The sequence below is a fragment of the Pezoporus occidentalis genome, unplaced genomic scaffold (genome assembly GCF_034315485.1).
Source record: "Pezoporus occidentalis ecotype Australia unplaced genomic scaffold, CSIRO_AGI_Poc_V1 ctg440, whole genome shotgun sequence".
In the NCBI taxonomy this organism is placed as follows: Eukaryota; Metazoa; Chordata; class Aves; order Psittaciformes; family Psittacidae; genus Pezoporus; species Pezoporus occidentalis.
The window spans coordinates 1-104627 of record NW_026915770.1 but is presented as its reverse complement, the minus strand read 5'-3'; the positions used below and the strand labels follow the sequence as shown (position 1 = coordinate 104627).

Genomic DNA, 104627 nt, shown 5'->3' with positions numbered 1-104627 from the left:
TCCATTCCCCCGTTGCTCGGAGCCGGTCCCGCTCTGCATCGGGGCTGGTCCCCACCCGCCCCGTCCGTGGCACCGCAGCGGGTCCCTTCTCCGGTGGCCTCTTGCCGCGGGGGCTCGTTCCGTGGGCACCCTCCCATGTGGGTGCGGGGGAACACCCGTATTCCCTGCCGGCTGCATCCCGGTCCCGCTCCCCCGGGGCTGCAGCGCTGGTGAAGCTGGTGGCATCCGGGGCTACCATGTGCCAAGTGGCCCCGCGGCTGTGTCACTGAGCACTGCTCCGGAGCTGAGAGTGAGGACTTGGGGCAGCACAAGACCAGGCTTTGCCCTGCTTGGGAGCCTTGCATCTGCACGCTGGGGCTGGAGGTTGTGTTTCCATCCTGTGCTTGGGGTGCTTGCGTTACCAGGAGCTGTCTATGAGGAGTGGGGAGGCCGTTTGGGGAGATGCTGTCACCCTTTGCTGTGCTCAGGGACCCGCAGGCCCTATGTCCTGCTGCTCAGGGAGGGACCTGTGTGCATGAGCTCCTACTTTCGGGGTCCCTGCTGTGACAGGGTGAGGTGCTCCCATAAGAAGGGGAGCAGGTCTGTAGCTGCTTGGGTTTTGAGGCCAAGCTGTGACTTACTGAGGTGATGTGGGCTTGTGGAGCGGCCTGAAGTTACTGCATGGAGATGCCATACATGGCTCTATCCAGGTTATCCTGCATGGCTTGGAGTTCAACCAGAGCAGGGCTGGATGTTGTACTTGGGCAGTGATTAACACAGCCACGGATCCTCCTTCAGACAAGATGTGTTGAGTTCGGGGTTGAAAAGGTGTCATTGCTGAGTGCTGTGGTCAGTGCTTGTTCTCTGTGCCCTGACTCGGTGCTGGTGACCAGACCCGGAGCAGTGATGTGACCGAGTCCCCTGCCCAGCAGGAAGCTTTGCTCCGAAGGCATTGACTTGCTGGGCCGTTGGCTTTTATGACACTCAATTCCAGTTAATTGGAAGAGTCCTTCCCAATGAAGGGGAGGAGACGCCTGTGTCAGCCCAGAGGCACAGCGCAGCGCTCTGCCCTCATGGACTCCTGCAAGCCACCGCTGAGGCACTGCTGGCCTCCAGCCCAGGGCAAGGGTTGTCACCTCCCCAGGACGGGAGCACATGCTTCCAGGATAGAAGGTCTGCCTTCTCCTTCCACCCTGGATCTTGCTGGCACACGGCCTTTCTATTCCTTTCATGCTTCCAAACTTGTTCTTCTCCTGGCGTTTTCTAACTCTTGGTGCTCTGTTCTCCCTGACCCACCTGGGTGCTCCCCTTGCTCTCAGGCTGTTTGATCTCCTGCTGATCCGTAAAACTCATCTTTTCTGCCTGCTCTTTTGCAGCCTGTGCTCAGGGAATTGCTGGGGAAACGTAACGTCACCCAGCTGCTCATGCAGAAAATCCCCAGCTCTCCCCCTCCTGCCACCGCTTTTGGCATCTGCTTCTCAGGTTGTAACAGCTGCCGTAGGAAAAGGGATGTGTCATTTCCCAAGCAGGGCTGAGGTGCTGTTGTTTTAGAGTGACAACTTAAAAGCTGCAGGGAGCAAAGCAGGTGCTGCTGTTGCTTTGCTGTCCCTCATCCCCGGCGATGCTCTGGTCCCCCCTGTGATGCTCTGATCCCTCTATGATGCTCTGGTCCCCTTGGTGTTGAACTGGTCCCTCTGTGATGCTCTGGTCCCTCTGTGATGCTCTGGTCCCTCTGTGATGCTCTGGTCCCCCTGTGATGCTCTGGTCCCTCTGTGATGCTCTGGTCCCCTTGGCGATGCTCTGGTCCCCCTGTGATGCTCTGGTCCCTCTGTGATGCTCTGGTCCCCTCTATGATGCTCTGGTCCCTCTGTGATGCTCTGGTCCCCTCTATGATGCTCTGGTCCCTCTGTGATGCTCTGGTCCCCTTGGCGATACTCTGGTCCCCTCTATGATGCTCTGGTTCCCCTTCTCTCAGCCTCAGGGCAGTGCTGCAGCAGGGAAGCTGCAAAACAGACCCTGAATTCTGGGCAAGAGAAGCAATGTGTAAAAGCTTGGCTTTTTCTAATTAACACCCCCACCCCCCCAGACAACAAAATAAACCAACAAAACGAAGTCAAATGGAACTTCTGCACACCTCTTCCTGCCAAAACACATCAGAGTTCCCTTGGTGGCTGTGCTTTTACTCTAAGTGAAAAGCTCTTGCTCCAGGTGGATTTATAGCTTATAAATCACCCTGTCAGCTCAGGGTTGATGCTCAAGAGCTGTATGGAAGCCAGAGTCATTACACAGGGACAGACAATAGGTGTTTAACAGCCCCAGAGCTTCATCTGGGTGTTTAAAACGAAGCCCTCACCACTGAAGGTGATGAATTGAACCATTGTGTTTCAGTTCTCGTTGGGCTCTGGTGGTGGATGTGGCAAGAGCTTCTCTAGAAGCTGTTTCCTTGTTCCCACTCGGCCCCTGGCTCGCACATGTCTCCATTGCTCCTTGTCAGCATGAGTTCAGCTGCTCGCTTTCCTTTCCTCTCGGTGTCCATATTAATGCTCGCCTGGGGATGCTGTGTGCTTCCACTGCTGTTAAGTGCCTGCATGGCAATATATTAGTGTTCATTTAAAACCTTCCCTCGGAAACGTCCAGCAGCACCTAAAAAGTCAAAAAGAAAGCCCATGGGCTCTGGTTGTTTCTAATGGAGTTGGGAGGAGCGCAATGGAAACGCGCCCTGTGCATGAAAGAACTCAATTAATTGAGCAGCTTTGCCTTTAGCTTCCCTGCTCCCTGCAACTTTTGGCTGGCAGCTTCCTCCATGTCATCTTCCCTGCGCTCAGCTCCCTCCCAGGGCTCAGCTCCGTGCCACTTTTGGCTGCAGGAGCATGTCCAGACTGGCAGGGAGGGTCAGGGCTTGCTGCTGGGAGAGCTGGAACCGTTTCCCAATGGTTCCTTACCCGGTCCCCTGGGCTCGGGGCAGGCAGCCTGAGCCCAGCGCTGGGGTTGGTGTCTGGAAAACCTTGGCATCTGAGTCGGGTTTGTTTCAAGTGCCTCCAGCGAGCATCGTTAGATGGGGAGGGTTGGTTAGGGAGATGCTGTGGGGCAGATCTCTACTCTGCTGGGACGGGGGCATCTGCATGGTGGCACAATGACCTGCGTGTTACAGGGTAAGGGAACACGTCTGATGTGGGGAGCCCCAAGCACGGGGGTCTCAGCAGATGCTGGAGCTATCAGTCCCTTGTCTCTTATCCCACTCCAAGCCAGAGTGGGAATTCGGCTGCATCTGGAGCGTGGCTGGGAGCAGCTGCCTGGGTGAGTGAGACAGTGAGGACAAGCAGGGGTGCTATCAGATGTAGCTCTGCTTTGGGATGGGGATTAAGAGCAACGGATGGTGAGTCAGGATCTCTTCTGAATTCCCAGCAGCAACATCCATGTCCGTCGTCCCTCCTTCCTCCTACAGGGCCTCTCATCTCAAAGTGCTGAGCCTGGCAGTAAAGGGGTCGCTGGATGGGTTTCCATCTGGGAACAGGCTCCAGCAGCTTCCTGTGTGAAAGGAGCACAAACCCAACTCTTTAAAAAGGCTTTAGAAGGCAAAGGATCCCCCTTCAAACTGAACCAGGGCAAGTTCAGGTTGGAGATAAGGAAGAAGCTCTTCCCTGTGAGGGTGCTGAGGCGCTGGCACAGGGTGCCCAGAGAAGCTGTGGCTGCCCCATCCCTGGCAGTGTTCAAGGCCAGGTTGGACACAGGGGCTTGGAGCAAGCTGCTCCAGTGGAAGAGGTCCCTGCCCGTGGCAGGGGTTGGAGCTGGAGGAGCTTTGAGGTCCTTTCCAACCCAAACCAGGCTTGGATTTCTATGATTCTAAACCACCCCAGGCAGTGCTGGAGGGGCAGAGCACGGTGTGCCTGGTGCTGCCTGCTCCAGAGGAGCAGAGGAGCAGTTCTAAGGGCAGAAGGCAGAACCTGGGTGGGAGGTTGGGAACTGGCTGCAGGAGATGCTGAATGGCTCCGTGGTCTCCTGCCCAGGCTCTGCTCCCGGGGGATGGTGGCAGAGGAAGAGTTTGATGTTCCCTTCGGTCAGTGAAAGCACAGAGCATGATTTTAACTCAGAGCAAAGAAGCAGGAGCGTCCTGGCAGGCAAATGGGGAAGCCTCCTCAGTGCTGCGGTCCCTGTTTGGTCCCCATGTGTCTGAAGGCTTCTCAGGAATGCGTGGTTCAGAGATGGGGTTGAGACCCAGGATTTCTGTGGTGCCTCAGCGCTGCCTTCATCAAGGAGTTTCCAAACCCATCTGCGCTGAAGGCTATGTGGAAAGGTGCCCTGTGGGACATCCCTGCTGCCCAGCCTGCGGATGTCAGGGAGCTCTGCCAGGAGAGCCCTCTGCACTACAGGTGGGTGAGGAGCAGCCTGCACCGTGTGAATGCCATCGGTGTGGAGGGGAGAGCTCCCAGCATCGCTGGCTTGCACATTAACCCCAGGATGCTCCTGCCCAGCAGCGGAGCTGGGGCTGCTGCTCATGGTGCAGAGCTGAGGCTCCCAGGGGGTGAGGAGCAGACCCGGGTGCTTGGCCTGGCTTGGGGAGCTTCCAGGGGTTTTATAGAGCAGGGATGGCTGCTGTGTGCTGGGGAAGCTCCTCAGTGCGGGAGGAGGAGGGATGGTGCTGCAGCATCTTCCGAAGGATGCTCGCTGTCCTCAAAGCGTTCGTGGCGTTCCCGGGTATCATTTTTAATCCCTTACCAAAATGAAGGGTTTAATGTATTTCTGTAGTGGCAAAACGTGATGCTGGCAGGTTCTAGGTGCAACGTGCACAGCTTAGGCACACGTGAGCGGTGCCGTGCCCGGTTCCCCACCTGTGTGCCAGCAATGCCCTAAGAAAACCAGCGTGCCCTCCATGTCTGCACTTTGCTGCTCTAAAACAAGGGGGTCTGACTCATTGCTGGGGAGCCAAAACCCATCAGGACCAGTCCATGGCCAGTGTTAGAAGGTCTGCATGAGCGCTGGCAGGTCTCCTGGGAGGACACCTAGGGTTTTATAGAATCATGGAATCAACCAGGTTGGAAAAGCCCTTTCAGCTCCTCCAGTCCAACTGTTCCCAGCGCCGCCAAGGCCACCCCTAACCCATGGCACTGAGGGTGAGTGAACCCTTGCAGGGACGGTGCCTGCAGCCCTGCCCTGGGCAGCTTGTTCCAATGCCTGAGCACCCTCTGGGGCAGGAATTGTTCCTCAGCTCCATCTAAACCTGCCCTGGTGCAGCTTGAGGCCGGTTCCTCTTGTCCTATCGAGGCCTGGTCCGTGTGACCTCAAGGAGACCACGGCAGCTCTCACTGACACGTGTCCCCCCGCAGGGGTCCTGGTCGGCGTGGTCCTGCGCTACGGCATCCACGTGCCCAGCGATGTGAACAACGTGACGCTGAGCTGCCAGGTGCAGACCAGTCCTGCCACGCTGCTGGTCAACGTCAGCGGCAAGTACTACGAGTACACCCTGAAAGGGGAGATCAGCGCCCAGGAGCTCAATAACGTCCAGGACAATGAGATGCTGAGAAAGGTGAGGGAGCCGGTGACCGCAGAGGCGAGCGATGGGCACCTCTGTGGGGATGCGTCCCGTAGCTGCTGCGTTACGTGCTTGTTTTCTCTCTATGTACATTTCACTTCTATCAGATTAGGATCAGCTGTAGCTTATAATTAGAACACAATGGAATGAAACTCCGGTTTCAGCTGATCTTAACTTAAGCTGGTTTGGCTCTGCACTGTGTCTCCAAAAGATGCCAGAGGCATCCTCAGAGTTGATCCGACGGCATCTCCTCCGGTGGGGGCACAGGCTTTCCTCCGTGTGTTTTATGTGACATCCTTATCTGTGTGTTGCCTTGCAAAGCGTTTGACTGTTGGTTTTTTTTTCTCTCTTAACAGGTGACTTTTGATCCTGAAGTGTTCTTCAACATTTTGCTTCCTCCAATTATATTTTATGCAGGCTACAGCTTGAAAAGGGTACGTGCCTTTGCAGCTCCTGTGTTTTCAGTTCCTCTGCCCCCAGAGCATTCTTCATACTTGAACGTGCTTTCCTGCTTGCTCAGCAGGCTGTGGAGATGGGTACGGTTTTCCTCGGTACACGTGGGATTGTAGGAAGCAGGGCTGAGAGTGCCCCCGTCCATCTTGTCCATCCCTGGGAAGGGTCAATGACTTCAACCTCTCCCAGCATGGGTTTGGCAGGGGTTTGGAGGTCAGCTCTGGCCCGTTTCAGCCTCTGAAACACATCAGAGGGTGGGAATTCAGCAACTCTCTGGAATGCTGCTTTGGAAGCAGAGGAGAATGATCCTGTTTAGCTTGCGGGGGAAGGAAGGAGGAATGCTGCTGGGTTAGGAAATCAGTTACCAGGACTTAGAACAGCACCCTATTAAATACACAGGTATAAGAAGATGATGCATTCATGTTTATTAATGCTGCATCAACGTCTGCTGGTCTGGCAGTGTACACTCATGGGCACCGTTCAGCCGTGTTGGTGCAGCTCGTGGTGTCTGAGCAAGGTCCAAATAGCTGCAGAGCCTGTGTGGTGCCTGTGCAGGCTTGAAGGAGACTGTTAGCAAGTGTAACTCTTCCTTTTAATCCTCCTTCTAGAGGCACTTCTTCAGAAACCTGGGATCCATCCTGGCTTACGCCTTCCTTGGCACTGCCATTTCCTGCCTGGTGATCGGGTGAGTTGCTGGAGCTGGTGTGGTTCTTGTGGAGGGCTTTGGAGGCTTCGAGAGCTCTGGCTGCTAATCCCAGCCCTGAAGGATCACACCGGCTCTCTGCCCCTGCTGCTCAGCAGCAGCCAGTAGTGCTATTCACCGGCCAAACGTCTGCTGTGTGCGCAGCGTGATTGCTGTCTAATTGCGTAGTGCTTTCTCAGCATCCCATCCGGAGCAGTTACACACCTGGCAAGGAAAGTTTCACACGTCCCTGAAGACTGTCTTGAATCAGGAACTTCAAACTGTTGAGAGCAGAGCCCTAACAAGCATGAGACACAGGCGTAGAGGGCAGGATCGTAAACTCATGTCCTGTCCTTACTTGCTGGAAGCAGGTGCCTGGTGAGCACAGATGGTGTGTCAGGTTATTCACCCCTGTGTGCAAAGGGAGCTGGAGGATTCCTGCTCTGAACAGCAGCACGCAGGCAGGCAAAGGGGGTTTTCCACTGGGGAGTCCAATGGGTTCAGGCAGACTCAGCATCTGCGTTAGCTACTCCTCGCTGAGGGTTTCGGCCCTTTCAGAGTCAGGCCAAGGTCACCCCATTGAAACGTGCTCACGTGAGACACTGCAAAGAGATCAGGAGACCCCATGAGCCTGGATGCTCCTTTTCCTGGGCCATGTCATGCTCATGGGGGACTTTCCACCCTGGTTCCTCGGGGGGACCGTGTACGTGGTCCAGCGTGAGATCCAGCACTCGCCTCCCAGACCGTGGCCTTGGGGTTTCACTGCACTCAGCTCAGTTCTTTGGTGCCCTGGCACTTGGATAACTTTAGGGGTTAATCTGGCAAATTCAAGGGAATTGAGTCCATTGGGGTGTCATTTTAATGCACTGATGAGATGAGTAATTGCCTCTTCTAATCACCAGCTCTGTCGTGTATGGCTGCGTGGCGCTGATGAAAGTCACTGGGCAGCTCGGGGGGGACTTCTACTTCACTGACTGCCTCCTCTTCGGTGCCATTGTATCAGCTACTGACCCAGGTATGGTAGATGGGTTTTTTTCCCCTCATTTTATCTACATTTTGATCTGGTTTGAGTTGGGGTGAAGAGGGGAAGACAGTCTTAAACACCTGCAAGTGTCCTCCTGAATTTTGGAGTTCAATGGATGTGTGACCTTCTTAGAGGTCACATTTGTCTCCATGCCTTTTGATTTCCTGCCAATTACATGCAATAGACCTTCCAAACCTCTGCTTTCCCGAATCTTTGTTTGCAGCCAAGTCCTGCCCAGTCTCTCTCATGACTTCACTGGGTGTTGGGACAGGTCCACCATGTCTCTGCCATCCTGTGCTGGCAGCAGATGCAGCACAAGCACATGTGTCATGTTCAGTTGGCAGTCTTAGTTAGTTTAGTGGTAATCATAGACTGGATCTGGGTTGCAAAGTGGGGAGCACCTCTTGGGTGTGATGGTGCTGTGGTAGACCTGATGGCAGATGGGCAGAGGCCGGGCAAGGACCGCAGGTAGAAGTAATGCTTAGAGGTGCTGCAGGTGAGATGTTGGCATGGTATCCCTTCTTTAGGCTTCACAACAGGAACGTGAAGATTCCACAGGTAAAAATGGAACGTTTCCCTGTGCATAAATGTGTTAAACCCCCTTCAGTGTGCACAGCTGAGTGCCTGGATGCTATTTTAGAGGACTTTGATTGGAATTAGCTCAGCCCTCTGCAGCAGCCTGAGCTGTGCACCATGCACCACGTGTTACATCTCGCTTGCTCTAGATGTTGTGATGCTTTTGCAAGGCTGAGGCACAAAACCTGCTGCGTTTTGGTTCCCTTCTTGGAGCTGCTGGATCACGGAAGGGCTTGAGGGTTCTGTGGTCTCTGCCATGTGGCTGTAAGTCACAAGACACCCTCTAATGCCTGGCTTCCTCCAGTTGGGTCTGAAATGTTCATACATCTGTGCTGGCATTTCCACTGTGTCAACCTGTGTTGAATCCAAGGATTTCCCTTGGAGTATCAGAGATGGAAGGAGAAGACAGGCATCGTCCTGGACAAACCTGCATCCTCCTGGCCTTCTGTAGGTGGAGGAAGGCTCTCCCTGATGCACCATGCCAAAGGCATCACGAAAGCTGGGTGGCTTGTGTTAGCGTGGTACTGTGGCCCAGTCCATGAGCTCAGACCTTCAGCAAGCTCAGGGCAGAGTTTGTTCGTGTCTGCCTGCTGAAGACTCAATAGACCCAATGCCCAGGATGCGTTGAAAAGGAGCAGGAGGGAAATGATAAAGCAAATCCTCATCTGAAAGGGCGGAAGGAAGGCTGGTGGAGGGAGCAGGAGGGGTGGCTGGCACCGTTGCGGCAGTGGCACAGATGTGCAGGAAGGCAGCTTTCTAAACCAGGGCGTTTTGTCTTTGATTGCACCAAAATAACGGCGCCTTTTTGAATGTCTTCTCTTGTTTTTCTGTTTGTCAGTGACTGTTCTTGCCATATTCCATGAACTCCAGGTTGATGTTGAGCTGTATGCCCTGCTCTTTGGCGAGAGCGTCCTCAATGATGCCGTTGCCATAGTGCTGTCTTCGTAAGTGTGCTCTGCTTTTACTTTCAGTTGTTATCCGTGGTACGGGTCAGGTGCTGGGGGACCTCCTGAAGAGGTGTTTGCAAGAGCAGCTTTCCGTTTGGAGTGTCCCCAAAAGCTCTAGTGACCTCGTGACCACATTGGAGACTGCAGTTTGGGATTGTGGGCTGCCCTTACAGCTTCCCTCTGCATGATGGATAGTTCTGTTTTGCTTTTATGCCTGGTTGACCTAGTCAAGAGGAAGTTTTTCTGTCCCTCTGAAATGGGATAAACACCACATGTGCTTTCAAGCCTCAAGGAAACTCCTTGCTGCTGGCTTTGCTCCTCCCTGCCTGCCTTCCCATCCACAAATACCTGCCTTGGGTGAGGTGGGAATAGTTTCCTTTCTCTCCCTGCTTTCTGTGCATCAAGAAGATGGTATTTCTTACTGAGTGAAATACCCTGCCCTGAACACATGCTGCCTTTCTAAAGAGTATTTGCTATTCTTTAACATCTTCTGTCCTCTGCATGCAGGACGTGTTTGATCTGCATTTTCACCGTGTAGCCATCATGGCACTTTGTTTGGCACTGTATGATATCTGCAGTGGTGACGGGTCCACGTATAGCTCAGACTAATGCAGGAAATAGGTCTGGAATACTTGTCACTCCAGCATGCTGCTTGTGTGGGTTTTCCTAAGGTGGAGGCAGCAAATAGCATCTTGTGAGCTGCGTATCCCCAGTTGTAGGCACTGAACTGAGTGCTTCTGTTGAGGCTTCTGGAGCTCTTTGTATTGCTCGCTCTGGGCTTTATGCTGGATGTGTCCCCACTGGGATGAGGGTAGATGCTGCACAGCCAGGTCGTGTTAGAAAGGGATCCCAAGTGAGGAAGGGATGGGGTCTTCCAGCCTGTGCTGGGAGGTTCTGGGTGGGTTTAGCATCAGTGTGGTGCATCTCCATACACGGAGGTGACCGCATCACCTCTCGCCCTGTTTCAGTGCCAGCTTTGTAGCTGTTGCTCTGATTTCCTGCCTTCCTCTTCCCACAAGCTGAGTTCCATCCACCCCCTGCCTGAAATAAGGTAATTTGCACCAGAACAGCAGCTCTGAGCTGCAGGCAGCAGTTATTTTGCTGCAAGGCTTTGGTGCAGCCCAGCCCAGCAGCATGCTGACCCCTCCAGGGCTCCTCGCCAGTCAACCTGTGCCTGTTTCAGAGCTTGCCATGGGCTTTGTCTTCAGGGTCACTGTAAGCAGCATAGGGCAGCCCCATCAGCATGGTGGGTATTGGTCAGTGCAGGTGTCTCCAGGGCAGCCTCGAGTCACTTGGGCACAAGCACATCTTGAGTGCAAGGAGGAGAGCTCCTACAAGAGCAGCCCCTGTGCCAGGGGAGGACAAGGAGCTGGGACTCCTGCATTGCTTGTGCCAGGAGCTGGGTGCCCACAGGGCTCCTCTCCTCCCTGCTTTCAGTCCTGGACAAACATTCCTGTGTCTGGGGAGCAGGATCCGCTGCTGGTTCCTGCCTTTCTGGTCCTGCCTCGTGCTGGTTTGGTGCCTGGGAGGTGGTTGCAGGATGAAGAGGAATTGAGCACAGAACCGAAAGCCAGTGGGCAGCGAGGTGCTGGGGATGCAGTTTGGGAGCAGGGAGGTGAATGCAGCTGCAGGGTCTCTACCTGCTTCTTCCCAAGGGAGGTTTCACAGGGGCTGAATGCCACAGAGACCCCCATGGGCAGGGACAGGGGGCATAAAGCTGCCGCTGATGTCTTATTAGTGATGCAGAAAGCAGAACCAGAAGGAAAACTGCTAAGAGGTAAAAACACAAAGCCAACATCCAAACAGTCGGTTGCGGAGGGGAAATGAAACCAGTCCGGGTTTATAAGAACAAAACCCCAAGCCCCAGAAGAGCATGTTGGGGAATGGGAAGTATCAGATGGGATTGACAAACGCAGTTAAACCACAGCGTACGTCGTGCAGTGTCAAAGACAATGCAGGAGAAGGAAAGGTGTTAAAAGCAGGGAAGTTGAGCAAGGGAAGTGACCCCTGACGTTGGTGTGCAGTTAAGGGGGAAAGCTGCAGGATGTGTGCATGAGGCAGTAACTTTCTGTTCCAGCAGAGCTCAGGAGGTTAAACAGCAAAGGTTTAAAGTTCACATCCAAGAGTCTGAACGGAGCTGGCTGAGGGATTGCCGACTGGAAGTTAATGTTTTCTGTAAGCTTACATCCAAGAAAGGGATGTGAGGAGTCCATAAATGGGGTTTAGAATCGTAGAATGGTTTGGGATGGAAAGGACCTGAAGATCATCCAGTTCCAACCCCATTTAGGAGATGGATGAAGGCCCCCCTGTATCTCAGCCCTTCCAAGTAAAACAGTGGGAGGGCTCAGCTCACCGGAGCCCGGAGGGAGCAAACCCATTTACCATCCCACCACGAAGGCCTTCTGAAGTTTGGTGGGTGAGGATGAGCATGCTGCTGTTGTGAACCAGCCCTGTGCCCTTTGACTTCCTGCCCTGCAATGTTTCACTTCAGAGCTCAGAACAGTGCCAGATAAATGCAGTGCACGTTAAATGTGGTAAAGCAGAGTAAGTTATAGCTCTCCAGGGGATATTCGCATCAGCCACCTCTGTGGAGTCAATGGAGGCTTCCCACTGGGATGCTTTGTGGTTGCAGAGTGCCTGCCTTTATAGAGCTGGTGCCAAACCCCCAAAATCCCATCATAAATGATGGACTGTCACTTAAGCAAATGCATTTGCAGGAGATCGTGCAAGAGATGGGCTTTGGTTTGATGCTCTCTAATGTCTAGAGCGAGCAAGTGCAGAGCTGTGCCTTGGAGGGGAGGCTGAACAGCAGGTCAGGAGCGAAGGGGATCCCAAATTGCCTGGGATGGGGTGGGAATGCTGCTGCTGCATGCTGTGATCCCAGAGGAACTGCGGTGTGGGACTTGGGTTTTGCCTCCCTGGTTTCTCAGGCTCGATGTTGGCTTATGTAGCTTTGTGGAGGTGCCTCCCCATCCAGACTAAGGGCTGTTCTGTTCTTGTGTGTGCTCTCCCTCCCTCTTGTAGCTCAATTGTTGCGTACCAGCCGGCGGGTGACAACAGCCACACGTTCGATGTCACAGCCATGTTCAAGTCCATCGGGATCTTCCTGGGGATATTCAGTGGCTCTTTTGCAATGGGAGCAGCTACCGGAGTCGTGACAGCTTTAATATCCTTTTGTGTGTTTTCCCAAGCGTTTACAGAGCTGCTTCTGTTGCTGTGCTGCATCTCACCCAGATGCAGCGCTGCATGGTTCTGTGCCTTACTGCATCAAAGGCAGTGCCGTAGCTTCCTTAGGGGCAGGCTGTGTAGCGCTGCTGTGCTGCACAAGTGGATTTGCTGTGCTTTTAGCCTCCAGTTCCTCTCCAAATTGTCCTTAACCATCTGCAACGTCACCAAGTTCACCAAACTTCGGGAGTTCCCGTTGCTGGAGACGGGCTTGTTCTTCTTGATGTCCTGGAGCACGTTCCTGCTGGCTGAAGCATGTGGCTTTACAGGCAAGCTCCAGCACAGCCCTGTGTCCGGGATGGAGATCTGCAGGGATGATGGGGCTGTTGAGTTCTGCTTCTCCCAGCATTGATGGCAGCCAGAGCTCTCCCTCTGCTTTATTTATTCTGGGGTTATTGCATTAAACCCCCTGTGCCTTTCATGATCAGGAGTCTAACGCGATGCTCTGCTCCCCAGGTGTGGTGGCTGTCCTCTTCTGCGGGATCACACAGGCCCATTATACCTATAACAACTTATCTACAGAGTCCCAGCACAGAACTAAGCAGGTGAGAGCTCTTCAGCCTCTCTGAGTCTCAAGTCCAATATCTTTTCCTCCCCTCTAGCCACAGTGAGGTGCATCTGTCTTGCTACAGATGGGTTTTATGAGGAAGAAGTATTTACTGCGTGATGGATGGGCTCCTGTGTGTTCCCTGTTAAACCTCGGGTGTCTCACTCACTTTTAATTTGTGTTTCTCTTTCAGTTGTTTGAGCTGCTGAATTTCTTGGCAGAAAACTTCATCTTCTCCTACATGGGACTCGCACTGTTCACCTTCCAGAACCACGTCTTTAACCCTACCTTTGTGGTGGGGGCTTTTGTATCCTTTGGAGCCCATTGTATAAGATATAAATAGCAAAGGGAGAGGTTCCTCATTCCCAGGTTGTGTTTTTCTCTCTGATGTGTGGGGTTTTCCTCAGTCAGCCTGGCTTTATGTTTAGAGGGGGATTTCTCCCATGGCGTGGTGCCTGTGCTGCTTACTTGAAGGAGATGGAGATTCTTCTCCCAGCTTTGCTTTTCCTCCCCCTGTCTTCTCTCCCTTCGTGGGCATTCAGATCAGCTGCTGCTGCAGGGACTCCTGTTGGATGTGAGCATGGTCCGAAGCTCCAGGCTTTGTTATGTGCCAGGAGTGGCTTTGAGAATGGGGACTGCCCATTGTAGCCATTTATTTCCTGTTAATGGCTTGGTTAACCCTGGTTAAACAAGCCCTTTTTTGGTCAAATAGCACAGTTAAGGCTACAGTAGTGATGCTGTGAGGAAGGATTTCCCCTTCTACAAGCTGATGTTAATGGAAACAAACTCTCAGCCCAAAACCAAGGATTTTGAAGGAATGTTTTCCATAACCCAGGGAAGCCGGTTCAGGTGTGCAGCATTACTTGCACCCTTTGCCCACGCTGAGGTTTATGGTGCTGCGTGTGACGTTGTTGTCTTTGCCAATGCTGGCGTATAAGGCTTGCAACGGGGTCTGCTGGATTCCCCCAGGAGCCTGGGGGATGGAGGGAGTGAAGAACATGGGGAATGCCATTCAGGTGGTTAGGCTGAAATTGTGTCCTCTTCAGCAGGAGCTGACTCACTGCTGAGATAGCTCATTCACGAGAGGGATCATGAAATGCATCTCTTATGCAAATTAATGATGCTCAGGACAGCACATGAAAGCTGGAAGCATTTTCCATATTATTCAGGGCTGCTCTGAATACTGGCTCCGAGATTATTTTTGCCATCTGGGTGCTGGTATTAAAAGACACAGCTTCAGAGATAAAAAGCAATATGAAGGGGCTGGTGCTTCTCATATCTCACGGACTATGAAAACAGAATGAGTCTCAGCTTCTCTTTTTTGTCCTTCTCAACTGCTGCTGCTTTCATTTTGCTGAATAATCTTTGGGAATGAGACTTGGCTTCAAGCTTCAGACCCAGCTGTGAAGTGTGGGGTGCCAGGGGCTGTCAGAGGAGCTGTGGTAGCAGTGATGACCTGAGCTTCACAGAGGACAAATAATTCTTGGGGTGGAAAAAGGAGCTGGCAGGGCGAAGCAGACGATGGGGAATGGTGTTTTTACTCTCCTCTCACTCCTCTATCCTGTCCTCTCATCGTTCACGTGTTTATTTGTGCTTGTCTCCATGTGATGTTCCTGACTTGCAGTGTGTGCTTTGCTTTGGGGAGGCAGTAGCACGCTCTGCCCACTCTGCTGTAGCACTCAGAGCAGGGTGGTTATCTTTGCAGCCAAAGGACCAGGGTTTCTGAGGCTCCCCAGCGTTTCCGCCTGCTCTGTGTGCAGAGGTGGGTTGTGATGGGAGGCACAGGAAGAGCTATTTCCTTAATGTGTGCAAATACAGCTTGCTATCTTCCTAGGAAGAGCTGCCAATATTTACCCACTGTCATTTTTACTGAATCTGGGGAGAAGAAATAAGATAGGAACAAATTTACAGCACATGATGATGTTTGCTGGTACGTTATCGCATCCCTGCCTCCGACCGCGTGGCCCATCTGCCTCTGAGCCCCTGGAAATAGTCCTTATTTAACTCTAAGTCTCTTACAGGCAGTGTCTGGAGGAGAGAATGGTCAGGAAAGGGCTCCCTTTGGCTGGGTGGTGTGAATACCTTGTTCTAGGGTGTAGGAATGAGCTCTTCCTGCCTTGTGCTTCGGTGCACAGCATGGGGCAGGAGGAGGAATTGCCTTTCTGGGCTGGTGGTAACCCCAGCTTCACAGGGAATGCTTAAGCTTAAATCATCACTGTGAAAGTGCTGTGGTCTCCTCCAGTAGTGGATATCACCGAGTCATGGAATGGTTTGTGTAGGAAGGGACCTTAAAGCTCCTCCAGCTCCAACCCCTGCCACGGGCAGGGACCCCTTCCACTAGAGCAGCTTGCTCCAAGCCCCTGTGTCCAACCTGGCCTTGAACACTGCCAGGGATGGGGCAGCCACAGCTTCTCTGGGCACCCTGTGCCAGCGCCTCAGCACCCTCACAGGGAAGAGCTTCTGCCTAAGAGCTCATCTCAGTCTCCCCTCTGGCAGGTTAAAGCCATTCCCCTTGGCCTGTCCCTACAGGCCCTTGTCCCAAGCCCTTATCAGAGGGGTAGGACCGCTTGTGGGGCAGCACTGCTGTAAACCCTGGGTGGGGAAGCCTGCGATGGGGGCTGCTGTCAGTGCTGTGGGCTCACACAGCTCCTCCACCATCCCTTTGCTGGCAGGGCTGCGAGGAGCCATGGCGTTCGCCTTGGCCATCCGCGACACGGCCACGTACGCCCGGCAGATGATGTTCAGCACCACGCTCCTCATCGTCTTCTTCACTGTGTGGGTTTTCGGCGGGGGCACCACAGCCATGCTGTCCTGCCTGAACATCCGGTGAGTCAGGGGCTCTCTTGCTGCAGCACATCCCCTCCCTCATCCTGCTCTCGCATGGAGGTGCTCAGTTCGAAGAGACGGGAGGAAGGACACGATCCTCCCCTTGGGACCGCAGCCACGTACCCGCCTGGCATCGCCCGTGCTAACCCTGTGCTTGTTGTCTCCTCCACAGAGTCGGTGTGGATGCGGATCAGGAGAACGTGGTGAGTGCGGTGCTGCTGGGCAGCCTCCGGGCAGGAATTGGCAGGGGTTACGTCAAGCCGGTCCCTGCTCCGCTCCCTTCCGGCTGTAGGAGACTTTTTAGGTCCTCCGGGGAAAGGGGTTGCAGTCAGTGGGAGTGAGGATGTTTCTGTGCTCTCTCTGGTTATAATGAGCCTTCCTTTTAGTGACTTGTTAGGGAGGGCAGAGAAAACAACCCTGGACTTCCTAGTCCACATTACTGCTGGGAGCAACGCTCCCACATTGCAGGGAGAGACTGCAATAGATTCAGCCCTTCTCTGGCTGGGTTTGAAATAAACACCAAAATATGCATGACGTGGAGGCTCTCTGCCTCACCCCGGTATCCAGAGCAGTACAGAAACACCATTTACTGCCTCATTTCATGTAGCATCTTCTGCCCCACTTGTACGTTTCCCCCCCTCCGTGTTTCCTGTGGGTAGCTATGTGGCAGTTCAGGAACCACCAGCCACGCTGAGATAAATGCTGGAGCATCAGGAGTTTCCCTGCAGCCTGGTCATGCTGTGGCTCTGCTTGATGGGTTCTGCACCTTGGAGGTGCCTTGTATTCAGAGCCATTTATTGGGTTTTTCACGTCCTGGGCAGAAAGCATCAAATGCTGAAGGCGGCCCAGAGCCATGAATCTGAAAGCCAGGTTTCTGTGGAATGTGTAATTGTGTTCACAGTGCCCTCCAAACAGTTCTGCATTCTTTACTCTGACTAGAAGGAAGCCAGAGGTCCCCATCACACGCAGTGATTTGCATACAGAAGTCTCAGGCGAGGTTTGATGGAGATTGGACCTGTCAGTCACTATGAAATGTGAAGCCTGGATGCAGCCCCTGGCTCCGAGGCACTTTAAACCTCATGGCCAGGAGCTGGAAGGCTCTAGCAGAAAGAATGCTTTGATACCACCTCCCTAAGGCTGCTCTGCGCTGCTAAATGCAGTGTGTGCTGGAAGCACCGCAGCCTGCTGTGGTGTGAGCATCCTTATGCTCTCTGCAACCCATGGGTTTCTTCTGAAGGGGTGATGGAAGGTGTGCGTCTTCTTCCATCCCCCTGGGACAACCTGGAGCCTCCTGGCCCTGCTGGAGGTTGTGGCACGTTTCCCTGCTGCTGTTTAACGTCTGACTCTCCTGCAGGGTGTCCCGGAGAGCGAGAGGAGGAGTACGAAGGCAGAAAGCGCCTGGCTCTTCCGCATGTGGTACAACTTCGATCACAAGTATCCTTGTGTGCTGAGTCAGATCCTGTCTGCCCCAGCAGCTCTGCTGGCCCGGGGCATGGCTCGCTCCCTGCTTAGCAGAGGAGCCAGCGTTTGCTTTCCTGTGACGCTGCTGGGTTTCGGTTTGCACCTCCTCGTGTCTGTGGCTGTGAGAAACGGCCATTTCCATCCACCTTTAGGGGGGATGCTGCAGCAGCTCACGTCAAAGCTCGTGTCTGCAAGGCTGGAAGCCCAGGGACCCTCGATCCTGGTGGCAGGTGGGCAGGAAGGGCAGGGGTCCTCTCTTGCTAGATCAGTTCCCTCTTCCCTTTCAAATGCTTTGCCATCAATTAGTGGAGGAGCAATTTGCCACAATGAGAGGCATGGACAAGTGATGCTGCGAGGCCTTTTCTTACCAGGGCTGTGTCTGGTCCACTCATGTCCCACTGTGGTTATATTCACATCGCTCATTCCTATGACTTTTGTGCTTCCAGGGACTTGTTCTTCTTCCCTTCCTGCGATTTCCTGGGGACACAGAGTCCCTCCCTGCTGCCCCTGCATCCCACCCCTCGCCTTGCCAACATCGCCCTATTCCTCTTTCTTCCTTAACCCCCTCTGTAGCTATCTGAAGCCTCTGCTGACACACAGTGGGCCGCCGCTGACCACCACACTGCCAGGGTGCTGTGGGCCCATTGCCCGGTGCCTGACGAGTCCACAGGCGTACGAAGTGAGTCTCTTGGTGTCCTTTCCGTCATGGGTGGGTGGACTTTGGCATGTTCCTATTTCAGCGTAGCTTTCGGATGCTGCTCTGCAGCCTCGAGCTCGGAGCCTTGGTAGGGAGATCAGAGACTGGTGCTGAGGGATGAGCTAATACATAGAATCATGGAATGGTTTGTGTTGAAGGGACCTCAAAGCTCCTCCAGCTCCAACCCTGCCACGGGCAGGGACCCCTTCCACTGGAGCAGCTTGCTCCAAGCCCCTGTGTCCAACCTGCCCTTGAACACTGCCAGGGATGGGGCAGCCACAGCTTCTCTGGGCACCCTGTGCCAGCGCCTCAGCACCCTCACAGGGAAGAGCTTCTGCCTAAGAGCTCAGCTCAGTCTTCCCTCGGGCAGGTTAAAGCCATTCCCCTTGGCCTGTCCCTACATCCCTTGTCCCAAGCCCCTCCCCAGTAGGTTCCCTTTAGGTTCCCTTTAACCAGCACTTTCCCCCTGTTTGTTGCCCAGAATCAGGAGCAGCTGAAGGACGATGACTCTGACCTCATTTTGAACGACGGGGACATCAGTCTGACCTACGGGGACTCCACTGTCAACACTGACTCCGTGGCATCCAGCGGCACATCCCGGCGCTTCGTGGGCAACAGCTCGGAGGATGCGCTGGATCGGGAGCTGGCTTTTGGGGACCATGAACTCGTAATCCGAGGCACGCGCCTGGTCCTTCCCATGGACGATTCAGAGCCACCATCAAACGTCCTGGATAACGCAAGGCACGGTCCAGCATAAGGTTGCTTGGTTTGATTGACAGTAATAGTTGCATATATGATCAAGAAATATGTACTACCTAAAGTCTAATGCATGTCTCGAAATGTCTAAGCTGTATAAATATTATTTATATGGTGTCAGAAGAATATAAATATTCTCTGCCAAGCACTTGTAAAGAACAAGCTGCAAATTTAAGTTAAAACTGTGTTGACTGCACTGTGTAGGGTGGAACTGTTTTAGCATAAGAGTCTTTTGCACACAGTGAGCTTCTTTAATGTGTGGTTTGACAAAGGGTTTAGTTCCCAGCGGGGTGAGTAAAGGAGCTGACTCCCTGTTCATGCTTTGAGGCGGGGAGAGGAGGCTAGGGGAGAGGTGAGCGGTGGAAATCGCTTTCTGTTCAGATGAGGATTGTTACCTTTTATTTTGGTCTCAGATCTTCGGGTAGTCGCGTTTGGGATGTTTGAGCCAGAAATAAGCCACGCACCCTCTCAGCGGGCAGTAGCTGGTGCTAAACTTGTTCACTTTGTGGGAACCTGAGCTGGGATGTGGAAACCTCCTGCTTTCTGGTGCCCTGCTGCCCGAGCCCTGCTCTGTTTAGCAGGCTAATGGCACACACGCTGGCCAAAGCTGATGCTCGGATGGGAGCAGGAGGGAGGGATGGTTTGTGCCTGTGGTCGTGTAGAGGAGAAGGAGCTGATCCCACAGATTTTAGGGCTGAGTCCATCTTTGAGCTGTGGCTCAAGCCACCATCAACTCCTCAACTGGCAACGCCATTCCACGTTTTGGGAAGTGACAGTGTCTTTGTGTGCTCCAGTCCCTCCTCCTGCAGTCACAGATGTAGCTGAGGTGTGCAGGGCTGCACCACGGGGCCGTGGAGCTTGGCCAGCCTCAAACACAAGCTTTACAGCTACAGATTGACGCGGTACCTCCGGCCCTCTCCAGAGGCATTCACTGAGCATCGAGGTGGTACTTGACGGGGAGTTGCCCATCCGTCCTCTTGTAGAGTCAAAACCCATTGCACTTTGTGTCCTAACTCCTTAGCATGCTGCCTGTCTGCAGTACCCGCCCCGGCTCGCTCGTGGCTCTTACCGTTGAATGAGAAATGTTTGCAAGTTGATGGTTTTGGGTTTGAGTTCGTGTTTCAATTCTTCTTTTCCAAGGAAGAGCACAGAACAATTGGCGATTCCACGCTCGTGTTAAAGGGTTTACTGTCGCTATGGGAAATGGCTAAAAGTGCAGTGAAGTTAACCCTGACACCCTTCTTTTTCTGCTGGCAAGGGGGAATCACAGCAGTTTCCTGTATGTAATGTTGTTGTCTGGTTTAGCTCCAGTTTGGCTACACAAACCAGTCAGGGTTACCGGTGCACTGCAGGCCTGTTCTGGAGTTAACCCTCTCCAGAGGGCTTCAACAGAGCTGTTTGAAAAGAGACGAGATGGAAAAGAGCTGGGTGAGTCCGAGCACTCCCATTAGGTTTCCTTGGAACAAACTGCACCTCTCAGGATGCGACCTTGAGACCTCACAGCAGTGTCCCCATGGCTGTTTTCCCCAGCACCACCTGAGAGCTGGAGGAGACAGGAAGTTTCAAGTGTGTGTGTATATATATATATACACTTGAAATGTATATATATGTATATATACACACTATATATATATATATAGTTGAGAAAAGAAACTTACACTTTCTGTTTGCTTTTTCATTTTCTCAGGTCTCAGTAACATTGCCTTAAATTGACGGACGTGAAACTGAATGATTTTGGCAGTTTAACCCCCAAAAATGCTTTCTTTTTCCTTCTGAACAAAACATGTCAGTGTTGCCATAGGACTCCTCTAAGAAGGGGGGAGGCTCTGTTAATATATAGATAGGGCATCTTCCTTGCACCGGTAAGCGGCAGTCTCACTGTTGACGTAGCTGTTGGATTAGTGCTAGCCTCTTTGTTTCCTACTATGCAGGAATTCCATGAAGTGTGCATTTTCTATGATGTCTGTAACTTAACTTCACGTGTTTAAAAAATAACAAACCCCAAAAAGTAAAAAAAAAAAACCCCAAAAGTAAAAAAAAACCCCACAGTAGGTACCTGTTGCCTTTAGGTTCACTGCATCACTTCGACATCCTGTTCCTCGTTCGGTTTGCCTTTTCACAGAGGTATGCTAAAGAACTACCTCTTGGTTTTTCCTGTGGCATCTGGCTGTGAATCCCATTTACAAAGCTGGTGCTGGTGCAGGATGGTTCTGCTCTGGTTCTGTGAACTTAAGATCCATAGAACCAGCACTGTTGTGAATAGTCCTGGTGCAGGCATGCATCTAAGCCAAAATTCAGGAATGATTTAGTAAATGACTTGGATCCCTCCTCAGCTGGGTGTTTTCTTTATCCTGCTGCAGCAGAGGACGCTCGAGTGCCTGGTTTCCAGAGGCACTGATGGGTCGTGCTGCAGGTGAAGTTAAGGGTACCCTGGAGACCCTTTGCCAAATGGATAAGACAGCCCCGAGGAGGCAGTAACAGCACCCGCAAAGAAGAAGGTGCCCTTCTGTAAATTGAGTTTTCATGGCTTTTTGCACATGAAAAAGCATTGTAGGTAAAGTTCTGATTTGTCCTGGTACTGTCGATGTGTGTGGTAATGGCATTAACTCCGTAGTTGTGGTGTTTGTGCAGCTGATGTGTGATAGCTGATGATCACTATTGGACCTTCTGTTTACACTGACTAAATCCTTTCCTGTTGCGTTGTACTGTGAAAGAAGGATTATGGGCTATAAAAGATGATGATGATGATTATTTTTTTTCTGGAATTGTGTGTACAGTTTCATTAATTCCCACGGAAATAAATCTGTAGCAAAGTGATGACGTGCTGCTTGGCCTTCTCGGCTGTTTGTCCATGGCCTTTGGCCACTGGGTAAGGCACAACATAGGGTGTTTGCAAGCTCGAGGCTGCTGAGCTCTCGTGGGCTTTCATGTCCTGTGTTCTTGTTGAATTTGCAGGTTGTTCCAGCCTCATCTGAACCATACTTTTGATGCTGTGTGCTCTCAGAGCAGCTGAAGAGGTTAGTTGTTCAAATGCTTTACAGTCCTTCAATATAGAAGGCACCTAAACCTGGTTCTGAGGCCTGTGATTCAGAAAGGACAACCTTTGGCTTTTGGATGGTGTAAAAGTACATTGTTCATGGCTCTGTATCACTGCAGCAGGATAGCCCCTGAAACCTCCTTAAACACTTGTCTCCCATCCATAGCAGCAGACAGTGAGGGGATTCGGTTCTGCTTCCCAAAGGGACCGTGGTCCTCCTGTGGGAGGCTGAGTCCTGAGCTCTCAGGCTGGGCTCTGCCAAAGCCTTGACTGCAGCTCACAAAGGTACCATGAGTCTGTGAGCGAGAAGGGCTCATCCAGCATCCTGCTGGTTATGGGTGCTCTGTGCTACTGAAGTCACAGGAGTGGGACAAGAGACAACGGTGTTATCTTACACTGTTAAATGATGCTGATCACACACCTCTAAACCCTGGCAATCAGGGTACACACCATTAGTCCTGCTGCACACACACTGTGCCTCGTACTTGGGCATGTAACTAAACCAAACGTAGTTTAGCAATGCCTTTTAACCTCTTCAACCTCACAAGCCCTCAAAAGAAGTGCAGCACCGCCTTGGCAAATGAATTTTTGTCTTGAAATAAGGTATGATCCTGGCCCTTGGGCTCACCATTGCTGAGGTGCTTTCTCCAGCATCCAAAAGGTAATCGGGACCAGAGGATGCAGGCAGGAATTCTCTGGGATGGGCTTGCTGTACCCATGTCATTTCAGCCATGGTGAAAGGATTCTGGATAGGTGCTGTCCAAAGGCACTGGGAGGAGGAAGGAGGCAGATCCCTGCATGCCCTGGGGAGGGGATGCACTGCAGGTCGGTGGGTAGAGCCCCCACTGGCTGGCTTGTCCCCATTACATCAGTTCAGTGGAGGTTGAGCTGATGAGGGACAGCTTCCAGTCAAGCTATCGCAGCGCGTGGTTCGTGTGGGGATCACCAAAGTGCTGGGAAATGGGAGAGTGCTGGGGTTCTACAGCCCCCCCAAAGCACAGGGCTGTTTCTAAAGCGATGCTGTATCCTCACACCCAAGGCACGGACAGCATTTGGCGGCTCTCTGCCTTTGTGCCATGCTGGGGAAGCATTTATGGGAGGGAAAGTAAAGAAGCAGCAAGCTTTTGATTCCTCTTCCTTACCTCATGCAATGAGCTCTTGTCCTTGCTGGCTCCTCTAGGTGGCAATATTGGAGAGGACAGTAGTTGTCCATCACCACCGTGTCCCTGCAGGCCCTGTGTCCACTATCCAGAGGCCTTCTCCATCCCCTCCATGGTCGCTATGCACCATCCATCTCCAGGCTTTACCTGCAGAAAGGAGAAGAGACCCTGCTGCCTCACTGACTGCTCTTCCAGCCCCAGCCCCTTTGCAGTCTGGAGGCAGTTGAGGTGATCTTGTGCCAAAGACTGTACATAGGGATCAGAGAAGAGTTTGGGTTGGAAGGAGCCTTCAAAGATCATCTAACCAAGGTGCGTGTGGATGACTGTAGCTGTGGTGCTGCAGCTCAAGAGAGCAGAAAACAGGAGACATACAGAATATTTGAACAGGAATTGGGGCTATATTCTATATTCTTTTGTCATTTGCAGCATCTACATGCAAACTAATGAAGCAAAGGTCCCATCCATGCAACCAAAATGAGGACTGAGCAACAAGAAAACAAAGGACATCCCCCCCTGCAATCCTGCATTCCCCTTGAAGGCCAGCTGCTTGTTGCTGTTCTTTCCCCACTGTTAGGCTTTCAGAGTCAGGAGTTTAAGGTTAATGGTCACAAGCTCCTTAAAGGATCAGTTTTAGTCCCTCACAGGTGAGCTGCAGCCCTTGCTGGAGGCGCTGATGGGTATCGGAGCTGCTTCAACCCTCCCACACAGCATCGGCATCGATGAAGAGATATTGCTCTTATTGACATAACAACATCTGCAGCAAAGGTGTGCCAAGGTCTGCCCTTGGTTTGGGAGCCAGGGGCTCTGGAGCATGTTATCTGGGACATGCAGCCCTTGTAGAGCTCCATCTTGGTGCTCTTCCTCACTCCATGCTGGGCACTTAGAGCCTGGGTCAGAGGCTACAAGATCCCTTAATGATTGCAGGAGACTGTAAGGGTTGGGTAGCAGAGCCTGGAATTTGCTGTCCCAAATTGAGACATGCACATACACAGAAGGATTTGGTCTCCATTAATTGGCTTTTCAAAGGGGATTCCAGCAGCTTTCCTCCTGCCAGCGATGCTCCAGCTCCAGGACCCCATTTATGGTTGCAATCTCCTATCCCTGCGTGGTTCACAGCATAGTGTGGTCGTAGCTACCCCGAAGGACATGTATGAGCGTTGCTCCCTTTCCTGCATGCATAAACTCCCAGGAATGCAGACAAAGATAAAGAGCTAGACCTTAAAGCCGTCAGCTTTATGCCTCCTCTCAGCTCTTCCACCTGCAGCAGCAGCAAGGTTGGTTATTGCAGCTGCCCACATGAGCACTGCGCTGAGCTAGGAAGGCACCGCAGTGCAAAGGATGCTTTGGGAGCAGGAAAACACCACTTGGTCGAGCATCAAAGCGTTTTGCAATGTGAATGTGCTCAGGCTGTGGCAGCAGCAGATATATTTTCCCTTGCCCTATAGGCTTGTGCTAAACTATGTCCAAGAGCTGCAGGTCCCCTCAGCCCTTCTTGTCCTTCTGCAGCCTGAATTCTGCCTGATGCTTCTGCCTGGGACATCTTTTCCCTCCTACCTCCCTCTGTGTCCTGGTGTCCAGAGCCCATGGTCAGCCCATGGACGGCTAAATCTGTTCTCCTGTGATACGGCTCCTGAGACTCCCAGGGGCACAAGAGGAAGGAGAGCACCAGATGCAGCATCACTCGCTTTTCCCTTCTCCCAGGCAGTTAATATTAATCATTGGTGCTTTTGGATACATTGTGTGAATTCTCCCAGCCTTTGAGGTTTTGGAGATGTGTATTAAGAGGGAATTGGGAATGCCTCTGGATCTCAGTGACAGAAGGGCTGGATTTAATACAGACTTCTTCCCTTCTCCAGAGGGTCTGGCATGCTTTTTAGCTTTGGAAGAGACACAAACATCCCAAAGCTGTTCAACTAAATCATTGCGAGGTCTGAGGCTGCCTTTTGCATTGGTGTCCATTGCTCAAAGTGCAAAACCTTCTGATGGGGCAGATCAAGTGATACAGCCCTGCAAATGCACCAGGTATGTCCGGATCCTGGTTTCCACCCTGGAGCTTCAGAGCTGTGTCCGCTGCTCACACGAGAAGGTCCAAATCCTCACTGAAGGCAAATGGGTTTCCCTTGTGACTCCGTTTCTGTTTTGCATGGGCTGGCTCCCCACTGAGCTTTGCTGCTGGGAGATCTGCTGTCGATAAAATGCCTTCGCTCTGGGTCAGATGCCTTAAAGGGCTCAATGCTATTGTCCTGCTCGAGAGAAGCCAGGGCTGCTTGGCGCGGTTACATGCCTGAGCTCAGCTCCCATCGGTGACTTGATGCTTCAGCTGAAATCTGCCTGTGCTCTGATGACAGAGCCGATAACAGACGGATTGCACTCGTGACAGGGGTGGAGGGGTTGAGTAAATATCCCCTGGAAAAAATGGATCAGCCTGCCTTGACAGATATTTGACTTGCGATCCCATTGCCAGCACTGGGCCTCAGCCACGCTTGCGAGGCTGGGTTTCATTGCCCTAAGGAGGAGAGCCCAGCTGGGGGCCTGGCGCTCCCACCACGGTAACAGTGGAGAAGTTGTGTGTGCAGCAGCCCAGAGCTGGCTGGGCTACAGAGCTCTGCTGATGGGGGAGCGGAGGGCAAATCTAACCCTGCGGATACACCCGGACCAGGGGAGGATGCATTGGCACCATTGGCAGCGACAAGGATCATCCGTTGCTCCCCCCCCGGGAGTGGATCTGATCCAGGCGGGGATTATGGAAGTGCTGGAGCACACCAAGCAGGACAGTTAATACCTGCACCCGTGGGGCTGGCCGTGCTCCTGGTGCAGCGGCAGGAGTAAAGCCGAAGCCACGTGTAAATATTTACAGCCCAGTTACCAGGGTTCATGTTTGGCTCCTACCATTGGTGTTTGTGGCTCCCAAGGACACTCATGGCATGGCTCGAGGGGCAGGAACCTCTCCGAAGGGAGGCAGGGGCATCGCTGAGCAGTGGGTCCAGCCTGGCAGCACCCAGGGCACTGGGTTGTGTGTTGCAGCAGCCAGAGCTGGTCCTGGCTGTGCCTTGTCCTCAGGGCGATGGCTCTGGCCCCCCTCGCTGCTGTGTGCTGCTCTCCCGAAAGAGGCTCCTTCATCTGCACCGAAATCTCTTCCTAACTCTCGTGTTCTTCCTCACATCCAAAGTCTCTAATGCCAGATATTTTTCCCCGCTGTTGGTTCAGTTTCTTCTGTTCCCAGCCCTCGCCTGAGCTGCCAAGGGGAAATAAATACCTTTCAGCTGGGAAGTGGCAGGAACACAGCTCCTCTATAGCCAGAGATACGGAGCAGAGACTTTCTCTTGGGTCTCTTTCAGCTTTGCTTTCAAACCATCTCTGAATCCCTTTTCTCCAGCAGAATTCCGCAGGCAGCGCTCTCATTTTCGCCTACGGAATATCCATTCCCAGAAAGCTCAGTTTAACCCAAAGGAAACACACCCGTGCTCCCCTCGTGCCAGCTGAGCTGAATCCATTGAGCACCCCATCCGCAATGGAAGGAGAGCGAAAGTTGAGCACGGACACATCTCCATAGCTGGGTGTCGTGTCCAAACTCTTTTAGCACCGAAAGCTGCCTGACAGCTCTTTACTGCAGCCCCTCCTGCACGCCAAGCTCAGGAAATCGCATTCACCATTTCCTTGGTGCCAAACCGGTTGTAATGTTCCCATGATGATTCCTTTCTTTTGCTGCTTGTGAAACAAAGCCTTTTGGAAGCACACCCAGGTGTACTTTTTGCTTGTGAAGCTAACACGAGCATACAGCTTAAGGGGATGCTGCTCGCTCGGTTTGTTTGATGCTGAGTGACAAAGGCCACCGGGATGAGCATTATCAGTTTAACACAATCCTTTTTAGCAAAGGGAAAATGGATCTGACAGAGAAAGCAAAAACGCTGCTGGACACAAGGAACAAGCAGAAGAGGTGTGACCTGGTTTGTATGCATTATCATCAGCGTAGACCTGAGCAGTGCGCATCTAAACGGGCTACATGAAACGTGGAGAGGGGCTTTGGGCAAAGTGTGCATGGGTTCCATGTCTGAGCAGAGCAGACTGGAGGAAGCTGTGGCAGCAGAGGTTTGTGAATCCCCTGCAGTGCTGCCATGTCTTCAGCTCCGCTTTTTGAACCCGAATCTTCTCCACGGGATGCTTTTGTGTCTGGAAGCTTGTCCTCTTTCAGCCTGTTGCTGCAAAGCCTGCTTTTGAAACAGGAGCCAAGGTGCTCACGTGTCTTCGTAGCCTTCATCCCTAGGAAACGTAAGGGAAGCGAAGGATGCTCTTGTGTCTTTCAGCACGCAAGGGAAGCCGAGGCACAGTGGGACAAGGTGACCCCCTCCAGCCTGCTGATGGGCAGGGGGAAGGCAGCCACAAAGCAGCTCAGCGAGGGGCTGCATGCACTGAGCACCACTGCTCCTGCCTGGACCATGTCCATAGCAGAGCCAGCAGCGCTGGGGCCAGGCAGGTGGCACCCGAGGGAGTGGTGTTACATGACTCAGCCAAAGCCAAGCAAGAAGGTTGTACCAGGATGAGGAACTTGGTCCCCTGAGCTGTAAGTCCCAGCCCATGCTATGCCTATTGCTCTTTATGTTCATTGCAGGATCTCATCCAGTTGTGTGTGTTTCTTCATGGTCCTCAGCTTTCTAATTGATTTGATTTTAGCTGCAGACCCAAGCAAGATGAAATCTGTCACGCTTTGAAAACCTCTGCTATGAGACCCCTGGTGTCAGCCTCTGGGCACCTTGAATTCCTTTCTTGCTAAGATTGAAATCTAAAGCTGAGATTAATAAAGGAGCCTAATTTCAGTGTGATGCCTGGGAGCCATCTTTTCAAACAGGGCACATGAACCTCCTGGTAAGCGTCACATCGATGACCATTGTTAGGCTAATTACGTATAGTAAGATAATGATAAACACGTTACACATCCCATCACAAATCCCTTTGTTCTGTTAAGTGAAATCTTGTATTATAATGCTATCACTTTACCTTATTCCTATTACAATCCTGTTTGTTAAAGCTCCCTGGGTACAGACCCACCCAGTAACTGCTAAAGACCAAGCTGACCAAATGGCAGAACCAAACCTTGCCTCAATGTCTATCTGCTTTCCTTATGCAAATACTCAAATATTTGATGTATTCCTGTCATACTGAACGGCTGGCCACGGTGTTTGCTGGAAGGGCCAGCCTGGAAACGCTTAAGCAAATTGTGATCCGAAACTTGTTGAAGTCAATGGAAACTTGCTTGACTTGAGCAGATGGTGCCTGAAACCTTTTAGTCATAGCAGTAATTCTGCAGGAGCAAAGTCATTTATTTGCTCAGCCTATTCCCCATGCTTCAGTCTGTGGGATCTGGTCAGGATTAGGCAGGGTTGACACAAACCATGAGGCTGGTGAGCAGAGGGTTGGAGCAGCTCTGCTCCGGAGCCAGGCTGAGAGAGCTGGCCTGGGGCAGCCTGGAGAAGAGAAGGCTCCTGAAGGGGAGACCTGAGAGCAGCTCCAGTGCCTGAAGGGGCTGCAGGAAACCTGGAGAGGGGCTTGGGACAAGGGATGGAGGGACAGGCCAAGGGGAATGGCTTTAACCTGCCAGAGGGGAGACTGAGATGAGCTCTTAGGCAGAAGCTCTTCCCTGTGAGGGTGCTGAGGCGCTGGCACAGGGTGCCCAGAGAAGCTGTGGCTGCCCCATCCCTGGCAGTGTTCAAGGGCAGGTTGGACACAGGGGCTTGGAGCAAGCTGCTCCAGTGGAAGGGGTCCCTGTTGTGTCCAGTTGGAACTGGATGAGCCTTGAGGTCCCTTCCAACCCAAACCAGGCTGGGGTTCTGTGGTTCCATGGTTTCTCTACCCATGTCCCTGTAGGTGCATGCCCAGCTGAAGCAATGCCTGTGGCCACAAGCTGCCTGTTGCTTCCACATCCCTGCCCGTGATCCAGCAGGCAGCAGAAACACCAGGACCCAGGGCATGAACATGGGTGGAAATGCTGAGGTTCAAACGACCGTAGAGCAGAAAACCTCCAGCTCTCTCTTTGGCAGAAACCTGCTGTTTGAGCAGACCCCTGCAGGCTGCAGATAAACAGCTGTGACTGCTGCCAACATTCCTTGAACACATTTTGTTGCTGGAAGGATGGTTGGAACCCTTTGCTTCCGTTGCCTTTTCAAAAGGCAGCCTTGTGGGGCCAGAGGGTCAAGAGATGGGGCCAGCTTTGCAGGCTCCTGGTGCATCATCTTTTATAAATGGGAGTCACCTTTGTAATTTTCCATGCACAGAAGGAGCAACTTGTACTGGGAGAAGCAATTTGGCCTCTGCCAAAGGCCGCCGAGCGGGCTGCCACGGCTGCTCCCCTTCATCTGATAGCTGAGCCATCCCCGCAGCTGCTTTGGAGAGGTGGGAACGGTCTCCAGCTCCATCCCTTCTCAGCGTGCAGATCCCGGTGTCACTGCGGAAAATCTGAGTCGTGGTGATGCCTCGGGCAGTGAGTCACTGTGATTACTCACAGGGGTGTTTGAGAGTGGTCTCAGCAGGTGACTGTCCCCTTCTCGACAGCCTCTTTCGATCTGCGGATCCAGGTTTGCTGATGGCATTGCAGGGCTACGCTACCCGTGTATTTTGACCCTGCGTGGTGGGAAGCGGGGTCGTTTCATGCATGTCACCCAGCACAACCCCAACCCCTTGTCTGTGCCTTGCTGTTCGCCCACTAAATTCAGGAGAACTCCCTACTTTATCCTTCGCTGGTTTGCACAACCACCGATGAAGGTGAATCCGCTGATGCTTCTCAGCAGCAATTTAACCCTTCACTCCACACATGTGTATGGCTTCCGAACCACACCGATAGGAAGGGTTACAGCAGATTCAAAGCTGACTGATGCCTGCTCTCGGGCTCCCCACTGGGGATCGCAGCACTCCTGCGCTCCATAGCCCACAGGTCGCGATGCTCTGACTTACACCTGCTTGGGAAGCAGCGTGTGATGTGTTTAAACTCCATGGAAAAAGGGGTTGCGTGGCTGATGCTTTAACCACGCTGTTACAAACCTCCCACAACCCCACCCGCGCTCCCCCAGAGGAATGACTCTGAGACCTCTCAGCTTTTCCATTACTTCACCTGCATGGAGGCTGTTTGCTAATGGCCCGTGGGTCATTAGCCCATTGCAGGTGCCTGCAGGGTGGGGGCTCAATCTGGCCACAAGTTATCCCCCATGGCAACAAAATGGGATGGGTTAGCGGGGTGGAGGATGCTGGATCTCTTTCCCTGTTTCTTGCTTTACTTTCCCCTTCCTCTTCACTTAGACCTCTTGAGATAGAATCATAGAATAGTTAAGGTTGGAAAGGACCTTAAGATCATCCAGTTCCATGGGCAGGGGCACCATCACCAGAGCCTTGAGGGATCAGCTTTCCAATGTGACTCTTTATCTGTGAGAGAGGTCTTGTGTGGGCTTAATATACATATATGCATATATATAGATACATACATACACGTGCTTTATATACTTACGTAGTTTATGTGTATATATACATATATATTGAACAACCAGTCCAGAACAGGGCACAGCTCTGACCTCCACATGCACAGGAGCAGCCCATGTGTGAGTCCACCTCTGCTGGGCAGGCTCCCCACCCTCAGAGGCTGGTGAAGGCAGGTGCTTGTGCTCATACTGATGAAGCCTGCCCATTAATGAAGCAAATAACAGGGCAGTGACCCCAGGGAACCAGAAGGTTTGTGGTGGCACCTTGCCCTGGCATGGCTACATCCCTTAGGCTGTGCTTTGGAAGGGTAGAAGGTCCCTGCTCAATGTTGCTTGAGTTCTGTCTGGATTGGTTAAGGAGGGGAGTGGTGAATACCCTCACCTGGGGCTGATGAGGAAGTGGAGGCAGCTGAGGGGAAGGGATGAGAGAAGAAGGGCTGAGGTAGTGGCTTTGTGTGCTGAGAGGAGAGGCAGGAGGGATCTGAAGGGCTTGTGTTGGGATGGTTATGGTTGTGGTTCTCATTATCCATCATCATTATCATCATCACCACCATCCCTGTTGGTGTGTGGAGCTGCTGTGGCTTGTGCAGCCCAGATGTCCCACGAAGGACAGGTAAGTGGGGCAGCCCTGGCATGGCACACCATGGGTGAGCATGTTACCCCAAGCCTGGCCCATGGAAACCAGGGCAGCCAAACCACCCCCTTGCCAAGGGGCATGTGGATGTTGTTCTGCATGGATTCACCCCACAGTGCATGTGGCATCTTTCTGCAGGGCATCAACTTGCCAAAATGGGGCTCCATGTGGAAGACTTTTCCCCCTCAGTGGCTGCAGAGCGACTTCATGGAGACCCAAAGGAGGATGGAAACGTCTCTGTCTTTGCTGTACGGACAAGCTCATGCTCTGAGGTGAGCCCTTTGCTTTGGGGTAGTGCCCTGCTCCGTGGGGTTTCTTGCAGGGCAGCCTCCCTGCATGACTGTGAGCTCCACCATTTCCAAATAAAGCTGTTAAATGGGAGTGAGTAATCCAACCGAGTGCTTTGCTCATGGCTCGCTTTGTTTGGATAACTGGGCAGGAATACATTGGAGCATTGGAATCCTCTTTTTTTTTCGGTTGCTGTAATTTACCATGTTTGCCAAAAATCAATGCGCAGGGTAATAAGTGTTATCTTCCTTAGCGAGCAGTGGAGATAGCACAGGCTTGACTCAGAGTTGCCTCAAGCCTTTGAAATGAGTTGTTTCATTCTTGCAGTTTATTCCTGTTTAATCCAGTGCTTTGGCAGAGATTTTTGTAGTGCCATATTGTATCTGTAATGCAGCAATGCACGAGGGCCTCTTCCTTGACTAGTTATGTGCCGTCCTTGATCTCTAAATCATCTTTTCCAGGCAGGCTAAAGCCGCAGTTGTGATATGTGTGAAGTTAAGAGCTCTTAATTCTTCTCTGTTGGATACAGTGGTCATTTTAAGTCTGTAGTTTTAAGGTCTGATCCTGCCATCGCTCTCTTGCTGTCAGGAGCAGCAGGATTCAAGGTGGGGAAGAGTCATTTCTCTGTGCCTCAAGCCTTTGCAGACCTTCATTCTGCTGCTGTGTTCTGGATGGGACCTTGTGCCCGTGGGGCTGGCTGGGGAAGCCAAAGGGAATCTGGAGGATGCAGCAAGTGTAGGATCGAGCCTTGAGCTGTAATCCAGCAAGAGCAATGATGTACTTGGATGACAACTTGTTCTGCTGTAGTCACCGAGAAGCATCTAAATAGGATCAGTCTGTTCCTTACCAGCTACTCCATTAGGCTGATAGACACAACTGCCTTACAGCAGGGCTTTCATGGGAGCTGCTGTTTGGGATTTGACAGTGTCATCTCTAGTTTGTGTTCTATGTGGAAGGCATCTAATGTTTTAAGTGAGAGGCAGAGGATCCTGACAGCAGCATGATGATGTTCTCTAAGCATATGGGATGCTTGTTATGCTGTTGGTACCTGGTTTTAGGCTTGCTTGCTGACAAGCACACCTGTGCTACCCCAGGGTGCACAATCATAGGATGGGATGGGTTGGGTTGGGAGGGACCTTAAAGCTCCTCCAGCTCCAGCCCCTGCCATGGGCAGGGACACCTTCCACTAGAGCAGGGTGCTGTGGTTGTGATCCTCCAAGATGTATCTGTAAAGGTGCAAGGCCAGTTCCTAAGTGCTCCTACGGTGGCAGGGGCAATGGCTGGTGAAGAGGCATTAACTAAGCTCCTCTGGTGCAGGTGCTCCTGGCTTCATGCTGATCTTCTGTCTTTCTACTTCTGCTTGTGGCCAGAAGCAGGAAGGCTCCTTCATTCCAAGGCAGAAACCCTGCATGAGGTGGTTGCACCGTAACTGGTCCCTGGGGGTGTTCCCCTGTACCTGTGCAACGCTTAGGTGGTCTTTACTCTACAGCTCCAGTTTCTCCTGGAGCTCTTGGCTTGATTCATCTAACTGGGAATGTTCTGTCTGAATGCCCCTTCCTTGAGGGGTCTCAGTCTCTGCTATTTCTCATGAGCCCCAAAGCTCTGCAGCTGCAGTCACAGAAGGGACAGGGGCTTTAGCTGTTCTTGTTGGTCTGATGGCTGGTTACAGGCAGCCCCTAAGGAGCAGCTTTTGTTGATGGTAAAGAAGTTTCATGCTTGTTGGGAAATGCTGGAAATGGGTGTTTGGATTCCTTTGCAACTCAAATGTAAACTTGAGTCCACAATGATAAAGAGCGGTGGTGTTCCACATCTGTGTTTCATGCATGCTGGAAGCTGCTCTTGGCAAGTGGGGATGGCCTGAGCCTTGAACCTCAGGGCAGCCCAGCGCTCTGGTTCCTGCTAGGGATGCTGTTAATAGGGATGATGTAGTGTTAGAAGGGCCTGTGGGGTTTACCTGTTGAAACACAGGAATACAAATGCTTTTGTAAAGAGGGGATGTTTGCTCTCAGACAGGGTTTGCTTGCTTCTACTGAACAAGCACAGATTCCTTGGCCCAAGTGTAATGCTCTGCTTTCCAGGGACACCAGTGGTATATCCAGCATACACCCACCAGGACACCCAGCCTCTCCTGCCACCACACAGAAGCTCAGTTGCTCTCCAAGGCGCCATAAAACCCTACTTGTGTAGTGCAAGAGCTCCAACCAAGCTCTAAAAACCCCAAACTTAATTGCTGGGTCATGTATCCGATAGCAGAAGCATGGAAACAAGTAGGGCAAACTTGGAATCATTATAGTAAGAAAGAACAAAAATCCTCCCCAAAATGGGATAAAGGATGGAGAAAGGAGAGGGGGAAATGAAACAGATGTAAATGTTGTCAGGTTTGTCTGGTGTGATGCAGCACAAGCAGGTTTGTTTGCAAATAGGGAAGACTTGCTACCTGATAGTGCTTTTATTCCTGTCTACATTGATGAAATACTCCTTTTGGCATCACTCTTGCTGTGCTCTCTTCGGCTGGGTCCCTTCCTTCCCCGCAGCTTGCTGACTTGAAATGCACCCCTTCTGTTTTCCACCCTGGAAACTGCCTCTGTGAACCTGAAGGTGACACATAGCTGCCAGGAAAAGCTTTGAGACAGGGTGGAAGGGGGGAGCTGGAGACAAATCCACGCACAAACAGAGCTTTTGTGCCACGTTTTCCATATGTGGAACGGGCTGGGAGCACGACTTGGGAGACAGCAGGGCTGTACCCAGCCTGGTGGGTCCCATGTGCCCCAGCACCACTGCAGTGGGGAAGCCAGGGATCCGCTCTGCCGGCCCAGTGCCGCTGCTGGTTGGGGTTTTCCCCCCCATGGCCCAGTGCAGGGGCCCTGGGAGGAGCAGGCTGTTCCCTTCCTCAGCTCCCGGGGCAGGAGCGGTGCCATTGGCTGCATTCACTTTTAATGTGCTTTTTTTTCCATCCCGCCTCCCTGCTGTAAGTGGCCGAGCAGCCGGACAGCATCGCCTCTGCCAGGCTGGAAGCGCAGCCCTGGACCAAAGCGCTCCCTCCTCGCAGCGCTGAGCTCCATCCCTTCCCTCCTGGGCAGCAGCTCTCCCTCCGGCAGCCCGTAAGCACATGCCTCTGCCTCTCTCCCCCTTGAGCATCCCCTTAGCTGAGGGCTGGGAGCACTCCAGCATCCCACGCTGTGTGTTTCGGGGCTTGTGCTTTGCATTTGCTCTGCTGGGGAAGGGTTTGTGAGAGCAGGGTGGGGAGAAATGGGAAGTCTGTTGGTGTATTATATATATGTATGTATGGTGTGTATGTATACATACAACGTGCTTCTGAAATGCTCTTTCTAGCAAGCAGTCCTGTTGTGGATCACCGAGTTAACCTCGGGAGCCGTTTCTGTTTTAAGGGTGCTTTGGGGTGGGATTTATCTCTGTTCTTCCTTCTGATTCCGCTTGCATCCTCTTTTCCCCATGGATGCAGGTGGTGCTTTTGGAAGTACATTGGGGTATAAATGGAGCTTTTCTCTTTGCTTCCCAGCTGAGCGGGTGCTTTGGGAGTGTTTGAAGGGGTACAAGCTGTGAAAGAGCTGTCTGCTTTCCCAGGCAGGTGATCAGCTCTGCCTGTCGGAAGCTTTTAACGGCAGCTGGGGAGGAAATAGCTGAAGAAGTGGCTGTTAGTGGGCTCCCAGGTGATGTTCCCCACTCTCCGAGCATCACAATTCCCTCTCAATCATGGGAGCTGGCAGTGACAGAACTGGGAGTGTGGAAATGCTTTTCCCTGATAATTATCCCATCTTCCTGTTTCTGTAGTATGGAATACTGGGCACTTTGTGACAAGCTGTCCCTGTGTGACTGCAAACGCCTTTATCTTTATAAATCACTGCACCCTTGTATCTATCTGGATGTGTGGAATCACTTGCATACTGAAACTGTTCTCCCTTGTGTTTGCAAGATGGGTGTTTCTGTCACTAACATTTAAGTGGTCAAAAGATAAGTTAATGCCTGTGACTCTGGTCCAGTTTGTGTTGTGGAAGCAGGAGCTAGGCTGTAGCTTAGCAATGGATGTGGCTGCTTTTCAAATCACTGAAATCCAGCTTGCGATAAGGGGGAGAGAGGAAATGATCAAACTAACCCACCTACCAAACAGTCCTGTACCTTGTTTTGAGAGGAAGAGCATTTTTGTAACAACAAAAACCCTTCTGAAAGGAAACTGATTAAATTCGTCAGGCAGGGTGTACAAAGCAAGGAGCTGACCAAGCCACCAAACATGGCTTGAAGATTACAACTTCTCTTTTCTAATGACAAAAGCATCCCCATCGCTTCGCTGACAACATCCTCCTCTCTTCCCCTTTTCCTTCTCTTCCCCCAAGCTCAGCATTCTTGAATAGAAACCAGTTCTTGATTTCTCCTTCAAGAGCTCAGGAGATAGAAACTCCTTCAGGACTAATACCTGCTTGTGTATTAGTCCACTTGGGTGATGGAGCGAACACCACAAGTGCCAAACCCCCTCAAGAGCTCAGTGAGTTAACGGCTCAGATTTTGGGCTGTGGCTCTGAGGAACAAGCTCAAGGCTGGGTTTTTACAGCTGGTTTAGGACCTGCACTGCTCTTACGGAGTTTGGGCTGGGAGAGGTTTGTAGGATTGGGTCCTTGAAGTGTTTCTGCCAGGAGAAGTTGGTTCCTGCTGTGACTGATGGCTTGCTCCATGTGTAGATCTCTGGCTGATGTAACTAACAGCAGCAGTTCAAAAGGAGGCAGGGTTTAGGGTACTCAGACACCTGAAAACAAACACTCCCCAGCCCGTCTGTGCTGGCCTTTAGTTTGGAAACAGCCTTTCCATCAATCTGTGAATGGAAAATCCAGGCATGGTCTGAAGCAGCTGTTGGGAGCCCTGTCAGGTGCCTCTCTGTGTCCATGAATAGCGATTGGTGCTGTAGGATGCCCTTTATCTCTGATCTAAACCTATATCAGGTGAATATCTTAATGATATTAAAAGTCTTTTCTAACCTCCTTGATTCTATGAATATGGACTTGCAGCCCACACCCTTTGCATTAGGATGCTATAAAAGCAACTTATTCCCCTTTGTGTAATACCTGTGTGACAAGGCCCTTGTTCCATGTTACCGGATATCCCACAGCCCTTTCTGTGCTGGTGGAAATCTGTGCTCCTTTGGTGTGGATTTTGGTGCCATGGCTGTGAATTATCTTCCCCAACTTCATCTTACAATCACTACCAGTAAATAGTGTTCTAGCACTGGGAAGGAGCTGGGACATGGCTGAAACCTCCAGTTTCAGTGGAGATGACTAGTCATGTAAGACAGGGAGAACGTTGTTCCCTCAGTAGTAGCCTGTGGGACTTGCATCCCTTTACGTTTACTCTGTCCAGGGGATGCACTGGGGATTTAGGTGTCAATTCCTTAAAGAACCTGGGAAACTTCCTCTGATCTTGGCAGATGAGACAATCTATGGAAACATAGACTCATAAAATGGTTTGGGTTGGAAGGGACCTCAAAGCTCCTCCAGTTCCAACCCCTGCCATGGGCAGGGACACCTTCCACTAGAGCAGCTTGCTCCAAGCCCCTGTGTCCAACCTGGCCTTGAGCACTGCCAGCGCCTCAGCACCCTCCCAGGGAAGAGCTTCTGCCTAAGAGCTCATCTCAGTCTCCCCTCAGGCAGGTTAAAGCCATTCCCCTCCTCTAAAGTCCCTTAAGGAAGGATTGAGTAGCTCAGTGCAAGGAATTAGTCCTGTGGTGTCTAGAGGCAGTCACAAAGTTGGGCTAAAACGCGGTCTGTACCATGTTCTCACCCTCTCCAAGCCCTGTAGCCTGAAGTCTCCTCTCAGAGAGCTGCTGCTTGAACTGTTTCCCACAGCAGCTTTGCTCCGTCCAAGCTGCGATGCGGAAAGCACAAGAAAGCCTTCTTGGTGGGGCAGTGTTCACCTTTCCTGTGCATCCCTGCAGTGTATCCGGACGGATGATTTGGTCCTTGATGTTCGGAGTGATTCAGGTGTGTGTGTGGTGCCAAGGGTACTACCAGGGTGTATTCACACTGTTGGAGTGCAGCGTGGTCCCAGGGGTGGAGGGATGTATACTCCTGAGCTTCTCCAACCTTTTTATCCCCTTTGATGAGATGGAAAATAGGGTTTGTGTCCTATGGTAGGACAGGGCTAAAATGACATTGGGGCCTTTGGATCTTTTTGAAAGCAGGGCATGGATTGTATTACAGCCCTGTTGGAATGGGATAAACAGGGTCCTGAGGAAGCATGCTTTTAAAAAGCCTGACTTAAAGAGGTTGGAGAAGAAGGATGGGGCTCCTGGCAGTGACAGAGCTGCACCAGGTTGGAAGGGCTGGCATCACCCTGTGCTCCTGCCTGGAAAGGCGAAGGCAGAGTTCCAGTTCTGGTTTGGCAGCTGGTCCAGAGCTGCCTTATTTCTGTAAATAGGAAATTCAAAACCTCCCATCTTCGCAGTGATGCTCCCACTCCTGCCACGCGCGTCCCGTAAGGTGACTGATGCAGTGGGATGCATCCCTCTTCCTCCTGCTCGGCAGAGCTGGCTGTTGGGCACGTGAGGAGGCAGCCAACAGTTGTTTAACTGGGAGGGATGCGTGTGACGTGGATGCGCTTGTGGTCTGTTTGGATGAGAGCAGCAGTTATCACCCACACCCCTAATGAAGAGCAGGAAAAGCTATTCCAGCTGGGAGCAAGCACTGCAGGGTGGCTTTTCAGCTTCCTTGTTTCTAGCATCTTTCCACCCCCAGGAAGGGGAAACTGGAACAGAGTGGAAAGAGGAGGCTAAAACCTGTGTCCCAGGAGACAGCCATAGAGGTTTAATGATTTGACCAGTATGTTTCAGAGCCATTTTACTTGTTGAGCTGCAGTGAAATGAGTCTGTTCTGACGCATCTACTGTGGTACAGAGGTGTGGATGGGGAGGAAGAACAGGAGAAATAGCTAATAATGATAACCAAAGGCCTTTCTTCCTGGGGTACCTCCCACTTGCCTTGAAGTCACCAGAGCACTTCATGCTTTATGCTGGTGGAGCTTCAAATCAGGTTCTGGCCGGTTCCAGCAGTGTCTGCCTACTAAAATAGGTTTGAAACCACTGTTAACCAGCAATTGCATGCACTAGGTTTGCTGAGGACCTCCTGCTGGGGTCTTGGCTGGTACAGAGACCTATAACCCTGAACCAGCTGCCCAGTGCGTGAGGGTTCTGGTGTTCCACCAGCATCTGAGCAGCAGAGGACTGCAGAGCTTCTGATAGAGCAAGAATTGCTCTCCACTGTTTCACTTGGCCAGAGATAGCAAAGCAACCCACTCGCTCCTCCAAAGCTCTGCCTTATGAACCAGGGTGCTGCATGTGCCCTTCTTCCTTTGCTAAGGAAAACAGAAGTGGGTCCTCACTCTAAACCCATGGCTGGACCAGCCCACAGTGGTTGCCAGTTGGCTTTCCTGCAGGGAATTGGCTCCCAGCTCTTGCCCAATGCCTTCATGCGGGGTTATTCAGTTGTCATGTGCTTCCAGTGGTCCCTGACCAGCGATCCCCTTAGGAGTAAGTGTGAAGCCACCCTAAATATAGCTTCCCCACTAGTGACAGGATGCTGGGGTGGGAGAAAACCAGATCCTTTCTCTTCAAGGAGTGCCCCACGTTGTGGGAACCATTCGGACTTGGCAGGCTACATGCAAGGCATTTGCTGTTTGTTTAGCTTGGGACTGGCTGCCCCTGGCAGTTGTTACCATCAGCTGCATTTCTTATCTGCTCTTTCCTATAATAAACACTGGCGCAGAGGTTTGGAATTAGTCACTTTGGAGGCACTGCCTGTCTCCAGCTTCTGTCTTTTCGTCTTGGTTTTGTTCTCTCGAGCCTTTTCTGCTTTGTTCTGTGCCTCTTGGTTTGCCCTTCTTCTCGTTACACTGGCACAGCAAAGAGGCCTCGGGTATATCCCATAGGGATGTCATTCCCAGCTCTGCCCGCATCCCAGACGATGCGCTGCCCCGGGACAGCTGCTGGGTACTACAGGCATTTCCCAGTGTGACTTACCTGATCCATCAGATGGGCTGGACGAGCTGTTCTGGCTGAGGGCTGCTCAGATGGCAGCACTGGAGACAGTGCCAGGATCCTGGCAGCATCCTGCGGGCTTGGCACCACATCCTGCTCTTTAGCACAGCATTAACCACAGGGCGGTTGGTTTGGAGGATGCAGCCACAGGAGCACCTCCAGCAGCACCGGTTTGTGCAGTCCTTATTCCGCTCGGAGTCATTCCTCCTGGTTTGCTCCCACCTCAGAATTCCCTGGTGATCTCCAAGCGTTGCCTTGACGTGATCTTGCTGCTGTCAGTACTGCAGGAGAGCAGCAACGGGCAGCGCAGGGCACAAGAATTTCTCCCTCCCTCTGGGCTCATCTCACACACAGAGCTATATATTTCACTCAGCACATGCAAATGCCATTTCCTCTCTGCCCACTGAAAGCCAGGCACGCTCTGGGACAGCCTGCCAGGTAAATGCTGCTTGATGTAGAATGTATTTCAATGCTGGCTGTGGCAATGACCTGGGTGGCAGCATCAGAGCAGCCCATGCTCACCCTGCACAGCACAAAGGCACTGGGGGAGGATGCAGATGTGGTTGGCTCTGTCTGGGTTTGTGTATCTGGCTGTCATCCACCTCGTGCCATCATCTCCCCTTCTCTCTTATACCATTATCACCGATGATTTTTAGAGTCGTTCTGTCTGGCAAAACCACATTCAATTAAAAACCCACCCCAAAACAAAACCCCAACCCCTTTGGTCAATGTCAGAGGTGAGCTGGGCAATTCTGAGCTGTACCTTGCCTCGGGTCGAGGTGGGACAGGAAAATGAGCTCTTTCAAGCACTCTGCACATTGCAGATCAGAGCAAGCAAAGACCCTGGGGTTGGTCCTGCTTCTCAGTGCCCCTCATGATGTTTGTGATGATGAATGGGAGGAAATTCCTGCCCAAGAGCATAAGCAGGCAGCAAGCCCTATAACTGTCCTCATAGTCCTGGCGTGTGAGATGAAGCTGATGAAGGCTGGTGTCAGTGGATGTGGTAGTGTCAGACCCTCCCAATACCTCACTCTGGCTGGAGAGGATTGCAAACAGCATCCCCCTGGTTATTGGGATGTGCTGGAGGAGCCTATACTGGTGTTTGGGATGGCAGGGGGCTGCCACGCAGGGTCTCCTGTGCTGCGTGTGAGCAAAGACCATGCCTTCGGCCTCCTTTTGCCACTTCCACATTGCTGGGGTGAGGCTTGAAGCCAGCTTTCCCTCTGACCCAGCAGAGCCCATCTCCACGGCTGTCCCCCTTTCTCGCCCCCAGGCTGTGCTGGTGCTGGGATGCTCTCAGTGTCCTCCACCAGACACTGAAGCAAACAACCACTAAATCTGCTCTAAACGAAGGAGGAATTTGTTTTGGTTACCAGGGAGATCGCCAAGGGCAAGTTCAACCTGAAATAGGGATGAGCTCATCCTCTGAGCAGCGGCGGTGCCTGAGCTGGAGCAGCCGCATGGAAAGGGAGCCAGCGCCGGCAGTGTCTGCTCCCATGACATCTGGGTGCTGCGGGAGACGTTTTGCCTTGTAAACGAGATCATGCAGGGGATGCTGTGTGGGGCTGGTGCCGAGCATGGGCTTTGGTAATTCCTGGAAGTGGTGGTGACATTCCTGATGGGATCGTGGCCTGGAGAGCCCTAGGGGTGGGTTAAAGTGCTGCAGAGGTTCCCTTCGCTTAGAAACCTCTCCCCGTGCAGGGATTGTGGGGGATATTGAGGTGCTTGACTCATGGCTTTCTGGAGCAAGGGATGGAGCCTGCGTCTATATAAAGGGCACTGGTTTGAGCAGGGGTATTTTGGAAGTCTTTTATTATGGTTTTACAACATGGGGTGATTTGTGGCTGTTCTTGCAAGTCCTGCCAGGCCGAGGGATGGATTTCTTCCAGCTCCTTTCCTGTGTGGTCTTTGGGGACGGGACAGTCGTCCCTGCAGGTCTGCAATGTCTCCTCTCCCCATAGAATTAACTAGGAGCTTTAAGATCACAGATTCCAACCATTCCCCCCCTGTCCTCCCTAGCAGCCTATCCCCACCCCAGCGCTCCACCTCCTTGGTATCGAGGCGTGTTTGCTTTTTTGGCTGTCTCTGGGTAACTAAAAACACTGCTGTGATTTCCACGTCTTGGACTTGGCCAGGACCAAGCCTATCCTTGCTCAACGCTGGCACGAAGCAGGCAAGCTTTTGCTGCAAGGCTTGCTACCAGCTTTGCTTTAGCACAGTTGAGAAGAGAATTTGGCTCAAGGGATGCAACGTTATCCAAGGGGCAGGAAAAACCCTCAATGATTTGGAAACCTCACCCTTTCCCCATTGTCCTGCAGCATTCCCAGAGGGACAGGGGTGACCGTGGGCTGCACAAGCTGGGTTGAAAGCCACCGTTTCACATCTGCTTTAGCTTTTTGACAGCTTTCTCTGGCTCTTGTGTGCAATTAGCACTGCTCTTCTGTTACATGGGGGCCGAGCCTCTAGCAGTTTGCTTTGGAGAGTAGCTTGACAGCAAGCAGCGGTTGTATTGGGAAGGGCTGTTTCTCTTGTTTATTGTCTTGACAAAGAAACCAGGATCATTTCTTGGGCCTGGAGCCACATTGCAGAGGATGCATTAATCAGACCCATCCCTGCCCGTACCAGCTCTGGTTGGTTTATTTCTGTCCTTAAAACCAAGCACTCTTCTAAGTGGTTTTTCTTACTCTAAAGCCTGTGGGTACCAAATGTAACAGCCCATAGCCTGTGCCCATTGCTCACTGATAGAGATGCTGTGATGTGCTGCCAGGAGACCCTCGGTGGGAGCATGGGACAGGAGAGGGACCTTCTCCTACCTCCCCACACCCTGGCCTGGCCCTATGGAGGTGGGGGATGAAGGTATTTGCTGTTTCAGCAAACAAGAGGCAGATTCAATTTGGCAGCTTAAGGAACCTCCGCTCCCCATCCTGCCTTGCTCCAGGCTCTCTCTCACCAAGTTTACTGATCCAAGACACCAGAGCAACTCGGGATTTGCTGGGCTACCCAAAAACTAGGGTGGGAGGAGAATTCCCCTGCCTCCCTCTTCCAAACCTGCCCGTAGACCTCATCTGTGCAGATGAGGACACTCAGCTGGGATGTGGGAGCCTGCAAGAATGCTGGAGAGGTGCTCTTCATTAGGAACCATAGCGATAGGACAAGGGGTGATGGATTCAGACTTAAACAGGGGAAGTTCAGGTTGGAGATAAGGAAGAAGTTCTTTACTGTGAGGGTGGTGAGGCACTGGAATGGGTTGCACAGGGAGGTTGTGAATGCTCCATCCCTGGCAGTTGGACAGAGCCTTGGGTGCCATGGTTTAGTGTGTGGTGTCCCTGCCCATGGCAGGGGCTTGGAACTGGATGATCTTCAGGTCCTTTCCAACCCAAACCATTCTGTGATTCTATGAAGTGAGTGGTTCCTGTGGGTCTCCTCACCCTGCTCCGGTGTGTGTCTTCTCCTTGCCTTGTCCTGCAGCCTGTCCTGGGGCATGGCCAGTCAGTGCCCATGTGATGTGCCAACAGAGCAGTTGTGAGTTTGAAGCCACTCCAAGGTGAAGGGTTTTCACTTCTGCTGCCCTTGCTGTTGGTACAATGGGGTCCAGCCTGGCCGAACCTTCTCTGTGGGGAAGTTGCCCCCTTCTTTCATGTTAAACCACACTTAAAGTAGAGTTAAAATCAAACCCTCCTAAAGCAGAGGTTTCTGAGAATAACTTTAGTGACTAATCCAGCCCCCCAGGCCTCACTGCAGGGGACTTTGCAGCTTTGGTTTTCCTTGCAAAGAATGCCCAGCATACATGCTGACAATTAGTCAGAGCACCCAAAAATACCCGTCAGCCCTGCAAGCTGATCTCCTTCGGCTCTTGGAGCTGAGACAGACACAGGGGTATGCACCGGGGGGCTTTGGGATGGGTTATTTTTAACGTGGCCACATAACAAGGGTGATCTGGTCCTCGCAGCCACCAGCACTGTCTAACAAGTGAAGGTGCACACAGCCAAGAGCTAATGCTGCTTGAGACTGTCCCATGGGCAGGGCAATGGGCTCGTTGTCCTGCTCAGCCCATGCTCCAGGGCTGGCTCCTGTCAGCAATAAATCACTGCTCAGGACATGGCCCTGCAGCCTGTGCCAAGTGCAGGCAGTGCTTTGATGCTGTGCTGGGTGGCAGGGAGTCTTCCCAGCTGGCATGCCAATGCTCGGAAGGACGTGTCCTCATTGGAGCCGTGGCCTCTCTTTGCCCGTAGCCAGGTGCTTCTGCCCATCCCTTTGCTCTGAAGCTTATGCTTTACCCTTCTCTGACCGCCCAAGCTGGTTTCCTATCCCACAGCAGGAGTTTCTGCAGGATGCTTTGCCTGAATCCCAGTCCAGCCACAAACAGCCCCTTCTCCTCCTCCCATGAGAATAAAGCTCCTTAAGGGGAGCACCTCCTTGGCTTGCAGAGCATTGCTTGTGTGGTTTTTTGGCTTGACCACTGCACTGTGTGGGCAAAGGAAGGAGGTCTGCAGCATCATCTGCCCTGCAGCTTCCCAGAAACAGGGTGTTTTGCTAGGAAACATCAGTTCAAATGCGTTCCCAGCCTTTGGAGGAAGGTCTTGGGCATAGCCCATAGCACCCACCTTGGGAGCCTTGCTGTCAGGTCCTGTTGAATGAAGACAGGAGGATGGCAGGGCTGCAGGAAACCCATGTGGGGATGCTGGAGAGCAAGGGTGTTGTAGCTGATGCCTGGGTAGCTGCTAGCTTAGGACTTGTGGTGAGCAGATCTCCAGGGAAGGTGAATGACCCAGATGCAAGCTAACAGCTGAACCTCTTTATGTGCTCTCCTCAGTGAGCTGTTTAGCATCACTGAGAGCATCACTCAGCCAGCTGCTCTATGGGAAAGCAATGAGGAGTGTAGTGGAGGCTGGGAAACACATCACATCATTCCAGTGCTGGCTCACTCACAGCTTGGTGAAGCCCTGACAGGAGCCTTTATTGTGTGGGCATGGTGGGATTGTAGTGCTGTGAGTGTTCAGACCTCATGTGTCTTGGGAAAGGCTGCCGTGCTGCCTGCCGGGGATCAGCGTGGTGTTTGTTTGACAGGGACTTCAGCTGCTTTCCTCACCTCTGAAGCCAGGGCTGAGCTGTGACTGGCAAACCCTTGAGCGGGCAAGAACCAGCTCATTTCTGCTCTTCTCCTGGCAGATGACCTCTGAGGGGGACTTCACATCTGGCTGTGATGCACGGAGGCTGCTTTGCTCTGCTGGGTGGATGTGTGCGTGATGCAGCCGTAAGGCTGCAGGGGAGGAAGAGGTGAGGGCTGTGCTTGGAGGCTTTTTAACCCAGTTATGGGCGTGATGCTCTTACACAGCATCTGAATCAGACCGGTCTTGGCAGTGCAGTGTGGATCTTTCTCCCTAGAGGAGAAAGGGAGCCTGAGTGTCCCCTTAGGGCTGGCTGGTGTCCAGGGGCATTCAGACCTGTGCAGTTCACGTCAGGGTGCTGTGGGCAGGCTGCAGAGCCTCCCAATCCACTGCGCAGTGAGCCAAGGCACAAGGATGCGGGAGGCAGAGCTGGAAGTGTGGCCCAGGTTTAACCCAGTGCATTTCAGATGAATACATTTGTCCTTCTAAGAGATTTTAGCAGAAATCTTCAGCCTTTTGGGTCTGTCCCTTTCTGAGCTTGTACTGAAGGTCCAAACGCGATGGCAGGGACCGCCGCAGGCACTCAGCATCCTTCCTGCGGGAAGATACAGTCTTGGCATCTTATCTGTAGTACAGCAAAGAGCCGCAGGGAGGAGGGAGCAGGGGCAGGAGCAAACGGACTTCCTTGTGCTGTGGGTTCAAAGCCAGCCCTGTCTCTATCTACACGGTGCCTGTGCGGCTCCTGTTCCCCACCCCGACACAGGCAGGAGCGGGGCCAGGACCTCAGCAAAGCCTTGGGTCTAGAAAGCAGCTCTTGGTTTGTGCACCGCTGGTCCCCGGGGCCTTTGTATCACTGCTGTCAGCACAGGCAGGGCTCTGCCACCTCGGCAGGTGATGGGAAGAGGAGCCAGTTGTGCAGGTGGCAGCTGGGGAATAAACCGGGAGCTGCCTTGGGAATAGTGCGGGGAACGGGCCAGCCTGGGGATGGAGGCAGATGGGAACAGCCCTGTTACGATCTCTTCCCGGTTTGCTGCTTTCCAGGTGTCTTTATTTCCAGCTCGGGTCTCTCTTGGCCATCCTTTCCTGTCCCTGTCTATACCCTCATCCTTGTCTCTTCTTATCCTGCTTTATTTCCCCTCTTTTGTGTCTACTCCTGCTATATCCGAGTTCATGAAGGGCTGCACAGCTTGTGTCTGCTTCCTTATAAATCCATTCCCAGTTCTTCTATCCCTGCCTCCAGAGCTGATCCTAAAGCTTCCCCTTCATCCCTCAGCACACAGATGTGCCCCAGCTGTGGAAACAGGGAAGTATGGAAAGCACCTTATGTGCCTTTGCCAGGTGCTGCCCGTTTCCTTCCCCAGCATCCCTCTGAGACCGTTGTGTTGCCCAATGGCAGCCGTTTGTCCCCTCTGTCACTGCAGTGATGTCCTTGCTGGTTCTGCTCTGGATGCGGGTACATCCTGTGTGAAGCATAGGTTGGAAATGACCTTTAAGATCATCAAGTGCAATGCGAAGCAGGAGATCTCTGCCTTGGGTTCATGTGAGTGCCTGCAGGGTGCTGCAGGGGTGCGGAGGCTCATCCCTGTGTGCAGAGCAGGAGAACAGAGCCGGGGCTGAGTCCTGTGAAGCAGTTTTGTGATACTTCAAACAGAAACCATCCAGTTTTGAACCAAACCCTGTTTGAAAGGCCCTGGTGTCCTCTCTCCTGGGACATGCAACTGGGGTCTGCATTCGGTTGCTCTCTGTGGGAGAACATCACATGCAACCCAAGATAGATGTCGAGTTAAAACTAAATACATAAAAAGCATCATCTGTGTTGTTACTTGGAAAGAAAGAAGCGGTGAGCATCTGTATGTGGAGGTGTAACCGCATCCATGCTGCAAATCACAGCCCTGTGCTACGGCAGCAGCAGCCTCCAGCCAGAATAAGAGCGTGGCGAGGTGGGAAGCAGTAACACAGGGCTTTGTGTAATGGGCAGCCCATAAACCCTTCCCCATTCGAGGGAATGGCGGTTGTGTGTTACTGGGCTTTGCTGAGCAGGAGGCACAGCGTTACCCCAAGAGCTGGGCAGGTGCTCCCCTCCTGCTCCTGTTTACTGCTGCTTTCTTTGATGACGGTGACTAATAGCGCATCAATGCCTGGGTTATATCGGCTCTATTTAGGACTTTCTGCCCCTTGAGTGACAGCAGGATGTGTGAGCAAGCTGAGACTCCCAGGCCTTTTCTGGCAGGATTGTTGGGGCAAGAAAATACTCTGGAAAGCACAATGTGAATCATTTGTCTATCCGAGCGGATGACACGATGGCCCAACCACGCTGCTCTGCAGTCAGACCCCTGTGGTGGGCTCAGGGTGTCCAGACCTGCTCCCTGGAGTGCTCAGAACCTACAGGGCAGGTTCAAAGGCACGAAACCCCAAGCCTGTGTTTCTGCTGCGCGCTCAACGTGTCTGCAGCACTCACTGTTATGGGAGCTGTAGGTGCGTGGTGCCTGCGTAGCAGGGAAGGGCTCAGCCAGGGCTGGCACCCTTTGTTTCATGGACTCAGGATGGTTTGGGTTGGAAGGGACCTCAAAGTTCCTCCAGTTCCAACCCCTGCCATGGGCAAGGACAGCTTCCACTAGAGCAGCTTGCTCACAAGGCAACGATGTCCCTCCTTGTCACTTGTGCTTTATCTTGCTGTCACTTGGCTTGTGTGGACAAAGAGGGGCTTGGGAAGGAGATGGGAATTGCCCAAGCTCATGCAGCTAAAACCAGCCAAGAACCGAAGAGCAGCCGCATCCTCTCAGTCATTCCTCAGCCCATTCCTGCTGTGCTGGCCCGGGAGACCACAGATTCAAACAAAATGGCCTTTTTACTACAGACTGCACTGGGAAATCACCAGTGAGCTGTGCCATGCAGTGCTTCCCATGTCGATCCATGGTGAAGCTTCATGGGCATCAGCACGGCTGAGTCTTCCTCCTGCTTTTTGCCACACTTTCTCCGTCCCGTGCTGCAAACCCACGTGCATTTGTGCACATGAAAGGCTTTGATGGCCAAGTGTCCATCCCTCCTCTCCACACGCCTCGGCAGTGCTGCCAAACCACTGCTGGACTGGGACTGGTGGGATGTGGCAGCTGTCGCCATGGCACAGCAGAGCTATTCCGCCTTTTGGGATGGGGAGCAAAGGTGACTGTTTCTAATGGAAACACGAGGGTGTTCTGGGGGAAGTAGGAAGTGACTGAGGGTGGGAAGGGTGCCAGAGCTTTGTGTAGGGAACTGGAAAGGAATGAGAACGGGTGCTGGTGCAAGCGCTGCGTGCGTTGCCAAAAATGAACTCATGTCTGAATGCTACACTGAGATTAGCACAGGAAAACACCAGTTGTGAGGGTTCCTGTTACCAACTGAATTATGCAAACAATTTGCCTGAGTTTATAGATGAGCTGGGGCAGAGCAATGCTGGGTTTTTCCTAGCCAAAGTGTTTCAGTGCACTGGTAACTTAGCACGCTTCCCAGCCTCAATCCGCTCTCCGAGTGGATCCACGCTGTCAAGCATGGCTTTCTCCAAGCCATGGTGGAGATGCTGACGTTGTGTGTGTGACACCTGGGGGCCCTATGGTGGGTGTGGAGGCCCAGAGCATCACCAAGCCCAGTGCTGCGGCTGGAGCTCCTAGGACCAGTGATGGGAAGGGATGATGCTCCGGGTTCCTGGCTGTCGCAGGGATGGAGATGCCGGTTGATGCTCGGAGGCCGGACCCCGCTGCGATGGGCTGGCTGGGAGGAATGGTAAACATTGGCTCTTCCCAGTGGCTGTGAGGGAGGTGAGTGCCTTTCCCACGGCCGTGCAGTGAGTCAGTGTCGAGGCGGGATTAGCAGCTGGGTGTCCCTGGCCCCCGGCCCTGAGCACGCCTCGCCTCCAATTGCATAACCCAGAGCTGCTGCATCCCCAAGGGAGCCCTCAAGCAGGGCTCCTGGCCTGAACCCGGTGGAGGTAGGCGGGTGGGTTGGAGCTGGGGTCTTCCAGGGAGGTCTGTGGGCACTTGGGAGGCACCAGCCAGTGTCCTCTATGAGCCACGTGCTGGGGAATGAGCCCTTCTGTAGCGTTAGATGTTGGAGAGCATCCTTAACCACGAAACCCTGCTTTCCAATTGCTCACTTCGTACCACCGATGCCTTGTGCTTCCTTAGGGGAAAAGCTGGAGGAGGAGCAGGGATGGTACTTTCAGTGGCAGTAAAACTTCAGTGTGACTCTTGCACTGAGAGCACATTGAACCCATCCATGACCGTATCTGCTGGTACCCCATGGGCTGCCAGCTGCATCCCCAGGGGTACAACCCACACTCTGCTTTCTGGACTGCAGCCCTTCCAGCTCCCATGGGGCTGTGATCCACCCCTTCCCTTCAGCAGTACAGACCTAACATTGGGTCTGTAATTCAGCTCAGGACTGTTTTGAGACACAATCTAGCTCTAAAGCCAAGGCCAAATAGTACTAGCGTGGGGTCAGGTTCCTCAGGCGCACTCTGCCTTTGGGACTAATTTGGGTGCTGAGTAGCTGGGCAGGTATTTACATGTGGCCTACAGAGACCTAGAGGTCTCTGGGTCCTATTCTTCTCCCTTGGATCACCTAAAATGGTAAGAATTTTCAAGGGGGATTAAGGTTGTGATCTCTGTGGAGGGGAGTGGACATCTGCTAGGAGTCCCGTCCATATTAATAGCCTCCCTTTACATGTATGTTATCAAAGGGGGCAGCTCCTCATCAGCCCAAGAGACTGGGAACTCTCATACCTAAGGGGCTGCTGGTGACTTTGGGCTCCTCATCATGGCTTTCCACAGGCACACAGGTAAAGGGGATGTGGGGGAACTACCTGGAGCCCTGCTGCATGGGCAGGAAGGTTTTGCTAACAGAGAAAGAGCTTGAATGCAGGCTCCAGCCTCGGCAATTTCAGCTTTACCAAGTGATGGCAAATGGGCTTCTAACCAGTGTGGGGACTGGTGCTGGGAGCACGATGGTGGTGGTGGCCCCATCTATTCTGTAAAGTGCATTAGGTATTAAGTGCTTTTGTATTCACTGCTGGGGCTCAGCTGGTCTTTGAGGAAGGCTATAGGTGAAAATGGGGGTGATGCTGCTCCTTGCAGCAAGCTTGCTACAGCAGTGAGGAGGGGAAACCCATCGCAAAGGGGGCCATGCAGAAGTCCAGGGTGTGAACCCAAGTGCTTTGTCCTGCTCTGGCGGGAAGTTTGGGCTTGCTCCCCCTTTGTCTTGTACATGAAACAGTCTGACCCTCCCCACAAATAGGAAAGCGTTCACTTTTCCTTCCCATTAACACTGATTGGGATCTCTATGGCATCCCCATGGCACAGGGTGTGTTGTGTCCTCCAGCCCTGCCTAATCTCCTCTAGCCTGCCAATTGCAGACAATGGAAAGCTTTTGGGGGGTTCATAGCAGCTTATCTGATTCTGAGAAGCTAACCCTGTGTGTGTGTGTGTGTGTGTGTGTGTGTCCAGCATGCATTTACAGTCCTACAGCACAAGGTGCCTTGTACAGGGCCATCACATCTCTCGGTGAGATGTAGCCCAAGGGGTGGATGCTGCAGGGGAGAGGGTGTTGAGTCTGGGACACAGCTCCTGTGGGCATCCAGCCAAGTTGGGGCACAGCAGGAGCCAGGGGACAGTGGTGCTCCTGGGACGTGGTTGGGAGCATAGAGGCTCTTTAGATCTAGGGAGGAAAGTCAGGATGTGCTGTTTAGCTTCACACTCAGCCTCCCAGGACAAGGCAAGAACATGATGGCGTGGAACTGCCTGGGCTTTGTGTGACACAAGTGTGCATCGTGCAAGACACATGTCTGAGTAAAATGTCCCAGCTGTATCCTTCTCATCTTCCTTAGGGGGCATTCTCTGGGCAAGGATCTGTGGGTTCGGTGTTGTGCTGTAATACAGAATAAGTGTCCCCATAGAACCCCAGCCTGGTTTGGGTTGAAGGGACCTCAAAGCTCCTCCAGCTCCAACCCCTGCCACGGGCAGGGACCCCTTCCACTAGAGCAGCTTGCTCCAAGCCCCTGTGTCCAACCTGCCCTTGAACACTGCCAGGGATGGGGCAGCCACAGCTTCTCTGGGCACCCTGTGCCAGCGCCTCAGCACCCTCACAGGGAAGAGCTTCTGCCTAAGAGCTCATCTCGGTCTCCCCTCGGGCAGGTTAAAGCCATTCCCCTTGGCCTGTCCCTACATCCCTTGTCCCAAGCCCCTCTCCAGGTTTCCTGCAGCCCCTTCAGGCACTGGAGCTGCTCTCAGGTCTCCCCTTCAGGAGCCTTCTCTTCTCCAGGCTGCCCCAGCCCAGCTCTCTCAGCCTGGCTCCAGAGCAGAGCTGCTCCAGCCCTCGCAGCATCCCCATGGCCTCCTCTGCACTCACTCCAACAGCTCCACGTCCCTCTTGTGCTGGGGCCCTTTGTCTCCAGAGCAGATGCTGCACTTGAAGTGCTGCTCTCACCAAGCAGGGCACGGCGCTGTGCCGGGGTTTGAGTCCTCCTCAGCAGGAGGAAGCGCTCGGACACGGTGGCAATGGGGCCGTTGGGAACGGCTTTGGCGCCCGGCTGAGGCACTTGGAGCTCTTCTTGCTCTCTATAAAGAAACTTCCATGTTATCAACAGCCTCGTTACAGAGCGAGACCTGCTCCTGCCCCAGCCTGGCAATGGGAGAGCGGCACTGCCAGCCCTCCCAGCGCATCATTGCTTCCTTTCCTTTGGCATTACGAGCACTTGTTGTGCCAATGACCTCGAGGCGCAGGCTGGGGTGGCACCTCCTGTCTTGGATTAAGGAGACCCTTCTTTTAAGGGTATTCCCTGGTATTCATAGCCAAGTACACACGGAGGAGTGCTAGGAACAGTAACTGGGGTGACAGAGCAGGGGGTGCCGGGTCCTGAGCTGATGGAGCTGTCTGGGCCAGCGTGGGATGCGTGTGCTCGGTCTGCTGAGGGAAAAGAAAACTGATGGGGAGTCAAAGAGCAATCCCTCGGGATGCAGTTGCGGGTAGGCTATGGAGGGGCAGAATCGTCAGCCAAGGTTAAGTTCCAGTTCCCTTGGTTGGTTTCAGATCCCTGCTCCAAGTTCTTCCTTGGTGGTTTACCCCATTTAGCCGCATTCCCCAGGGACGTTAACACATATCCGGTGCTAAGTGCTCTGCTTATCAGCTCTGCTTCAGCTCCCTTTGAGTGCTTCGGTTTCACTTCTTATGCGAACCGCTGGGATGCTGCCTTGCGGGATGGGATGCAGCTGAACTGGGAGGAACCAGAGCAGAGGCGATGGGAGAGGCAGGGCTGTGTGTTAATGCAGTAGCTTCAGTGGGAAGGCACTGCTCAGGTGTGTACCCCTTACATGGAATCATAGCATCAAGAATGGTTTGGGTTGGAAAGGACCTTAAGATCATCCAGTTCCAACCGCTGCCATGGGCAGGGACACCTCACACTACATCCCAAAGCCTGCCCTGCTGCAGGGCAGCCCTGACCTGTGACTGCTCCAGAGGATGGTGTCAGGATAACTTGGGGTGCATGGAAGCCAATGGAACCCCAGTGTTTGGAAGATGGAAGGAATGGGTTGTGGGGAGATGCATGTGGGAAGCAGCAGATGCGCCCTGGGGACAAGTGGCAAACGGGCCCCTCTGTGGTCAGGTAAATGCTAGGGTTTGGGTTCCAATGGGTCTTTGTGCCAAATACCCTGACACTCGAGAAGGCCACCGCTCTGGCCGGCCACCCTCCAGCTGTAGCCAGAGCCATCAGGGAGCTGCATTTCGAGAGCACCCTGCCAGGGCTGGTGGCACAGGGACACCTTGCCTAAGGGGGATTCTCTGGGGGAAGCATTGCTGGGCTTCTCTTGCGCTCGTGTCTCGTTGAGGGTCCTTTAGGCTGTGTAAGGATGGGAACATGCTACACTTACCCCTGTGCCCAGCTCCCCTGTGCGTGGATCATGGAATGGTTTGGGTTGGAAGGGACCTCAAAGCTCCTCCAGCTCCAACCCCTGCCACAGGCAGGGACCCCTTCCACTGGAGCAGCTTGCTCCAAGCCCCTGTGTCCAACCTGCCCTTGAACACTGCCATAGGGGTTCCTGTCTGTCCATACTTTCCCTCTGTATCCCAAATCCCACCCCGTGGCTCCAGAGTTGAAGCCGAAATGGGGCTTGGGTCAGTGCCTGTCCCCAGGGTGCGTGGTTCTGCTGGGGTTAAACAGGAGCCTCTCGACCAGGCTGTCCGCTCAGAGGCGTTGTGCTCTGGGTGTGATGCTGCAGCCACACAGCTGCCGAGCTGCCCCAGCTCAGTGCCTGGGGCTTGTTTCCAGTGCATCACCGTGAGCAGAAGCACAAAGGAGCGGTGCTTTGGGCTTTGGTGGCTGGTTTGGTCAGTGCACTCCCTGAGCTCCAAGCTCTGCATTGCTGTAGCATGGCTGTGCCACTGGGGTGGCTTCTGTGGCCCCCGTGCCCCAGTCTCTGGGTGAGCTGGTTCCATGGGGTGGTTGTAGGAGGTGGAACGGGTGAGCAGAGATTGAGCACTTCAATGGATGGACACTGCTCAGTGCATCCCCATCGCAGACAAGGGCATAGGGGTGCCTTTCCTGGGTCTAGCTCAGGAATGCTACTGCTGAGGGCAGAAACCTCCTAGGAAAACGGGAAGCAAATGAATCCCCTGGGCTGTGTGTGATGAAAGGGGCGCTTTGGTGTGGGAGGTATCCCCTGGGCTGTGTGTGATGAAAGGGGCGCTTTGGTGTGGGAGGTGGCAGGAGGCAGCAGCAGCTCTGTGATAAATGTGTCTCACGTTAGTGCAGGAGCATTCCATGGGGACACAGGGTTATGTTACCCCCCTGGGCCATATGTTCTCGGTTATGTGTTCTGGTTGAGAGCAACCCTAAACCTGAGAGCAGGAGCGTTTCGATGCCATGCGCCCTGGGCTCCGTGCAAGTGCATTGCTGCTAAATAAAGCCCCCCTGCTCGCTGGGGCCCTGCATAGTTTCCATGTTTCCCAGCTGTTTGTTTGTGGCTTGGACCGGCACAAACACAGCCATCGCTGCAGGCTGGCAGCAGGACGTGGCCATCGCCTGCCCTCGCTCCCCATGGAGTGCAATTCCTCAGCCTCCAGCCTGCTCCCGGGGGGTTCAGGATGTGATCCCGGTCCTCACCTCTGCCGCAGCCGCCCTGTGCAATGGGATGCTCCAAGTCTGTCCTGCCTTCGGGAAGAGGAGAGCTCCAGCTTGTTCTGGCTTGATGCTATTGGAAGGGTGACGAGGAAGGGAGATGACTCCTGGAACTTATGTGCAAAGTAACAGTGTAAGGAGCACCTTGCCCTGCCCCAGCCCTGCCCCAGCAGCATCTTGCCCTGCCATGGGGCAGAATGGTGCCTAAATAACAGCAACGCATCCGCTTGCAGGCAGGCACCACCCTGGGCTTTGCCTGTGGCTGTGTCAGGGCTGCTCGTGGTGCTGCCAGCTCCAAGGGAAGAAGACTTGGGTTGAAAAGGAGGTGAAGGCAGCAGCCACCCTCAGTTCTGCCTGGTGGGGACCTGTGGGGTTTGATGCTCCTCGGGGGCAGCAGCAATGGTCCTCATTCCAGCGTGGGGATTCCTCCTGCTGCCAGGCTGGGCCATGCAGTTGGTGGTGGATCCAGGGCTGCTGGTGTGGGCAGTAGGGGAAAGCGGTGTGAACAGGTCCTCGTGCTGTAACAGCACAGCATCCTCTGTGGCTAAGGGGGAGCCCAACAGGGTCCCACTGACCTTCTTGTGCTGTGGGGCACAGCCAGCAGCAGTGCACCCCAAGATCCCCATGCCCTGCTCCTGTTAATAAAGGTGATGTGCTGGGGCTTGGAGCAGCCTGGCTGTTGTGCTGCTGAGCTCTGCCACAAGCAGGAAAGCAGCCCCTAAACTCCAGGGCTTGGTGGGGATGGTCTGAGTGAGGCTTGTTCCTAGTGGAAAAGGAGCTGGGGGTGCTGATTGATGGAGCTGAACATCAGCAGCTTGTGCCCATGAAGCCCCCAGCATCCTGGCCTGGATCAGCACCAGTGCAGCAGCAGGGCCAGGGCAGGGATTGTGTCCCTGTGCTGGGCACTGGTGAGGCTGCACCTTGAGTCCTGTGTTCAGCTGTACAAGAGAGACCTTGAGGTGCTGGAGTGGGGCCAGAGCAGGGCAATGGAGCTGGTGCAGGGCCTGGAGCACAAGTGTGATGGGGAAGGGCTGAGGGACCTGGGGGGTTCAGAGTGGAGAAGGCTCAGGGGGGGCCTGATGGCTCTGTGCCATGGGTTAGTGGTGGCCTTGGCAGTGCTGGGCAATGGCTGATCTTAAAGGTCTTTTCCAACCTGGTTGATTGGATGGAGGGGGAGGCCTGCTCTTGTCTGTTGGTTTTGACTCGAGGTGAAAGCCCAGTGGAAGGAGCCAGCTGGGAGCTGCACAAGCCTCCAGCACCTTGGAGGGCTGCAGCTGGGAACATGGGCTCTATTCTGCTGTGCTTGTGGCCGGGGGGACTTCTGCACACGAACTACACAGTCGGGGCTGCAGTGGGTCTGGCTGTGATGAACTGAGTGGCTCTTGCTATGGAGTGGTTGGGTATCATCATCCCCGCTTGATGTCACATAGGATAATAAGCCCACGTGGTATCCTTCCTCTGCAGAAGGTGATGGGGAAGGGCTAGGGTGGGACTTTGCTCTCCTTGGCCACAGAGCCCACCCTGCCCCTGTAGGCAGGTATTTTGTATCTAGGATGGCTACTAAGGGGACTGATGGGGTTTGTGTTGCTGATGCCTTGTCGTATGGGGTTTGTGTGGCAAGGCTTTGGTAACAGGGGGGTGAATACAGCGGTGGCTTCTGTTTGAAGCTGCCAGAACTCCCTTGTCCAGTGGAGCCAGTGCCAGGCTCTGAGTTGGCCCCACCACTGGTGATGCTGATAGTGCCTCTGTGACAATGCAGTTAAGGCAGGGGGAAACACCTGCACAAGAGCAACTGCAGCAGAGGAGAGGAGCGAGGATATGAGGGGTACATCCTGCAGCCCCCAGTGCCGGTGCAGGAGGAGGGGACAAGGTGCTTCCCCTGTGTTGTGTGTCCTAAACCACTGAGCTGGTACAACTGCCCCATCAGCGCTGCTTTCTCGAGGAGCCTGACACCATCACCCGCTCACTGCTGAGCCACCTTCCTGCTCCTCCCTGTGTGCACAGAGCCAGGAAGCCGGAGCAGCTATGGGGGTTTCAGTGCCGTGGGCTCACGTTGGCTCCTCCTGCAGGGCCTGGCAGTTACACCGTGGGCACCATGTCCGAGCGCTTCGACTGCTTCTACTGCCGCGACTCGCTGCAGGGGAAGAAGTACGTGCAGAAGGAGGGCCGGCACTGCTGCGTCAAGTGCTTCGACAAGATCTGTGCCAACACCTGCATCGAGTGCAAGAAACCCATCGGGGCTGACTCCAAGGTGAGCAGGAGATGGGGATGCTGATGAACCTCCTCTTTGTGCTCCTGGCTCTGGTCTGGTTGAGAGCTTCTGTGTCCTCGGGTGAGCCCCCCCCCCGACCTGACAGGCCATGAACTGGAGCTCTGTAATAGGGGTGCTCACAGCAATGCTCGTTTCAATTCGGCCACATCCTGAGCAGAGCCCTGCAGGCAACGCAGCCCGTACAGGATGCACAGAAACCCCATCTCTGGGCAAAGCCCTTGGGAAGCAAGGGGCTGAGCGCTGCCTGTTTGCCAGTCCTTTATTGCTTCATGCTTATGGCAATAACAACGCTCACCTGGGCTAGAGGGAATGTGACAGCCAGGGGAGCCCACCCTTACAGAACCTCCAGTCTCAAAGCTGTTGGTCTGAAGCATCTTTTGCTACCCCAAACGCCCACAGTGAATGATGACTGTTGTGAGTTTGGTTCGGTGTCCTTCCCTTGACTGCTTGCAGCTCCAAGCACTGACTGCAGATGCGCTCAGGTGCTGAGGCTGATGGCTTTAGGGCTGCCCAGTGAGTGAGAAGTGCTTATTGCTCCCTGCATGTCCGCTCCTTCCAGGAGCTGCACTTCAAGAACCGGTACTGGCACGACACTTGTTTCCGCTGCGTCAAGTGCTACAAGTCCCTGGTGGATGAGCCCTTCATGCTAAGGGAGAACAACAAGGTTTGGTGCGGCGACTGCACCACCAACGAGGATGCACCCAAGTGTAAGGGCTGCTTCAAGCCTATTATTGCAGGTACTGGTGCTGGGATGGGGTGTAACTGCTCTAGGGCAGAACCATGGTGGCTGCAGCTGGGGGTGTGGGCTTCAAGGGGGAAGGCTGGAGCACCAGACCATGGGGCAAGGTCTCAGCGTTGCTCTCATTTGCCCATTTTATTCAAGTGCAGCTCACCCTCATGTGGAGAGCTCACCTTAGTCTCAAACCGTGTGTACCAAAGGCTTTGCTCTGTAAATCAGGGTCTCTTCTCCGGCTCCTGTCTGATAAATATGATAAGTGAACCCAGAAGGTACAGAAATTAATCCCTTGTCCACATTACAGTTGAATGCATATGGCCAGGTCTTGCCTATGGGTACATCACTGCATGGGGCAGGGGCAGGGGGGATTTTGCCACGAGCCTGAAGGCCCATGTAATGAGTTACTTCTGCCTCTTGCAGGAGACCAAAACGTCGAGTACAAGAAGATGGTCTGGCATAAGGACTGCTTCACCTGCAGCCAGTGCAAGAAAGTGATTGGATCCGGGAGCTTCTTCCCCAAGGGTGATGACTTCTACTGCGTCTCCTGCCATGAGAACAAGTTTGCCAAGACCTGTGCCAAATGCAAGAAAGTAAGTCCTGCCCCTCTGCAAAGGCAAGGCCAGAACTCGCTGTCCCGTGTCTTTTGGAAGCTGGGAGAGTAGAACAGGAGGCAGATGTACCAGTGCTGATGTTCCTTCCTTGAGGTACTGCTGCAAGCAGCTGGTGGTGTAACCCTGTGCGAGCTGATGGGCCTTGTGCAGTGCACTATCTGAGCAGGGATGGGGCAGCCACAGCTTCTCTGGGCACCCTGTGCCAGTGCCTCAGCACCCTCACAGCGAAGAGCTTCTGCCTAAGAGCTCATCTCAGTCTCCCCTCGGGCAGGTTAAAGCCATTCCCCTTGGCCTGTCCAAAGCCCCTCTCCAGGTTCCCTGTAGCCCCTTTAGCTATTGGAAGACTGCAGGATTCCAGGCCAAAGAACTCCATTGTGCTGCACTAACTTCCATGGAACCCCTCCAGCACTATCTCTCTTCCTCCCCGCCACCTCTAAACCCATCCCTGCTCTTTGCCCCCTAGCCCATCACTTCTGGAGGCCTCACTTACCAGGAACAGCCTTGGCATTCCGAGTGCTTTATCTGCTCCAACTGCAAGAAGCAACTGGGTGGGAAGCGCTTCACGGCTGTAGAGGATGAGTTCTACTGTGTTGAATGCTACAAGGAATGTGTTGCCAAGAAGTGTGCTGGCTGCAAGAACCCTATCACAGGTACGTTGGAGTAAATGCAGCTTGAGGGCAGTGGGGGCTTGAGGGCGGAACAGAGATCCCCAGAGACCTGCTCACACCAGAAGCAGGTCCAGTATCGGAGGCCCAATCCCAGCAATTCACATGTGATCTAATGCTAAGCCATGTGTTCTTGCTAGATGGAACCTGAGTTGGCAACTGAGCTCTTCACCCTTTGCATGCCTCAACTTTATCTCCTTCAGAACTCCCCCATCTAGAACGGTTCCATCTATGTCATTCTGGGAACCTCACGTCTACAAATGCAGTGTTTTATTGCCACAAAGTGATGTTTGCTTCACTTCCCCATGTATTTTACTGGATTACAAAGCTCAGCCCTGAAACGTGGCATTGCCTCTCCTGCCAGTCCCATAAGACTTAAATTCCAGTCTGAGCCCATACCAACCAAGGATGTTCAGCCCAACTGCTCCTTGCTCTGCATCCTTTCTTCAGCTGGACCATTCCCTGGAGACAGGATCCAAGGGGAAAAGCTTATTGTAGAAATGAACCCCACAAGTCTTAAGCTACTAAGAGCAGTGATACTGAGCAGCCAACAGTGTAGTCCCAAGGCAATTTTGGCTACTGCTTTAGGCTTGTGAGACTGCAGGAGCATGGGATGCAGTTAGAATGGGAGTTGTTGCTTGGTGGGCGATCCCAGCCACGGGAACAGCTACTATCGCCGTCCTATAATTGTCTTCTCTCCTAGCAGGATTTGGAAGAGGAACCAGCGTGGTTAACTACGAAGATGAGTCCTGGCACGATTACTGTTTCAAATGCACAAAGTGTGCTCGTGGCCTGGCCAACAAGCGCTTTGTTCGCCATAACGGAAAGATTTACTGTGCTGAGTGTCCCAAACGACTGTAAGGAGCAGACTAGAGCAGAGTTTAGAGCCCTGCTTTCCCAACCAGGCCTGCAAAAGGAGGTTTTTGCATGTGAAGCATTTAAGCTTTTTCCATTTCAGTATAAGAACTAAAGTAGCCTCAATAAGACTGGGTTTGACTTTTGAAGCTCCTGCAGTATAAAAGCATGTAGCGCTGCAAAGATCTAACCTTGGTTCTAAGCAACTCGTAGTGTAAAGACTTGAAATGCTGGTAGATTTAGCAATCCACAGACTGCATAACCTGTGTGCGGCTCAAACTAGAACAAAGCTGGTTTTAACGTTGCCCGCTGAATGTTTAAGCTTGGCACTGAAATGAAGTGGGTTTGACAAGGCATGCAGTTCAGAAACAGAGATGTGCAGGTTGCACCTTGGCTCAGAGATGATTACGATGCTTTTACAAGTACATCACATACATGCGTTAATACATTACACACATCACATCATTAATAGCAGATCAATAATGAATCCCTTAGCTTAGCTACTGCACCAAACTGCAACACATGTATGGAATGGCTTCACCTTACATATAACAAGGTTTTGGCAGCATGATTTAGCTGTAGTTAAGTTTCCATCAACTTATTTTAGTCTTGCTTTCTGCATGGTTTGCCCCAAAGTTTTACTCTTCAGCTTTTTTTATATCCTTGTTCAAATGAGGCTGGCCAGCTACAATTATTAATCCATTAACACAAAGGAAATATTTCCCCCCAAATGCACATGCATTTAAGAAATGCCTTTAAAACAGCTCAGAAAATGATAGCTCTCCTATCAGTGTATGGTTTATGATTTAATAAACATGAGACTTGTGCCTGCTTGGAGTCCTGCAGTCTGGAAAATGGGTTTTTCACTTACACAGTTGACACCTCTTGGGGCTGAGCTATTGAAATCAAGTCTCATGCACTGATACTGGCAAAGTTAAGAGTCAGCTGGTGTGCCATAGCACCCTTAAAGAGCTGAGAACCAAAGCACCAATTTCCATATACTTCTCTTTTGAATATATAACTGACACTGGACCATCTGCCACTAACAGCCTGTGTGAAAAAGCCCTTTGGAGAACATATGTGCTGGGACTGTCCATGCACAGATTTACTACCCTTCAACACTGGATAAGGTGGAGGTTTGTTTCCACAGTAATGAAATACAGGAATACCCATCAACTGGATGCTGCTCCAGTTCTTCATCCCTTTTTGTTCACAAGCACCTACCAGAAACAAAGTCCTTGCAAGAAAACACAAGGCAGCACCTTGCTGTATTCTTGATGGTCACTGCTGGACAAACAGCCTTATGTGTTGGTGCTGCAAGTGAAAAGCAAGAGCTTACAGTAAGTTAAAGAACTCAAGTTATGACCGTGCCCTCAGCATGCACAAACACTGCAGGGTCAGAGGTGTTTGTTAGGCCAAATAACTTCCCAACCACACAAACACAATCACCAAAGAGGCTACTGCTGGTTTTGGGACTGCAGTGTGGAGCATTTACCAGAGCACAGCCCAAGGCAGGGATTGGAGACTCCCAGTCAGGTACCATTTAGCATTACAGAAATAAAGCATTGTTCAACTGCAAAGTTTATTTAACAGTGTGCATGTATTTACATAGAGCTGTAACAGACAACAAACAGTATCAGCACAGAGAAAAATCCCAGCATCTTTGCTGTTAGAATGATTGTCTCTGCCAGAGGAAACGGCTATCGTACAAAAATACATCTGTCCTTTTACCTAAGGCACTGCTCTAAAGGCTAAAACAGTTCTACTGCATTCAGAGGAGCAAAGAAGAGAGTAAGAAGGCTCAGTGAGGGCTTCCCATTGCAACTGCAACGTCAAATGTGTTTAGTTCCAGCGAAACCGTTTGTGTTTCACCACCGCAAGCACAGCTGCCTCTTGGTGCTTCATGGGAACTGAAGGCTCAGCCCATGGGTTAGAGCAGCTATCCTGTAATCACTTATCCAGTATCCCTCTTGCAGGAACAAGGCTGCATTCTTACTTTTAGTAGCAATTTGTCAGGAGATGCTTAGTCAATCTCTTCATGCTGTAAAAAAGCAGCCCCGTTGAGGTTAAACATTACTCAATGCAGGCTTTAGGGGAAGGGAAATACATTTGCAGCTTGCAGCCACTGTTACAAAGCTAGAACAGGAACACATCAAATAACTAACATGGACAAAACACGCCTTTGGTGGTCTAATACTGTTATGTACACAATAAAATAATACTTCCATAAGTGTAGATAAATAAGGACTTCAAAAGGAAACAGTTGTAAAAGCAGGACATGTTAAACTGCACGATGACAGACATCTCTGGGTACTCAATGTAATACATTAGTGCACATGCTGTAAAATGTTCTGATGTTTGCCAATAGATTAAAACATATTAGTGATGGTCCAACAATACATTTGGAAACTGCCAATATTTTCACACTAGGACATGAGGAATTTAGCATCTCCATTCAAAACCGAAGACATTCAGTTCTGCAGTTTTAAACAGCACCTGAACCAGTGAGGAAGAGCATTGTTCTAGGATGCTACAAAGGGAGTTCAGCTTTAACCGCACACTCAATGAGTCTTATTTCATCAAGTGCCAGTTTAGGAAGATGCAAAATGTGGTCAGGATCTAAGCAGAGAGCCTCCAGTGGCACACTGTTGTACATGATAGGAAATCTAAACCAGAGACAGGTTACTGTGAAGGGAAACAAGTGATACTGGAACCAGGAAATCTCTAACACTTAGCTAAATGAATGGAAAAGGAACATCAGCACGAGTTTCCCTGAACCATTTCAAGGTGCAAAGCGGAGGTCTGGCATCCCTCTCCCTGGTGGTTTTTGTATGGTTTTGCAAACTTGAAGCTGGATAAAGGTAAAGAAGCAGCTTTTCAGAACAAGGCCTTCGGTACTTGGTAACACACTGGGTTACTGAAGTGCAATCAGGTTAGTTCCAGGTCTCTAGTGTGTGGTCACAGTTCTGTCCAAAGAGCAAAGAGAAGAAAACATGTAACCACCATAACTGTGTGCACGCCACATGGTCTATCAGCGCTGTTAGAGGCTACAGCCAGGCAGTGAGCACTGAGCCCCTTGGTTACTTACAGCCCAAAACCACTGCAGTAGCTTTTCCTTTTCCATATATGCATTATGTATCAAACCATATCATGGCTAACCATTTTCAAGTTCACCATTAAAAGGCAATGCTTTCTTTACTAAGAAGTTAATGACTGATCAGAACAAAATGCCATCAGCAGCATCACATTGAATCCAGTTAGTCGTGGCCTCAAGGGAAGTCTCGCTAAGGCTGTGCCCATGGGATGACAAGACGCAGAGTGACAGAGGAGACTCAGGAAACAGTTCAGGCTAGAAAAGTGCTACACTTTAATCAGAGCCAGTGCTACACATCACTGAAAGAAAATGTGGAGAGCAAGTCTTGCTTCTTCAGCTACCATTCATTTCCACTGTTCACACAGTCATTTCTCTCCTGCAAAGAGACCTCATGCTGTGAGCACGTCCATTTGGGCTTTTGCTCCAACACCAGACAAGTTTAGTCCTACATGAACTAGCTTGCTGAAGCCTCTCTGACATGTTAGGCTGTACTGCATTAGGGTTTGGCTTCTCAAGTACATGTGGCTTCAGACACAGCCCTGCTTCTTTCAGGAAAATCCAGACTATTGTGTGTGCAGCTTTACTGCTCCTCCCAAAACGTAACACAACCGTCTGTGGACTTTAAGGTTGGTGTTACCCCTCCTCAGTGAGGGGAAAGGCTATTCTACAGTAAGTAGAGGACAGCTAATACCTTGCCAGAGACCTTTATAAGACCATGCAGGTCAGCATCATGAAGTTACAGAACACGGCTAGGAGGGGAAAGGTCTTGTCTGTAGAGTTACATCAGACACCTTTCAAACTGTTAGTATCTTCAAAAGTAACATGTGCCATTTAAGATACCTTAGAAACAGCCTAAAATACAACAGATGGGCTTGAGTGCTGGTAGGAGATATAGGAGCTTCACAGGGGCTCAGCTGTGTCTTTGGAAGAGCCTTAATGTCAGGCCTTAGTTGCTGTCTAGACCAAGTCCCTAAAAAGGCATCAGTTGGTGACTCCTTTTGACAGGGTTCCAGTTACAAGCACTAAAGAAAGAGCTTTCCCTCCAGTCTACACAGTGGAAAAAGTGCCTTGAAAATAGGAAGCTGTAGTTAAGGCAAGGAGAGTAAAAAGCAAGGAAGTTAATTACCTAGCCAGAGGAAGAGAGGGAAGTCAGCTTGGATTACCTGATGAAGCATCTATAGGTTTGGTCAATGAATTCACTGCACCATCTTCCTCAAAAGCCAGTTTGGGACTAGAAGGTATTGTAGCAGCATCATTCAAGTTTTGATTACAGTTACCAGCAGAGATGCTGTCCGAGCTCAGTTTGGGTGACTTGGAATGTACCCCAACGTCAATAAACTCCTCAAAAGTCCATGAACTGGCTTTGCCATTAAGGTTCTGAATAAGTCCAACTGTATGATCAGCTTCCATAACACCCAACTCCACCGAGGCATCCATAACCATTTCTTTCGCAGGATGGCTAGGGAAAAGAAAGAGAAGGGATACTTGGATTATTATCTCTGCATGTTTAACTTTTAGATTGATTACAGGCCAGCCAATAGCAGCCTGCATGCTCTGCACATCCCTGAATATCCTGAAGGGCAATCCCAGACAAGCTGCCACACAGGATCTCCCATTTAAGAGCCAACGGGGAAGAACGACTCACCAACACATAGACACGTTTTACTATGCTGATAGCTTGCAGGTAAGGTCTGGCTCCAGAAATTTCCTATAAGCAAGCCCTGCACCATTAAACCTCTATTATAATAGTGTGATTTTTGACTTTCTGCTCCAGTTAAGATGTTTTAAAAACAAAACTGAGCCTCAGAGGAAAATTTAAAACAGATTCAAAATCTGATCCCAAATCAGAGTGATTCATTTTCACTCATTCTTCAGAAAATCAGGAAAATGGCTTTGTATTGCACCACTGAAGGAATGAGATTCCTTTATCATCACTCAAAAGAGTTCATAATGTCATTTCTAAATCATTAGCATTTAGATAAGCAACTGGGACGAGCATCAGAGGACAGATTTTCCAGTAGTAAATGGAAATGCTTTATGTTCAAAAAGATCAAATTTGGAATACTAAAACCAATTCCAACTATGGGAGGCTTTTATACTGTATCTGGTGTTTCACCACAACTGAAGATGTTCTACAGCTTTCTGTAGCTTATTCTTCCATTTCAGGTTTGCCCCCTCCCTCTTGTTTAATGCTTTGTTAATGACAGAGGGGTGCAAAGTTTGAGGCAAGACTACGTACACCACATTTAACTTCAACAGAGGGATGTTTCTTGTGTGATGGAGAACTGCTCTGACAGTAAAGCAGCCACCTACATGGACTCACCTGGCATCCTTCAGTTCAGGAACAAGTAGAGACCTCTCATCACTTTTCAAATCACTTCCATTCATAAACACTTCACTGGCCTTCACCTCAGACACCTCTTGCTCCTCAGACTCTGCAGAGATCAAGCTATGTGCAGTCTCTAAGCAACCCTCTGCCTCCCTCTTGACTTCCTGGAGCAGGTCAATGCCATTCAGCTTTCCTGGAAGTGGGGGGAAAACAAAGAAGAGTTATAAAAGAGCTTCAGTAACAGAACTGCTATTCTAAATGAATAAACCCCAAGTGCCAAATGACCTTTTCCAGCCAAAACTTGAGGCACTTGGCTTCAACAAGCAGCCTCTAACAACATGAAATGTACTGTCCATCTTTAAAAATACACATGTAGAATGAAAGCATGCTGCCTGCATTTCACTCTCAAATCACTGTTGCATTTAATCCTTTTGTGGGTCTCTTGTGGTAGGGAACAGGCAATGATGTACTCTCTGTTCCAGCAGAGCCTCCCTGGCATTACTGGGACATAATGTCTCAGATGGTTACAATGCTATTACACAAGTGACCTTTTAAACATCACTAAGACACTTGAGAGCTATTTATAACTGGCTCCTCAAGTTTCCTTACCTGGTTGATCAGTCTTCTCCAGGCCCAGCTCTTCTTCCTCTTCAATATCCTCTCCCTCCATAGCCTCTGAGGCAGACTTCCCTTCATTCTGCAACTGAATTGCCAGTGTCACTCGGAATAACACACTACCCTCTAGTGTTTCACAGACAATTCAACCATAGCTCCTGTGCAGGACTAGCCCAAAGGCTAGGAGACACTCAGGTCACCCAGCAACACATGCTCTGCTGAGATAGGGCCTGCAAAGGAACGTGCAGGACCCACTGCCACCTCCTACCCACCAACTGTTCCCAAGCTCCTTTCCCTTCCTTTCCCCAAGGTGTATGCTAAATTGCCTTTCAGTTATATGAAGACTTGGGTCTTTGAATGTCCAGAGAAAACCAGCTACTCCTCAATGTAATATGCACAATTCAACACAAACCTTAGGTCACCACATTAACCACACTATATCCATTAATAACCAGATTTGCTTAACCAATCTGCAACTGCTAATGTCTGATCACATTGTTTTATAAGCCTTAAACAAAAATGCAAAGACTTGGTCAGAACAAGCAAAGCAGAAGAATGTGTGCAATGGGAAGCTACTGAAAAGTCATTTTGGTGCACCAGGACTTTGCACTTCACATGGAAGCCAGTTAGGGTAAGGGTAAGAAAGCAAGACAAGGCAAAGCCTTCTCTGGGAAGTACCTTGGATTCATTTTGATCTGATTTTCGTGTTCTTTTCATTATTTCTTCGATTCTCTGTTAAAAGAGGGAAAAGATTCACAATGACAGAGAGCTTTAGATTTCAGCATTCAGGGTTCAGTTTTCAATCACGCATTTTCCTATTTCATACATTTACTACTTTATTCCCCCTTTTTAAAGCTCACAAGCCAGAGCTGGCTTTTTTAACAAGCCCACACTACTTCTATTTAAATTCACTCTAACACCTCAGCCACCAATTCAGGCTGAGGAAGCTCTCTGTGCTTTCGAGGCAGCCGTACCTTTTTCCTTTCAAGCCTTTCCTGCATATTTTGCTGCATAATTCTCTCTCTTTCCAGCCTTTGTCTTTCAGCCTCTTCTTGAGCTTTTGCTTCAGCTTCTTCTCTCTGAAAATGAAGCAAAAAGATGAGAGCACCCCATGCACAACTCACTTCCAAGAGTCAAACCCAGAGATTCTGGTTCAACAGAGACAGGAATATCAGACAATCTCTATTTAATACTCCCGTACACTGGAGCTAAATGCCAATTACCCAGCCACTGCCCTGAAATAGTGGTATTACTATGACATTCAGAAACTCATCTGAAAAGGAACATTAGGGGCATGGCTGAGTATGCAAATGTTCTGAATGCTGTTGAGCTACTCAAGGCTCCAGCTATGCTGCAGGAGGAAGATTTGTGTCCAAGTGTTCAAGGCCAGGTTGGACAGAGCCTTGGGCAACATGGTCTAGTGTGAGGCATCCCTGCCCATGGCAGGAGGGTTGGAACCGGATGATCTTCAGGTCCTTTCCAACCCAAACCATTCTATGATCTGTCTAAGAAGGATAATTTATAAAGTAACAGGACATTGATTAAACCCTAAATCATAGACTAACTTAAAATTCTTGGCAGTCAAGTATTGCTACCAAGATACTTGGTGCTGAGCATCTTCTGTTCCTTCTACACAGGAAAATCTGTTCCAGTATGGTCAGAAAGACAGAAGCATAGTTAACACTGGATAATTGTTATAAACTTAAACATAAGCTTTTAAAGAAATGTTTAGACACATGTCAATGCCACCCAGCTCTTGAAGCACAAAGAATTTCATTGTAAAACTGCTTTGATTTTCAACATTCATCGCATTTAAAGAAAGTCCACTTGCTGTAAACCAGCTTCCTTCAGTTAGAAGTCTGTAAAGGTACTAGCTGTGAAAGACTATTTAGCAACAGGAAAAGCAAACTAGGAAACACCACCCATCTTTCTTTTAAAGGAATGGAGCAAGTCGGATGACTTTCCAGACAGACAACCTCCTTGTAATCCACAGCAGTAAGCTGGTGAAGTGGGCTCAGTACAAACAGTATGTGTGCACCAAATAGCATCCCACATGGCTAGAACACCTTCCCAAATAGTACCTGCTTCTGCCCCATGCTTGAATTTATGAAAGGCTGAAAGAAATATAAATCAGATCATATAATCTAGAGCATGGAAATGACTTCAAGACATTCTCAAATCCATCTCAGACAGGATGAACTCTGCTTTACATCACTCCTGACAGGAGATTTGTCAAAACTGTTCTGTGAAAGAGAACCAAAGCCAACCCCCTTGAAAATGCATCAGCAGCTTGTTGAGGGGCACAGCTGGAGCCTACAGATAAGCAGACCTGGTGCTGGAGCTCTGCAAGTTTCTCCTGCTCTTCCTGCTCTTGGCGGATCCTCTCCTCTTCCGCTTGTCTCTGTTGTTCCTCATTAGCCAGTCTCTTCTCTTCCTCCTGCTTGCGCAGCTCCTCCTCCCGTCGTGCTTTGTCCTCGGTTGCTCTCTTGGCCATTTCTTCTTCTCTGATTCTAGTGTTCCCAAGATACAGGTTACCAAGGGGGTATTTATCTCTTGGAAAGCGTGCATGCACATGAGAGAATAGGAAAGCAAAACAGTTTTAAGTTATCCAATCACTAAATACCTGCGCAGGGATACTTGCTGGTGTGGATTTACAAATGCCACCATCCAGACCAAAGGAGAAAGCAGAATAACTTGGAAGAAACTATCTCTGAATACATAAATGCTGATGAAGTCAAGGTTGCTCCCATAACAGAAATCTGACTGAGAACTGGATTAAGCAACGACTGTTTAATACAATACCACCAGTATCCATGACACGAATGAAGCTTTTAAACACAAATTTAGTTGTATTTCCTAACAGTTTCTTCTACAGTCTGAATTCCAGAGATACACTGGAGGTGTCCACTGCCTGATCACAGACATATCCGAGACAACATCCATAGCAGACTATATGCAAGCTTATGACAGCTTTATACCCATGAGTGAAACACAGACAAAACCTGATGTTCCACCCTGTTCACAGAAGCACTGATTGGTGACTCCTGATTTATAATAAAGTTAGTCAGCACAAAGTTAAAAATTGCTCTCTAATAACTTCAATGCAGTGAGCCAAATACCCACTGATTTATCACCTTGAATTACCTGGCTGCCACATTTCTGATTCAGGTTTTGGATCACTAATACAAGATTTAATGTACATCAAACCTCTGCCTGAGTCCATCAAAGGGAAGTTTAATGCAGAGAGGTTGACTCCTTCAAGACAAATGCAAACAAAACAAACACCAGTGGTGTAAAAAGCACATTCTAGTTTTGAAATAAAGGCACCACTGGTGCCTGGAAGGAAAAAGCAGCAGTGATTTGCAGAGGGCCTGTGCATTACATGTATACTGAGATACAGATTAACTATACACACAGCAACCTGCCCTACCTCCAATGGTGCTAGCGCCTGTGTCTGCTTCAGGAACTGCATGAAGGCTTATAGGAACTTGAATTAAAGCTTAGAAAACACACAGCTGGAGTGTCCATTCCAACCACACCCCAGCACTGAAAGCATTCCTTCCTTCTCCCGAAGGATTACCTTTCCTCTTCCTGTCTCTGAACTCTTTCTTGGTCTTCACGCTCTCTTTGCTCCCGTGCCAGACGCCGTTTCTCTGCCAAGATTTTAGCAGCTTCTTCAGCTGTGGTGGTCCCTGCTACTGTTTTGCTACTGGATTCTGCAAGGGTGAAGAGAAACTGCTGTTAGAAAAAGCCCCAGAAACATACAATGAAGATGTTATCACTGTGAGATGAGATCTTTCTTTTGGCCACTTCACTTATCTTTTCAATCAGTGCTCATCACTCAGACAGTATACCCCGTATCTAAAGGCCCACAAGAGCCAAAGGGAGTCCTAAAGAGATACAGAACCACAATATCTCACTGACACTCACATAACAACTCATTTCAACTACACTGATCCAGCCATTTACCAGATGATACAGTTATTCTCCAATTACTACAGTACTTAAAACCATGTTTTTGAAGAGACACGTTTATTCTGTAACACTTACAAACACTTTAGAGAAAACTGAAGAAAATTCTGCACTAGGAAAGGCACTTAACTGCCTTCTAATAAAAATGAACACACATGAGCAAATATTTCCTTCTTTGGTTCCATAACAGTATCGTTCATGCCTTTATAGTCATAGAGCATCTTAGGGTGCAAATAATCACCATTTTATCTGGCCCTGAAGGCACACACTAATGACTTCAGTAATACCATAGTGCTACACATTTGAGCAACAACTCAATTCCCAATTTACATAGAGATTGAAACAGCTCCAACCACCAGGTTAGCAGCTATTTGCCCAGGCCTGCTGTTTATGTTTCATCCTGTCCTGCCTGGTGTTATGGTGTCTGAACATCAAAGATACTGCTATAAATTAACATTAGGAAAACAATAAACACATACTCTTGCCATTAGTGGCTCTCAATATATATTGAAAGAACGCTGATTTTTATCAGTTATTCCCACTCTCCAGAAACTGTTTACTGTACAAACTACTGCTGTTTGCAATGTGACTTAAGAACTCACCTGAATGCCCAGACAATTACCTCTTGCTGTCAGTAGAGCAACAGCATCACAATGTTGGTAAAGACCTGCCTTGCTTCTTCTTAATATTTCACCAACCAGCACAACAACCAGTGTGTTGGTTTAACACTTACAAAGCCTTCAAGTTAAGGTAATTTTAATGAACAATGACATCAGGGTTTGATCAGTTATTTTCCTTCTGACCTCAAGGCAAATCATTCAAAACACAATGCCATCATTAGGAACTTTAATACCTGAAAAGCTGCTTAAGCCCCACAGACACGTAATCACTGCCTGCAGCTGTAGGGCATTATTACAGAGTAAACCTTCAGTGGCTGAATCCCAGCAGTGTTTTGTGCCTGAACATCCCTCCTGCAGCCCTAGGAAAAGCAGTCCAGCACTAATGGGGTGCAGTCACAGAGCTGTTTTGTACCATTTAGATTTATCCAATGCTGAAAAATCAGCACCTCCCCAGAACACACATTCTGATTTGGGCAAAAATATGGTCACGTTGGTGCAAACAGGAATCAGCCACAAGAGCTCCAAACCTGAACTCAGCTAAAAGGGGCCCTGGTCCTCCTCCCTGAGCAGGAAGGGCCAGTTATAAGAACCATCAGCAGGATTTGCCTACTCAAGACTTGCATGTGCTTTTCTTCCCATATTCTGCACCTTCCACTGTTATTTAAAGAGAGGTTTCATTTAGTGTTGCCAGTATAACCATGACGAAACCAAGCTGCCTCTCTCCTCCACTACCACTTGAGGGTCTTGCCAGTTTGGACAAGTCACTTTTTACAGCAGAGGTCATCTTCTATAGTGCACTTCCACAGGAACCAACGCAGCAGCCCTGGTTGAACACTGCTGCAATCTCAGCTGTATCAAAATTGGCTGACATTTTAAACGTCAGGTTTAATCTATTTTCCCCCTCCTCAAAATTGAGCCTAAGTAAGACAACTCAATGCTCAACAAGAAGCCTAAAGGTTTTAGGCTTTTAAGTTACAGGGTTATAACATGATAATGATAGCTTGAAATACCTGGTATTGAAAACAACAGAAGAAAATTAGTCACAACTATTCAGAACACCTTGGATATCGAAAGAACAGGGGGCAGAAAGACAAAAGAAAGGGTAGGAAACCTCAAGTCTATGGGGAACCTTCCCATTGCATGTTGACTTTTGAAGCTTTATGGATGTTTTCCATATGGTTACTTCAATAGTGCTTTCATTTCTAAGCACCCTTTGTACAGTCTGTTTCCACAGGGCAGGACATGGGACTTCCCAATATAATTGCTATCATGCCTTAAGCATTTTATAGTCAGCTCTATTTCCTTGGCTCCCAGCCATTCCCAATAAGAACTGTCTTTTTCTCAAAGGACCTTTTAGTGATGGAAGCAGAGAGAGGGAAGCAGGTAAGAGAAATGTCTCAGAACAACTGTGAAATGTCCTATTAATTGGATGGAGAGAAGATTCCAACACATTTCAAGGCAAGTCATTTATTCACAATTAATCTAGGAATCATATTCCAAAACCTTCACTACCCCAATACAAAAAAGCGAGGCTCCATGATAGTTTATTACCTATCATCATGCATAAGGTGAGAGCTCATGAAGGAGCACTTCTTATGCTTTAAGTTGAAACAAGCCTTTTAACTCTGAGAGAAGCTGCGAAAGGCTGTGCCAGAAGTGACAACTGCTCCAAGTCACTGAAAAATAAGAAGTGTTTTACTGCAGAACAGCATATTTCAGTTGGAAGACACAAACCCCAGGACACAGACTTGATTGCTGTCTGTCAGCAACAAGCAATCAAGTTCAGTTTGAAGGCGAAGAGATGGTATGAAGGTACAAGTGCACAAAGCTGAAACCAGGTTGAACCTACAGCACCTAGAGACTGATTTACCACATGCCATTCACCGATGTACTGACTTCAGAAGCTGCCTGGAATATGGTATTGCACCAACCCACAGGGTAAACTGCTTGCATAGAGGTGTTAAATGAGAATTGGCTTGAAAATTGAAAGAATTTTTAAAGAACAAAGATTTTTGCCTCACTTGGCAATACTGCAGTGTACCAAAACATTCAAAGAGAGAATGAAATCATCTCTATGTTGAAGAACATGCCCACTATTTCCTTATCTTCTGTGTGTCAAAGAAAAAGAGCTTTGCCAGCCCCAGTATGAGTCACTACCAAGATGAGTAGCTTGAGGATTAGCAATAAAATAGAAACAGGTAAACTGGGTTAGTACAGTTCCAGAAGTCAGTGTAGAGGAGACAAGGTGGGGCATCCAAGGAACAAGGACGGGCGTTCTTGTTCCAGAACAACTGGAAGTTACAGAAATAGGACATATTGTTATGGAGGTTTCAACCAGCCAATGACATAGATCACAACTGATGTTGCCCCCTCTGAGGCATGCAAGACATTTATCACAGTCACGGGGCACACTGAAGGATGAACAGTCTGACTGCAAAGATAAGTGATGTGACACTGAAGACAGATGTGTGACTTCATACAAACATCCACAGTGGGCTATGACATCCAGGCTTCCTTCTAGAGGAACACATGCTCAAAGAACTGTACCATAAATGAGTTCTTCAGCTGACTAACACCGCTTCACATCCTGAGCAGTGTCAGGAAGAGCCTCAGAATTAACAGATGACTGCAGCAGCAGAGGAACGCACAACAGGAATGTACATGCAGCAACATGCAGCAAGCATGTGTTCCCACTTACCTGCTGTCTGAAGGATTTCCACCCCCAGTACTGCCCACTGCTGTAACTTACAGTCCAGAGATCCCTCCTTTTCCTGTTAAGTCTCCCCTAAGTTCTCCAAAGAGAAACCTCATCAGAAGGTTCTCCCAGATTCTGTTCTGAGATAGTAGATGGCAATAGTAGGGACAGAGGCTGTGCTTGCTTGTCGTGATGAAGAGGACTAAGAAACTAATTGCTTATCAGGTGTATGTCTCTCCTTAACCTACCATGATAATCTCTGAGTGGGACCTGTGAACTGGCCACTGTTTCCTGAGGCAGCAATGATTATAGGAACCAAGACTGAGGCAGCCTTGTAGCTTTGTGAGAACCAGCTCTGAGCCTGTCATGCACCAGTAGCTGATTTCTCCTCCAAGCAGGTCCTCTACACAAGCAATTTTAACAACTACCAACTGGACCTTTGTGTAGTTAAACCACTGACTTTGCAAACCTAAGCTAGGAGATCCCTCAGCCAGTGTAGTTGAAGTCCAAAAGGCAAACGGGATTTCTGCTTTCCTTAAAATTACAGTGCAAGCAGTAACATTGAAAGCTCCTGCCTTCAATCTCCAAGTGTTCCAACTACTGCACTAAAGCCCACAGCCAAATGTCAACCACATAAAACTATTGTATAATTAGCAATGAACAGCTTCTGCTTAAAGCATCTTTCCCTCCAGTGCTCTGCCTCACAAATGATTTCACCAGTCCTAGCCCACAACAGATGTCTTGAATAAGGTGTCAGTCATGGAGAAACACTCACCTTCTTTGGTCTTTGTGCTAGCTGCTACCGCGTCCCTGTCCACGGCTGGTGAAACACCTTGCTCTTGTCCTGTTCCTTCTGTGCTCTTATCCTTTGGTTTGCTCTCTGCTTCAGTTTTCTTTTTGGTAATGTTCATGACACCAGGAGTGAGAGGTGGACGTTGGATGGGTGCTGATTTAGAGACTGGACTAGGAGAGGGTGGCCTCTTTTTTGACATGCCAGGGGAAGGTGGGCGAGTCTTCTGCCTGTTGAAATAAGCAGTACTGTTCAGGGCTAACCCACAACTGAGACCAGAAGTCTACTTTGGTTAGTTTACATCACCTACCTCACTTCTAAATGTAAATCCACCCATAAACCACTGGTGCCTTCCTCATAAAACTCAAATACAGGATTCCAAAATACCCTGGGCACCCAGACTCAGTATTTATGGGCCAAGATCAAATCAGGTTTGCAAGCCCTGATGTCTGTTTAACTCCCCATCACCCTGTGATTCCACTCCAAGAACCTTCCTACACTGATAGAGGCAGATGAGTCTATTCAGCAGCTCACGTTTCCCGTTGCTTTTACTGCACATACTGGACAGAAAACTGGGTGCACAGTGTCTGCACAGAAGAGACAAAGGTTCAAGTAAGAGCTGCAGCCTTACTGCAGAAATTGGACCAAAAATGAGGTAATCATGTTGTATAACATGGCATTGGTCATCCACATTCCAACAGCACAGCTGTCTTGAGACAGGAAGCAGCCTTCCTTTTGTTCTGGATGCATACCTAACTGTAGAAGGTGATGGAGGACGCTTCACCACATTAGCAGGAGAGGGGGATCTTCTTCGGGCAGACACAGATGGTGAGGGAGGGCGTCTTAAACCAGAACCCGGAGATGGTTTGTCTGTCTCTGATTTCTAAGGTGACACATCGAAACAAAACAATGCTCACTCTCTAGAGCACAGTACGGAGGAGTTGCTACCCCCAAACCCATACAACTTCTCAACAAGATGTACTTTACATTTTCTTTATGTCCCAAAAGACAGACCCAGTCAAATTAAACTCTGGGAGCCATAAGCAGCAAACAGTATGCTCTGGGATACCAAAGAGATCAAGGACTATAAAATCCCAACTTGACTTCCATACTGTGTTTTTTTAAGTCACAGAATCCCAGACTGGTCTGGGCTGGAAGGGACCTTAAAGCTCCTCCAGCTCCAAGCACTGCTACGGGCAGGGACCCCTTCCACTAGAGCAGCTTGCCCCAAGCCCCTGTGTCCAACCTGGCCTTGAGCACTGCCAGGGATGGGGCAGCCACAGCTTCTCTGGGCACCCTGTGCCAGCGCCTCAGCACCCTCACAGGGAAGAGCTTCTGCCTGAGAGCTCATCTCAGTCTCCCCTCTGGCAGGCTAAAGCCATTCCCTACAGGCCCTTGTCCAAAGCCCCTCTCCAGGTTTCTTGTAACCCCTTTAGGAACTGGAGCTGCTCTCAGGTCTCCCCTTCAGGAGCCTTCTCTTCTCCAGGCTGAACCAGCCCAGCTCTCTCAAATGCTCTGAGTATTTCAGTAAGCAAACAGAGTATTGAAGCAGGAGCCAATCTCGAGCTGTTTTCCCCCCTCCTGATTAATACAAACCTAATTCCTGTGGATTTTCAACAAACCTGGGTTGAATCTGGTGAACTTGCATCAGATGAAGATACAGAGGACTTCAATCTGTCGATGCTACGACTGCGCACGGGCACTTTAGGAGCTGGGACTGGGGAACTGATGGAACTGGCTGAAGCTGAACGAGGACAGAGGTGAGATTCTATAAAAGTTAGGAATTCGACAAGACAAAACGAGAACCAAGTGCACAGCATGAGAACAGGAGAAAAGGAAGAGGGAGAAAGAGAGAAAGAAAGATTGTGTGTGTTAGAAACCATACAGAGAAACACCCCAGGCAGCGCACATTGCAATGGGTCACGGACACAGACACCACCACCACACAATTAGTACTTTGGAAGCAACAGCACCAAGAATCAAACCATTCTGAAAGCAGCAGTCTGGAGTAGATAAAAATAAAATGCTTTTCCAAAACTTGCCTGAATTTGTGTACACCAGTGTTTAGTCTTAGTTAGGCTGCATCTAATCACAAATACTTCTGTTTTAATGGCTTAGCATCCTTCTTTACGAGTTCTTCGTGACAGGTTCAAATGTGAAGCAGGTTTCCCTCAAGGAGGAAATCTTCCTTCTTTCTAATGAGTAAATACTCGAGTAAATCACTGCGATAAAGCAGCATTACATTAGGCATCGGGGCATTGCAACCTTTCCTTGTGAAATAAGCATTTGGGCAACACTGTTCTACTTTCCCTCTCTGATCCCTTTATCACTATCTATGGTTGTGCCCTTTACCCAAGTCAACAAATCAAAACAGGTGGTGTCAAAGAAACCTACTGAGAAGAAAATATCAACCATTAAACTAAAGTACCTTTCCTACCTGAAGTATCTTCACACATAAGACACTGAAAGCAACTGTACCTTTTAATTACTTTTTCACTAGCATGGCATAGATAAGCATACATAGATGTAAAGATAGAGACTGGAGTTATCTACAGCCTGAATAAATTGTGACAGATGCAGCACTTAACTCTGTAACTTGGAAAATACATTTTATTTTTATATAGACAGCGTTTGTGCAATAATTGCATTCTGTGTGTGCAGAGCTTGTGCTAAAGCACAGGTACTTTCTACTGAAGTGAAGAAAGTGCCTTTAAGTAAACTGATGAAACCATGAAAGTGATCTTTAATTCAGCAAAAGTGAATAAGTCACATGCTGTCAGTAACAGTGAAAAAGATGGGATTTCCCCACATGACATGAACTGAACTATTCATGGTAAAATAAAAGTAGCACAGAGATGGGTGTGCAAAAACATGACCACTGACCACAAACCAGTACATGAAAAACTGATGATTACACAAGGGGAGCAGTGCAGAAATGGTCCTTGTTGGTACACCAGGGACAAGTCAAGTGGCATAAGACCAAAAATCAAGAGGGAATAACATACTTCAGAGGAAACAAGCAAAACTGGAATGCAAGTTGTAAGGTAAGAGAGGAGAAAGGACTCCACATTGGTTCCAGATACACATTTACTGGGGCATTATTGCAACCAGTAACAATTATCAGACATGTGGGATGCAGCTAGGGCTTGCCCACAAGGCAAATTCCTGTGTTAGTATTAAGTGGAGCCACAGAGTGGGCTTATCAGCTCGGTTTGAACCACTATATGTTGCTTGAGCCAACAAGGGCTTCTCTATGATACCTATAGTATCTTCTCCTGCTAGTATACCTCTACTTCGACAGTCAGCCTGAGTGAAGCCAGCCTGGGGCTCCCTGTTAAGATAACCCCTTTGTCATCCTCCTACAAGAGTTTCTCCACACAAATAAATTTAGGCTTTGCCCTTATTCCTTGGAGCCTCCTTTGAAATTATACACTTGCTTGGGTTATTTTCCCCCTCTTTCATTTCTTAGCACTGATGTCTGACCAGGATGTCTCAGATTCACCTGAGACTACACCCAAGTGCTAAAGTCAGCTAAAAAACCAAACCCAACACCAGCATCTGGTTCTCTGCAGATCAGTTAAACTGGCACTGGAGTTTTAAAGCCAGTATTACTCTGTGGCTTTGTAACCTAAACATACAGCATAGCATATGAATTGGTTATTATACTCATCAAAAAAAACCTTGGGTAAGTTGTGTTACACATAACCATGTATTAAGTGTCTGATTCACACTGAGGTGTAGCACGGTTAGCAACTATCATGCAAGTTCTTTCAACTGCATAGGACTTCGAGGCTTTGCTGCCCTCCTGTTACCTGAGGGATCCTGTCCATCAGCCGATAATGTAGCAGCACTTTTACTCCTAGCTAAAGAGGCCTGTGTAGGGGCGAGGAGGCGACTGAGTACGCTACTGTCCAGAGGACTGAGTTGGGAGCGACGAGCTAAATGATGGGAACAAACCAAAAAGGATCCAACATGAAATCATATAATGAAAAAGACAAGCAATACAAAGCAAAGGAAGGCTGGGAGCATCGCTGCAAATCATAACAGGTTTGGAAGGAAAATACTGAAGTCATGGAGAGGGAAATCCAAACTGAAAGCACAGCAGGGTTAAACACTGCAATCTTATGTTGCACTTCTTGTCCTTGGCTTGCTTAACAACAACGTGCAAAGACTGGCACATGTACAACAGAGGTGAATGCTGAAGTCAGTCAAAGCACAAGAAGTTTCTGACCCAGCTTTTCAGGGCTATATGCTCTGAATGGCAGGAAAGGCTCCTCTGGCATCATGAACAGTAGACTTGCAAGTCAAAGTGCATGGTTACAGTCAGGCATCGTTTGCACACACAGATTCACACAGACAGCACCCATCACCCTCCCATACAGGAAAGATTCTAAAGCAGAGTATCATTTCCACTGCTGGCAAGGGCTGCTGAAAGGAAGGTTTCAGAATTGTTAACCCAAAGGGAAAAACAAGTTAGAAAAGTTGCTAGTCTTCAGCTTTAGGAAGAGTTCCTAGAAGAGAGGTTATCTGTAACCTAGTGGGGAATACACAGACCAAAGGAGACTGAAGTGAGAACAGGTTCCTTCCTTCACGTGCATGCACAAAGATTAGGCCAGCAGCCGGGACAGAGAAGTTGCTTTTAAACTGAATAATGGAAGAGAGCTTAAAAGCAAAGGTAAGATTTAACTAAGAAGTGTACACAGCAGTGACATTTTTACTCTTATATTTAAACCCATCAGCTTTCAAATACATCTCTCTCAAGCAGAAGACATTTTGCTATCTGCTTACAATGCCAGTTAACAAACTCTTTGGTCCAAAGGGAGAAATTTATCCTTTACAATTCTATCTTCACCACTGGGTAACTAAAAACCCATTAAAGAGTCCTAAAAACGTAAGAACCAAGGAAACCAGTGAAAGGTAACCTATCCAAGCTTTGCTGTGAATGGCTTTAAAAAGAAGTAGTCAGCTTTAGGAAACAACCACCTGGTTTTTCTTCCTTTTTCACTTTTTCTAGTTCGGGAGAGGACTGGGGTTTACTATTCACTCTATTCAAAGATGTGCTCCTCTTCTTGTCTGTTCCTCCTAGAGACCAAGCGTAAGGAAGATTATTTGTAACAGGACATTTAGATATATGATTCTCTAAACTACCATTCCCAACCTTTGCTTTTGCCAGTCTAAACCCACTGCTCTAGCATTATGAACCACTACTTTCTCATGAGTTAAATGGTTTGCCTACCATGTGTCTATTCTCCCCCCACCCTTCCACTCTCCAGAGGAATGCTGCTGCTTTATAGACACAGTTACCCAATATTTGGCACTGCAATGTGCATAACAATATTTATGCCACAGTGCACTGACTACATGCACAGCAATGAAAACCTGAGTAAAAACACAATGAAACTGGGACATGGTTTAAAGTTAGAGAATCCCAGACTGGTTTGTGCTGGAAGAGACCTTACAGATCCAGCTCCAACCCCTGCCACGGGCAGGGACCCCTTCCACTAGAGCAGCTTGCTCCAAGCCCCTGTGTCCAACCTGGCCTTGAACACTGCCAGGGATGGGGACCCACAGCTTCTCTGGGCACCCTGTGCCAGCGCCTCAGCACCCTCACACGGACGAGCTTCTGCCTAAGAGCTCATCTCAGTCTCCCCTCTGGCAGGTTAAAGCCATTCCCCTTGGCCTGTCCCTACATCCCTTGTCCCAAGCCCCTCTCCAGCTTTCCTGTAGCCCATGTAGGTTTTGGAAGACTTCAAATACCAAACCCCTCAACTTCAAACATCCCATTTACTGCCTCCCAATTCTCAAACCAAACTGGTTTCTAGCACCTTTCTGTTCCACCTGTGCACCTTTGAGTGCTGACTGCTGGGAATGTGGAGGAACTTTGTTATTCAGCCTGTTTAATGAGGCACTTCTCTTTGTGGTACCTGGAAGTGAAAGTGCATTTATTAAGCATGTTGAAAAGCCCAGAAGTCCCCTCCAGCACCTGCCCCACTTCCCTAAGAAAGAGAGTCATTAAATCACTTTGTAGTATGAATCCTTCAGAAACAGGAAAACTGGACAGGGGAAGAATTACTCTACATAAAGCATTAATTCTGAGAGCGAATCTTCTGTCATCTGATTTCAGCCATCTTTCACCAACCAGCCATTTCTTCCTCAGTGCCAAGAGCAAGAATCACTCTAACTTGTAGGGTGATCTAAATGACCTCTACATCCTGACCATGTGGACCAGCTGAAGTCCTGTCCAAATATCTTGTCTTTCAGGCCACCTGGGATTTTCTCCTCCAAAGCAAATAAGGATTCAAAGGATTTCAAGTAAATCTGAAGGCAATCCCAATTAGTTCATCATTAGTGACTTTGTTAGCAGCTTCATTTGTATTTTACAGCCCTGTTTCTGACTCATACTCAGAGCTGAACCCTGCAGACACAGGATATATAAATATCATTTGAAATCAAAAGCAGTGACTCAGAGCCCTTGCCAGTATAGATATAGTCACTGATTTCCCTACCAGGCCTACAGAGTAGGAGGACAAGTTTTAACACTGCATCACCTTCCAGCATGAACCAGCAAAATCACTGTGAGCTGGGGCCATGGCAGGGATTCTTCCAGCACACCTCATTGGATCCGAGGCTGCAGATGGGCAGAACACTGCAGTACAGACCTAGGTGAACCTGGTTTTGTATTAAACACCACTTAGCTTGATGATGCTCTGCATCGTTTTGGAGAAACAAAACCAAAAGCATCTGGGATATGGACGAAACATTTGGGAAGAATCCCCATAAGGAAATCTTAGGCTAAAACAAACTGGTATGTGCTCATGCAAATAGTCTCTAGCTTTCTTAATAAGTAGATCAGGGCAATTCCTTGTGTTTCCTAATTTCTTTGGGGTTTTATTTGGAGAAGGCAAATTGCCATAATTTATAGAATGTACTGGGATGGGCACAGAGGAGAAGGCAGAGAGAACATGCATACGCAGAGGGCCGGTAAACCAGAGCTCTCATTCTCCACATCCCTGTTTAGTTGTGGGGTGCTGTTTTAAACATGGCAAGCTGCAATCAGGGGCTTCATCTACCCTGAAGCTGCAATTCAAAATGAGGCTGGAAATCACAGAAATTGGTAAATGATCTCTAGAGTGCAAAAGCTCCAATAAAAGTAAAGAAATAGATGGCTTCCAGGCCATTTCTATTCCTTGGTAGTCACTGGCACACAGTAACCCACCCAGAATGCTTGTGAGCAGGGGTGTGCACTAACAGTTTGAGTATCAATATGAGATTACACTCATTGGGCTAAGGAATCGTGTCAGAGCTGCATGCTACAGCTGCAGTCATGCTAGAGCTACAGGTCACAACAAAACAATCCCCACCCAAAACACTTCCATAGGCATCAGGGGTTTTCCTGCATCCTCTATTTGGTTAAGGTACAACTGTAGTATGAAAGTGTGTGTCTACAGAGTACAGGACTGGCACAAGAGAAAGATGTCAAACCCAAGCTGATTTTTAACGTCCCCCAGGCAATGAAATGACTGAAGCTGTCTAACAGAAGGCAGCAAACTTCAGTTTTGTACTACTTCTCTTTTGCTGAGATTTCAGGGTGTGATTTGAGGCATGCAACCCCCTAAAGATGATGTGAAATGATTCATGGATCAATATTTCACCCGAATTTGACTCTAGGAAAACGATTCCAGATATAAACAGAAAAAGCCAGGAGTCTTTACCGTTGCTCTTCTCCTTTAACAGAGATTCACATCAACTGGGTCAAAGCCCTCAAGCTGGATTAACAAACTGCATGGAACGCATTTGAGATCAAGACATGAAGTGAGTTACACAGCAAGGGAGGAAGAGGAGCATCACTCCACCTCCTGCCTCCTCCCCAGTAGCAGCTCCCCTGCCACCAGGAGCCAGAGAAGCACTTACTTTGATGAGAAGCGTTTAAAAGCGCTGCGGATGATGACAACCGTTTATCCATGACAGCTTCTGCCTGTTTGAGGTTTGCTGTGGAGGTAGACCGCTTGCTGGCTGTGAGAACAAGTGCTTGCTTTAGCATTGAGCTTCGTACCTCAGGAAGAGCCTTTCACACGTTGCTGGGAGCTCACTGGGGAAGTATCACATCCTGAAAGCCAGCTCCACTTTTGCTCAAGGAGAAGCACACATTATGTGTTTTGATCCAACTAGGGCCAGTTGTAATGGGCACACAAAAGACATTTCAGTGGAGGCATGCCAGGGTTTTGCACATATGTATGAAATACGAACCTTAAACCCTGTGCTCCTAACATATAAAGGCAAAAGCTACTGAGATTGTGTGTTACCAGAGAAAGTAACAACGAAACCTTCCTTCCTTCCACGTGGATACAGTAAACCAGTTTTCCGATCACAACCAAACCAAACCAACTGCTTTTGGAAGGACAAAGGCAAACAGCATTCCTGTTTCTGATTCCTTCTCAAGGGCTGCTGTGAATGTTTTAGAAATTTCCAATTTTTCCCTGTTATCTGATCCGTAAGTTCATGTTTGCCATTAATTTTGCAACTCTTTTGGAAAAAAACTCCTGCCACACCAGGCATTAATTGTTCCCTTGTATGGGTATACACACAGACATATCTCCACACAGAAATCATCTCCCACATGGCACTACAAGCCAGATAAATACCTGCTTTTTAATGTCAAATAATGCACTTTCAGGATGAACACTACTCCAGAGTGTAAAAGCCTTGCAAAAGCATATACCCGTCGCTGTGGGAACTCAATAAGCAGAAAACAGTAATGCACACAAAGTAGGGAGGACGTAGCAGGATAACCACAAGGAATTCCATCCATCAAAAGCAATTAATCGATTTTCCTGGCACACTGCACAGCAAAGAAGATTAATGTGAACTCATTAGTGCATAAGTACCAAAGGAAAAGCAGCACGACTCACCACAGAAGCAGCACCTTTTCCCTTTGGCCAGCATGCTATAGCATCCTTACAGCAAGCACAAGGACACAGGATTCCTATGTACAGCCCTCTCTCTGTATAGTACTTCTGACACCCATACCCAGCCTTCCTGAGCATGGGGCCTCCTGCAGAACCAAGTCAAGTGAAAACCACATTTTGGAGTGGCTACACAAGTGGCAAGCTCTTGGGCAGTGAACAAGAGCCAAGCTCCCATGGGACTTATCCCATGGAGAACTGGGGGATCTACTGAACCTAATTAAGAAACAAAGATCTGAGCTTAGCTTACCTTCCCAACACAACAAAAGAGGGCATTTTAGGAATGAAACCTGAGTACTGGGATAACTAAAACAGCCTTGAGAGGTTTTGTACATAACAAAAATCAGCAAGCTCCCAATCCATGGCTATGGGTGCTTTGGAAGGCAAAGACTACCCTCTAGTGTCTGCTCTGAAAAGCAAGCCTGGCTCCTGCCTCAACTCAAGTGTGAGCCTGAGGCCTCCAAGCATCATGGAGAGGCTTCGTACAGGTTTTGCCTGGTTCAGATTGGGACTTCTGCACTTGGCCTGAAATCTGAGATGTCAACTATCCCCTGCTGAGACCCAGAGAGCACAGAAGTAAATCCTGCATTCAGAAAAAGGACACTGAGCAAAGCAATTCTATTCCAGCAAGCTGTGGGGTGGGCTGTGCTGGCTGCTAGAGACAAGGGGGAAACTTCTAACAAAGTATCACAGAATCCCAGACTGGTTTGTGTTGGAAGGGACCTTAAAGCTCAGCCAGTTCCAACCCCTGCCCTATGAAGGGACACCTTCCATTAGAGCAGCTTGCTCCAAGTGCTGTCCAACCTGGCCTTGAACACTTTTCAGTTTGCATTCATTGCCCAAGACCTTGAGAAGTCACAGCTTTTTTGATCAATACATTCACAAACGCCTCAAATATCTTTTTTGGGGGAGAAAGAATACTTATATCAAGGGATTTGAAATGCAAGCAGCACATAGCACCAATCCCATGTGATACCAAATAGAAGGGGGGGGAGCAAACTGCAGCAGCAAAGCCAAAGCAAGCACAGGACTGCCTTGCAGCAAGGCTTGCCATGGGGTAAGGAGCTGGGAAATGTGGTACCTTAAGGAAATCATTATGAGAGCAAGGAGCTCTCAATTGTAGCTTCTCACTGAGCTTCCCTGAGAGAGGGTCCTGCAGTCCTCACTGAGGCTGGATAAAATGAGGCTAAATAGAGGAATATTACCAGCCTCTCACTTCCTCCCAAACTTCTACTAGGACAAGGAAGCTCTTCATTTAGAAAGGAGAGACTCTGGCAGCCCAATTTCTACTCTAATGGCACGTCTCCACTACAGATGCACCTGAACATCTCGTTTTGCTTAGCAGTCATCACTAAACCTCCCTCATTTACAAGGGCTCTGTCATCAAAGATGCTTTATTCCCCAGCCTTGCCATTTCTCCCGGCAGACCCACACCCTGCATGTTTCATCTCAGCCCTGAGCAATGCCATTAATGTAATGGTTGACTTGGGGGCTTCCATCAGTTTCAGGCCATCAGTGGAGTACTTGGTGCAGTCTCAGTGAATCACACTCTGTACATAACAGAGAATGGCTGATGGCTGGTGAAATGCTCACTTTCCAGAGCACACTGCCTTTATCACCCACAACTGCTCCTTTACCAGCCCATGTTCCTAAATATTACTGCTGACACAGGCAGTTCCTGGAGTCAAACACAAATTTCACACTGTGTGGATGCACAAGTCTTAAACAGATACTGTAGTGTTTGACTGTCTCCATGTTTTCCAAACTGGTGCCAAGTTACCCACACTGATTCACCACACCTGAACATATCTGCTCCTCCTATTGCCACTTTATGATGCACAAGGTACAGCTTAAGTGCCTGTGGTTACATCAGCAGAATGTTTGTTGGAAGACATTTTAATGTGCTTCATAGAATAGTTTGGGTTGGAAAGGACCTTAAGATCATCCAATTCCAGCCCCCTGCCATGGGCAGGGACACCTCACATCACCATGTCACCCAAGGCTCTGCCCAACCTCAGCAGCACTGAAGACCATCTTCCACAATCAAAAGGACAGACAAGACTCATTTCCTCACGTAAATTGAGAGAGCAAAGAACATTATGTGTGTCATAAAGCTTAGCTTTAAAATTAGGTAAGGTAGAAAAGAATGGAAGAGGGGAGAAAAAAATGGTGCTTTCTATATGTTAGGCAAATGTGATTTCCTAGATTCAAGGCTGAATGGCATTTGGTGATGTAAAATAAAGTAATTGGATTTGTATATGTAACCAAACAACCCATGTTGAACAGGTAAATCAATCCAGTCAAACTGGCTAATTCTGAGGAAAATTAAGGATTCATGCTGTGCAGAGGAAGGGAAGAGAGAAGTTAAATAAAATACACATGCTTCTGCTGTGTTGCCAGCATAAGCCACAGTAGTTAAATCACACTCAGTCAGACTGTTCATTGCATTTTCAAGTCCCATATTGTCAGCATTAGGAGGCAGCTGGATTGAGTTAGTAATGCTGTGAGTATGCACACATTGTCACTATTTAGCTGGGTCTCAGCTATCATCTTAAACTAGCTGCAAGAACCAGTTTTGCTTAGTAAACATAGAGCCTTAACAGATATATCAGTGATTCAAAACGCTTCCCTGAACGATGCACTGGAAGTACCAGAAATCCAATGAAAACATAGTTAATATGTAGAATGATGCTTAGGTAATGGACAGATCTGATTTGACACGGAAGGATATCAAACTGCACAAAGGACCCATTCCCTTACATGAAGTTTCAGCAAAACACCATTTGATTTTGCAAATGTTACTTCAGTTGCTGGTGAAGCAAAGCAAAAGGAAACCAAACCAAAGCCTCCCATGTACTTTGTGCAAATCAGCAAACAATGAAAGGGTTCAAAATTGCCCTGAAAATAAATAAAAGCTGAAGACTACCGAGCTAATTTGTATTCAAATACATGGCACGAAGAATTTCACTTCTCCTCCCCCATGCTGCATCCAGGCATCTTGGAAAACCCACATGCGCATATCCTTTCCCTGCAAATTCCCTCAGGATGCCATGACTTAAGCTGTAGTTTAATTAGCTGGGAGGGGAAGTTCAAAACATAGGGGACTGCTTTCTGCTTAGGGATCACAGTTGCTGCACAGCTGGCCAGGGTCCAGGAAAAGATCTATAAGGAGATGGTTTTCCTTAGTTTCCGAGATACAAGAACTCCAGTTTAAAAGGTTAGTAGTGAGTGTAAAGCAACAGAAAAAGAACAGTTTGGAAATCAATACCACCAGTTCCACCTTCAGCTGCGGTCTGTTGTTCTGCAGAAGAAGAAGGGTTGTAAGCAAAGTCACAAGGTCAAACAGGAAACAATACAAGTTAACCAAAAACTGGGGGAGCTGGGTATCCTAATTATAACTTATAGCAAAGCACTTTCAAACAGGTTCTAAGTAAACACTTCAAAGTCAAGCAAGCAGATAGAAGACAACACTACTAAAACACACTTAGTACCAATCCACCAGTTCAGAAGCTAGGCTGAACCAAAGCATTTTATGTTTCATTTTACTCCTGGACAATAACTTATATGAAGTTACTTACTGGTGGGCTCTTCTAGTTAGCTAATAACAGGAAAAGATCCCTTCCACTGAAATCCTGATTTGCTGATCTGATTTCAGAACGCTTACAAGGAGAAACAGTTACTGTGTGAAACAGGAAGCAATCTGAGCTCAAATAAAAGAGTGTTAAAATGCATCACCTAATCTAGAATAGAACCTAGTGTCTGGACACTCCCCACTGCATCTCCTTACCCATTACTGGTCATTCACATCATCAGTGAGCATTCTGTAACTCTAAGGGTGTGTTTAAAACATTTTAGATGTAATATTGCAACTGGGTAATAGTACAGCTGGGTTTTTTGTTCTGTTTATCATCAGTCTTATCACATCATCACATGTGCTGCATTTGAAGGACTCTATTTTAGCATTACACATTACAGTTCCCCTCATCTGATGACTGAGGGCTGGCAACACAATGCTGCCAGGTGTTTTCCCACGTGGTTTCTCTGAAGCTCTTCCCAAAGTTAAAAATAGCTCTAAGTCACAGCAGCATTTCAGGGCAAGCACAGATAGGATCCTTTCCCTGACAGCTATGCATAGATCCTGTTGTAAGATCCTGGATAAGAAAGGATGCCCAGGTCCCTGTGAGCAATGCTGCACCTGCCAGTGTGGTTTTAGCCACTTACCCGTTTTGCTCTCCGAGTCTGGAGTTACAGATCCTCCCCAGGACCATCTCTTCTGTCGTGTTTCCAGTCGCTGACTCCGTTCCAAGGTACGATGCAGAACTGCTTCGTATCGCTCCTATCATCAAACAACAGCTCTATGAAGCTTATAACTATAGAGTACAGCTATGCCAGAACACACATTCTCCCCCTCCCAGTATAATTTGAAATGTTTCATCTATACTGCCTGCTAACAAGCTTTTGTTACAAAAACTATGATGCAAAGAACGTTAAGGGCAATTAATGGTTTCAAAACACTGCAAGCATGATTAGGTTGAGCTGAAGCACAGATAATCTATTCTGCTCTTGACTTAAAATAGCCACCCAACAGATTTCCTATTTGGAAAACAGCATGACTGATTTTCTAAACAGGGATGAGCCCCAAAGTGAGCAAAAATAAGTGCTTACTCTTTAAGCTATTTATAGTGTGGAGTTATTTCTAAAAGGTGGCAAGAATTCTCCATTATAAAATAACAAGTGTAAGGTTATTTGGTTTTCAAACAACTGCATAAGCACTGACTGTCTTAACAGATACTGGCATTAACAGACCAGAACCAGCAAGACATGAAGGCAAAGCTGTATAAAAGGCCAGGCAACACCAGACCTCAGCAACCACTGCTGGCAGGACAAAGAGGATGCAAAAAAACTTTTGTTCCTAGTCTCCAGGACCAGGAGCTGCTAATGGGGGCACTGGAGCTCTGAAGGTGAGCTGTAACCATGCCAGATTGATTCTTCTCAGCCAGGTTTCCATACACATGTCAACAACACATTTCTCTTCTGGAACAGTCATATCCCAAGTGATCTTTTGAAGCAGTATTTACTGCTGATACACTAATGCAAGATGCCAAGGGGCTCATTAACCAAACTTTTCTCCCTCTTGAGGACACAGGACTTTTGCCATCTTTCAACACCATCTCACAACACAAACTACAAAGCAAACTCGGAAGGAAGGGAGGAACGATTCTGTCCCCTGACAAAAGATAAATCTGTCTGAAATACAAAGCTGAGCTTCCCCTCTTGCAGAAACCTGAACTGGAGCTAGCCTAAGTGCCAGAGTACCCAGACATTAGGTAATCTGTAGATGATATTTCCATGGAGGTATCTGCAGTGCAGTAATCTTCAAAGTCATAGCTAGAGACATAGGCTTCACTTTACAAACAACAGAGATCAGCCATCAGCTCAAGACACATACATAGTAAGTTGCACAGCTGTACAGAATAACTAAGTAACTGTTAAGAGAGGTATTGAAATCCTAGTCAAGATTCTCTTAGGCAGAAAGCCACTTCTTTTTCCATAGGATTTGCTATTGAAGATGATTAACTTGACTTGGCTGAAACACCAAGCAAGAATGTTGGAGATTTATGTATTTTTTGATGCACTTCTATCTACTAAATTTACAGCTATAGATGGCATCTTCCTGGCAAGTATTGCCCTAAGGTCACAGAATCCTTAGGGGTGGGAAGGGACCTCTGAAGATTATCTAGTCCAACCAGGGAGGTTGCTAAGGCAGGGTCACCTAGAGCACAGGTTAGCTGTTTTGAAAGTGATAGTTTTCTAATGTCAGAGTACCTAAGCCAAGATCTGCTTCCACTTTCTGGTTGAAAGCAAGGTTTACAGGTCAAGTGCACACTATTTTCCCCACCTGCTGGATTCTTCATGTGTAACTGTATTGACAAGGTCAACTTCCTCCAGGGACTCGGTGAAAGACATGGTTAACACCAATCAGCTAGCCCATGTCGTCTTCATCCCAGTGGCCACTTAAAACATACCTATCATCCCCCAAATTACATGAAGAAATGTACTATATAGCCTGAGGGGTAACACGTTTTGAAGCAAAAGGGATGCTTTTTACTTGAAGTAGTTGCTTAAAGGGATGAGACTGGATACTGCAGTCGAGGCCCATCCAAACATTTCTGCTTGTTCCCCAGCAATGTGAACTATTCCATGAAGTCCAAATGGAATATCAGTCTGAACACACCCAGAAGCCAATTACAGAGAACCAAACACCAGTGTAGAACACTGACAGGCAAAAAAGGGTAAAATGGATGTATTGGTAGAACAATGGGACAATGGCTGGACTCCAAGGGCACAAGCAGGCCCTTCATCAATGACCCACAGCAACTTCTTACAACCAGCCTATGAAAGCACACGTGCATGTCATGCCTTTATTGCTGACACCCTGGAATGACCCCTTTCAGCACCTGCATCACATTTAACACACACTAGAAAGTCTACTCTTCAAAAGAGATGGCATAACTTCACACATTTCTTTCTACTTTCAGCTTCTACCAAACTGCAATGAGCTCTGCAACTCAAATACCGCTCTGGTGGTCCACGTGCAGTCAAAGCAAAGGCAAATTGCCAAGTAAGAATAGTCAATACACAGATCAAAGCAGCAAATGGTAACTACACATATAATATTATCAACTGCTCAACATACACAACAGATTGTAATTGAGAAGTGAAAGAACATGAGCCTCTTGGACCACAATGGGGCTCCCAGGAAGCAAGACAGAGAACTAACAAAAGCCTGAGACCTGCCAGCCATGCTGATTTATAAGCAGGATCTACAAAATACAGAAAGCAACCTAGAAATCTAAGAATATGGGGTGAGATTTTTGCTCATGTGAAAAATAACCAGTGACCAAATGCAGCTCCTGAAGGCCTGAGTGCCTCAGGTATAGCTAAAGCTAGGCATGGGGCGGGGAAGAAGGACATGCATCTATACAGCCCACTACACAGATGTGCATATATTTTTATGTTCTAATACATTCCCCATTTCCACAGCTTCCTATTTCAAATCACTTCAGAGCACAGTAATGTAGGAAAACAACGGAGCATTTTCTTTCCAACTACAGAACTTTGACACGTGGTACCTTTTCCTCCTCGATTTTTTGTTTCCTCTTTTCTTCTACTGCTGCCCTCCGTTGTTCCTCTTTCTGCTTCTGTTCTTTTAGCTTTCTCTGCCTTTCTTCTAGCTGTTTTTCATACTGGAGTTTTGCCTTTCTCTCCTTCTCCAGGATCTGCGTCTCTCTGGCAGCTGTAGGTTTTTAAGGAAGAATTAGAATCAAACTTGACTATTCATCGATATTACAACACAACTTACAGGCAAGAGACTACCACAGAAAACTATCACCACTTAAAGCTAGAACATACAGCAAGATCAGCTTGCAGAGCTGGATGACACTGCACATGACAACAGAGGAGTCTAATTCTGTCTGCAGGTTAGGCTGGAATTAGAAACTTTCCTGCCATTAGACTTTACTGCCTAGACAGGAATGTCAGGATACACATATACCCTGTATTAAGCATGTATTTTTCTTCCCATCCTAATAGCAAAGTCTCTGTCGCTAAGTAGTGAGCACCAAAAGGCAGAATTTTCTATGTTGTGCTTTTCCTTTCTTTTTATAGAACAAAATACAGTGGAAAGCTTTAGAGCACTGAGATAGATGGGAAACCCCCCACAGTTACTGCATCCGAGGTCAAAAGAGTTGTGTCACTATTCTCCACAGCCTCCACCTAGGAGCAGCTGCGTGCAGTTCAACAGGAAGCTGCAAGCCCCGTGACAAAAAGCTCGTGGTTGAATACACACAGTGGAAGTATTTTCCATGGCTATGCAGATTAAACGACCCAAGAGACCAGATAATTACACCAACAATGCAGTATCTAGATATAAGATACAGATATAAGGCAGTATCTAGATATAAGGCACCCAAAATAATGAATTTATTTGTGTCCTAGTCCTATCCTCTCTCCATGTTAGGATAACTCCATCATTCTCACTGCTTGGCTTTCATGTTAAGAAACAAATGTACTGGCCAGAGAGAAACCACTCCTCACAAGCTGGGAGACCAAGAACCAGAACTGCAGGGCATCCTGTGACCCTTTCATCTCTTGCCGCACATACATGCACCAATTCACATCACAGGCAGCTTAAAGCTGGGCAAGTTTATGCTCCTCTCTGGGTCTGTGATTCTTTGCTAAGATAAAGTGTATACTGCTGACACTTCAATTGAGGAGCCACTGCAGGATGCTAGGAAACAAGGGAAACAGTGTTCAAGGCAGTCAGGGCATTCAGCTAGCTAAACCTTTTTGATCCACTCTGAATCAGCGTTCCCCAAACCTCAGTCTTTAGGGCTACAGGAAGGAGTTCTAAAGCTAAAAGTTTTACTTTGAGAAGTGTTCTTGGTAAGGCTTTCAGTAAGAAACAGGCTAAATTTATTTGCTGGTCACTCAGAAATGGAAGCTCAGAAGTGACATACAGCTTTAGGAAGCCAGAAATCTCTAGAAAGTTTTCCTCTCAAATTTAATAGCTCTTCATTCAGGTTCACAGATGGTCACTGATGCAAGACCAAGAGCAGACCTCGCCTCTTCTCCCCAGCAAGCTGGAAAACGTGACTGAACATGGAGTAAGAAAGTTATTCCTTTATCATAGACATTGAAGGAAATGGTGTCTGAAACGAAACATGAAAATACCTTGTTGCTTTTCCCGCTCTTCTCTACGCTCCCTGGCCAGTCTTTGTCTTTCTTCTGTTCTTAGAATGGAACCATCTATCACTGTCAAAAGGAAAAATGAACACACAGAATTGTCAGTCATTTCAAACATTCAAATTAGTAAAGGAAAAGATGAAAGTCTTCGCTGTCAAAAGGATAATGGAACTTCCCAAGAGGGACATACAGCACCAAAGCACTGCGCATTCCATACAGATAGAGTCAAGATGTAATCTGGAACGTTCACAGGAAGCTGAATACCCTCCTTTTTCCCTTTTCCATTCCCTCAAAACAAGCAATCCACTAGTCTTACTAGGTACAGCAGAAAGTAGCCACCATATTAGAAGGCCCAATGCACACAGCCAAAAGAAAGCCTGAACAGAAGTCAGGTGCGTGGGAACACACCCATTCCAAAGCCACTTCTGATCCTCATTCTTGTACATATTAATTCCTCTGATCAAGAATTACAGGAATCCAGGACAACTCAACCTGAGAACAGATAGTTCACCCGGAATAACCAATTCAAAGTGCTGTGGGAGAGCTAGTTTGCAGCCTAAGCAGAACCAAGATTCCTTAAGTCTTTGTGGGTATTAAGACTAAGATTTCAGCAAGAAGCGAACTGGTAACCTAATGAGAGCACAAAACCAACCCCATTTATCTTTGTTGTTATGCTCTGCTGAAAAGACAGGCAACTTCACCAACTGAACCGTGAGCAAGCCATGAGCAAAGACCTTCCATGAATCCCTGAACCACTGACGAGGTGCTTTGTGCTCTGATGCCTCCTGAAGAAAGAGCATCAAACTTCTTCTTGAAAGGAGTTTTATTCATTCCCTTGTGAACCCAGTACTTCATTAAGAACAATGACCAATAATTATACCTGGTTTAGTTGCTGTCTTTATATTTATTGAGGTCTGAACTGCAACAGGGCTAATGCCACTTTGGCTTCTTCTTTCTTCTGCTATGGCCTGGGCTGCAGCAACTGTGAGAAAGAAGAATTCCATAGTAAGAAAAGCTCTACAACCAAAATCGATTAAATAAATAGCTAAAATAAAGACATAAATTTCTATCTGAGGTTGCAAATACTTTTATTAAATAACTATCCCGGGGCTGATCAACTTGTGAGAGGAAAAAACATGTTAAATGAGACTTCAGACCTGGAACAGCTTTGCTATGTTAAAAACACCAGTTGCGAACCCTTATGTTTGAAGATGCGTAGCAAAGAACTAGAGAGTTTCCAAACTTGTGTATGGAAAGAAACAGTACTTAGCAGTTATGAGTCTGACTTACACGTAATAATAAAAGCTCTTTGCTACCATACACGTATTTGCAGACTGAACACACAGATGTAATAGTCGATTAGCACTGGTAGAATCATCTTCTCATGAAGACCTTTCATTATTTCATGCCATGAAACAGAGAGTGGCTTAGCGGCAGAAAGCAAACCATTAAGGGAGGCTTACAGTGGACTTCTACACTGGATCTTCAAAAATAAACTCTTAATTATAAATTAAGACTCCAAACCAGTAATTGGAGCATTTGTGCAGAGACCCATTCACCTTAGGGGAGTTTCACCAAGGTGAGCACACTGAACTACGGCTCACAGTTCATCACAGAGAAATGAAATGCTGGCAATATTAATTCTGCTAAATAATTAACCCCATTATGAAGCCAGAGAGATTGATTTACGCATCACTTTCCACAGATTTTCTTTATTTTGGCATCAGCTTTCACTTCAACTGATCACCTTTTAGGGTGGGAAGGTGAAGTGTGAAAGGGAAAGCAGGCAGGGTAAGAGAGCATCAACCCATTTTCCTGCACAACTTTGTCTAGGAGCATCCTTACAGCAGTGACACCTTGTCTTCAGCTTGGCTGGAAGATATGGGGAGATCAACTTGATTCTTGCAGAGGAAGCAAGAGAACACACCATGTAATCAGCGAACAAGAGAGAAGTTGATGCCTGTCTTAAACATAAAAGGCAACCCATAAAAGCTACCTATAAAGTACCAGGATTTCAACCATAACGTGCAGGAGGAATGGTGTTACTTTAAATGTAACACCAAATTCGACAAGGAAAGCTCTGCCAATGATCTCAGGCTTCCCTTTAATAGAGTAGTGCAGGATGCAAAGGAGGAAGGAAGAGTCTCCCTCTTCTCCACGCATTGCCATGACAACTAGTTGTGTCATGGTAATAACCCTCCCTAAGGCTGTGCCCAAGAACAATCACCTCAAAGTGTTTAATCCCATGTGATGTCAGTGATAAATGCAGATTACAATCCTTATTCAGCAACTCTAAGTTGTCACCTGCAGCTGTTGCCATGTCTTGAATTCATTTTTCATTGCAGCACCAAACAAACGTCTTCCTCAGTTCCATCCCATACATCTCAGAGCTCTTTTCAGACAAGTCAAGAGACCAGATACACTGCAACACACTAAGATTACCAACTGGCAAAGAGAACAGCTAAAAAGGCTCACTGTAATTAGTCAGAAAGCTGATTTACACACTGTTACATGTCACATAGATGGGCATCTAGCCCCAAAATGTTACCAACAAAACTATATATTCTCAACACAATTAGGTGTGAAAACAGCCTGAGAAAAACTGGCCTACTGCAGGCTTTTCTGAAAGCAAAACCATACAGCTAGGGCACTTATATCCAATGACACCTTCATAGATCAAGAAAGGATCAAGAAAGAACATGAGCTGCTTCAAATACCATTTCAAGTGAAGCCAATCCCAGAAACCCAGTTGCATCTTCAGTGTCCAGCGGGAAGGGAGGAGACTGAGGGTGTACAGGGAGATGGAGCCAGCGTGTCCGGGAGAGGAGCCCAACAGAATGAACTCACCCTACACCTACACCAGGCATAGTTAAGACCAGCATTGGGATTTTGCCTCAGCTCTCCAAGTTTAAGCATCCAAATTGACTGCAAGAAGCAAGCTGCAATTTAAAGAGGTGCAACATTCACCTTATTTTACTTGCAGAGGTAGCTGAGGATGAGAAATCTTGCTGAACGAACCAGGTGTAAAGGATGCAGGGATTATGCCTTTATTTATTCATTTTAAACCAAACAAACACAATGTTCATGATTAGAAGGCACTCATTTAAAAATGTGTCACATCTGCAAAGCAATTAGGCAGTTCATCTTAATTAATTAAGGTTGCAAAAAAGTACCATAGAACAGGAAAGTGGGTTACGGAAACAGCACAGCTCGCAAAGGACATAGAGGTGTAAAGAGGCTGCAGCTACTTAGCCAAAGGATTTTGTATGTCAGGGGTTTTTTGTATGTCAGTCAAAACAGTCTGTGTTCAATGCTTCATTATTTGCATAGAAACAAGGTGCTTACAAATTGGGAAGGAGCAGATTTAAAGGCACCTTCGTGTCACACAGAAGCAATCCATAAAGTCAGCATGAAAAATGAACTGGGGACGAGAAGAAAAGATTATTAAAAGGGGAACAGCCATCCCCCCCAAGATAAAAGAGCTCAGTTTCACCAAGTCTCAGGTCAGCAGACAGATTTTACAGCCCTTGTCAATTTGATGGTAAATTTACAATACGAAACTGTGATTTCCAAACTCCACGTTCGCCTACAGGATGCGAAAATGAACTGCACGCTGTTGTACCTTTCAACCTCGAAAAGAAGAGAGACTTTGTTTTAATATGATAAAAGAAATCTGCATTTTTAATACATTTAAATATTCTTTGGCACAGATGCCTCTCATTTTTTGGCCTAGCTTTCCATAATGAAAGTAGCATCGCCCATAACGAAAGTAGCATTTTCCATATCGAAAGCAGCATTTTCCATATCGAAAGCAGCAGCCTTCAACTGAGCAAAGCTTCCCTGCAAAGAATTCTCCACAAACTCTTACCTATCTCTCTAAAATAAGCTTAAGACTTCTGTAATTAAACAGGATAGCCCAGGACGGGAAATCAGTTAACAGCCATTTCAGTACAACCTGTCTTACTGAGGGGAGCCTGCATGGCCATACTCAGCAAACTTCCTGAAGAAGTCTCTTAGAGGCAAACATAAATCTCACTTCTATTCTGAGCTGCCCCTCCCACAGCAGTCACTAAAGGCTTTCACAGCTATAATCTGTGATCTGTATAATGTGTGCGCTTGTTTTACCGTGGCCTACCTTTAAATACTGATATTAATAAAAGTACAGGCCACACATGTGGCCAATAATAATATCTGCATTCATGCATAATAAAACAGGTATATCAAACGGTCAGGTAACTTGGGAAGCAGTTTTCCTCCTGCACCCTCATCACTGTTTCACGCTACGTGTGGGGCCAAGCATCTCATGGATAACCCAAAGCAAGGGAAGCAGCAGGAACTGGCTGCTGCAGGAGGCAACGTGCCAGACAAAGCTGACTCCCAATTCCACCTCCCAGCTGAGGCTCAGGCTGGAAGTCCCACGCAGGTACAGCAGTGCATCGCTCACTGAGCATGACAGCACTTCCTTTTGCTGATCAGGTTTCCTATATGCCCTAAGAGACCAGTGCTAAAAATAAAACCTTATTCCTATTTCAATCCTTGCACTGAGTTAATACCCTTGGCCCTTGGCAAGGCTGCCAAAGGACCCACACAGTTGCTGCTCTTAAACCTCCTTAAGGACTGAAACAGCTCCATCTCTTCATCTAGCGAGGTTTAGGGCTTCCATCTCGGTACCCACGAGCCAGCCAGACACTGCTCCCCATGCCAAAGCAGAAGGAAGAGCAGAACATGCTGACTTTCACAGCAATCCTTCTGCTTCTTTTGATTTAATGACTCATTATGCAAAGCCAACAACCAAAACAATCCCAGACTAAGCCTTTGAAACAAAAGGTAGGAGGTCTCCTGAATGCAAAGCATTGTTGTGAATCTAAGCGTTTTCATAAAAGTTGAAAGCAGGTAACAAAAAGCCAATAAGGAATCCATAAACCAAAAGTAAGCTTCCAAGCAAAATGTCTCTGGATTTTATAGCAAATTGATAACATTTTCATCTTGCTCCACTACAGCAGCTAATAATGCTTGTCTAGCCGATGGCAATCCTTGTGAGGAACACTGTTCAAATCCTTTGTGTTCCAATCATTTTTGTCCATGCTTTCAGGAATGATGAGGGAAGTCAGCATCCAACTCGGAGATTTCTGTGTGCTGTCTTTTAAGCTGATTTCCACTCATTAATTAACATGGGTTAAGACAAACGGACACAAGATCATATCAGATGCTACCAAAATCGGGTACCGGTTTTACACCACTACTCCTTGTTTAAAGGACACCAGAGGAAGGATGCACCCTCACATAAGGTGGACAACACCAACTTCCTAATGATGAACAGCAAAGCCCTCTCAGCATGCACTCCTCTTCTCCCTGCTCTTCCTCTTCTTTCTGAGTTGATCCTCACATCCCATCTTGGGGCTGCAAGGACTGCCAGGATCCATACCCAAACACGTGAGCCTCCCAGTAGGCACCCTCTGACGGACCAGCTGGAGGGCAGATGGCTCTCCTGTTTTGTCTGGGCAGCCACCAGATGGAAGGCACACGGATCTCCAGAAAGCACTGCCTGCTGTCTCTCAGCTTCAGCAGGCCTGAAGAGCTTCCTGTTGTCTCATCCTTACTCCAGGCCCCATTCGCACACTTCCGTTCTATCTTTATTCCCTGCAGGGGATACCTGTTTTGTTACCTTTATGTGCTTTTCTCTCTTTAAGCCAGTTGCTGCAACTGCTTGTGTACGAGAATCTGGTTTTCTTCCCAATGTCTAAGGCAGTTTGGGATGGTTTCTTCAGCTCATCACAAGTATCAACCCCACTGGAAAACTCTTGACACAAGCATTCCTTTGTAGTACATGAATGAGCAGCTCCACAAATAAGTATTTGAGACCTATTTGCACGAATGTAAGCTTTTACTTAAACATCCACACTCAGATTAAGAGCTGGAAACATTTAAGAAACCTCCACATCATCAACAAAACACACCATATTTCCAAGAAGGAAGCCTCCAAAGATAGAGCTGAAGCAATCTCAAAGCCACATTACCATATTCATTCAGCCTAGGGCGCAATCAGAGAGGCACCAGGAAGGTTGCTAGTTAATTTGTGGGTTGATCTCTGTACACTTTTCCTTAGGGGGAGCGCATAATCTAAACCAGACTTGAATGTAACACAAGCACAGACCAAAGAATCATAATTTGTCCTTGGAAGAATTGGCAGTCATCTCCAAACACTCTGTGCAGTCAGAGATGCTGTATCACTGTCCGACAGCCACATTAGGTGAGCACCATCCTTAGTCCAAATGCTAGTCTCTCTAATTAATGGGAAAAACAACCGGGCCTTCTGCTGCATTCACCTTCCCCTTTGCCACACTCTTCTTCCCCAGGGTTCTTCCTCACCATCCCGAAGACACATGGAAAGGCTTTGCATCATCCTGCAGGGTCCACTGTTTGGGGTTTTTAATCTTTCACCATCTGTTTTGATGCCATCACATCATTTGTACAAGAAGGTCCTCCAAAGGAGTCACCTCTCCACTTCACACATTGCCAACCCTCGGTGAGCTTTAACTCGGGTCATTCCCCTCTTCTACCTGGCATTAGTTAATAATCTGTTTATTGCATCGTGCTTACCAAGCTTATCTGCAGTGACTCTGCTTAGAGCTGATGCTTCCTGCATGAAGGACATCCAAGCCTCACAGTCCCAAGTGTGTTCTTTAGCAGCCTGTCTTTGCCGTCTGGAAGCACAGTCTGAGTAAGACACAGCCACAGGGAAGCTGAAGCTTTGGAACGGTTGGAGCACTCATTATGTTTCCCAGTGAAAGAGCAAGGCACTGAGGTTGGGTAAAATTCTCCACCAGAATAAATTAAGGCTGCATTTTAGATGTAAAGAGAATTATTTCTGCACAGTTTCTGTGGGTTGGCAACTACAAACTCTTCTCACCAAGTGAAAAACAAACAGGAATTGCTTTCATCCACCTTGAGTGATTTCTTTGAAAGATATATTAGACACTGACTGCAACGCTGATGCAATATATAATGACTAAAATTCCCTTGTGAACCTTCCCAAGCGTAACGTAAATCAGTAGTTACCTGCTTCTGCATAGAGGAAATTCCAAAGTAGCCTAATACACTGGACTGAAATGAAAGCAGTTTATAGAATAAATACAGTCTTACTTAATTTCAAATGGTTTCACTGTGAAACTTAGTAGTTACATAAGTTACATTCTTATATATGGCTGTATATAGATTAAACACTCCAAAACTGACAGAATTAGACACAGGTTTAACAGCTACAGAAGCATCAAACAGGTAAAATGGTGGAGCTTTAAAGAGAGTGGAAGATTATTAGTACCCACTCTGATGTACATGTAATTTTCTTTCTTTAACAACACTTTCTTATGCCTTGGGAGTATGTGTTTTGTCCCTCACACTGCACTGGTTTAACACGTCAGAGCAGTCTCACTTCTTACCTGCTCTGAGCAGTTTAGCTCCTACTATCATTGCAGCCCAGGGGTCAGCAAACGCTGGACAGACAGAAATCAGCATCTCTGCTTTACTCCTCCAACACTGGAGGCTGCCTTCAACTGACTCCCATTCACCCTCCTGCACTGCCACTGCTACAAGTAACTTCGAGACAAACTCCTGCTCTCGTCTCCTCTTTCACATCTGTTTTCTCCATTGTATTTCTTTCTCTTATACTGCACTAGCCCTAACACTGGAAATCAGCTAACTTCTATCCACTACTTCCCCCTTTCCTGAGCAGCCTGATTGCTTTTGCTTGCTCCAAGCCTGTTCTAAATGCTTTTGTCCTCTTTGTCTGCAGGCTGGCTATTGTTTAATACACACAGCCCAAACAATGCCAGCAAAGAACACAGCCTAGCACTACAAGTCACAACGAACTTGAGGCAAACTCTGTGAAAACACCATTTTGAGATTTCTTTAGCTGGAAGGATAACAGCTTCTTTACATGACAGCAGTGAAAACTACTGCTTTTGCCTTCAACACTCAATGAATTTCTTACTGGCAACTTCAGAGCTCATTCAAACACTGTCTCTGCTCCAGAAGAAGAGGGACCGCATTGGCATTTACCCCCAAGACACCAGCCTTCAGAATCAAATCAAATCACTGAATGCACCAGAACAGTGATACAAGACACCGAGAGGTCCGCAGCGCACGTAATGCAGCAAATGCACTGTCTAAAACAAGACAGTGATGCAAAATGGATACAGGGCAAAAGAGACCAATAAAGAGACTCTATTTTTGCTTAATTCATTACCTACTGGCAGAGCTTTCAGAGAAATCTGAAAGTAAGGGGACACTTGCTGATCTGGTCTGGAGATGCCTGTCCTTGGTTTTGAATGTCCAGAACCCAAACTATGCATCATCGATCAGCATCGTGCTGCAAAAAACACAGCCCTTTAAGAAATCCTCTTGGCAAAGCTAAGCAGAAGATAAACTTTCAAATGAATAAATGTGTTCTATTAAATATGTTCTTTAAGCGTAAAGATTTCTGTTGGAGTTCTGTATTCTTGCAGCCAATCCTTCTCAGACTTGCAAGAACACTTGGAAGCTTTAAAACGCTTGCCTAGAGAAAGCAATTCACAAGCCACTACAGTATCTTTGCTCCCTCCCAAGATTCAGGTCAGTGCATTCAAACAGTAGAGACTGTCTGTAAACTAAGAGCCAGTTAAGTACTCACAAAGCAGTATTTTAAGAGTTCCCTGTGAATTATGAAGGCATAAAACACCCCTCGGCTAGTGGTACCCGTGTTCTTCAAAGCCAACTTCTGCTGTGGATCCTTCACCTAGAAAGCAGAAGTTTCCAAGGGACTGGAAAATAAAAGTAATTTAGAAGAAAACAAGTGTCAAGCAGCAGCCTTCCTGAAAAGCAAACGCTTGTGGTCGTTTCTGTAGCCTGTGAACACCACAGGAACATAGGGTGGATGTGCTGAGACACTATGTGGGCAGCTGAGGCTTCTCTTCCAACCAAGAACACTTGGAGCAACATTTGATCTTTCGTACGTGAATCCCACAGTCCAAGTTCATCCCCAGCAACTAGAACAGTCTGAATTTACTGGGCAGGCATATGTGAACACATTGAAAGCCTATCATCAAGTAAGAATTACCTGGATGTAAGATGCATAGCTGGAAGCTACATGGCACTAAGTTATTCGTGGCAGACCAGGAATTTGAAGACCCCGGTTTGTTTTTAAGATCCCATCAGTCAGATGCAGAGAATATTAAAACATCATTAAAACTGCATGCTCAGAATTGTATTTGTCAGGGTATCCTTTCACAACAGGGCTGCAAGTATCTCCAAGTATTTAATGAAGTTTAAAAACAGAGAGCATCATTTGATACCCCTAATGACTAACCCAGAGTATTTCTTCTGTTTATCTCATAGTAACCCAGGGCTTTCCTTCTTAACTCTTTTATCACTTTGAACCACTGAGAATTAATACTATCATAAGTACTGATACGTACTTTAAATACTCCTACCTGTTTTCTTTTTCTTTTATACACCAGTGTATAAAGAAGCAACAGCCCTTAATTGTAGTCACATTTTCAGGCTATGCACAAGCATAGTACAAGCCACAGTATCTCTGGGCTCTCACCATCAGAGTTATGATCCTTACAACTCATTATTTGTTGACTACTTCCATCTGAATTGAAGCATGGAATCCAAATTTATCTTCTGCAATTTTAACACATGAAGAACTATGTCGAGAATGGAACATTCTGTATAAGCCATTTCAAAAGATAGGCTGCATATACACATGGTTTTGATTTTTCTTTCCAGCAAGGAGGATATCCTTATCTTTCTTGGATGATTTTGGAGAAATCTCAAGAATTTAAAGTTTGCAATTAGAATAAAACCATTTTTATAAACCATTTACAACTGGAAGCAGACTTCAAAATGTTAAGCACCTAAGATGCAGCATGCATCTTCATGAATCAGCATGCAATTATCCCTACTCTGTACTACTGCATTTCCATGAACAAGAAGAAAATGAAATTAAGGCTTGTAGCCATCACAATTACATTAAGTTCTCAGCCTGACTTGGGAATGTTCTCTCTCACCACTGGGATCTCACCAGCTGCTGAGCTGCTCTCTGCATTGACCGCCTTGGCACTCTGTGAAGCACTCTAACTTCTACTTCCACATGGGGGAAAAAGACATAGCACAGAAAAACCTTAAAGACCTTCAACAAAGTTATTAGGAGTTGGACAGAACAAGAAACTGAAGACAGACCTAGCAAATGCCAATTGAATGTCCCAGTCACTGGGCCCCCTTTGCTCCACAGATGGAATACGTACAAGTCATTCACACAAACACCACCAAGATGACAACTCAATGCCTTCTTTTCCTGTCAATTCTGCATAGATGTGTTTGGTAAAGAAGTTACCAGGAACTGTGCTCCAGGCAAGGCAGACAAAGCCAGTCTCACTGACACAGGAAGAAACAACTGATTACATGGAATGAAGCTGTTATTTCATTAGATAGCTTCCAACATAACTAGGCTAGGCCATGCAGGTCATGGGAATAATGCCTGCAGCTAGGTTTGTTGAAAAAGACACTTCATTTTTGTCCCATGTCCTGAGACAGGTTTCCCAAAAGATCATTTAGGTCTTGGAGAGGAAAACATACATGCAGCATTTTAACATACTCTTTGGAACAACCTTCACAACAGTGATGCAGTATCCAAGTGGAAATCCTAGCTACGGTGCAGCCAAGCTCTGGCAAAAGCAAGTACACATTCCCTACTGTTCATACTACAAAGGACATAATCAGAGATGTTAGTATTTCAGTGAAAGTGAAGATAAAACAATAAATGTAGGCTACAACAGCTTCAACCAGAGGAAGTTTTATTCTGATTACCCATAATGTTCAAGAAAAACCACTCACTGGGTAAACCACAAGTAAATGCCTATTCCCCTCTTCTCAAATCTTGACAAGCTCAGCAGTGCTTATGGTATTAGAACAGGAGCAGAAATTCCTCTTCATCCCTGAAGGATGACAGCAACAAGCACGGATCACAAGAATGGAGTAAGCAACTGCTGTTTCTGCACTGCTGTTTCACAGCGTACAATCATAACTCATTGCTAATGCTAAGCGATGTTCATGCATCACTGACAGAAATGTTAACTGGCTTCTAGCTGTAGTAGGAACTCTACTCTTTGTAGAATTGCTGCTTTTTGTTACCCACCTGAAGGAAATAAGATTGGACAAGTGTGTAAGAGCAGACAATTACTGCAAAGAAATCACAGAACTGACACAGCAGGCATGATTTGACCTGCAGAATCTTAATTACAGTTGATATTCAGGAAAGAGAAGCACCTTTTCCTTACTTCAATAGTAGCTTTAAATGGCAAGAAAAAGTCTCTTTAAACTTACCCCATTGGTGTGGAAGTTAGTAACAAGTGGCACCACGGGATTCTACACTTTCAAGGCCTAAAATCCTTAACAAGCATCAGATCAAAGCAGTATCAAGAGGCTGGTAACAGAGAGCAGAGGCTGAATGGTAGCGTGGCCCAAACCAGGTTCCACCTGCTGTCTCTTCACATCTCCAAACAGCTGGTATCAGACTCGGTTACTGCTTGCAACCTCTCTGAACAGCAGCAAACACAGTGGTAATTATCTTGCAGATTCCACTGTTAAGCACGGGATGGCAAGGACCATTTCTAAACATCATTTGCTTTCCCCACAGAGCGGGGGAGTGCCACTGACAAGCAGTCAGGAGCAGAACTGCAGCAGCCTGTACACTCGCAGACAGTATTGCTTCACATCAGCAGCGAGTTCATCCTCTAGCATGTAACTGCTAGAAATGCTTCTAATGTAACCTGAAGTTCAGATTCTGGTTCAGTGACTTCTACCCCCTCAGGGGAAAAAAATCAAGGTCTAGCCTTGCCAGGATCCAGTGAGGGGGTTTGGTTTTGGTTTCTAACATGATGTGCGTATTAGAACATGCGAGTATCTAAAGGGAGACGGAGCTCAAGGAACATTTCACCTCTGGTCTTGGGATTAAATCAAGGTCATGACAGCTGTCAGCAAATATGAGTGCCCACTTTTAGAAGAGCTCAGGAGCCACGATGTAACTGCACCCAATGCACAAAAGAAAGCTCAGCAGTTCCAGCAGGCAGGATAAGAATCAAACAGACATGGCCTGTGCAGGTGAGAAGTGCTATCTTTTGGCAGCGTTCCTTCTGGAGCACTAAACTGTCTCCGCTTTGAAAGAGAAATTAAGGAGTAATTCAGTGCTATTTCTGACAGACAACCCACTGAAGACTAAAGGCTGCCAGACAAGAGTTGTGCATTCACAACCTTTTGCCAGCACTCTTCTTTATGTAATTACACAGGTACACTGAAAAGAATCAAGCAAGAAGCTATCAGAGCAGCTCCTGCACACAGTCCAGATTAGCTTAGATCAAACCACACTTCTCTTGCTTGATTTTTGTCTCGGATAAGAAAACGTTTATCTTTGCTAATGGCTCACCCACAAAGCCTAACGTGTGGAGATGTGCCATGAGATTATGCTTGGAACATGTATCAAGGATGCACAATACTCATTTATGATATTAAAGGGCCTAAAGGGGCACATAAACACACCCAAAGCAAAGTTTCTTTAGCTCTCTTAAGAGAGCAGTTAAAAAGGAAGGTATGAAGGTATTACCCCAGCCTTTGATTAGGGCTCAATGCCGCAGACTGCCCCTGCCTCGTACACCTGGGCTCGGAGCTGCCACCGGCCGCACCGCACGGACAAACCGGCTGCGAACACCGATGGTTTGCAGCGAACTCAAGAGCCCCCCCAAGGAACCCGGTTAGTTCGGACCGCCAAGAAGCGCTGAAAACCGGGCTATTGGGGTAACGAAGCCGCCCTGCAGCCGCTCGCTGCTGCCCGCAGGCTGCAGAGGTCCCAGCTCGGCTCTCAGCGCCCGGAGGAGGAGAGGAGGCTCCACCGCCCCACAGCCCCTCTCCCTCATCGCCCCGGACACAAAGCCCGGCGGCTCGCGGGCCCCACATCCCGCTCCCGGTGCCCGTCCACCCCGCCTCGGGAAGGGGGCCGGGCGTACCGCGCGGCGGAAGGCGGATGGGGAAGGCGGGGGGGGGACGGACACAACACCCGGCCCCAACGGCGGGCCCCGGGACCGCCCCGCCGGGACAGACCCCCCCCCCCCTCACAGCGCCCTTCCCTGCCCGCTCTCACCCATCTGCTCCCGCAGCCCCTTCAGGGAGGAGGAGGAGGAGGAGGAAGAGCAGGAGGGGGGAACCGCGCCGCCGCCCTCCGCCATCTTCAGTGCCGGGACGCGCCAGGGCCGGCCGGGCAAAGGGGGACGCGGGAGCGCAGTGCGCAGGCTCCGCGCCGCCCGGCAGCGCCGCCGCGGGGCAGGGCCGAGACGGGGCGGGGGACGGCGGGCGGCGGGCGGGGCCTGCGGGGGTCCGGTAGCGCGGGCGGGTGCTGCCCCAGCGGGGCCTCCAGCGGCGGCAGTGGGGACAGCGCCACATCCCCATCCACATCCCCATTCCCATCCCCATCCCCATCCCCATCCCCATTCCCATCCCCATTCCCATCCCCATCCCCATCGCCATCCCCATCCCCATCGCCATCCCCATCCCCATCCCCATCCCCACCGCCATCCCCATCCCCACCGCCATCCCCATCCCCATCGCCATCCCCATCCCCATCCCCATCCCCATCGCCATCCCCATCCCCATCCCCATCCCCATCCCCATCCCCATCCCCATCGCCATCCCCATCCCCATCCATCATCCCCATCGCCATCCCCATCCCCATCTGCATCCCCATCCACATCCCCATCCCCATCCCCATCCCCTTCCCTATCCTCATCCCCATCCGCATCCCCCATCCCCATCTGCATCCCCATCCGCATCCCCATCCCCATCCCCATCACCATCCCCATGTCCCCATCACCCATCCCACATCCCCATCACCATCCCCATGTCCCCATCACCATCCCCATGTCCCCATCACCATCTCCATCCCCATCACCCATCCCCATCCCCATCACCATCCCCATCCCCATCGCCACCGCCATCCCCATCCCCATCGCCATCCCCATCGCCATCCCCATCCCCATCGCCATCGCCATCCCCATCGCCAT

At 49.0% G+C, this 104627-nt stretch overlaps 3 protein-coding genes across 6 annotated transcripts; 2 read left to right on the top strand and 1 right to left on the bottom strand.

The window, feature by feature from the left end:
- Positions 1-4263: 4263 nt before the first annotated feature.
- SLC9A6 (solute carrier family 9 member A6) lies at positions 4264-18899 on the top strand. Its single transcript, XM_062634978.1, has 16 exons — positions 4264-4349; positions 5242-5503; positions 5866-5943; positions 6571-6647; positions 7547-7659; positions 9083-9188; positions 12216-12357; positions 12580-12685; positions 12873-12961; positions 13157-13270; positions 14782-14893; positions 15636-15789; positions 15962-15992; positions 17144-17223; positions 17824-17929; positions 18429-18899. Exons 1-16 carry the CDS (start codon positions 4264-4266, stop codon positions 18702-18704), a joined length of 1932 nt encoding a protein of 643 aa, XP_062490962.1. The 3' UTR covers positions 18705-18899.
- Positions 18900-34232: 15333 nt separating this feature from the next.
- FHL1 (four and a half LIM domains 1) lies at positions 34233-59551 on the top strand. Of its 4 annotated transcripts, none has more exons than XM_062634976.1 (6): positions 34233-34386; positions 55645-55826; positions 56407-56584; positions 57004-57173; positions 57658-57844; positions 58563-59551. In XM_062634976.1, exons 2-6 carry the CDS (start codon positions 55671-55673, stop codon positions 58718-58720), a joined length of 849 nt encoding a protein of 282 aa, XP_062490960.1. In that variant the 5' UTR covers positions 34233-34386; positions 55645-55670; the 3' UTR covers positions 58721-59551. The 4 variants fall into 4 exon arrangements, with proteins under 4 accessions (XP_062490960.1, XP_062490961.1, XP_062490958.1 ...); XM_062634977.1 differs by lacking the exon at positions 34233-34386 and adding an exon at positions 48924-49034; XM_062634974.1 differs by lacking the exon at positions 34233-34386 and adding an exon at positions 49083-49243.
- A 726-nt stretch (positions 59552-60277) lies between these two features.
- On the bottom strand, positions 60278-103853 carry LOC134172128 (MAP7 domain-containing protein 2-like). The gene is made up of 20 exons (XM_062634973.1): positions 103712-103853; positions 91418-91519; positions 90526-90606; positions 88926-89089; positions 86014-86128; positions 85061-85093; positions 80741-80842; positions 78655-78753; positions 77813-77911; positions 76642-76767; positions 74452-74597; positions 73582-73712; positions 72815-73059; positions 68333-68468; positions 67082-67262; positions 65727-65831; positions 65431-65484; positions 64747-64840; positions 64132-64330; positions 60278-63267 (listed from the first exon to the last, which is right to left on the bottom strand). The coding sequence occupies exons 1-20, from the start codon at positions 103794-103796 to the stop codon at positions 62958-62960; spliced, it is 2607 nt and encodes an 868-aa protein (XP_062490957.1). The 5' UTR covers positions 103797-103853; the 3' UTR covers positions 60278-62957.
- Between the last annotated feature and the right edge of the window lie 774 nt (positions 103854-104627).

Coding starts and splice junctions, on each gene's coding strand:
- SLC9A6 (XM_062634978.1), top strand. CDS start 4,264: ATGTGGAAAGGTGCCCTGTGGGACATCCCTGCTGCCCAGCCTGCGGAT. Junction 6,648..7,546: donor ATTTCCTGCCTGGTGATCGG/GTGAGTTGCTGG, acceptor TCTAATCACCAG/CTCTGTCGTGTATGGCTGCG. Junction 12,686..12,872: donor TGAAGCATGTGGCTTTACAG/GCAAGCTCCAGC, acceptor TCTGCTCCCCAG/GTGTGGTGGCTGTCCTCTTC.
- FHL1 (XM_062634974.1), top strand. CDS start 49,222: ATGGCTTTCCACAGGCACACAG. Junction 49,244..55,644: donor GGCTTTCCACAGGCACACAG/GTAAAGGGGATG, acceptor CTCCTCCTGCAG/GGCCTGGCAGTTACACCGTG. Junction 56,585..57,003: donor CTTCAAGCCTATTATTGCAG/GTACTGGTGCTG, acceptor TGCCTCTTGCAG/GAGACCAAAACGTCGAGTAC.
- LOC134172128 (XM_062634973.1), bottom strand. CDS start 103,796: ATGGCGGAGGGCGGCGGCGCGGTTCCCCCCTCCTGCTCTTCCTCCTCC. Junction 73,060..73,581: donor CCATCACCTTCTACAGTTAG/GTATGCATCCAG, acceptor TTATTTCAACAG/GCAGAAGACTCGCCCACCTT. Junction 68,469..72,814: donor TAGCACAAAGACCAAAGAAG/GTGAGTGTTTCT, acceptor TCACCCTTGCAG/AATCCAGTAGCAAAACAGTA.